General features: G+C 32.9%; 1 protein-coding gene across 6 annotated transcripts; it reads left to right on the forward strand.

Moving 5' to 3' along the window:
- The first annotated feature begins 6,452 nt into the window (after positions 1-6,452).
- Positions 6,453-111,405, forward strand: LOC143240325 (germinal center kinase 1-like). 6 transcript variants are annotated; one of them, XM_076482570.1, is made up of 10 exons: positions 6,453-6,893; positions 87,975-88,199; positions 91,058-91,223; positions 94,215-94,372; positions 96,160-96,345; positions 100,612-100,757; positions 102,857-103,094; positions 103,442-104,023; positions 108,580-108,749; positions 110,702-111,405. In XM_076482570.1, the coding sequence occupies exons 1-10, from the start codon at positions 6,852-6,854 to the stop codon at positions 110,712-110,714; spliced, it is 1,926 nt and encodes a 641-aa protein (XP_076338685.1). In that variant the 5' UTR covers positions 6,453-6,851; the 3' UTR covers positions 110,715-111,405. The 6 variants fall into 6 exon arrangements, with proteins under 6 accessions (XP_076338685.1, XP_076338687.1, XP_076338688.1 ...); XM_076482572.1 differs by lacking the exon at positions 6,453-6,893 and adding an exon at positions 9,412-9,429; XM_076482573.1 differs by lacking the exon at positions 6,453-6,893 and adding an exon at positions 31,413-31,561.
- Positions 111,406-135,767: the final 24,362 nt, after the last annotated feature.

Raw genomic sequence — 135,767 nt, forward strand, 5'->3', positions numbered from 1 at the left:
TACTTACATATACTGATACTGAAACTCAACAAATGGGTCAGTTTTGGACCACTTGAAGTAACTGATAACAAACAGCAAAAGTCATTTGCTATTTACAACCTCCAGGAGAGAATGTGTTATATCCAAGGCTGCTTTCTGAGAAGAAGCCTATAAAATTATGATAGAATTTATTTGGTTGGCCAGTTTTTCACGGTGCGGTGCTTACTTTACTTTTATATATGTGTATTCAAAAGAATCACGTCTGTACACAGCCATCAAAGTGTGAAACACACTGTCTTATACTTAGAAATGTTTTTCACAAGTAATGTAGTCTCCAGAGATTCACTAATCTGATAGATTCGTGCCTCAGATTTGTCCATGACATGTGGTAGCCGAGTTAGATCTGAAGCCTTCTGCTGCTTTATCCAAAGCTTCTGATTTGTTATTTATGGAGTCAATCCGCTAACAATCGTTATCATCTGTATGCTTTATCATTACAGATACTGCAATGGATTTTACAGCAGCTGTGTAGTGTACCACATCTGAATGTACACCAAGTAAGCAGGCTTTTACCATTTGGCAAGTTAGTCCATATACATTATCATGCTGGTTCCTAGACAATGGCATGGAGCCATGTTTCTGTATTATTATAATACAATATGCAGCTCTACCTTAGTACTTTAAACATTCGAAGGCTATTTCTGTAAAGTAGAGTTGACAAATATTACAAATGAAAGAAACTTTTTCTTTATCATTCAGCAGTTCCTTTCATGTGCTGTCAACATAACTTGAGCGCACATAATGATGCTGGTTGGTAACTTTTATGATATGATATATTACTACCGAAACTTTTCTTTCTGCGAGAAACAACACCGTAGCAATACAGTATGGTTATTCTTTATTTACACCTAGATAAACTGAAATCACTATTGAGTCACTATAATGACAGGTTCACTTGGATTTTTTAGATTCATACTACATTCCAATGGAATATATGGCAGCTCCTCATGCCCACTTATCTTCCCAACTGCGTACTATAAGTCATACCGAGTTAGAGATTATTTGAACTGGTCACCCAAACTGGTAGTCAGAATGAACTCAAACTTAACTGGTTTAAACTAGAGGAAACAGCAAAAGCCAGCTCTTTTTATTGGTCTTCTTGCAGCTGCCAGACAGACAGAAATAAACCTGAATATATGTGAACTCACACAAAAGGAATGAATGTAATCGCACTTTGTTAGGAAATCTGTGGCAGTGCCACCAGGAAATATATATTTTTAATGAAGTTAAATGAGACATGCTGATGCATTCTGGTGGACTAAAATGATACAGAGTGAGTACCATAAAATTTAATATATTATTGAATGAAATACAATTTTTATACAAAATACATTTTAGTGCATACACAAATCTTAAAAATCTAGACACAGACATTAAAACCGTATTCAATCTCATTGCAATAACAAGAAAACAACAAAGATAAATCATTTGAAAATGCTTGCATTTTTATTTAGAAGGGACGTCCAAAAAATAACAAACAACATTAGGACAGAACAGACGATCTTAATTACCATTTTTATACCCATTAATGCATGAGAGACAGTTAAAGTTTAAACTGACTGAGCATGAAATGAGTGAGGTTTGCGCTCTGAGCCACGAGGACATGATAAAGGAATAAATTTCCTGAAACTCATGGTCAATCCATGAGACTTGGAATGTCTGTCAAATGGATGAAAAATATTTATACCGCAAATAAGCAAACAGCTGAGTCTTTCCACTAATTTTTGCCAGCTGTACTAATCCTTAATAAAGACACATTATATTTCATGTTGATTTAAAAATGCAAAAGAAAAAGAATGGAAACAACAAACCCCAAATATAATTACATCATTAATGTGAGCTACTGCTTGATCTAACAAAAAAAAATAATTGTAAGTGCAACATTACACAGTTGGTACTGCACTGTGCCCATAGTTGGTATCAAAACCTTATTTTTAACATGCAAACAAACAAAATCATTAAAATCCTTCAAATTTACTGCTCAGCGTAAAAGAAAAATCCTAGATTATACTGGACTATGGAAGCACCTTATGCTAATATAGTATTAAAATGGTAAAGATCAATTTATAGGCATAATTATGCGACTTATATTTGGGGAACATACTACACGCTCTCACAGAACAATGAATAGTTTGTCTTCTTCATTGAAAAAACAACAAACAAACAATTAATATTCTTGGATTTATCGGTTCTATAATTATTAATAATTGTGTCACTATATATCAAGGCCAGACTAGGAGGGGCATATGAATGTATTTTCTTCCCCCCAATTAAAGAAAGAAATCAATTAGAAACTGGATGTTATCGCTTAAAACATGTTTATAGCTATGTTACTATAACAAGAGCGAAATTAACCATTCATATAAGCCTACGTTTTCTACAATCTATACATGAAAAAGGACAGTGCCAGCCACTCGTGCGTGTACGCATGCTTGCTCAACTGGAAATCCCGTGTTCCTATTGGCTAATTGTACAGTGGTGTTTTTTTTTTTAAAGTTACGAGAGCAAAAGTGAACCACGTTTAATGTGAATTGTTCTAGACGAGTGTAAAATCATGACGTTGATAACATTTGCTTTAAAAACAATTACTTTGTTAATATAAAAAAATACATTAAATTAATTCCTTACCTTTCTTGGTTTATAAATAAAATATCACTAACTATCAATAAAAATCCAATAGGTACCGAAAAAATAGATAATTAAGCCTAAAGTTTAAATGTGCTTCGTACTTGAAGCAGGAATTTAACTGTTGTATTACCATCGATATTTAGCCTTAATAGTCATTGCTACAACTTTGTTTTTGACGCTCTATGTTCTAAAGCCAACGGATTGTGCGAAAGAAAACAATTACATATTTCAAGTTTTGAAAATTAACTATTTATAAATATATGTTTTAGCCATCTCAACATAGATGCCTAAAAATTGATAATTAGGCCTAAAGTTTAAATACACTTCGTTCATGGAACACAAGGAGAATCAAGACATTGTAGTGGTCATGCGGCTAAAACAACCTGCAGGATACATTTTATGTTATTAAGAGGAAAGATAGTTTTACCATCGATATTTAGCCTTAATAGTCATTGCTACAACTTCGTTTTTGACGCTCTATGTTCTAAAGCCAACGGATTGTGCGAAAGAAAACAATTACATATTTCAAGTTTTGAAAATTAACTATTTATAAATATATGTTTTAGCCATCTCAACATAGATGCCTAAAAATTGATAATTAGGCCTAAAGTTTAAATACACTTCGTTCATGGAACACAAGGAGAATCAAGACATTGTAGTGGTCATGCGGCTAAAACAACCTACAGGATACATTTTATGTTATTAAGAGGAAAGATAGTTTAGTAATTTTGCATTTTCTTTAGCTCGGAGTGTGGTAAACCAAACTATCAAATATGTTTAGTAGATGTGTTCTACTGCACCCTTACTTCGCATACCAGTTTTTAAGGCATTTACTTAATAAATACACAAGACATGAAATATCTGATTGTTATTGAATTTTTCTTTCTGTTTTCTTCACACCGAAAATACAGAAACTTTATTTTACAGAAAGGCATACTTAACTTTCATGGATTTGTTTTAAAATTTGGTACAATGATATATCTTGACAACCTAAATTTAGGTGACAAATTTCATCTACGTATAAGTCATATGTGCACATTTATTTAACAAAACCGCTTAATTTTGACAAAATGTTTGCGCAGTCAATTGAGCGCTCGGTCTAAAATGTTACTACAGCTTCACATAAATGTGAAGAAGGATTTTTAAACTTTTTTTGTCATTAGGGTCAAAAATGGTTAATTTAGACCAGTAAAACTAGAGGGTGAAATCACGTGCACATACATAAGTATTGGTTAGGCCAAGCAAACTAGAATAATATTTTCTCTCTCCAATTTAAACAAAAAACAAAAAAACATATATGTGTGCGGTTATTATTTATTGTCGTCTGTTAACCACAAATTTGCTCAATCTTTTGAAATTATCTTGATAAAAGTGTTTAGCGTCACGTAATATTAGCTTAAGCAATCAGTGTAAATAATGATGCTTGATACAACTGTACCGAGTGCATGCAGGCGATCAAATGAAACCGTTAATCCAGTTTCCATGGCGTTACTATAAAGGTTATTAACACTGTTTTGAAGAGGAAATCTAATGCACATATTTTAACTAGTCTGGTTGGTTCTGTAAGGTATAAGTCTATTCCGAATAATAGGGTTACAATCTCAAAGCTGATGGTAGTTACTACGGGTGTGTCAAAATAATGGGTTTGTTCTTAATATTATAAACAATATTTAATAAATAGGTTGAATAATATGGGTGTTGAGCTAAAGATTATTCTACAGTAGACGTTTGTGACGTATTGACGAAAAATTCAAATTAAACGAAAAGCACTCACTCCACTTGCTTTCGAAATAATATACAGTATATATATATATATTGTTTTAAATGAGCAGTGAATAGTGAATGAGCATTGAATCGGTCATTCAGTTTAGTTTTGTGAACTATGTAGGTTTAGTGAAGTAGTTGGATCATTGTTAGTTGATGCACTTACTCAGTAACGTAATCAATTACACGTAAAATTATAGATAATTTTTTTTTTTTTCGTTACGTGTAGTACAGTTGACGCGGTATTTCCTTATATGCCCCTCAGCGGTTCAATGGTAAGTTTACAGGTTTACGAACGCTAAAAGCAGGTTTCTATATCCAATGGAAGGCAGAGCACAGATAAACTACTATGTAGCTCTGTGCCTAACAACATAATCACAATTTCTGTAAGCGTACAAGCTACAATAAGGTGCACATGAAGGACGCTTGTAGCTTGGTTAAAGAAGAAATAAACTAATTTAATATCATTACATATACTTGGACGTCGAATTATTTCATCAGATAATTTAAAATAATTCATCCAACAAACAATGTTACAAATACATATATAACAAGTGTTTGAATCGGATATCTTAATGATAAACTGTGTTTCTGAATGAAAGCGCCCTCTTCATATTTCATTCAATGATGTAAATTTGGTACCTTCATTTTAATGCAAAACTAATTACTCTGAGATCATCACAAAATAAAATTGCTTCAAGAAATTATTTGATGTATAAACACATGTAATATCATTTTGATAAATGTAAATCAAAGACAGAAAATATCAGGAAGTCTAGAATGGAACACGTGTTTGAATATTCTTGGTACTGATTGACAGATAACTTATAAACATATTGATACTAACTTTACCTATGATAATGAAAACACTTGAAATACTTTTTCACTTTCACTTACTTAAACACAACATACAAATAATATGATTTTAGCAAAGTCATGATCGATTTCAAGCTAGGTTCAATTTCACCTTTGTAACATAACTTCAAATTTAAGCATATGAATAGTGTGTTTTATTTTAGCGCATAGCTACACGATATACTATTTGCATTCCATCCACCATCAAATGTTATCCAACATCAAGGATGTTAGTTGTAAGTCCGTAAACTCAATGCTGACCCACTGGGGAGCTAAATACATAAAACTAAAGTAATTTTGAAAACTCATATACTCTTAATCCTAAAAAAAATATGAAAATCTGAACTGTAAGTGATTTCTTACATTTGTTAATAACTAGTAGACTTTAATTTTCACAATTATTACCTAGGTTTTGAGATAATTCAAGCTATCATTTAGTAATTACTATTAAATGAACTATATGTATAATATCTATTCTTTTATTTTTACCTGTTTTCAAAATAGGATATGTTTTCTAATCACTTTCATTCTTTATTTAGCAAAGTTAGAATATTCCAGAAAGCTATAAGTCATATGCCCTTGTTTGTATGTTTTAGCGCAAATCTGCACAATGAGCCACTTGTTCTGTCCACCGCAAGGAATCAAAGCTTGAATTTTAGCACTGTAACTTATCATTGACCCACCAGGGAACATATATAACCAAGCAGTAACATCACGTGACTACATTTTGTCCTTTAAAATTAAATTAATACTAATACAATTAAATGTTACTAGATAACGGCATGATTTAAACTAGAACCAAAATTTTTAATTAAATTTATAAATGTGGTCATATTTCTGTTATTTGGAACTGAAATTTAAGTGTTAAATACAAGAGTGTTTGAAATGCTGTAAAAATATGTACAAATAATTTTAATATTGTTTTTATTTTCATTTCTAATTTTTGCAGAAACAGATGTTTGTACAATAAATCGCGACTGATATTAAATAATGCTTTTCATAATAAAATGGTAGAACGTAAGTAAGAATGTTAAAGAATTCAGTGAGTAGAGTATCGAAAAATATTTAGCCATTGCAATCATTCTCAGAAGAAGTATGAATCACCTTGAAGCTATGCTCCTTTTTCTCTACCTCAAGTCATCTACCGGTAGATGGCAGTTCGATCAAGCTTCAATGTCTTCGACGTAGACTGTTGAATACTGAGTATAACGATATGTTTGCATCCTCAGGCGAAAACGGATTTCAATAAGAAATTAGTTAATTCTGTTTTCTTGTTGTTTTGGTTGAATCAGAAAACGAAGACTTTGTTTATTGTTTTCGCCAGCTAGTGTTTAACTGTCAAAAGTGTGCTATATTATATACTGAGAAAAATTTAGAAAATTACTGTCGATAGTATCCGTAATTAGTAGCACTGGTAATAATGGTATTGTGGTAGTGTTGTAGAGTATAGCAATACTAATAGTGATACTATACTTTGTAATTATCCTTAGTTTAGGCTTGACCTTAGAGACAATAATCGTTGAACTATAGAATTCATGTTATAATGAGGAACAGCAAATAAACTAATGGAGAAACTAGGACAAGGAGGCAACATGGCATCCCAGGAGGTAATGTGAAAATATTTATATATATGTATATATATTTATTGTGCTTTTGAAACTGGTTGAATAAGGACAAAATTGCCCTTTATTGTTTAGCTTTTAGATAAGCTATGATATTAATAGTATAAATTGTACATCAACATTTTGGACATGCTGAAGTAAAATATGGAAATTACGTATTAGCACAGAAACATTTAATATTTGATGCCTTTTACGTTTGTATCAATCACCTACATTGACAGTGGTTGTGCAGGTGAAAGCATGTAAACATAACGTCTAGGAACACCTAGGTTGTTTCATCCCTTAAACTAACCTAAAGCTATTCAATAAAAAAAACAAACTAAGCATTCTCTTAAATACACTTAAATTTACTGCCTTCATAACATCCAAAGGCAAATCACTCTATTAGAAAAATAAAACTTAGCTGAAGATGACTCTTACCATGCCAACACTTATATTTGGGTTTTCTAGTCCTACTGTTCTCACCAATAATTATGAAAAAAAAGATGAATCACCACTATTAATTTCATAAATAATCTTAGCCATCTCAGTAAGATCCTCTCTAAATCTTCTTTTTATCAAGAGAAGATTTCAGAGTTCTTAATTTCTCCTGATATGACTACTACTCCATTCTTGTAGCTCTTCTCTGGACCCTTTCCAACAATTCAATGTCTTTTCTAAGGTAAGGAGTCTAAGACTGAACATAGTACTCCAAATGTGGCCTAATTACTAAGCCAGTGACCTATACAATGAAATTATAACCTATTTAGGGTTGTGTTCAATATTTCTGTGCTTTAGATTCTATTTGTCCTTCCATTAACACTGCTAGATCAACCACTACACCAAGATCTATTTAAGGTTATTCTTATCCAAATTATAGTTGCAATTCAAATTCTGATAACCCACATGTATTATCTTGCATTTATTATAATTAAAACCCATCTGCCATTTATTTACCTAACTCAATAAATGATTTAAATCCTTTTGTAAAGCAGCAACATCTTCCTCACAGTCAGTAATGCCCAGTACTTTGGTATTGTTGACATTATACATTTGTATTGTGGGAGAAAGAAAACACTCATTTCTTTATCTTTTAAGTGCAACATAATACAAGACATATTTATTTTAAGTCTACTTTTAATTGAATTCTTTACATTGTAAAATCATTTTCTTTTGAAATATAAGGGTTTTTTTTATTATAAAATTACACTTCAAAATATGAAGCTGGACTTCATCCACTGCACGTTGCTGGTTTCATGGAAGTGTTATTTCAATACAATCAGCCTATCACACATACCTGTTATTATTTACATTTTAAAAGTAATATTCAGAGAAATGATTAAAAATGGGTATTAGAAAGTGAAGTATTTGATAAAGGTTTTAATGTTTGGATTGTGTTATATTTAGAAGAAAGAGAAATGGTGTCATGTGTTGGCCTTCAGTCTAATGTCAATTTACAGCATATAAACAAAGTTAATAGAAACTATATTTATACTAAAATTAGCATTTTAAGTAGCCTTATCATGACTTGCAGTGCATGAAAAAGTAGAATAACCAATGAGGAGAATATCTTTTTTTCTCTCTGTCATAATAACAGGAAATAATTTTTGTATAATTACTAATGTAAAAATACAATGAATAGTGCCATGAATTGAAAAAATCAGTTTTGAAAGAGAGGGAAGTGTTTGTATACAGAAGGAAGGAAGAGTTTGAAATTCTGTTGAGGTTTAGATTTTTATTCACAATATATAGACTTCCTTTTATCAGTAGTTTGTGATTATTACATTCGTGAGTTAAAACTGAAAATTACTTGGTGAGAAACATATAGCTTGGACGTATGGGAGTTTCTAATGGAAGTGGACTTTTTTAAGTTTAAAAACTACATAACTCTTTTGTATATTCTCACAATGAAATATTATCATGTTATTTCATTAGAAAACTTTCATTTCTCATCTGCAGATGTAATGATCACAAAATGTTGATAAAAGAAGTGTTTACAAATAAAAAGATATTTACTATTGCTGTCGTGGCTTTTATTAAAAATTGCTGATTATTACTATTTTTGATTATTCCAGCTATTCAAATGTTTTAAAAGTTGCTATTATAATTGTTGTCAAACAGAAATCTACACAGTGATTTTCTGCCAAGTGTTAGCTTTAAAAGTGTTTTTTTTTTACTTCATATTTTTTGGGATTCAAAGGAAAACTTGTGATTTGAGGTTTGATTCTCATTACCACCAAATTTGCTTGTCCTGTCTTTGTTATGGTGAAATATATTAAAGCTATTTACCACTGTCACTAAATTTGACTAAACAAAAAGACAACTGGCAGGCATTTTTGGTGTAAACATTTTCTTGCTTGTCTATACCATGATTTAAGGAACACTGTACTAATCAGTTAATTGGGCCATTGTTTGATTGATTAACCTCTATCACTGCTTGTTCAGTTCTACTAGCAGGCATAGTAACTATTGACATTTGACTGCTTGTTATATTTTATTCTTGTGTAGTGCATGATCTAATTTGAAAAATCTGTTAAGAATGGTAAGTTTGAGTTTGTTATTCAGAATATTAATAAATTTCCTGATAAATACTTAAATATTCGTTCAGTATACAAAATACTTTGAATACTTAAATATGAATACTGACATTTTAGACAAATATTAGCTTGTAGTAAGTGAAATATATCTGACCATAGCAAAACCAAAGGCCAACATAGTAGTTAGTTTAGCTAATTAGACAAAAAGTAGATTATATTGTTTCATCAGTTGGTACCCTTATTTTCAAGTTATTATTTTATTAAATTTTGCAAAACAGTATAACTATAATAAATTCTTCATGAATCTTTATTATAATTTTAAGCACTGCATGTAATTTTGTGAAGTGGAATCTAAGTGTATATATTGTGGGTCACATCATTAAAAGCCTAAAATTTGTCAACATTGGTTCACTCGTTATTTTGGATGCTCGGCACATAACTTGCTTGCTGTGAGCTACTTAACTCATCTCCTTATATTGAGGTATGGGTTAATGTTTAACATGTTGGACTACAGATCTATTGCTGCAAGATTGCCTTCCTTACTTTGGGTAGTGGACTCATTGTAAGTGTAATGGGCATATTTCACTATTTTCTAAGATGAGAATTAAAAATAATTTCTGTTAAATAAATGCCTTTCCTTTAGTCTATGAATTCAAAATTAAGGATGCCCAGCAAAGGTAGTCTTCATTATCATTTAGGTACTTATCAAGCATTTTCTTAGCTTTGTTTAAATTCCCTATCTGTAAAGTGAAATTTGTGTGTTCATTAATGGTTTTAAATGTACAGTAACTTGCCTTGGTTGTGCAACCACTTAAAAAATATGCTAATGCTGTAGCAGTAAATAAGAATTTTCCATGGAACATCTTATTATGTAACCTTATTTATTTCTTTGTGAGCCTATTCATGTATAAATGTCCTTTGTTAGGTTTAACTGTTATATATTTGCTTTTGTTGTTGTTAATTTGGAAAACTTTTCTTTTTAGTTGGGGCTAAAGCCTGTTCATAATCATGAGGGATAAAAATCAATCTGTAAAAATTATTGTAATTGAAAATTGAAATAAGTTTTTCTTGCAATAAATTTTTATCCAATATTTTCAAGGTTGTATCTATTAGACCGAAAAACTCAGCCTGTTAATAAGAAGTTTTATAATGTTTCTTGAATTCCTTGGAAGGAAGTATTTTTACAAGGTTGTATGTTCTAGCAAAGAGAGGCTATTTACAGTACTGAATAGCTCTGTCAGATGTTTACTGAGTGATTATTAGACTGTACAGTGCTTTTATACATCATTAAAACAGTTTATATTAAAATATTTCTCTTGGTCATAATAAGTGATTGAATTTGCAGGTACCCAACAACCTTTGATAATTTAGATGCAAAACGTGGAAAGCATGCATTCAAGTGGTATTTTTTTATGTTCAGTGAAAGATGAAATATCTGATATATAAATGTAAGTACTTAGGGTATGAACACTGGTATTTAAAAATGATTTAAACTGTATACTAAAAATAATGTTTGTTATTAACAGCTGCAAACTGTAAATTTGTGTATTTTTGTGAAGGATCAAAGGCCATGGCAATGCCATTGTTGACTTGCATTCAAATTTTATTCAACTACTGTTTTATGAATTTATGTCAGTAAGTTTGAAATCAGATTGTAGATTATACTTCAAACTTAAATATTATATATGAGTTTATTTCTTAATTTAAAAGTAAATATTAAAATAACATATCTACATATAGATTTTTTAGTCATATGGTATGTTGAATGCAGCGCTGGTTAAAATTAGATGTTTGTGATTTCAAAATACTAATTATATAATTCTGTAGAAATTAGGAACTCAAACTACTAATATTAACAAGCTAGAATATAAAATAAGAACCTGTTTGTATTTTGCTGAGATATGGCTAATGTACTGAATCAAACATGACAGCCCAGTTCAACTCTTTCCATTTTTTGAAATGGTCCATTGTATACTCTTACTTCAGTATACGACATGTGAATAACCAATTGACAGAGTAGAATATCACCAGAGTGATTTTCTCAGCCATTTTAATCTGTGAAAAGACTACCATGTTCTTTTTATCCAAGATTTTAAGAGGTAAGTTGTGTTTTTAGTCTGCTCGAAGTTTCATACTTTTTTTTTAGACATAAATACAGATTAGTTACTAAGCTTAATAAATTATAGTGGAATTCTATAGTATCAGTGTAGTTATTTATGATTTTTTGGTTATTTAACTGCATATATAATACCTAAAAAAAAAAAATTGATATCCTCCACATGCAAAATATTAAAAGGCTTAGCAACTGAGTACAAAGGTTGTAGTGAGAAGAGGTAATTGTTTGCTTTACTTCTTGATTTATTAAGCCTATATTTTTAAGAAAAATAAGTTTAACTTATTTCTAAATAGTAATAATATATGTACATATATATAATGTATACTAATTGAAATGTGACTGTCCACTAAAATCCAGCCAAGACATGGAAGACTAAAGGACAATTTTATATTACTGAAAACTTAACGAGTGCATATGCAGTGTGTCAGTACAAGTTATGTAATGTTAGCTAGGAATGACTGGAAGGTCAGTATAATAAAATATAATAAATATATATACACATGTAAATATATAGCATTATGAGACTTAAGCTACTTGGGCTAAACATTCATATTTTTGTGTTATAATATGTAGTTCTAGCATAAAGAACCATAATACATATTTATTTCCCAATTTCTTTATAATGGTTATAAGGTTGGTCAAATGACAGATTCCACATGGATAGAGTATAGAAAATAACACAAAATATAAAGTCTTACTGAAAATATGTTTGAAATGTATTTAAGAGGTTTTATAGGTTACACAAATACTATTTGAGATTTTGGGTACAAAAAGGTTTTTAATTAAAGCATGAAATCACTTTGCACTCAGACTAGTAACAAAACAAACTATTTTACTAAGTTTACCAAATTTTGTGAAGACACACATGCTGTATCAGAGTTCTAGTACAAATACATAACATGTGCAATTGTGTTGACAAACTTGTGCATATTATACTGAGCTTGTAACAAAAGGGCTACTGCTTTTGTGTGTGACTTGTATTGTAGTTTATTATGGTAAGCAGCTATAAGTTGGCAGGTGCCATGAGGATGTCATAAGACAGTCTTCTCACTAACAAATGTGCTGCATAAGACTTTATTTAACTTTTCTGGAATCATATTTAATTTATTGTAAGCACCAAGTAACACATATTGCCAAGTTGTGAAAGGTAAATGGATGACATTGTGAAAGGGCATACTATATAGTCTTGCAAATTTAGTAAAATAGTTGCTAAATTTTATGAAAGGTTTTACAGCACAGAGTTTAGAAATATTTTCAACTGTTAAAAGTTATACTTCACAGTTTAATTTTTAGACAACTTTTAGCCATTTGAGTTTGAGATTATACTGGCAATATCTATTGAATAGAATTGTAAAAAGTATTTTAAATTTCACTAGTTTGACAAGATAAAATTTTCTGTCTCATAGACTTCTAGTTGACTTGTCATGTAACCATTTTACAGTCAGTAATAACCTAATGTGGGTCACAGATCAAAGGTCAGGTCATTGCATTTGTTAACTTGCGTTCAAACTTTTATTGAATTACTAATTTATGAATTTATGCTATTAAGTTTTGCATCAAATTGTAGGTTATAACTCAAATTATTATTATTATAATATTATATTTTTATAAGTTAATTTTTTAATTTAAAAGTATCTTTTAAAGTTAAAGTTAGGTGTTTTTGATATCAAAATAATAAGCTTATAGCTTCTTACAAATTAGGAACTCAAATTACCAGTAATGACAAGCTAGAATATAAAATAAGAACCTCTTTGTATTTTGTTGAGATTTGCATTATGTACTGAATCAAACACCATGGCCCCGTTCAGATCTTTACATATTCGGAAACAGTTGTAATATATTTTTACTACAATATATGACATGTGAGTAGTTAATCAACAGCTCAGAATGTTCTCTTATTGGTTTGCTCAGTCATTTTAATCTGTTAAAAGGTTATCTCATTCTTTCAAAATTTCAAGGAGGTAGGTTGTATCTTTAGTCTCTTTAAAATTTCATGTTTTTGTAAACCTAAACATCTCTTAGTTACTAAGCTTGATAGGTTACAGTGGAATTCTGTGGTATCAATATAGTAATTTATGATTTTTTGGTTACTTAACTGTATATGTATACATGTATATCATGGTAAAACCTTAAAAATACTTCGTTTCATATTCTCCATGCAAGAAATTTTAAAATCCAGCAGCATTCAAGTTCAAAGGTCATAGCTAGAAGAGATAACTGTTTGCTCTTCTTTACTTACTGTTCTATATTTTAAGAAAAATAAGTTTAAAAAGTTATTTCTAAATAGTAATAATCTATATACATATATAACATATAATAATTGACAGTATATTACAAAATACTAGTCCACTAAAACACAGCCAAGACAAGGTCACATTGCAAAGATTAAAGGTCAGTCTTATGTTATTGGATTCAGTAACATGAGTGCACGAGTCTTGCCAATTCAAGTTATGTAATGTTACTCATGTATGACTGGATGGTCAATATAATAAATATGTATAAATATATAAAATGTTATTAAACTTAAGACATTTTGACTAGACATTTGTATCTTCGTGTTATAATTTGTAGTCATTCTAGTATGCAAAAAAAGCATAACTTGTATTTATTTCCTTTTTTTTTATGGTGACTGCAAGGTTCATATTTACAGACTTCACATTGTTAGGGTAAAGAAAATAACAAACAAAATGTAAAGTTTTACTGAAAACAAATGTTTGAAATGTATTTAGGAAGTTTTAGAGATTACACAAATGATATTTGAGATTTTGGAGAAGAAAAGTTTTTAATCGTAACGTGAAAATCACTTTGCACTCAGACTAGTGATGAAACAGACTCACTGTGCTCACAAACAAATCTTCAGTAAACATATATAATTAAAAAATCAAATTTTTTGTATATGAAAAACTTAAAATCTTTACTAAAAGCCTACCAAACTTGGTTCAGAAACACTTTCTGCATCAAAAGTTATAGTATAAATACTTAATGTGCAAATGTGTGTATGAACTTGTATGTATTATATCAAGCCAGTGACAAAAGGGTTAATTAAACAAAGGTCTGGTGAATTCTCTGAAATTTATCCTTCAATAATTTCACTGACTATAGAAGTGTGGATATCATACAGCCTGGCACCCAGATTAACACATTTCACCATTATACTTTGCCTGTTGGACAAGTATATGTTTTTATGCATTGTTTGTTATATTGCTGGAAAAACACTATAGGTTTCTAAAAATTTTGAACTGGAAAATTCTGGTATCTACCCAGGAGTAATTGAAATATTACATTTCCAAAATCCCAAATAATTTAACTTGAGAAATTTCATCTTTTTAGTTGACTTTTTTTGATCGGTCATCCATACTCTGTCTGTAGTCCTTAAATTATGACCAATGAATGTGAACATACTACATGGATTAAATGAAAAAATAATTCATGAGGAAATGTAAGTTTATATGAGGGAATGTAATATTCCTGATAGTTGTCCCTCCGGTGAATGTAAGTTTATTTCATTATTTTTGTCCCTCTACACAGCATAAATATACATCTCTGAATCTCAACCCAAAACTATATATACATATATATATCTCAAGTTCACAAATCCTAAGTCACATAAACATATTTAAATTATTTCAACAATAATATTACATTGCTTTTGTCCACAGTAGGAGCCCAGTTTGATTTTCAGTCCTAGGAAAAAAATGTTAACATAAAAGTTTTGAACTGCTACATATATTATATGTACATCCTAAACACTATTTACGTTTGTGGCTGTATTAATGTAAACTATAATTTCATTACTAATTTGTTTGTGGAGTGTTGTACATGGTGACTAAATGATAAAAATAAAAAAATTCACAAACAAGTGTATATGACTAGTTTAAATGCACAACATAGCATGCCATTTGTGGCAAAGTTAAATTGCCAATAATAAAATCCTGAAAGTTACCAAGGTCAGCCAGATTTCTCAAGAATTTTGTCCATCAGACAATAAGTTTTATTTCATGATTGTATGGTGCCTTATAATGTTAGATGATTAAACATTCATGTTTAGTAGTAATAGCAACATTGGAAAAAAGGTTTAACCCCTTTTTGCATAATCTGAAATGTTATAAGATATTTCTTTTCTATGCTACAGTTATAATAAGATTTAGAGTCAGAAAATTTATTTGATAAATTGATATGACAAGTTAACTGTGAGCACAGATTACATAGATTAACCAAAATTACAATTAAGTTGATTGTTACAAAAAAACAATAAACTAAGCAATCTAAATATTACCAACAAGACTTTTCTGTATTATTTTTGATTAATTTAAGCTTGTGCAGTATAATCAGTTACTGGTAAAGGCTCAAGAAAATAACCAACTGATTAGAATTTGTTGTTTTGATTGTTACTACTTTAATATTGATTCTATGTTTATAATTTCTTTATACTGTGAAAAGGTATGCTGTAGAATCTGACACATAACCAACAAATCTGTTAACCAGTACTTTTTTTTTTTATCAGACTGTGATTTATTAATTAAAACCATGTAATTGTCTAGCATATTTTGTGCTTGGGCCGTGTAGATTATCAGTGTAAAGGTAAGACACTTGGTGTGATATTTGCTCATTAGATTATATAAATGGTAACTAATGCTAACTGATTTTGACTCATTCCTCATAACTAATTATCCTCTTTAGATAGAAGGGTATTTTACAGAATTCTATGTTCAGTCTATTAAAAGGAGGATATTGACATTATAATGAATCATTATCTTAAGAATTCTACCTCAATTAGGAGTTGAACCTTGGTTTTTTTTGCTTCTCACTATTATACTGAGACTGATGCTTTATATGTTGAAATGTTAGAGTTCTCAATCTTTTAGCTGCCAAGATATCCATGTATATTTTCATGAAATACTATAATTAGTACTTTAAAATTTATCACTAGAATGTATGGTCTACAAAGAGTGATCAAATTACTTCTGTATCAATATTAAATTCCACTATATTATTGTACAATTAAAGAATTTTGATTTTGCTGTTCCTTGCTCTACTGAGATGTCATAGTTATTTATCAGTGTATATAATACACTGCAGTTATTTCCATTCTCTCACTGTGTTCCTTTGATATATTGTATGTGTAATAGATATATGAGTACTTATTATTTTATTGTAACTATGAGAAAATGGATCATACAACCTTGTACAGTACAAACATAAAATGTGACCCTTCAGCCTTAATTTTTGGGCCAAAGTACTAAGATTGAAATCCCAAGTAGATAACTTATCTTTACTGTTAAAGTGTGCTCGAACATTAGTGAAAATTCTTCTTTGACCAACTGTTGATCTAAGTATGCACACACACACACACGGTTCCATTTGCCATATACTCAGTTAACCTGGTCATATGGGGTACATTGAGTACTGGTTGAGCACATGATACATCATAAAAACATGAGCTGCAAGGTAGCAGAAGGCCTATTGGGCCATCAAGGTCATATTGCTTCCTCTACAACATGTAATGAGCACTAATTTGCATGCTGTTATTTCAAAATGTATAGTGTTTGTTTTTTAAGTATTTACCCAATTATCCAGTAACGATTAATAAACCAAGTAAGTACAAATGTCGCTATGAAGATTAAAATTCAGAAACTTAAAAGCTGAAGTAAATTGATATCATTTTTCTAAAATTTTCACTGTCATTTAAGATACATTTCAAATTACACTTTCCTTAAGAGTCTGTATTACAATGTCTACTTGTTAATGAATATTTAGGTTTGATATATTCACATCATATTAAATTATGAGGCCAAGAATACAAAAATATTTATTGTTTATATAATATTTTTTGTATATTTCATTGATTTATCTTATCAATTTGTTGTTTTATTCTAAAATTATTTCTAACCTCACCTGATTACAAGCTAATTATGAAAGAAAGTGTGAAGAATTGTAATTATACATGTATTTTGAAATACCATGTTTAAAAGTGTTTTTTTTAAATTATTATTTGATTTGGCAAATGTTTAAGAATAATTGCTGGTATTTTACTATGAATTTTAATGATAAATTTTCATAAACAAGTTGATTAGTGTTAAGGCAAAAGTACCCGATACAAGTAGGTTGCTTACCCAAGTGATGTCACTAGAAAAATCGACAGTGCATATGGATTATACTTAGTGACAAAGCTAACTCACAAGTTGGAGAAGTTCAACTTTTCATGACATCACCATTGAATTGTCATGCATTTCTGTAAACTGAATGCTGGTTTAGTAATCTGTGTTTTTTCATTAAAATACAGGAGCACTGAGGATACTGTTAAATATGTAGAACAATATGCAAGATATCCTTTCCTTTCAGATTCCCATGATTATTATAGAATAGAGATATAAAAAACAATGCTTTGAAAGAACTCTCTGATTTTATGAAGATGGAAAATTTAGATATAAACATAATTAAGAATACTTATTACAAGGAAATAAAATACAAAGAAGTAAAAAATGTCAAGTTCAGAGACTAGTTAGACTTGTATACCAAATAACCTTGGTTTAGTATTATGGATAGATTATTTGAAGAAAGTAAAAATTGAGGGAACTTGAACAAATATGACAAGTAAAGTTTCATTTCAGAAAATTATATATATATACATATAGTGTGTGCACAATTTAGTGGCACAGTTACTCAAACTGTGTGTAAAGAGTTCAAACTTAATTGTCATGTAACAAAGTGGCACAGCCCAGTTACATTATTTAAATTCACTTTAATATCTACCTTAAAAATACCTCTATTACTAAGCTACTTGGGAACTACAAGCCCAAGCATTAAGTAGTGGAAGTCGTTAAGAATTATAGCACAAACTATGACTAAGTGTTAATTGTAACTGTGCTGTATGACTGTGTACCATTTAATAATTACTACCAAGCAATAAGATATTAACTGTGTTCAGTACACACTAGAATGTTACCTTATTAATTTTGTTGCTTATAATTAACTGAGATTTAAAAAAACATTTAAATTTCATTTTTGGAGTATAATTCCATATTTCATGAGCTTACATACATATTAATTGTTTTTATTTTGGTTATGAAATTTCTGAGAATAAAATACCATATCTGTTTATGAATCAAGAACAAAAAAATCCTAGTTTTTAAAACTCAACAGTACAATAACTTAAATTAGCCTAGTTCTTAAACTAATAAACTAGTATGTTTGAAAGTTGTGCTAAAGTTTTGCCTTTTTCTATTTTTCAAGTAAAGCTGTTTAAAGGCAGTTAGTGAATTATATTCTCTTGAAATGACTAAAGAAATAAAAAAGTGGGTAGACAACTGACTTGTTAGTAATGGCTAGAGCTACATGATGAATGCTGTCAACTTACAACACAGCTGAAGAGATTTTTGCAAATGCACCAAGCAGTGAACCAAACTCACCTAATATCTACTGCATCAATATATGATGGAGTCAGAAGTAGACAATAGTCCCTCAATTCTGTGGAGAAATGAGTCTCTATCTGAACGTATTTTCAATTAAGGAAAGTGTTGTCATTTAAATCCACTCTTTATTTCTCAGGAGTCATTAATTCCTCCTAAGTTCTTGTAAAATGTTGGTTTCCATTACTACCAACAGCTACTCATGCTATGGAACAATAACCTTGTTAGAAAGATTAGCACAGATATCTATGTCAGCTATGACATTTTATTCATTGGTTTTACCTTAATTGCAGAACAGTATGTGAGTGTATTATTCTCTGGCATTGTAAAAATGATAAAATACTTAAAACAATGAGTTTTATGTTTACCCTGAGTCATATCCAAGAACCCCTGATGTTTTTATGGTGATCAGAAAATTTGGAAAGGTTTCATCACAAGCAAACAGGTGGATGCAAGCTAATTACTTTTAGTAAGGTTATGGGGATTGATTATCATTCATTGACATAGATTGTAAGCTGTTTGACTGCCTAAGATCCTGACCTCTAGCAAACATAGAAAATAGTCCTTTTCAGGACGTACTTTAAAAAAAAAAAGGCAGTTAACCAGCTCAAACATATAATAAAAACTAATTAGTATCTATTTCTTAAAAAATACTACTTATTAATCCACATTAACAGTGTCAAAGTCTCCATTGTCACAACCTTTTAGAAAGTTGCATTCAAAATTTATTAAGCATCTTCATTATCAATACATTTAAAATTGAAACATGTCTTATAGTTCAGTTTTTGTATTAAGCAAGTTTTAATGTCTTAATCTTTAAAATGAAATATTCAAATAAATTCTCAGTCTTTACTTCTCTGTCATGTGATACCTTTGAACTTCAAATTACCCATTTTAAACTTTCTTTTTTCTTTTAAACAATTTTTAAGTGTCCAATTAAGTATAAATACATACTATAAATATTGACAAACCAGAATATAAATTTAAAATCTCCAATTATTTTGCTTTACAGAGATATATTAAAAATCTTTAAACTTCTATGACATGCCATTGCTGTACTGTTTAGTCATTCAAAAAATGTCAGTAATTCTTTCTGACATTTCTATAGGATTATTCATAACCTTTGGAAAGAGCAACTCTTTCTTAACAAAATTCCTAATATGTTGTTTTGTTTTGGTGCTTATGAGCAGATATTTAGTGTCAGTTTCATTGTTTGCAATCAGGGTGCTCACCTTATGGCAATTAAAAAAATTTTAAACCTATCTGTAACCTAAATAGGAACCCAGTTAAAGTATTTTTTGTGACATTCTACTTTAGTGTCTGATATATATACATCTTTTTCTAAAATATATAGTTGAATGGATCATTAGTGCTTTATGAAGAATTAATACAGTAAGAAAAACTGGTACTAAGGAAGTATGCCTTGAGTACAAATTATTAAACTGTGTTTCAATTATAAGTCTGCAGTTTCTGTTTATTATTATAGAATAATCTTGTACATTGATATTCTATGTTAGAGGTAAGGCTCACAAGACTAAAGTTATTTTAAAATTAAAAATGAAAATAAAATAACATTAAGTTAAAAACTTGTATTAACAAAGCATCATTTTTGTTCAAGAATGCAAGTTTCATTTATTGGGCTGCTTTCTGACTTTAATAATGGTTACAGCACATTATTCTTAGAGGTTTGATTCAATAAACTGTAACTAGAACTTTGTATGATAATGTTTCAAAGTAGAAGTAATTAAACTAAAGTAATTTAACCTGGATTGTCCGTACTCTATATCTAATCATAGACCTATCTCTGTATTAAGTAATTCCTATGTTTAAATGATATTGTCTGTACACAATATCTAATCATAGACCTATCTCTGTATTAAGTAATTCCTATGTTTAAATGATATTGTCTGTACACAATATCTAATTATAGACCTATCTCTGTATTATCACCTTTTTTTTATGAATTTTGTAAAGCCAATTATTAGTTGTGTAGAATTTTTTTTAACTCTTAATTAATGCTGTTATAAATTCATGTCAGTTTGGCTTTTTGAAAAATAATTAATATTCTTGCTGTGTCAGAAATTTATTACAAATGACTAGAAACATTTGATTCTGGTAAGATGATTTGCTGTATTATTTAATACCTATCAAAGGGCTTTGTTACTAAATGCTATAACATATTACTTGGTAAATTGTATTATTGTTATATATGAGTTTCAGCTTTATATATTTTTGAAAGTTGCCTGACTAACAAAGAAGAAAATTCATCAATTAAAAATTTTTAATTTTATATTTCAAGGATATACTTAAGGACCATTTTTATTTCATATTTATGTAAATTATCATTAAAATGTTTGCTAAAGATACTAATTTATGATCAATAATAAGGTAATGGATTTATGTCTAATAGTTAACAGGAAAATAATTAATTTGGGTAAGTGCTGTTAGCAAATACATTTTCAGTTAATTTTAATAATTGTGTTATTGAACAAATTAGCTGCATGATGTATCTGGTAATCATTAGTGATGATAAATTACTTTGGAAATAACACACACATTCTTGGTATTAAACTGTCAAAGAAGCCTTGGTGTTATGCAAGAATTCAGGGTTTACATTAACTCTGAATTTCTATAAATGGTTGGTTATGTATTTGGATATTTTCGTACTTAATATTCCATTTTGTACTGGGGTCAGCTAATTTTGCATCCAGTCAGTATTTTTCATAATAAAATATCTAAACATTGGATCAAGGAAGAACCAGTAACATAATACTGTTTGGCTTTAAATATTATGAAAATCAGTGATGTGTGCAAATTAGAAATAGTTAAATTTAAGTATAAATTTAACAATAAAATTTTATCTCTAATTTCTCAGAATTGTTTTATCATAGCAGATTTTGTTCATAATCATGTTGTCTACCAGCTTTGAAGTACTTTTATCTGCTAGATGTCTTTTGATCAAAGTTCAATTAAAGGAAGAGAAATTATGGTTTAAGTTATCTGGTAATTTAAAGGTGCTTATGTTTTTATATACACTGTGAAGATTTTTCAGAATGTTATTTCTTAAATCTTTCAAGAGATTAATCATGATAAGGGGGGTTGACTACTCAATAATAAGGGAGGGGGAGGCAGATTAGATCAAGTTTTTCAACCACTTGTCTGTGGACTGGTATAGATCTATCACAATCATGTTGCCAGTCTGTTGGATTTCACAAAAACAAAGAAACACTGGCTAAATATCCATCTGTAAATAGTGATATTTAATCATTCTACTTGAATTTTAGTGATCTGCAACAGTTTAGGAAGCCATCAAGCTGATCTTTGTTATTGAAACTGTTAAGAAATGCTAGACTTAGTGCCCAACTTTTCTTTACTATCCTTATTTAAAAGAATGTGACCATTACATTCATTTTGTTACTTCCTTAATAATGTAAATACAAATGTTGTTAAACAATGACATAAATACTTCATATTTTTTTTAGATTTTGTCAGCTGTTCATTAGAACATATCTTCTGTTTCTTTAAACATATTTATTTTCTCAAACCTGTGTTCAAATTATATACAGAAGGCTGTTTGAAAACCAATTTGTTCGGAAACTGAATCAATTTTCCCCATAAGAAATACTGTAAATTAAATTAATTCATTACAGACCTCCAAAAATTATGCATTATGAAGCCTTTTAAATAAAAATATTGCTTAATTATATCTTAATAATAATACTTACATGCATAAAGTCAACCACAAAAACGATAAACACAATAAAAAAACAATAAATGAAAATTTAACTGCACTTTACCTGTGCTGAGATGAGCTGATGATGTAAGTAAAAGGTGGTGAGGAACATGGAGAGCAGGAGGGTTATTATTGTTTGGAAGGGGAGTCACCTTCCATTAAAACATCAGGTAACTCTCCTTCTGGGATTCTTTCTCCTTTCTGTCTCTTTGCACCACTACAACCTGCTTGAGACTCACTGGACCTATTTCTGACTAAAAACTTGTCTAATGAGGTTTGTTTCTCCCTGCATTTTAAAATGTTTCTGATGTAAGACATGGCATCGTCATTGAAGAGGTTTATGCTGCAGTTTGCTACAGCTTTGTCAGGGTGAAATTTTCCACAAAACTTTGTAACTCTCCCCATTTTCCACACATTTCCTTGATTAGTGAACTAGGAACATCCTCCCTTCCCTCCTCCTCATCTGAAGACACTTTCTTAGTTGCCTTCTGTTGCTGCTCCTTCTGAAGGTCTTGGAGTTCTTCTGTGGTGAGCTCAGTGTTGTGGTCTTTCACCAACTCCTCCACATCATCACCACTCACATTCAAGCCCATACACTTGCCTAGTGAGACAATATCCTCGACAACAGGCTCAACCTCAAAGCCTTCAAAGTCTCTATTTGCTACTGAGTCTGGCCACAATTTCTTCCAGGTTGAGTTCATGGTCCTCAAAGACACTTCCCTCCAGGCTTTGTCTATGATCCTCAAGCAATGGAGGATATTAAAGTGATTTTTCCAGAACTCTCTGAGGGTTAACTCTGTGCCAGTGGTCACTTCAAAGCACCTTTGAAACAGTGCTTTGGTGTAGAGTTTCTTAAAGTTTGATATGACCTGCTGGTCCATGGACTGAATGAGAGGAGTCATGTTAGGGGGCAAGAGCTTCACCGTAATGAAACTGTACTCCTCCACTAACCCGTCTTCCAAGCCTGGTGGGTGAGCAGGTGCATTGTCCATCACAAGAAGGGCCTTGGATGGCAACTGTTTTTCATGAGATAATTCTTTACACTTGGGGCAAACACTTCATGGATCCACTCTATAAAAAAAATTACCTGGTTACCCATGCTTTACTATGAGCCCTCCACATAACATTTAGTTTACTTTTCAGGACATTATTTTTCTTAAAAACCCTCAGGTTCTCAGAATGGTACACAAGCAAAGGCGCAAGTTTTAAGTCCCCACTTGCATTACGACATAACAGTAGAGTTAGCCTGTCCTTCATTGGCTTGTGTTCTAGCAGTGACTTCTCTTCCTTGGTGATGTGGGTCCTCTTTGGCATTTTCTTCCACTGTCTCATCACAGTTGAACACTTGTTGGGGAATAAAACCCTCAGCTTCTACATAGTCCTTAAATTCCCTAACAAATTTATCAGCAGCATTTTTGTTAGAACTGGCACCCTCCCCATGTCTCACCACACTATGTATGCCACTTCTCTTCCTAAATGTTTCAAACAACTCCCAACTAGCCTTAAAGGCATCACTTGTATCAGCACTCATTCCAGGGGTGTTTTTCGGGAGGTCAGCATGCAACTGCTTTGCTTTCTCACAAATGATGGTCTCAGAAATGCTATCACCAGCTAACTGTTTTTTGTTTACCAAAATCAACAACAGTTTTTCTGCCTCTTCCATTGTTTGTGATCTTCATTTTGTAAGCACTGTCACTTTTTTTGCAACATGAGCTCCTTTGATGGCCTCTTTATATTTCAGTATGTGTAGCAAGGTCAGACACAAGAACACCACTCTCATACTTCACTATGAGATTTTTTTTCACCTCTATTGTAGCTCTAACAACTTTTCTTTTTGGTTTGCTGCTTTCATTTTCCTTCTTTAATCCCATGGTGACTCATTTAATTAGAATATTCAGAAAAAACAAAACAAAGAAAAATGAGAACGTTCACAACAGATTTTAGGGGGGATGTGGACTGAGTGACAGATGAGGGTAAAATGTTTTTGGCAAGCTTGGCGTGGGCCAAAAATGGTCAAAAGGTCATTTGGGTCCTCAATCGGGTTATTTCGGGATTTGGGTCATGACAGCTTGGTTTGGGAACCGAGTTTATGTTCGACAACTAAGACATTTTTTTCTAGAACAATATGTTCGAAAACCGAATTGTTTGAGAACTGAGGTACCACTGTAGTTTGAAACTTATTAATTTGTGAAGCAATAATAAATAAAGTGATTTTGCCAAGATCACTAAATAATGAATTTTAGAAATATATTAAAACTATCTATGAATAATGAAGGTCCAATGATGTGTTACAGTTTTGCATTGGAACAAAACTCTTTATTTTCCTGTTTTGTTATTTAATAAAAAATAAAAAAATATTGTTGGCAGCACTTTCAGTTTTATAATTTGTGTAACTGTATTGTTTTGACCAGAGAGAGTTCCAGGTTTGAAGTGACATGATGAGACGTGGGAAAACAATGTAAATAAAATAAAACATCAATATGTTGTTAGATTAGTTACAGAGTCTGCTAGAGTGTTGTAGATCAACTACTGAGTTACTGAATATGTTAGTTTTATTTTACATCTTTGGAAGTATGTGACTGTTTGGTTTTCATTTCTGAGTTAGTCCTACCACTAGTTTCAAAATTTCTGTTGAAACATTATTTGTAAAGTTTGGCCTAAGTCAGAGTTAGACAATTAGTGGAATTTGCTAAATAATTAATTGCTTGACTCGTTAAATAATTAAACTCAACTAATTGATTATTTTCACATGAAATGGTTAAAATCCAAAATAAATGCACTAGTTATACCTACATGAGGAGACTCAAAAAAAGAAAAACAAAACAAGCTAACAATCATATTTCAGTTTCCACAATAAATGAGCATGTAGTTCATTTTTCTTGTATATAATGTATTTTAATTCATTTATTTTTCAATTTATTTGGAGTTTAGCAACATCAAAATTCAGATTATAATTGTATTATGTTTTCAAAAGTTTTGTTGACAAACTTAATAACAAGAAAAAAAGATTTTTGTAAACTCAAACCTTAGGTCTATAAAAGCCTTTATAATATGGTGACTGTTTTTACAATGATGTAAAATGTTTATGAAACTTAAGACGTTTATGGTGTAAACCAAAATATGCAACGGGAATAAAGATTCATAATTTATTATTCTTGCAGTATTTTTGCATTTGGAAGATGTTTATGTATTCCAGGATTTGTAAATGATAGAGATTGCTGTTGTATAACTTGTATGTCTTTAATTCTGGTTGAAATATGTGCATTTGATTTCATTTATGTATATATATATTTTTACAAAATATATAAAAAAGTAACAAATATTATGCTGTGAGAGTGAATACAGTTTTTTTTCTTGTTTGGATTGAGCACTTGGTCATTTTGAAACATGTTAGTGTAATTCCAATGAGCAGAAGGGAGACTTTATGACCTAAAATCATACAAAACTTTGGATAATATGTGGGCATTTATATTATTTGACCAGTTTTTAAGAAGTCATAAAATCAGTGGTCAGAGGACCAATCTTATTTTTTGACTAATCAGTTGGTCAACTTTTCAGTTCTAATTATTTTTAATTATATCTTTTTTTGCAATACCAAATTTTAGAAATGTTTCTAAAGAAATTTTAAAACCAATGTTATAACTGGAAAGCACTTGGATAATACTCAGGTCTTCAGAGGAATATGAAACAATTTAAAAACTAAGAAAGTCCTCAAAGTGCTTGTGTCAGAAAAGACTTTATTCTCATTGTATGAAATACTTATAAAATTAAACTTTCTTGTTACAAGATTAAGATTAAACATCAATACATCCAATATTTGATGTGTAATTTTTAGTCATTTGTGGAGTAGTTTATTTTTTCATACAGTAATCACACCTTTTCTTGCTTCAACAATAAAAATATCCCTTCCAAATGCTAATGTTTTGTCTCACATGGTTCTGTAATCAAAGAATCCATATAGTTTTGACAGACAAAATCCCATGATGTAATGATCTCAAAAGTGGTCAATTTATAGCAATTATAGGTGTCAACTGTTCTCCTTTATAATGAAATTTTAACTTGTTTACAACAAAAGGAGCAGAGTTTGTAACCTTTTCATCATTTGCCACAAGGATGGTCTGCAAACTGATTGGATTTGCAGTTTTATACCATAGGCTATGACAACCCTTTGTACAGAAGCAACATTTCAAATTAAGATAGCTCTTGTATATTAGTATTTAAATCAAATTTTAAAAATTATAAATGCATAACACGTGAGAGAAATTTAGTCATTTGCTGAAAAATGTTTATTTTTTTATCAAGAATGTAGTTAACAATTTTAGAACCATGGAAAGGATTTCTTATCATATTTGTTATAGACAATGATATTTTTACTATTAGTTTTGCCTAAGGACTGTGAGATACAGAAATCTAGTTTGACTAATTTATCATAAAATTGTACTGTTTTTAACATACACAGAATTGTGTGAGTGGACAGTACATATGTAAAAATATACTAATCACTAGCTTGATGTGCATTGAGCTGCTGTTGAACAAAAACATTTCTGTATACATGAACAAGTTTGTCAAGATACCTAAAGTGAAAAAGCTTCTTATACCAAACCAATGACACTAGAAGTTTATTTTTTTAAACAAGGTCGAGGAAAAGACTGCAATAATTACTACAGTTAGAGAATTAACAGCCTGATGATTGTGGAGTGTTAAATAATTTTGATAATTACACTTCCAAGTACAAATACAAGCTGATTAATCCCAAATTATTGTTATAAATTATCTGATTATGAACAAAAGAGATATAATATAATTAAGGCTGTAACTGAGAGAGAGAGAATCACAAGGTGAAATAATGTTAGTGGATTAATAAATAGCTCATTGAAATCTTTTTGTCAAAAATGTTCTTGCAGTTTTTGTTTGTTCTGAAACTTCTAAAAACAGAACAAACAAACAGTATAAGATTTGGCTGATTATAGTGTATTTAATAATTTCAAAAACTTAAATCTCTTTAGGCTTAAAATGTAATAGTTCAAAACCTGTATAAAAAATATCACTTAAGATAGCCAATTAAGATAATTTGGTGGACTATGTAAGCAAAACACGTGCATTTGTACAGTACACATTTAGATCATTAAAGAAAACTGACAGTCCTTATATGTGTGTATTTATGGCTGTTTACTTATAAGTAGGCATCACTTGCAGCTGTTTGTAGGCATATCTTTGTATACAGTTATTTAACCTAGTTGAGCTAAAGCTTCAATTAGTAGTTTATACAAGAAGTGGGCTGTTAGCCAACCAAAACCTCCATCTATCTGAGCTTTAGACATTTGGAGAATTACTGTAGTACTAAATACTTTCAGAGATTGCTTGTAAATTCAAAATCACTATCAATGAAAATGTGCAATACAGTATTTTATAAAATGTGCAATACAGTATTTTATAAAATCTTCATTGATTGTTGTTATAAGGTTTATACACCAATGCCAGTGTCAGAATTGATGAAACAAAAACAGTTGCTGACAAGCAGGGATGAATTTCAGTTGTGTCAAATACTAGCAGTCATTTAGAAACTGTTTTCAGTATACAAATAAAATTGTTTGTGCTACATTATGAACATTAAATATAGCACAATACTTATTATGCTTTTAAGTCACAAAACATGTTAAAAACCAGTGGATATGTGTTCATGTTTTCTCATAGAAAGAATATTGACTTAAATATTTCCATAAATTCACCTCAATTAATACTAGAGTATTTAGACCAAAGATATGCACTAAGAAGTGTCTATTAATTTCTTTCTAGTGCTCATTTATACATCATTAAGATTTTACACTTTTGGAGTATAAAATATTTAAAACATTAAAGCTGCTAACAGAAATACCTGCTGGAGGATAGGTGTAACTGTTAGTTTTTATGGAAGGCTTCTGCTTTTGCAGCCTTTCATGGATTTGTCTGACAGATTTACAACACTGTACTCAAACTTAACATTCAATAATCTTCACAATTCATGAGAAAAACTATTTTATTGAAGGTTTAGTTTAAAAATGAAATATCACCACAGCATTACATCACAGATTAGCTTTTATCGAAGTGTTACTTTATTGGCACAGTTATCAGTGAAAGTACCTTGCTTTTCTGTTGAAACACACTTGAGATTTTCACTAAAGAAAAACAAATATATTTTTTTTAAGTTTATTGATTGTTTTATATTTGAAACTCACTACTTTTATTTAATTTTCATTGGTTAAATTTGAAACATTTATTGTTCACCTTTAAAAATACTACCTAGTTATAAAAGTATCACTCGGTTATGATTGGTACAGTAGTTTCCGAGATCCGAGTTTGGGACATCTACATCACATTCTATATTATAATAAAATTTAGCATAGTAGTTTCTAATTCACTAATGTTATGAAATAACTTTATCTCATAATTGTTTTGGCTTGTATATCTAAATTCATATGAAGCTTCTGTTCTACAATGTGGATAAATAAAAGTGGTGTGGGCCTAATTACCTCCCATTTTTCAGTCTGATGACACATACTGTATCATCTAACAGTTTAGAACTCCCTAAACCTACACTGCAGTTACATTAATAACCTTGAGTCTTGCTTTTTAATTTTAGTGAAACTATTTTCATTGCAAGGAAAAAAACTTAATATAATAAATTTCTTAAAGTATATGACAAGTGAAATTATTTTATAGCACTTTTCATTGGTATGTTAAAGTTGAAAGAAGAGAAATATAGGTGGCAGGTTTGTGGACTAACAACATCCAAATCAGGAGTTTGATTCCTCGTGGTAGATAGAACACAAATAATCCACTGTGTACTTCTGTGCTCATAAATCAACAAGCCAATTATAATTTTTTTAGAGAAATTCTTTTTGAAATTTTAATAATAGTTGTTGAGAATTATTGTATAGAATAATATATTTATATTTGTAAATAGAGTTTAAATTATATAACATTAGTATAAACCTTGATTCAATTTTAAACAACCAATTTAGAAAGTATATTTATAGTGAAATTATGTATATATAATATTGGAAGGTATTTTATGTAGTGTTTTGTTTCTCCCTAGATGGCGCTTACGTTGATTTTATATTAACAAAATGTCTTTTATTAATATGATGATGGTGATTTGTATACTTTTTTATGCAAATTGCATACTATTAAAACATTGTAATCTAATCCGTGAACCCACAGGAAATTTGCATAAATAGTTTATAAAACTGTGGTAAAAAAACTAATTGAATTCTGTCGGTGTCTGTGGGGTTTAGTGGTAATATATTTCTGGTATTATAGTTATGGATTTATTTTTTTTATTATTTTGAAACATATTACAAGATATAAACAACATTTTCTCGTACTTGGCTGGTTTTAATAAGTTGTTCCGGTAGTTTGGAAAATGCTGTGTAATATCTTATGTACGAGCGCTTGAGTTACGACACGGTATAGTACACGGGTAGGCAATAAAACTGCATGTTGTGAAATTGAATATACATACAACATATTTCATCAGCTTTGAATCAGTTTGAATATATGATGTTAGGGAGTGAACGACAAACAAACCAGAAAGCTGTTCTTACACTTTTATAGTATTGGTATGTGTCGTAACTTGCACGAAGTTTCATGTAGTGCTAATAGTGTTGGTGATTCACGAAATCATACCAGGCTGGGATTTTCGTTATATCAGTAAGCGTTATGCTTTGTAATCGTGACCGACATGAGTGTGACTGTAAAATGAATTGGTTTTAAATTGTACGTTGGTGTTATTATTTCCATATTACCTCTGGGGTCATTTTCTATATCAACAAGAGGCTATAATACGAAACAAAATCGAAGAAGTGTGTCATCGGTCAGTTGTTTTTAGTGTTTTATTAATTCAAGAACAAAAAAGTAAAAAAAAAAAACGTTTTTTTTTCTAGGTGGAGTCTTAACTTGCTCATGAATAAATTAAGTGAAGTTCTTGAATATCCTACTGTCAGCGCCTTTCGTCTTTATTGTTTTTTTTTAATTTCGCGCAAAGCTACACGAGGGCTATTTGCGCTAGCCGACCTTAATTTAACAGTGTAAGACTAGAGGGAAGGCAGCTAGTCATCGTCACCCACCGCCAACTCTTGGACTACTCTTTTACCAACGGATTGACCGTCACATTATATCGCCTCCACGGTTGAAAGGGCGAGCATGTTTGGTGTGATGGGGATTCGAACCAGCGACCCTAGAGTACGAATCAAGTGTCTTAACCACTTGGCCATGTCGGACGGTTTTCGTCTTTAATTGTACAACAGAGTAAAGTAATTCGTCTCGCTGTAAAAGAGAGCACATACTTTCATTGGGCATACTGAAGATGATCCTTGTTACCAATGGTTGAAACATTTGTTATCTGACTTTTATATATGAATAAATGTAGAATTAACACAGACATAACAACTACATGTATTTTCAAATAAATAATCAGATCGAAGTCATAGGATAAAAAGGAAAATTCGTACCCATCCTTTTGTAGCTGTACTTAAATAATCAACTGTTTATTAAACAGTCTCTGTGTGTGTAGCTTTATATGATAGGGATATTGTTGAATAGTTTCTTTATATGTGTATGGCTTTATATCATCAATATATTGTTGGAACTCTAATAAACATTAAACTTTTAATTCTTGTAAAACACGACGGACTTAGACAATTGGTGAGGTTTCTATTTAAGGGGTTCAGTTCCTCCGGATTAAAGTTCTTAAGAACGTGTGTTTTGCGAGGGCTTCTGAGCTGTGCCAGGTAAGGCTGCGACGTAGTGGCTCGGCTGAAGGTGGAGCCTACGCCGTGGCTATCCGCTTGGAACGCTGTGTGACGTCTTTCTACCTGCCTCAGCCACATCTACATTGCAAGGTAAGTGACGTACACGACTTTGGCACACTGCGTGAGTCACACAGTCGTTTGCTTGGCGAATCTTTATAGTGTTTCCGACCTGAAAGAGAAGGGTTTTCAAAGTGTACAGAAAAGTTGGTAAAGATATATGAGATTAATATTTTGATTAAAAGAACACTAGCACGGGACGGTTTGGAATGGCAAGTTGCCCTCTTAGGCTGTTTCGTAAAGCATCCTTCCGAGAACTTTATACATAAGCCAATGGTTTATGGAGATAGAAACTTCTTGTACGCTTAAACTGTAATTATAAGCGTTCAGAATGTTACTCTGTATTTTGTGAATATCTCGTAATGTGTAACAAATCTTCATAGTAGCATGCAGTGATTTACACAATTTTGAGATGCTGAAAACGAGAAGGAAAAAAAGTTCTAATGTAAGATAAATCGAATTCAGGAACAACTTAGTGCAAAGTTTTTGTATGTGTTTTCCTTCAGTAAATCTAGATCTTTGGAACAAGCTGTCTTACAGTAAGATTAGGAAAACCCTTCACCAACATAACGAGCTTAGATTCGAACTGAAAAAGAGCACCTTACAAGGTGTGTACAAACATTTGTTTTCTTAAGTTCGTAGGCTTATTCTAATAGAAACGCCTGTCACGTACTGGATCATAGTTTATGGACGAATACCTTAATATGTATTTGGCGGTCATTGGCCACCAATGACGTGACCTTGACCATTAGAAGGCTGAGGTCTCTGGACTGTACAACTTTGTAAAAGATATTGTTACGTGGGAAGAAACGCCTGTTTCGTGAGTTACAATAGTGCTTGCGGCTATCTCCGAGAAGTTGCAGTTCGTTGTTTCTAGATTTTTAACAAACCCCAAACGGGATATGTGGCTTGCAGTTGAAATTGACTTTGTGCATAACTTTAATTTCTATGATAGAGAAAATCGATCCCACATCCACCTGAATCACTAACTTTGTAGTGTTATTGTGGTGGACGTTAGGTTCGTTGATAAATTATCAAGTTACTTTTGTGTGTGTTTAAGATGTAACATAGTCGAACAAGTTATAGCACCGGTGCTATTGTTTTGGAAACGTTTATGAGTAATGTAATAACTGTATACGATTCTTTTGGTAATACCAGTAATCCAAATGTGATGTTAAACAAGGTAATGGCAGAGGAAATGCCGTAGACTCAGATGTCAGTTTTAATTTGATGTCAAGGATGAAATCCTTGGTATTTGTTGAAGTAGTGTTTAAAGATACTGGAAGTACCATTTGTCCAGGATAAACGTTTATAATTTTAACTAATGAACAAGTGTTTGTTAATAGAAAAGAAAAATAATTGAATGTGCAGTTTGGATCAGACTGTAGTTTAAGCTTTTCACATGAAGTGGAAACTTGCAGCTTCAGATGTGGTGGTGCTAGTGGATTGTTTCCGACTACGACATAACCCCGAACAACAATGTTGCAGCAACAATTTCACTAACGTACAACATTGGTGTTCGACTACGCCTTCCAATGTGAGTGTTAACTTTATTTATTGACTCGTTTGTTACTGGTTAGAAATTTTCAATATTAAATAGAGCTCCTTAAAAAGTTGTCTGCATTATAGAATTACTTACAAAAGAAAGTAGGTAGTTAACAGGAATGTTTGTATAGAGCATGCTATCTTACTGATTATAAATCGTCAGTTATTTATAAGAGAAAGTAGGTAGTTAACAGGAATGTTTGTATAGAGCATGCTATCTTACTGATTAGAAGTCGTCAGTTATTTATAAAAGAAAGTAGGTAGTTAACAGGAATGTTTGTATAGAGCATGCTATCTTACTGATTAGAAGTCGTCAGTTATTTATAAAAGAAAGTAGGTAGTTAACAGGAATGTTTGTATAGAGCATGCTATCTTACTGATTAGAAATCGTCAGTTATATTTATAAAAGAAAGTAGGTAGTTAACAGGAATGTTTGTATAGAGCATGCTATCTTACTGATTAGAAATCGTCTGTTATTTATAAAAGAAAGTAGGTAGTTAACAGGAATGATTGTATAGAGCATGCTATCTTACTGATTAGAAATCGTCAGTTATTTATAAAAGAAAGTAGGTAGTTAACAGGAATGATTGTATAGAGCATGCTATCTTACTGATTAGAAATCGTCAGTTATTTATAAAAGAATGTAGGTAGTTAACAGGAATGTTTGTATAGAGCATGCTATCTTACTGATTAGAAATCGTCAGTTATTTATAAAAGAAAGTAGGTAGTTAACAGGAATGATTTTATAGAGCATGCTATCTTACTGATTAGAAATCGTCAGTTATTTATAAAACAAAGTAGGTAGTTAACATTAATGTTTGTATATAATATGCTATCTTACTGATTAGAAATTGTCAGTTATTTATTAAAGAAAGTAGGTAGTATAGAGCATACTATCACTTGTTTTGTGTTAAAATAAAAAATTAAGTCAAATATTATTGACGCAGCAAATCGAGTATCATTAAAAGTTGAACATTTTTCACCAATACCTCTTTTTTTCTTCTGGTTTCATCAGTTTCATTTTTATGAGTAATAGTTGTTCTTTGGAAAATTTGCACATCATCATTTAGATAGTAAATACCAGTTGGTTGCCACATCGTTGCCTGCAAAGTGGATGTAGAATAGACAATTACTGCAACTCAATGATTGCACAAGATTGATTACATCATTATTTATATACCATTTACCAAGACATCACTTGTACTCCATAGACCATGTAGTTAAAAACAGTTACTTTTATGCTGTCAGGTAGCCAATGTACCTTTTTGTAATTGCTGATGGCTAAGGTGTTGTATCGTTACTTGCTGGTTGGATGCTGAATTTCAAGTGGACTCAGCTGCATTATTTGCAAGTTGAATGACATATTTTAGTGTTACTACACCATTACCTGCATACTGAATGTGACATGGGTATCACACTATTACACAAAGTGAATCTCAAGAAATCACAGCTACATGACTTACATGTTGAACAGCAAGCAGTGAAATGTGAATGTAGCTACAACGAAATAATGAGTTTAGTGACAAAACATTCACTTTAAACTATTCCACATAAAAAAACTTCAACAATAAAACAGGAAACACAATACCATTTTAAAGATGTCGGTATAAAAAAGGGGTAGTTATCAATTTGATTTATGCAAATTAATTACCATCTTCTACACTTAACACTTAGTGTTATCCCAAATTAAAGTTGTAATGTTTTATTTCCTTTAATATTGTGAATGGTTTGTCCACTTCAAGTTGTAAAGAACAACATCTAAACACAAACTGACAAATAATGTTTTAAACTTATTACAGATGATAAAAACAATAAAAGGCAACTTTCACTTAGATTAAAATTTCATTATTATAGAACAAATAAAAACACCTATAACGCTTAACTTTGTTTTTTTACTGATATAAAACTGAGAAAGTTTAATAGAATTCTGTCAGTTATTTTACTCTTGATCTAATATGAACATCAAATATAAAGTCTAATCCTTGTGCTTCCTTGTTTAAATTTGAATTTTTAATCATTGTTAAGGTCAGTAAGGCTATTACGTTTATTTATATAATGTCTTTTTTCCAAATATTTTTAGGGATTAGTTGTACTTTTCTTCATTGTACACCTATGAAGTTTTCTGATTTTGGTGTTACAATCACAGGTGGAAATCTTTTAGCTTCAATAGGCAGAAAATCTTATGTATGACCCTAAAAATAGCATTACATTATATACTTAGCAGCTACAGTGTGTGGATTAGTATATATTTAGAAACTTGAGTAGCTAACAGCTATTTCTGAATACATCAAAAAAATAACTGATGCTATAAAAGCCAATTTTTTATTGTACCAATTAAATAACTTGCAGTGCAAGTTAATACCAGGATTTAGTTGTTTTCCTGAAATATGTGAAAGCAGTCTATAGTATTTTCTTTGTTCTTATTTTGGACTGGATAGTTAATTTTTGTTACAGCTTATAAAATCTCAATGTATTATTTGCTTATAACAATACTCAGTGTAAGTAACTAACCAAGAAAACTGTGAAAAATAAATAGTTTTCTCCGTAATACGTACAAAAAGGGACCTAACCAGCAGTGATTGAATGGGATTAATTGAAATATTATTGGTAGTTTTTGTGTTTACTTTATTCGTATGATATTATGAACATCATAACCAATAAAGTGATGAACATGCAAATAATTTTTTGAATACATAGTTTAGATTTTTTTTAAAACCAATTGTCAGTAAGTTTGTTTGTTTTCCAAAAACCATTATAATAATAATTTAAAATGACACATGTGCACCATGCATGCACAGTTAAAAGTAGTACAAAATTAAAATAATTACATAAGAAATTATTTACTGCGTAATTATTTTAGCTTTGTACTTTTAATTGTTTATGCCATTATAATATGAGAGTAATAATGAGGGGGAATGTATTTCAGTATTTTTATGAAATTGCTTGTGAAGCCACCAATATAATCTTGTGTGTAAAAGGATGTATATTTTCTTAGTATTTCATTTTACAAGTATATTTAGTATTACAAAGAGAAGCAACTGTTTTTTTATATACCGTTAATTATTTACATTTATAGTAAACAAACAGATAAAATGAAACATAATCTTTTGTGCAATATATCTATAATAGAAAAGTAAGTTGTTCATCATACATTTATTGATTGTAATCACATTTGCTTTGAAAGATGAAATCAAAAGCAGTAGAGTGTTAACAAGAGTAGAGGGTCTGTGTTTAAAACCTGTTTGTGACTACACAAGTTCCATTATTTTATAAAGTATTTACTGAATTTTTTATGCTGTTTGAACAGCACAGAAATATATTAAATATTTTGTGAAAATTGTCTTCCACGTCTTACTTCTGTCTACGTTTTTGTTACTTAAGGTACCTGTTTTAGTGATGTGCTCTGCGTTGTTGTTTACCAACGTTTATTAGTAAATACATCCACATCATCGTAAATTATATGCATTATTAAAGTAGCACAAAATAGAAATATTTTTTAGCAGTGTTAGGAAATATAAAGGGAATACTGCACATTCAGAATAACAGGAATATTTGAAATAGTAGTAATTAATGATGTCCAATAATGATAAGTTCAAATAAGTTAAAGATTTTCCTATCATTGAAGTGCATTTTACAGCAACACCATTATGAGTAGTTCATAATGTGAAATAATTTATTTGGAAGTCTCTTGTTAAGAGAATATGTTAAACGTATTCTCCAAGATACTCCTGTTCATTGTGATTTAGTGAACTTAGTTTATGTACATTTAGAATATTTGTAGGGGGTGTAACTTGAGAGTAGGTAGAATGAATGTTAATAGTAAACCATTTTTACATATTTTCATTACCTATACATAAGGCTGGAGCAGGAACCTGTAGGATAAAGTTCTGTTAAAGTTATAATAAAGTATTTTTTCAGTTATATAGTGTTTAGTAAACCTGTATAGATCTCGGTAACGTTATAGTTTCTTGGTGGAAGTTTCCATATTTGTTAGTTTTTATTATTAATAGAATGATATTTTTTACTGTTTGTTACTTGTTATGCATGTATTTATCCACTGACATTAGTTTTTTTTATTTCACTATTTGGCTTACTAAAATACACAAAAATACACATGTTTACCCTTAAGCATGTTCTATTTACTTTGAGTTCCTAATAACTAGGAATTTGCTATCTTACACTTCCCTAATTTTTTGTTGTGTTTCAAAATTTGTAATGTACACTCGGTGATTTACATTTTTTTTATGAAAAAAACTTAAAAAATTACCTTTATACCCCAGACATAAACAAACAAAATTCTATTTTAACCAACATTTTATGAGCTAGCACATAATATACAAGGCAAAATATTGGTTTAAATTTTTTAAAAAATTATATAAAGGTCATTTTTTTCAAAACTTTTATGAAAATACTTGATTGTTTGATCAATAGATAGCTAACTTTTCATACATTTTTGAATTATATATAATACTACAAGTGTTTGACATGATGGTAATTTATATGATTTTTCTTGTTGTTCAGATTTGTGTAATTAATTCTGTTGATAGTAATAACCACTGAGTTTGGAATAATTAGACGAAGTCATCCAAAAGCATGACCCTAAAGATGCATTGTTTTTCACTTTTCATTTAGATTCCTAAGAGCAAGACAAGGTTCAGTCATACTTGGGTTATTTGAAAATGTAAATCTAACATTGTCATAATTTCTTTTAAGGCTCAACTTTGGTGATTAAGTAATTCTGTTTCCATAGCAATACCAGATATCTCCTGTACATGAAGTTCAGGTGTGACCAAAGGCAGACCAATCCAATAAATAGCATGAATTATTTACTTTACTTATTAAGTCTCTCGAAAGAAACCACTGCATGCATATTAGCACCCCACTAGTACAGCAGTAAGTACGGATTTACAATGCTAAAATCAGGGGTTCAATTCCCCTTGGTTGGCTCAGCAGTTAGCCTGATGTGGCTTTGCTAAAAGAAAACATTAACATGCACGTTAATAGCAGCTTATAATTATATGAGTTTAAATAAATTATTGTTTGTTTTAAACTAATCTCCTAAAGAATGGCAGTGTTTGGGTGTGGTCAGAATATTTACTATCATGTATTTTGATGCCAAATATGTTAAAGTCATATGTCATGAATGAATGACTCATTAATGCTCTTTAAAAGGCTTATGCCCTAGAAATAAACAATTAATTTATAATTTTTTTCTTTCACTGTTTTGATGTGATTAACACTCTATTTTCATTATTAAACTTATTCTGTGTGGATCTCTTCTCTTTGGTGGCTCATCTGCAAGACTAATGGAATATAACGCTAAAATTGAGTTCTGATACAATCTATTGGCAGGATAGTCCATTGTGAGAACTTTGTACTTACGAATAAGTTTGGTTTGTTTTGAATTTTCTGCTAGCCATCCCTAATTTAGCAGCTAGTCATCACCCCCCATTCTTTTACCAACAAATATTGGGATTGACTGCACATTATAATGCTCCCATGGCTGGTGCAACAGAGATTCGAACCTGCGACTCTCAGGTAATGAATCAAGTGCCTTAACCACTTGGCCATGCCAGGCCGATTAAGTATAATAGTTAATGGAAGGCTACAGAAAACACTGCTTAAGATGCGTTAACAGTCTGCCTGTTTCAGGTACTTGATAATAGTTACAGTATAGTGTATTTGTATTTGTTTCGGTCGCTTAGTGTTTAGTAAACCTTTGTGACCTTACCGTTTCATGGTGGAAGTTTTTTGAGGCGTGTGTTAGTGTAACGTTTGTTTTACGGTTTGATGATTACCATGCGTACATATACGTAATGATATTTTTAATGTCCGGAGTATTATCAATAAACAATAAATGTTTAAAAAGAACCAAAGTCGCACTATTTGTAATGAACGTTTATTTCAAAAGCCTGTTACTTGTGTGACAATCGACGACAAAGGCTGTTAAAGCGGCAGTCAACCAACCAACAAGTGAATGGAAAACAACAATCTACTTTAAATAGGGTATTTTAGAAACTTGACGCATCCCTGGGAAGAAGTTTGTCAAATGAATGTTTGCGTGTAGAGGAGTGGTAGCACTTAAGAGGGGTAATTAAGATTTTTTTTTAAGTCTTTGCATGGGGGTTCTGGGAAGTGTCACCTAAGCGGGGATTTGGTGACAGGACAAAAATTCGTACATATATCCCCATGATAGCTGAGCAGGTATACGACTTTTTAATATATATATACACACACACATATTGAATGGGAGGATAAACACGGTAAGTTCCCTAAACTGATCGTTATCAATTATAAAAATATTAAAAGTGGGGTTAAAGCAATTGCCCATATTTATTATAGTCACGAAACAGTTGCGTTATACTTAATCTGTTAGAAGTATGTGATTAGCCAAGTTAGAAGTATGTAATTTCCAAGATGTCGGAGACTTAGCTGTCGCGCAGTGTATTTCGGGATAATTTGTACAATAATTATTCATCCCTGTGCGTAAAAGATGCGTAGACGTTGTATTATTTTTGTAAAATATGGCTTATGGAGAGAAGCTATAATATTGTGATTGTCTGCGGTTTTCTAATATAGATGTGTATTTTAATTTCTTGAGAGCCCCCCCCCCTCTCCACAGTGTCTCAGCGGCATGTCTGCGGCCTTATAACGCTGGCATCCGAGTTTCGATACCCTTGTGCAGCTTTGTGCTTTATTTCAAACAAATAATTTATTAATTGGTTTTACGGTTATGATTTCATTGGATTCATTTAGTGCGTGTTTTTTTGTTGTTTAATTTTTCATTATTATGTGCTTCGTCTATTTAGTACTTTTTTATTTGATACGATAATTTATGAAAAATACCTAAATTCAGCTCTCTTACGCTATTATAATACATTTTAATATTTTTGTTGTTTCTAGTTGTTTGTAACGTTATGTAATTTATTTTAATTTATAAGAATAAGACGAGTGATTTCTCACGTGAAGGGTTTTCACTCGTTTCTTGCTTGATTTACATATTGCTCAGACTTGTGGAGTAAAATTTGATCATTTACCGAGAAATAAAGAAGCTTACATATTACTTTTACAGTGGATTTTTAATCCAATTTCACAACTTGATGAATATTCTTACATATTACATGCTACTTTTACAGTGGATTTGTAATCCAATTTCACAACTTGATGAATATTCCCTGTCTGCTTAAACTGAGTGTGACTCAGTGGTTCGCGTGAAGGATTATGAAGTTGGAGTTACTTTTTTAAAAAGTTCCGCATTTTGGGCCAGTGTGTGTGTAATAAGAGTGACAGTTAAATCTTTTTTAGATCCAACAAGATTTGGCGGTGGATGGTGTTGAGTATAGCTACTAGTGCCTTCTATTTAGTCTGGCACTTCAAAATTAAGGACGACTATCCTTCCAAAGGGTTAACCTTACGCGGAATTCAACAAATACGCTTTTTGATTCTATAATATCCTCAACGAGCACAAATCTTCACCGAAGTTAGGCTTACTGTGATCAATGAGAAACATGTATCGCAATACAGTGGAAAAGTGATTCATCATGTACTAAACTGGCTTGCTCTAAGGGGAATTTGTCCATCATGTACTGAGCTTAACCTGATCTACATAGATTAAGTTTTCTCAGTTGTTTGTTTTTTTCAGCCGGATTTGCCAGACAACCCCTTCTTCTGGGCTTTGATCGTCACGACTCGCCATGAAAAAAATTCTGGTATGTTTTCGTGGTTTTTCATAGTTCATACAAACGTGAAATGTACACCTCGAGGACTTAAAAAAAGCAAAGAGTTCGTAACTTCCCCCCTCGAAAGCCTGTTCGTGACCACCTTTGGGGGCATGGCCCACCGTTTGAGAAACACTGATCTAGATGTTAATCATTAAAACGTGTTATAAAGGTTTTGTCATCGACCTAACAGTGTAAACGAATGAAGTAAACAAACATAAAGTAGCCACTTCTTTGGGCAAATTTTTTATTCTTGAGTGAGAATAAGAAAACATTTTATAAAACAACAGCATCTTTAATTAGCACAATATTTATCTAAACATACAGTAGTCTGTAAAAATACCATCAAATCACAACTAAAATACACCAATTAATATTGTATAAGTATAAATTGTGACACTGGTGGGGCCTTGCATGGCCTAGCGCGTTAAGGCGTGTGCTTCGTAATCTGAGGGTCGCGCCAAACATGCTCGCCCTCCCAGCCGTGGGGGCGTTATAATGTGACGGTCAATCCCACTTTTTGTTGGTAAAAGAGTAGCCCAATAGTTGGCGGTGGGTGGTGATGACTAGCTGCCTTCCCTCTAGTCTTACACTGCAAAATTAGGGACGGCTAGCACAGATAGCCCTCGAGTAGCTTTGTGCGAAATTCCAAAACAAACAAACAAACAAACAGTGACACTGGTGAGTTAAACATATTTTATGACACAAGAGACAAGAGCTTTGTTTGATAATCTGTTAAGTAGTTAGGTGGAACTTTTAAAATGTGAACAAATTTTAAGAGTAGAACAGAGCAAAGAAGTACGAGCGAATTTAGATGCACACCAAATTCGGGGTATCTATATTATGACGTCAAGTTTATATGGTGACATTCCCCCTGGATTGGTTCGTTATTAGTTGGTACCAAATTACACCTTCCCAACTGTAACACTTGTACAATTACGGTTTCTGCTTATCAGTTATTTCTGTTTTAGTGCATACTACAACAAAAGTGGTTTAACACTTGTTCTTAACTGGAAGTAATTTATGCCTATTAAAACCATGGTTATGTGTCGCGGAGTGTGCTTCTGTTTTATGCACACTGATACACTTGTACACACTGCTTTTGGGGTTTTTTATAATGCATTTGCCCAAAATTTACGTTTAAGAATGAAATATGTGAGGAAACCACAGATTATCCTATAATAAAAGTTTCCCATTTTAGTTTTATGCTGAAAAACAAGAGACCGAATTGTGAAAAATATTAACCTGTTTAAAGCTTCAGTAGATGAAATGTAATTAGTATTTGTATAACAGAGGGCGTTTCTGGAGTACTTTAGTATTTAACAACAAACTGAGTATTAGGTTATTAGGAAGGAATTCTGTAATAAATCACGGACCCGCAAACAAACTTGAAAAAAACAACAACAGACAAACCTTCATTAAGAACAGATGAGATTTATTTTAACCCATCGGTTGTTTGTGGGTTAAGGTGTGACGATAATGGCGGGCCTTAAAAAAGTGTAAATACTTGACATGTTATTTTGTAAAGTTAAATGTTTTTGTACGTTTTCTTTTTAGTCTAATATATTAAATAGCACGATGCCAGGTCATTCCATCCACTTACAATATAAATTTATTGCAACATTGTTTACTTACACATACATAACCGTGGGTCTTTATATATAGGGCGGCTATAACTCACATTTATTGCTTGAACTATTATTTTGGACATTTTAAGTTTAAATGTCATTTAATTTATTCATCAAAATTACGAATGTTAATTAGTATGGAAACTTGTTTACGTGTTGTAATGTAAATTAATGCCAAATTTGGGGTCTGCTTCCGGGGGAAACACAGTAAAAGCGTTTTCGAGAAATACCCGGTTTCTCTAAGGAGTTTTTCTGAGTTCAGCACCTTAGGAGAAAGTTACCGGGAAATCCCCCTGGTTTCCCAAGAAGTGGGGTGAAAATTTTTACCTTTGTACAGACCTCAGGACAGAGACGATTCGTTTGGTTCCACGAAAAAGTCGGTGCAACCAGCGGTTTAGGTGGAGTTACGTGACACACACGACACTGAATGTTTTTACAAAGATTTTAAAAATGAAAACTCGAGGTTGTGTTTAGTTTAACCTTAAATTGCTTTTTTCTTGTTTCCATCATTTGAAATGATGAATTCCTTTGAACAGAATTCAAATTCACCTAGAAGCTGATAAAAACACTAATATTTAACAAATGAACAAAACTTACAGATAAATTGGTAAAACTATTAGGTCAGGGGTTCCCAACCTTTTGGCACTCGCGACCCCTTACCTAAAAGTTTGAAACCCATGTGACCCCCTACTTAGGGCTTACTATCAGCAGCTTAATTTTTCTTTTATTTTCTGTGAAGGAGAGGGAAAGAAACATCTAAAAAACAATATTTAAAAATTCTGTAATCATTTATTAGCAAATTAAATCACATTGGTCCAACCTGAATTCACAAAAAGAACATATATTTCTTAAAGTAATATTAACATAGGTTTCAACAGCTATTCAACCCAGCTAGTGAGATGCTTGATGTTGCATTTCAGCAACAAGCTTTGAAATTCGTGGCTGAGCGTTTGTCAGAGCCAGTCTCATGTCATCTCCAACATCCAATCTGTTCTTATTCTTTGTTTTTATATTGACAAGAGTGGGAAATCCTGCCTCACACAAGTAGGTAGAAGCAAATGGAACAAGGACACGTAAAGCTATCATGCTGACTTTGGAGTATGACTGATACATAGCGCACCAGAACTGAGTCACGGATTTCACCTTGAAGAGATCACGAGCTGAAGAGTCGTTCCTTAGATCCAGAAATTCATCTTTGATATCATCTGGGATGCTGGATACATCAAGTTCAGTACAAAATGGGTTTTTACCAGGGCCTCCTGTTCCTGTGATAGCTCAGGAAGTAACGCTCGACTTCCTTTCTAGAGACTGAAGATGTTCGGTAATCTCATCCTTGAGGAACTGATCCAGTTGGATTTGAGACTCATCCGTCACTCCACAAAGTTTTTCAAACATAGCGATGTTTCCAAGATTGGTTTTCCGACGCCAGTTCTGCAGTTTGGAAACAAAGGCCCGAAGACTATATTGAAAAAGGAGAACATGTGTTTCCCTTCCTTGAAGCTTCAAATTGAGCTTGTTCAGCTGGTCAAAAAATGTCGGCTAGGTGCGCAACCCTTTTATTCCATGCTTCATCTTCGAAGTGAGCTACAAGATCTTTCCTTTCTTGAGTCTCCAGGAATAGCTTTATTTCATCTTTCATTTCAAAGACACGATTAATAACGTTTCCTTTCGACAACCAACGTACTGCTGTGTAGAAGAGAAGGACTTCGTGGTCAGCATTCATGTATTTGCATAGTTCTTTGAATAAGCGAGTGTTGAGTGCTTGAGTCTTCACATAATTTACAATTTTGATTACAGATTCAAGCACTTCCTGCAGAGAGGCAGGGAGAGTCTTACTGGCGAGAGCATATCGGTGAATCATGCAGTGGATGCCCTTTGCTTGAGGTGCTAGCTTCTTCACTCTCGACTGGAATCCTGATTTCGATCCCAGCATAGCCGGTGCCCTATCCGTACAAACTCCACACACGTTTTCTCATTGAAGATCTTCGTATTGAAAAAAAAAGTTGAAACTTTTACCATGACATCATCAGCTTTTGTTGTGGTTTCAAGTGCACTGCAGAATGAGAATTCGTCTTTGATGTTACCTGAATTAATGTATCTCACGAAGACAAGCAACTGAGAACATGAACTTACATCTGTTGACTAGTCGAGCTGAAAGGAGAACAAAGGGGAACCCTTGATTTCAGTCAAAACCTGTTCCTTCACATCCATAGACATTTTAGAAATGCGCCTCTGTATAGTATTATTTGACAGGGATACTTGCTGCATCTTCTTTGCACTGGCTTCTCCAAGAATAAGATTTACTGCTTTCATCATGCAGGGTTTAAGAAGTGTTTCTCCAATCGTTTGAGGCTTTTTTGTTTAGCAATTTCGAATGCAATCTCATATGAAGCTTCCACTACGGCTGCACTCTGCTGCTGAAACGACCCACTTCTATCGATTCTTTGGCTTTTAAGACACCGTTCATGCCGTTTGAAGAAATCCAAACCCTTCGTTGCGTGTTCTGGATGTTTCGTCTCGAGATGAGGCTTGAGTTTTGATGGTTTCATTGACTCTGCACTCAGGACAGCATGGCACAAAACACACTGTGGTTTCTCGATGCCGTCGTTGGCGAGCACAGTGGTGAAGCCAATGTTGAGGTAGCATTCTGAGTATCTGCGCCGTTTAGCCATGGACACAACTCACCTTTACTGCTTACTTATCTCCTTGTTAAAATAAAATAAAACTGTTGAATAATGAACGCTTTGGCAACTGTAGTTCTTACACTGACTACTTGTGGGGGGTGCAGGTAGAGTAATGATGGGGTAAGTATTGGGAGGGAAGGGAGCGTGGCCAATCGCGCGATTCGTCATCCACCAATCAGCAACGGACATGTGACTCACGTGTCGACAGCGAGCACACACACACTTAATCACAGCTAAACAGACACACAAGCATACGTACATGCGCGTGCACTCACATACTCGCTGCTCACTAGCACACACATACATAAAGTTGCAGACACATACACATAGGCACATTCACTCACAGGCACGCATACATAACCCATAATATCACCTAATGACATTGAACTAATGTAGCACACGTTTTGCTTTGCACCGAAACAAAAAAAAATGTAAGAGCATGAAAATGTAATTGATGAAATAAAATTAATGTTATCCCAAGCTACTTCTAACTAGGCTTTTCGACCCCCCTTGGGGGTCGCGACCCACCGGTTGGGAACCCCTGTATTAGGTTGTCAAGAAATTAATGTGGCATTTTGGAACACTTTCGTTAATCACCCTCAAAACAACGTACATCAATTATAATAGTTAAACAAAACGCTTTAACGTTACATAAGTGTAACCTCTATAATGCTTAAAGTTTGGTCATTCTAATCCCTTATTTTTATGGCACATGATGAGACACACATTCGGGATGTAATACTGTTTGAATAGAAGAAGGGAAGCAATGCCTCTGTAGCTACAAAGAATATCAAAGACGTTTATGCAAATTTTCTGAACATTTATAAGTTTCGACAATGGTTCAGCAAATTTCGTTCAGGTGACTTTAGCAGAGGCCGACATGTTGGAATTGATATTGATGCTTTGAAGAGGATTGTTGAGTATAATCCAAAGCAACGCACTCGTGAAATAGTCCTGATATGGCATGTCTCATGGAGCAATACATAAACATCTGAGGAATATAAGAAAATACCGTAAAAAAGGTGTATGGGTGCCTCACGAACTCTCCAGTAATCATCGTTTCCAACGTGTGAACGTTGCTTCGTCTCTTATGGCGCGTAATGCCCGTGAACCATTTTTAGACAAAATTGTCACCGGTGATGAGAAATGGTTTTTCTATGCAAATATTAAACGTCAAAAACAATGGCTCAGTCCTAGATAAAATAATAAAACAAAAAAAACACTTCCGACCCAAAAAGCTGGACTTCATCCGCTAAAAGTGGTGCTTTGCATTTGGTGGGACATCAAATTACTCAATCTACAGCGAACTGTCAATGCAAAAATCTGTAATCAGCAACAGGAACACTTTATTCAAGTCCTTTATCAGAAACTTCCTTCAGTCATCAATCGGAAAGGTGTTCATGTCCACGATGATGGATGTCCACATGCAGCACGTTTGACGCAACAAAATATTATGGAGTTGAGTTGGGAAGTTCACTACCACCCACCATATGGCACCATCAGATCACCATCTTTTTCGTTCGCTGCAACATCATCTTGATGGGAAAACGTATGCAAATGTGAAAGGTGTTAAAGGGTACATCGACATGTTTTTTGCTTCAAAGCCAAGTGATTAATCAAGGCATTAACAACCTGATTGTAAGATGGAAAACCATTACTGATAAGAATGAAATTTCATTTAATGTTTTATTTTTTTAATATAAAAAGTGGGTCCTGGCATGGCCAAGCGCGTAAGGCGTGCGACTCGTAATCCGAGGGTCGCGGGTTCGCGCCCGCGTCGCGCTAAACATGCTCGCCCTCCCAGCCGTGGGGGTGTATAATGTGACGGTCAATCCCACTATTCGTTGGTAAAAGAGTAGCCCAAGAGTTGGCGGTGGGTGGTGATGACTAACTGCCTTCCCTCTAGTCTTACACTGCTAAATTAGGGACGGCTAGCACAGATAGCCCTCGAGTAGCTTTGTGCGAAATTCCAAAACAAACAAACAAACAAATATAAAAAGCGACACTAATTTCTCGATGACGTACAACATCTATCTCGTCTTTAACGTAGATTATCAAAACAGATATTGTGTTTCGTATCTGTTGTAATTGAATTATTTTGCGTTTAATCAAAACGTTTAATTTGTAATCAGTCTATCGATCCATTGTTCTAACTGCAATATGTTTATACGAAAAGTCAAAGGTTTTTAATCTCTCGAGCGTTGTGTTTTCTTCGAAGTAATGCTATAAATACTTAAAGGGTATATTAATCTTTAAACATTGTGGGAGCTATTGATTTTCATTCTGGTTATCATGTAAAATACATGTAGTACACAACTGTTTCGAAATAGCTTGTGTAATCTTAAAATATATATACATTTATTTAATGGAAGCTTGTGTGTGTCCGATTATAATGGTGAACTGCTACACCAATTATCACTTAAACCGGCATGAAAAGTAAGGGCCCTATGGGGAAAGACATGGGAGGGCCGCAGTTCGAATCTGGACTCATACGCTACCATGCTCGTTTCTCATTTAATACTACACGATAAAACAAATAAAAATTGGCGACAACTGCCTTGCACAGCCTTCTTTATTGAAACCCTTTCAGCCCTCCAGTTGGAGCCAGTTTTCATCTTTGTTAAAGCACGAGCACACTGCCTAAATCATCGAATAAAGAATGGATACTACATACACGATATGTTTTTGTTTTATGTTAGCCGAAGTCGCACAAATTTTGAACTTTTAACAAAATGTCTGTTTTCACGGTGCTTATCCTGAGCGTACGACGACCCTCTCTGTTATATAGTACGACAAGTGTATGAAATCTCCTGTCCGATGGACAAACTGACTGTGGAGTTAGTTATAAAACATCACGACGCAGATGTTGCGTGCGGTTTCAGCTTTAAACAAGTAACCTTCCAAAAGGGGTTATATTGTTTTTTATTCAAACATAACACCTTAACCCTCATTTGGGGAATAATGACTTGTACGTACCCGAACCTCCCTTTTTTGGGGGGTAATGACTTGAAGGAGTTAAAATTTCTGAACTGAAAATTTCGCTAATAAGTATCCAGTAATACAATTTACATGATATAAAGAGCTGAGCACTGTGATTATTAGCTTTATTGTTTTCCAATTGTATGTCTGTTACAACAATATTTATCTTACCTGAAATTGAAAATTGATCCAACCATCTAAGTGCGCATGCGCGCGGGTAATTTATTTCGGTGGTTGTAATTATATTGATAATAAATAATAATACTTAATTATAATATTAAGTAGGTAAAAGTTTAGCCCTAAATAAACTGAAGGAAAAAGTATACAAGTTAGTTTTAATTTATCTATCTATAGGCAGTACTTAGTAAAGGCTTAACTAATGTTAGGCCTAAGACAAGTTTGATCTTAGGGTAAAATTACTTTTATTCTATAAATCATGTATTGAAAGAACTATTGTTGCAGTAAAGATACTAATTTGACAGGAAATGGTTTGCTTTGTCTATACTGGTGTGTTTGTAGTAGTAATGTGTAGATATGACGGGTGTAGTGTGTTTGAAATACTGTTATGGTTTTCAAACGAGACCCCAAAATCTTGCACAACCGAATAGTTCACTATTGTTTGTTTGTTTTTCACGAGAATAACAGGGGGAAATGCAAGTATGTATTCTTCTAATTGAAAAAAAAAATCTATACAAGTGAAAAACAAAACACGTTAAGGGAACAAAAGACTTAGTGGGGGCGTAACCAATCCTAAAATTCGTGTATAAAAATGTTACTGACCACATACGTTTTGTGAAGTGTCAGAACGACATTTCAAGAAATGTTTGCTTTCGTAATATGTTAAAGAACAATTTAAATTATGTATAACGATTACTTATTTTTAACTGGAATGTTTATGAACTTGTAACTTTCTTAAGGTGTAATGGTAAAATTTGTAAAATATATTTTTATTATAAAACCTGCACTCCATTATGTGATTGATAAATTTAAATTGTATTTAAATGAATTATTTTAGATGTTTGTCATTGCCATTAATTTAATTTTGTATTACTGATAGTCCAAATATATAAGGCTATAAAAAACCGAAAGTAAAAATATTTAAAAGGCCATGAATTCTGTATCATTTAGAATAACTGTTTTGGTAAAAGGTTTGTTTTTTTCGTTAACTTTGTGTAATGTAATTAGCTACATAGCCACTAGATGGCGAGAGAGAAAACCTACCTAATTTGAATACTGTAATAAAAGTTTACCATTTAATTTTTTTGTTTTCGTGGGATCTTAAGGAGTAATATATAACTTTAGTAGAATACTTGATTTAGTGTTCCTACAGTTAAATGTTGTTCATTACATCTCTTACAGAAGAATATGGTACTTGTTTATGATCTGAAAATGTAGTGGTAACGACAATAATAAAATTATCGTCTTCAAAAGTAATTAACTAGGTAACTATAACCTAAATCTTTATACACACAGTTTTAATGACTAAAACATGACATTTTGTTTTGATTAAAAAATTCTGATCCTCAGTGAAAAAAATAGTTCGTAGCGAATTTGATAGTATTTATTACTTACTTCATGTTTACACATAAAACTACAAACAGTTTTGTTTAGTGAGTTTCATTAAATTCAAGGTTTTGGGAATTATAATTAATAGTTACTTTGTTGATATTGATGCATATAATCTATAATTGTGAAAACATTCTGAAGTCTGCCGTATTTGAACGCATATTCTGATATCGTTTACTCCTATTAATCGTTATTCGTGTATTTATTAATTCAGTTTTTGTGGTGTGTGAGTAGTATTTTGAGAGGCAAATTGTATAGTTTGCTTTGCTCTTTCTGAAACTCCAACAGATCCGGTGAAAGTGAACTCTCAGTTCTTAATGGACTTCCTTTTTGAAACTCTTGTAATACACTTTAAATATCATGCAGGATTTTAAGGGGATTACAATTCTCTGTCATTTTTCTCTTGAAAACGCGGAAAATACGCACAAATCGGCTAAAAATGAGCAAAATATCTGCCAGAAATGGATCGAAAGTGAGATTGCGTAGCAGTCGAGTCGAGTGGCTTAGCAGAAATGGCAAAGCAGTTGCGTCACTAATTCAAAGTAGCCCAGTTAACAGTAGAGATGTAATCAATATTTCTACTTTCTGAACTTGGTGCATTTAATGCATTGAATAATTATCTTCAATTTTACTTCTATGTAAAACTGGAATCTACATCAGGAAGTAGGAGATATTCTGAACTATTTTAATTATGAAATACATCTCTAATATACGCTTAATCGCTTATTTTAATCACAGTATAAATCGGAAATTAAATGGTGTGATTCAGAAGAGAACGAGAAATTTAAACAATAGTAATATCTTTACTGTCCATGTTGTAGCTGAGCACTGTTATTATTACTGTTATTGTAGAGAACAGCTCGAAATGCTAAGAATTTAATTTTACAGTCTTTGGCGTATAGAATTTTGTGGTGTACATTTTATTTAAATGTTACTATTTACAACAGCTATTGCGGTAACGATATAGGAGTTATTATATAATATACAGTGGTACCTCGGTTCTTGAACGACTCCCTTCTCGAACAATTCGGTTTTCGAACATATTGTTTGAGGAAAAGGTTTCTCGGTTGTCGAACCAAGCTGTCGTGGCCCGAACCCCCGAAATAACCCGACTGATGACCCGAACGAACCTTCGACCATTTTCGGCCTACGCCAAGCTTGCCCAAAACATTTTACCCGCACCTGTCGCTCAGTCCACACCCCCGCTAAAATCTGCTGTGAACGTTCTCGTCTTTCTTTTTGTTTTTTTTCTAAATATTCTGATTAAATAAGCCACTATGGGGTCAAAAAAGGATAATGAAAGCAGCAAACCAAAAAGAAAAGTTGTTAGAGCCACAATAGAGGTGAAAAAAGATCTCATAGCGAAGTATGAGAGTGGTGTTTGCGTGTCTGACCTTGCTACACAGTTTGGTATGGCTAAGTTTACAGTCTGCTCCATACTGAAAAATAAAGAGGTCATTAAAGGAGCTCATGTTGCAAAAAGAGTGACAGTGCTTACGAAACAAAGATCATAAACAATGGAAGAGGTAGAAAAACTGTTATTGATTCGGATAAACGAAAAACAGTTAGCTGGTGATAGCATTTCTGAGACCATCATTTGTGAGAAAGCAAAGCAGTTGCATGCTGATCTCCTGAAAAACACCCCTGGAACGAGTGCTGATACAAGTGATGCCTTTAAGGCTAGTAGGGGGTGGTTTGAAAAGTTTAGGAAGAGAAGTGGCATACATAGTGTGGTGAGACATGGGAAGGGTGCCAGGCAGAAATAAACCTCATTAGACAAGTTATTAGTGAGAAATAGGTCCAGTGAGTCTCAAGCAGGTTGTAGCGGTGCAAAGAGACAGAAGAGAGAAAGAACCCCAGAAGGAGAGTTACCTGACGTTTTTATGGAAGGTGACTTTCCTTCCAAACAATAATAACTCAGCTGGATAAATGAGCAAAAATGAAAAAAATATCTATAAAATATTACTTCAACCAATGAATAAATAATCACAATTATTGACTATACATACATATATGTTACATGTGGTATGAAACGCTTATGGAGAAGAGGGGTGGAATGCCATGTATCTGTCATGTTCTAAGAAAATGATAAAAAGAAAGTTATACGAAACAAATCGAAAGGGGAAAAATTTGTCTGTTGTAATATGGAGTCATAGTGTGTTACATAATGTAAAACTGGGTGGCATGGTGTATTGTCTCGTAAGCACGTCGTGGTATCCCGTGCAAAATAAAGAAATGGGTTACGTGTTGTTTAGAACTACGATATTGGGTTGTTTAATGAAAAACATAGTTCTGTGTTTATCACTTGGAAATGCTGTTTTCACCTATAATGCCACTGGTGTTTCCTAAACTTAATTTACATACTTAATCCGAGTTAACTCTCTAGTTCAGCAGGAGGGGGGGCTCACTTTCACTTTTTAATTTTTTTCACCAATTTTTTAAAATAATTTATTAGAGTCAATATATCTTTTCAGTGCATATTTAATGTTTACTTTGCGAAAAGTAAAATAATAAATCTATTTAACTGTTTTAAAATAGTTTGGATTTGAGATAAGTATTCAGTCATCCAAAAATGATTTTTCCTAGGATGTGTTTTTTGCACACAGTTTAAAAGCTAATAGATAAGAAGAGGGCGAAGCCCGCAAAGTCCCCCCCAACCCCACCCACATCGTTGTGCATATTATTTAGATACTGCTTCAGGGGGTTACGAATATGGAGTCCACAGTTTCTCAAGTTCAGTCATGTGTTAAAAAACTTCACTAACGTCATGTTTGTGTGCTGCTATTCACATGTGTTCTTGTTTTTTGTATTAATATTTTTCAAAGGGTGAACATTCTCGTATATTGTGAACCTTAAACGTAGCAGTTGAAGGAAATGATTCGACAAGGACAAATCCACAAGTGGAAAGATAATTATATGAGGTCCCTCATTGGTTCACAGTGTTGTTCTGATATTTAGTGATTTAAACGATTCCTCCTTGCGTATGATAATAGATATGTATTTTATACACCTTTGAACATGTAGGTAGTTTGTGTCAGCATATGTTATAATGGTTTGTTAGTTCAATAAGAAGCGATTGGCTTGTGATCAAGCTGGTAATATAAATATTTTTGCTGGCCTGATGTCCTTGTCTGATAGTTTACATACAGTAACCGCCTCGAGCGCGATATACATTATCTTTGAGTGCCTGTAAACGTGCATCTACCAGCAGAGGATGTGGTGCCTCCAAATATATTAGTTTTATTCCTTAATTTGGCAATAAATGCTCGCGTGCAGTGAGTAAACTATATTAAAAGACAGTAGGCCTAACTTTTGTGGTAAAAGTCACGTAAACTGAAGATATTTTTATCTCCACATTCTTCTTAATTTGTCAATTTTGAATCCCATCTGACGAATTTCGGAACTGACGAAAGTTCTTCTGAACAGTTTAAATTGAAACTGCCTATTAAAAGGTATAACTCGTAGCATCCGAGATCTATTTAGTTTTAAATAGTGACAACACACCGTATTTAGAAGTGTATACGCCCGGCTTGGCCAGGTGGTTTAAGGCGTGCGACTCGTAATCTGAAGATCGCGGGTTCGCATCCCCGTCGCGCCAAACATGCTCGCCCTTTCAGCCGTGGGAGCATTATAATGTTACGGTTAATTCCACTATTCGTTGGTAAAAGAGTAGCCCAAGAGTTGGCGGTGGGTGGTGGTGACTAGCTGCCTTCCCTCTAGTCTTACACTGCTAAATTAGGGACGGCTAGTGCAGATAGCCCTCGTGTAGCTTTGTGCGAAATTCAAACAAAAAAAACAGAAGTGTATATATATATATATATATATGTTGTATATTTATGCATGCACGTTTTATAAGCGATTTAGTAGTTCTTTATGTTGCAATCTTTTTAAGTTTGTTTTCATGAAATATTTTAAAGCACCTTGGATATCTGCTTAACCTCATTAAAAAAATTGTGTCCGTCTCTTATCACAGTTAATTAGTGATATAACCAAATTTCTCCTTAAGGGTTTATGTAACATCCGTCAAAATTGCTTTGTTCATGTTGTTTTCTTTATAACTTATTAAAGTTTAAGCGTAATTTATAATGAGATTTATTGCTAAAACAGCATTGTAATACGAATCACGTTTCGTTCGTGTACCGTGCTGGTTACAGCTTAGTTTCTTATGGGATATTATAGTTTACCAGTTTTAAAACATACATAGGAACTATTAATTTTTTATCCAGGTTAGCGGGTCGTACACAATTTGGGTGTATCGAAACGGTCTGAGTAATCTTAAACTGTTATTTGACAAAAGTGTCCTTATGTAACTGGCGAATTGATGAACCAATTGCTACCAAATCTGACACGAACAGTAATGGTTTCCTGGAGAGTGACGTGGGTGAGGACTTGTATCTAACTAATACTTTATGACCCCTGGAGAACCCTGTGTCTTGAATGGGTACGTCAACCAGTACCAAAGTCATCTTTAAGGAATGGATATTACGTATTCCCATAAGAACAAAATTATTTCTTTCTTCCTCTTTACTATACAACGCTAAAATCAGGGGTTCGATTCCCCTCGATGGGCTCAGCAGATAGCCCAATGTGGTTTTGCTCTAAGAAAACACAATCTTCCTCTTTACAATAGTTTTTTTTGGTACGTATTCGCATAAGTCACGAAAATTTTAGAATTTGTTTTAGACATGTCACGAAATCTCAGTGTTTTGACACTACTTTTCCGAAGTGTGCGACCGTTTCAGTTATATAGCACAAAATCACGACACGTACATAGAAATGTCACTGCGATTTGATTACGTAGACAAATAACCTTTCAAAAAAGAAGAAAGAAGATATTGACTTTTGTAAGCTTGACAGTTTAAACCACCCACTTTATTGCTGAGGAGTAATGACTTCCACACGAACTCCCTTTTTAGGGCTAACGACTTAAAACAGTTAAGGTTTCTGAACTCTAATGAAGGACTAAGTTAATTTAAGTGTTTATTTACAGCAATTGAAACTCACGTTACATAGTAAAATTTACATATTATAGCCAACTCAAAACTGTAATTGTTAGTTTTGTTTGCCAACATTGTATGCGTATACAGAAGAAACATTACGTATTCCTATCATCTTCCTAACATAGGCCTTTCTTTAGGTATTGAGGAGGCCGTTCTTTACGTATATGGAACATTACAGAACGAAGCTCCGGTTTATGGAACTTAGTTAAGAATAATTTCGAATATTACTTCTTATAGATGAGGGACGGATTCTGTTAAAGTTTGATCTTCGTGTTTATTGTTTTAAAATAAAATAGAAAAACAAACCCGAAAAGATACGTATGTACGTGTATATGTGTGTTTGTGTGTAATATACGATTTAATTTTACATTTTTAAACTGTTCCTAGGATTTCGTCCAACTTACATGATCTTTGTTGAATAAATCTTCATACGAACACAGGGTGCAGACGAATAGATTCGGTTTGTGGGAAAACGCCCAGTTAAAGTGTCACATACGTGCGTGGGAAAACGCCCCGTCAAATGTCAGTTTTGTGTTTTTTTTTTTTTAACATCTCATGTATGGAAACAATGTATTAAAGAGGCAGCTAGTACTTTAATAACGCAGTACAATGTCTTTAATATAGAATTTGGTTATGGTACACAAAAATTACGTTATTGAAAGATATTCGAGCTTTATAGACAGCAAGCATAGTTTATCAAAATACGAATTTAGGTTTGCTTCATGTATGGTTTTGGTATTACAAAAACCAAAGTTGATGGGTTGAATTTGTAGTATGTGAAAATGTTGTTATTACATTATATTTGGAAGATGGCTATAACTGGAAGATATAACTGTTTTTGGGTGACAAATCTTACATGCGCCTTAATAATTAATTTAGGTTGATGGAACGTCTGCTGTGTTAGAAGTTTTTCTCCATGGCGAAACATACATTCAGTTGGAATTATCTAGCCCTCGTGTATTTACAATTATTAATTATTATTTTCACTAAATCATGGTGCCATGAAAACTCGTCAATGTTTCTGTATATTTAGAAACTCACTGAGTCGGTGTTTCACCAAGATTTGTGCGGATACCTTGAATAAAAAATCTGTTTAAATGACCAACTTCAGTGTACTTGTGTATGTCTTGTTCATGCTTTAAGTCATACTGTGTAAATATGTATATATATATATAGATATATTTGATAGTTTCGTCCAAGGTAACATATTGAAAGTAAAGCCCTGTGGTATACCTCTAGATTTAATAGCTGGCGAGTAGGTTTCCAATCTGTGAGATGTCACAAAATATCCAATCCTTCTCCATTTTAAGCAGTGGGTGCGTTATAAGACTGAGCGTGGACTGCAGGTAATAGGGTGTTGTTGACTAGTCACCTTCCGCCTGATTCAAAATTAGGGACTGCGGCAAATAGCCGTAGTAGTTTTGTAACAAACAAGAAACTAAGCCAAAACTTTATACACATTGCATAAAAATTATCAGACAGAATAATAACCCAAGAAGTGACCATAGATGCCCTTGACCAACTGCATTCTCTCTAGACCATCATTTCAAAATCAAGAACGGCTAGTTATTTTCAACCCCAATAAAGAGTTAGTTTTCTGGAATATCCACATGAAACTACTCAAAGGTCTTATCGTTGAATACTTTTGTTATGTAATTTGAATGTAGAAAACCTCATGCGGTAACCCTAATGATTCGTTTCTGTTTTGGGATTTCTCCTAACCTCGATAAAAGATTATTCTAAGGATCTAAATGTGTAGAATAGATTAGTTATTCTTCCACAATAACTAAGATTATGCAGTTTATTTTACTATTACGTATATACTATGTTTATTTTGTGTCCGTTTGTAGAGAAATAAAAATATATATGTGTGGGGAGAAATCACTATTTCAGTTATCGAAACAAAAGAACATTCATAATACTTTGTGTTTCGGAAATATTTTGTTCGTGAAGTTTGTACTGTCTGGCTTACATTTCAGTGTTATTCTGTTCTTCTTATAGCGTTCAAAAATATTGATATAGTTTCATCCTCGAAGGATAATGAAGTAGCAAAATAGAAACCAAATTAATTATGTTTGTATGCGTACGTGGAACTGGGTTCAAATTTTATTTTTCTAACGCGAAAAGAACGAATTATTTATTATATGGTGATTTTTCTTATAAGAGCTGTTAAGAAACTATTACCAAGTAATAGTTAGAACATCATTGTTTTCTGTTTTATTCAAATTTATTTGATGCAACGGAATCGCTTACGGTGAAACTGTTGCATTTGGTGGATATTTGCGAAAATAGCCTACAGTCGGTATTTCTTGTGAACGAGTGAAACGACGGAATTTTTAACACCAAAATCCTGTTGTTGGTGGTGTTTTTTTAAAATTACTGTTTCACATTTTATTGTTGTACTTTTCCTGTACTTTCACGACCAGGTCGCTCGCGTCTCCTGTGTAGGCTCTGCAGGTAGTTCCTGAGTGGCTGGTTGAGGTGGTGGATGACGTCGTTTGCCACCTGCTTGACGACTTGAAATCCACTCTGCTCCTTTAGTGGCTTTTATCGAAGGAAATCTAGCTTGTAGCTGCTCCACTCTCTGAGGAACGTGTTTCGGTGAACTTGTTTTAGGTATGTGCTTGTCCTGAGTTTCGTTTAACGGAATATAATTCTGATGTAATGTAACTGGAGTTGGCTTCCGTGCAATAGAAAGTAACCACCCCACCACTTTCCATGGCGATCTCTAGGTAATACATTTCTTTGCTTACGTTAAAAAGAAGAATGCCCATTAAGTTCGAAGTCCCGTCGCGAAGTCTGCATGTAGCAGGACCTGTGTGGGGTTACCACCCCCAGTTCCTGAAATGGAAGACCTGGGCGCAACCTGCCAGATCTAAACATTCACTGGTAGGTATTCTAAGAAATGATTATTTAGGGTTATTTTCTGGGTTTGACATCCTTTCCAGACAACTCAGAGTTAGATTTTTTACGTATAGATGAAGTTACACTGCTATGTTTTGATACACTGTATTTATTTTATATTATTTACTAACTTGTTTACCAGCTTGTCGGTTCTTTAGACAAAGTGTGTGCTGAATTTAGGAACTAAATTGGATATTTCAAGAATCCCGAAAAGCAACCATAAGTAGTTAATCAAACTAATGCAGGACGTAGTTAAAACCCGTCTGAAAAATAATAAACACCTTGCACGTTTTTATCCAGACCATGTTGTGTTACCTCTAACTCCTTCCAACCCGGCCAGTTATAGAAACTTTCCTTAGGAAATATGTATACCCTCTTAACCCTGTTCGTTGATACCATGGTCCTTTGTTCTTGTTTGTAAATAGAACCTGTTCATGTGTGGAATTACTCATTTTTTAAACAAGGAATCGTTCCTGAGACACTTCTGTTTTATCTTGTTTTTATAGTGTAAGAAAACTAATAGCTATCACACAGTGATAGTAATACCTGGTGTTCCTTGAACTATATATAACCGAAAGCTCACGTTTTGTTTTGGGATTATCTTTTTTCTTTAAAAGTTGCCAGTAAACCCCCCTCACAATTGATGTTTTAAATATAACTTAATATTTTTGTTGCATGAAAGCTCGCATACAAGGTATTCGAGAATGCAGTGAAACTCCAACCTCAATTTATTTGAGCATGCTTCAAGAGTATTTAACATAAGAACAGTAAAGGTTTAGTAGAGGAGTTCGAGTTCCCTACACTCGCTAAAAATATGCTATAGACGTGAACGTGTATGTGCCGTTTGTACCTATGTAATGCTAAATATATAGGCTGAATTGTACCTTAGTAACGTGAGCATTTGAAAGTCTTGAAACACTTGTTGGTAGTTACTGGGGTTAAACGACACATACCTTCTGTCGAAAAGTAATTATTAAGCCTCTGTCGATTCACCCTTTTGTCTTTCTTTTCGTCTTCATCATCAGTTTTTGTTTTGTTTTTTAAATTAAACTACTTATAGCCTTTTACATAATTGTACCAAGTTTGTAACAGCAACATTGATAAAAACTTTATACTGGAGTTCGTAAAAATGTTTGTTGTTTCTTAGTCTTTGGATCATAAGTGTCAATACAACCAGGAAGTGTTTGTTTTTAATATGCTGTAGTTTGTAGAAGGTTTGTTGTTTTATAGTTTTGGGATCACAATTGTAGATGTAACCAGGAAGTGTTTACGAACTCTTTCTGTGTAATAGACAGTGCGAATTCACACATCACTGTTCTGATAAAACTTCGTTAACTGTGTAAAAACTAATTATTAAATACTTGTTCTTGTGTTCATATAACACCGAACTTTTCTGAAAACAAAACAGAAGCATAATTTGATCAAACCATGTATATATGTGCATATTTATAACTGGTAGAATGACAAAACAGTAGCGTTACGTCACTCGCTGATGGTCTACAGAAACGAGTGCATTAATTGGTGTTTCAGAAGAACCATGCACACATACTGAGCAACGCATGAGGCACTGATGGTTAATGTACGTTGGTATGATTGACCCTTAGAAGGGTGAAATGTGTGGGAAACCCGGAACTAGCTGGATTCGTTTATAGAGAACTGTTCAAATCCATGGAGTTATCGCGAAGTCTAATTCTTATGTTTAGTTTTTTATCTCCAGAAGTTATCCCCTAGCTTCTATTTTTGCAGTTACTACTTGTGGTTTTAACATTCCACGCACTACTAAATACTGAATAAATTTCTTTGTAGTAAATCTACCTGTGTCATTTCTCAGAGATGTAATCATAATTTACAGTGCGAATGAGGGTAATGTGGAAGCGCTCTTGTACTTCGGGCTTTATTTTACATTCATTGATACGCTTTAGTCGCTAACTGCAATGAGAAAACACATCGTTGATTCAAGTGGACATCCCTGTAACATTTTGACATGTATTATGCAGTATCGGTGATAAGGTCTGTTTGATAATTTTAACAGTGAGAGCTTATTTCAGTCACTTGTATGTATGTCTATTTCTCTCTCTACCTAGTCGTGTGAAATTGGCAGTTTCTCTGACTTCGTGGAATAATGTTTATCGCCTTCTCACGATTCTGGCGAATAACGGATATGGCAAAAAATATTTTAATAGTTTTTACACATAGATATTATTTATAAAAAAAAAAAAGTATCTCAGTGTAGAAAAAATTGGTAGAATAAAAATTATCAAATTAAATGTATGTAATAAATATTATTTTCAAGAAAAATTTTGATTTTTGTTATTAATTAATTTATATATCGCCGTCTCCGTAAATTTTAAGATATATATATGTATGTATGTGTAATTCTAAAATATGTTTTCTCGAAACGTTTTAGTAAAAACTCAAAGTTACATGTCTTATTCTATGGTTATAAATATTTATTAACATCTGTCATACAAGCCAACCCGACATCTTGATGTGAATCAAGGATTTAACCATTCCGTAATGGTTGGAGTTGTTTTGATTAGACAAAAAGAAAAGGTTTGGCACTATTTGCAAGGTCTAGGTCACTGGACCAGATCCGTGACCTGAACCAAGACCATGATAGCCAACACGAAGAAGGCACCTTGTAAAACAATATAGAAATAAAACATGTTTAAAATGTTCTAAAAGTAAGTTAAACTATAAGTCCAGCTCTGACGAGGGAAGAATTCATTCGAAGGTATCTTAACCGAGTTGACTCACCAGCCTAATCAGAGACTTGCCATTTAATTACTACTGGCCAGGTGGTTAAGTCGCACGATTCGTAATCTGAAGGACACAGGTTCGAATCCCGTCTAACCAAACATGCTCGCCCTTTTAGCCGTGGGGTGTTATAAAGTTACGGTCAATCCCACTATTCGTTAGTAAAAGAGTAGCCCAAGAGTTGGTGGGTGGTGATGAGTAGCTGCCTTCTTACACTGCTGACTTAGGGACGTCTAGCGCAATAACCCTCGTGTAGCTTTGCCGAAATTCAAAACAAACCAATTAATTAGTGCACTGACAGCAAAACATAAAATAATGGGCACAGTAGTATTGTTACTTTTAAAAAAGGGGAGTTGGATCATATATAAAAAATGATTAGTTTCAATACCTTGAGAAACTATAACAACACAAAGCCCAAAGATGCAGTGTTGAAGTACATTCACAATACATCACTACAATCAATACATTCACATCAAGATGATGTTCTAGCGATTGTCAAATTAAAAATGTAATTTCTGCAATGCAAAATAAATACAAGAAGGATATTATAATGCCCACTACGACAACACCACAGTATAATCCATATGGATTTTATTGTGTCATATTTTAATTGGCCCGGCATGACCAGGTGGTTAAGGCACTTGACTCGTAATCTAAGGGTCGCGGGTTCGAATCCCCGTCACACCAAACATGCTCGTCCTTTCAACCATGGGAATGTTATAATGTTACGGTCAATCCCACTATTCGTTGGTAAAAGAGTAGCCCAAGAGCTGACGGTGAGTGGTAATGACTAGCTAGCTGCCTTCCCTTGTCTTACACTGCAAAATTAGGGACGTCTAGCGCAGATTGCCCTCATGTAGCTTTGCGCAAAACTCAAACCAAACTATATTTTAATTAATATATAGGGTTATCTTTTAGAAGTGGTGCCAAACTTCATTTACTGAAATCTATCGAAATAAATCACCGTTTTCCAGAATGATTCCTTGACCAACCATCTTTAGACTCAGTACTGAGAGATGCTGGGCTGACCTGTGTGCCAGGTGTTAATAAATATATTTATTTATACATAAATGTGTTATGTATATAACTCTGGAATTGCCGATCGTGTTACCCCAACCAGTTTTTCGAATAAAAACATCTGTAGGTCCATGTTTTTCGTATCTACATCTTTAGTGCCATATGAATCATACTTAAAAGTATAAACAATGGTACAATGAATCTGACAAACTGCTTCTGGTGTTCCATATTTATTCTACAAAGAACACGAATGGGTTAGTTCGTTCATGTATATCGAGCGTTGAAACTGGAAAAACGTAAGTCTGTATAAAAAACATAAATATATCTATTTATCTGTTCCTTGTACGTTTTCACATTTCTTGATCAATCAGCATCAAATTTGACACAGTGATACAGGATAACGTAAGGAAAGTAATGGAGGAAGGGGTTGAACACCCATTTAATTTCATATCGATAAAATTCTTGAAAACAGTGTCTTCCCTTTCACTATTGTTAGATTTATCTATTTTTATTGCGCATTTAATGTTTATTGTGTTAAGAAAAAATATAAACACAATTTACTATCCTTCGTTTCAAACGAGTTTTTATTTCACCCGTCCATTGGACGGGTACTCCAACTTGTTTATTGAATGTGATGTAGTATACGGACCTTAAGGGTAAGTGAACGTTTTGAAGATGTTTCACCAAGCTTACATGCAGAGGGTACAGTACGTAACAGGTCATCGTGTGACGTCATGTGGTTCAAACCGCCAGCCACGATAATAAACGCTTTGTTATTTACTACGATATAGAAATACATTTTAGGTTGATATATGCGTTATAAGTTGAGCGTGGAAGCCATTTTGTATTACGTTGTGGATTAAGAATGTGGTTATTTTATGTGTAAATTATTATTTTAACAAAGCTACGTAAATAATATACGAGTTTCGACTGTTAAATTTAGTTAAAAGTTAACTTTCATCTTAACCAACGTTTACAAAACTTGTTTTTGAACTGTTTCAATGTATATATTTTACATATTTCAGAAGTAACACTGATACGGGTGCCGTGTGTGTGTGTTTAACTTTCTATAGCTCAGAAGTAATAATTATACTGGTACCACTGCTGTGTAACTTTGTATGTAATAAATTTAGAAGTAATAAGAATGTTGAATATATAGTTCACAAGTTACAGTTGCATGTGCACTGTGACTTGCAGAAGATTGTATATAGTTCACAAGTTACAGTTACACGTGTACTGTAGCGTTTTATGGTTGAGAAGTAAGTTTTACTGGCACAGTATTGTAACAAGGTAAGTCTTGGGTTAGTAATGAATTACCAAGTAGATATAATATAATATTGTATATCCTGTAAAACCTATAGGTGTTTATTTTAACTCTGGTAATATTTCGCAACGAAACGTGTAGTCAACGTTTATTATAATGCTTGGCGTGACACTGAAAGTATAGATTTATTCAGAAGTCACTTTATCACGTTGAATTCTTAACATCTGTCGACTATCACTCGCGTTAAAACGACTTTCCTGTTCGGGGAAGCAATGAAAAAAACGGGTTTATTTTAAAGCACAGAATCTGTGCGACATTTTTTACAGCATTGTGTCAGACGATGCGTGGTTAGGCATGTTTAACCAATACGCCTTGTGGGCAGACCACTTTTCGTTCTCATGCAGTGACCGTGTTTTAGCGGGCTAAGGACTCATCACATGATACCTGTCAGTTTGGTTGAGAATGCAGCTTCCTGAGTTTAACTATACAGTGTCATCTCTGTACCGCGTGTATTTAAGGACACACAGTGAAACATTGTGTTTCGTGTAAAGTGGAATAAGAAAATATATATATATAATGTGTGCTATGTCTGTCTTGATTAGGTGAAGTTTTGGAGGAAGGCTTCTCAGGAAATCCAAAACTGTATTTGTGAAATTACAAATAGCAAGTACAGGAAGTACCGAATAAAAGTAACATTAATGAACTAGCTCTCTTTTCTTCTTTTCTTTTCCAGAAAGTTCAGGAGACATCCATTAAAAATAACAGAAATTAGTCAGACATTTTTTCTCTTCCAGAATGCTTGGAGGCATACATTAAATACAACAGCATTGTCTTAGCCCTTTTACTCTTCCAGAAGGTTCAGGAGGTATCCACTAAAATTGACAATAATCACTTTGCCCTTTTACTGTTCCAGAAGGTTCAGGGGCTGTCCACTAAAAATGACAATAATCACTTTGCCCTTTTACTCTTCCAGAAGGTTCAGGAGGTATCCACTGAAAATGACAATAATCACTTTGCCCTTTTACTCTTCCAGAAGGTTCAGGAGGTATCCACTGAAAATGACAATAATCACTTAGCCCTTTTACTCTTTCAGAAGGTTCAGGGGGTATCCACTAAAAGCAATAACAATTATTTAACTCTTTTCTTGCCTTACAACGGTATAGAAATCGTAATGAACCTTTAGAACTTTTCTTTGTTTGTCCAAGCGCAAAGTGACACAATGGTTTGTCTGCACTCTGTCCACTATGGATATTCGAACCCTGGATATTAACGTAGTAAGTCCGTGAAATTACCGCTGACCTAACGGAGAGCATTCTAGAAAGAAACTCTGCTCTAATATTTAGAACGATAAATATATAGAACATCACCACCAAACAGTCAAGTAATATCAAATCAAAACAAAGGACCGCGTTAAAAACAGCAAATCCAATTCTCTGACTAATGTTAGTTTGTTGTGAATAAAAACAAGTTCAAAACAAAAACGCTGTACCAGTCGAAAGGATACCCTAGGTATAAACTATATAACTATTACATTTTAAAGTTAAAAATACTGGAAAATTATTGTAAAATGATTTGAAAGATGTGTTGACTTCACAATTTCTTCGTAACTAGAATATAACACCACCCCCCTTTAGTGTAAGTTGGCCACTACTGTTGTGCTGTAAAGTTTTGACCCAGAGAAAATACCTGGCTGTTTAGTTTGACCTGATGGGGTTTGACTTAGCTACTCGGAATGTTGTACTGATCTCTTGCCAAACTACACCGTCAGATATTTGTGTTGTAAGTTAAGTATGGAAACCGTTTCGTATTGCGTTGTGAATTATGAATGTGATTATATTACGCTTACGTATTTTTCTTTCACGTTTAACTTTCAATCACATTTAATTGAAATTTCCAGTGAACTTCGCACTAAAAATGACTGTTGTTAAACTTGTAAAAACACCTATATATGTACGAACCGTACTACAGATATTTTTGCGACTTCGTTTCTCGTGCTTTTCCTGGTGTGTGTTATCTGTAAGAAAGCACTTGGCAGTAGACTTAGCGAAGCGAAGAAAACTCGAGAGTTGTATTACGCCAGAAAACATTCGTGTTACTTATTCAAGTAGTTAATAGCTATACGTATAAAAATGAGGCCTTTTTTCTTTTTATTGTTAAGAGACAAAACTTTTCACCCACCTTCGTTTTGAATGAAGGTTTCTTGCGTACCACATCGTTTTAAAATGCCCAGTGAAGCCAGTTGTTTAATTTTATTATTATACGTGCATTGCTACATATTATTGTAGCCAGCAACTGTATGCATAAAGTATAACAAACAAACAAATTATTTGTAATAATTTATTGACGTCAGCTTACCGCTGCTTTGCAATGACCGCCATTAAATATTGCCGAAAACGTATACTGGTAAGCATAGATCATGTTTATGTCCACAAGGACTAGAAAAAACAAGTGACACATTGTTAAAATAATATATCTCTCACTTCATGTTTAATTTTAATTTTTTTAAGTAGCTACATTATTTTAGGTGTTCTCGTGTTATTACCTGTGCTAGGAAATTATATTCGTCCCACAAACGTTTATAATTCGACGGTTTAAAACCACTACCGCAACCAACTCGCCCAAAATGTTTAAAATACAACTATTTTTGAAGTATGCAAGGAAAATTATATTTCTTCAAACGATGCCTCGTTCAATACTGTAAAAGTTATTTCAGATTGAATAAACATGAATTAATAGAGAGGTTTATCTCCTTCATTAACTGGACCTGGCTAATGGTTAACGTGTCCGTACGGTGGACTGAAGGTTTATGGTTTGTGTCTCGTCACGATCATATTAGCCCAAGAGTTCATAACGGACTTTTGCCCATCTGCATTCCTTATTGTTTATCAATTCAAAATTAAGGGATGTTTTTCTCAGATAGCCCTTTTGTTGGGCTTTTTAAGAAAATCCTGAAACATGAAGGTTTCTTCTGCATTAAAATCATTAGTTAACAGGTTTAAACAGGGTTGCTTAACATTTAATCTTTGTCTTGCAATTGTAGTACAAAATCTTAACTTAGAAAGCAACAGATAAGTAACTTTACCTTTTCTGTCACTAATATAAAGATTAAAAAATGAATATTTCAGTTCTGAAACTTGCGTTAATATTGAACACGCTTGTCCAATGGTGAGCCCAGCAGATAGCACAATGTGGCTTTGTGCCAAAACAAATACTGAGACACTGAACAGTCGCATTAGAAGATATCACCTTGTATGTACGTTGTCGAAAATAATTTATTCAGTACAAAAAATACGATGCGCTTTTGAAATATATTCAGTTTTTACACTTGCAATTCATAAATATTTGGAATGTTATAGATGCACAGTAATATTTTAATTTTTGATAACCCTGAGTGGTTACTTGTATTTCAGTTACATTAGGCTTAACGACTAAGAATTAATATAGAATTTAATATTATGAAATTATTGGCATATTTATAATTTTGCTTTAAAAAGTGCTGTTTGAGATACTTATTTACATCTTGCAGAGTGATTGTTTTGCTTCAGAAGTGACGAGACTCAGTTTTTAACTTATTTTATTGATACCAATCAAACTTATATTACCTTTCAATTTTTAACAAATACTTGTTTTCTTGGAGTATTAATTTCTTTATATTTCCAAACTTTAGAACCACATTTCATAAAACAATAACAGAAGTAAAGCAACATATTGTTTTGGGTTTCATGTATTAAATGTGTTTTTCCATTTTTTTTCTGTGTAAAGAATGCTCAATTTACCTGCTTGACTTAAAAAGTTATAACTTTTTTCTAAACTGCAGTGCTAGTACAATAAAATCACACAGATTTCCATTGCATTTGGTAAATTTACTACTTATTTGGTTATTTGTTACAAACATTTTGAAAAAAATAATTTGTATGTGTTAACCTGCATTTGATTGCCATTTTTAGTAATATACTTAAAATAAATTCCAGCCAAAATTCATAACATTCATAAAATTTTAAAGGGGACAAAATAGGAGCTTATTAACCCATCAAGGATGTCCCCTTCCATCTTCCTACTGTAACCACCTCTTACTACTCATATTTTTATCTAATTTTCTCTTGAACTCAGTTAAGTTTTCTGCTTCCACCACCCCTGAAGGCTGCTCATTTTAAAAGCTAACCACTTTTTGAACAGTAATAATGTTTAAACTGCAGAAATCTCCTATGCTGCCAAAAATGTGAATTTATGCCCCCTTTTCTTATTGTTTTCACTACTAAACCATCTTTAATACAGCTAGCCATTCCAAAAATCTTATTTTCATCTACAAACTTCAGAATTTTGTTAGTCATTTCAGAATCAATATCTTTAATATAAATTACAAAGAGCAGAAGACTCGTAGTTCGTTCATCACAGAAAAATCGATTAACCCCATTAGTGTTACAGTATTATATTTTAGTAATAGTTTACAAAAAATATTACTTGAGAAGTATCAGCTAGATTTATTTTTTAAATTGTTGCTCCAAGTTATTTAGGCCTAATATCCGTGATAAAAGTTAAGGGTGCTAGGTGTAATGTATTCCAAAGTTTTGACGGTTTTCTGTTATTTTATTACTGTGAATTGTATGAAAATAAATTAATACCGAATTTTCATTTTCTCACAAGATGTTATTATGTCATTACTGAGTTCAGCATATCAAGGTTTGTTTGGATTACATCATTACACGTATATCAACATGAAGCTCATTTTTATTCTGTACAAAGGTCCAAAATATTTGTTTTGCAAGGCAAACACATGTTCACGGCTATAGTAAGAGTACACACAAAAATGACCTGTAAGTTAAGTAAAAAAAAAAACTGTTTATGAGTTGACGTTTCAGCTTCTTGTTTTTATCGGAGCTTATAGCCAAACGATCAGTTTAAAAAAATTATTCTGTAGTTATAAGTCATTTCTTTGTTTTTGTTACGAGTCAAATATTTATTTCATTTAGCCCTTCATTCTATACAAAACAAATTGAGTTATGTATCAAATTGAGTGAATTGTTATTGCCTGCCATGATCACAGACATTTTTTATAAGTTAATAAGTGATAAAGAAAACTAGTAATGAACAAATTTTTCTTTTTGGTTAGAATCTCATCACAGATATTTAGGTTTTTTTTGGTAAATTGTCAATGAGGAGATAAAAACAATGAGGACCAACAGAACCGAAGTTGACTATCAGCCAGTTATGGTATTAATTCAACCCTGGATATAAAATAAAAGTGCAATGTGTTGGTCTTGAAAAACAAAAAAAGATGGTGATTTTGTGCCGTGAGAGGGATCTGGATCTCTGATTTTGATGCTCTAATTGTTCAATTACAGTGATCTTGGTTGGCAAAAGTTTGTTCATAAAGTTGTTATTTTTGTATGTTATTAGAGAAAAGACAAAAATCGATTGAATTGCAATTCTAGGTTGTAATAAAGTCGTCCATTATAAAACAGTTATTATTTTCCACCATTCGTGCTAATAATTTCAAACCACGAGAACCAGAAAAAACTAATAATAACTGTAGTTCAAAATTCAAGTGACCAACAAGAGTTGGAAATGCTACTTCAAGATAAAATTCAAAACAAACAAAACCATTTGTTCCAATGCAAAAGGCCGACTATATTCCTGTCAACGTTTTTAGCCAAACATGTTATTCGATACATTAAGACAGTTTGTGTGGTTCACATATGTTTAAATTTTCTTTAGAGACTCCACGACAGCTAATGATTCCTATCATTCATTCGTTTTTATTGATATATTTATTTTAATAATGTCATGAATACAATATTCAAGTAGTTGCAGAATAGTCTATTACACTACCTTTGTTAAAAACATTGCCTAGTTATTTTTGTCTAGGTGTTTCATTGGTCACTCAGACATTCTGATACGACACAATAACTTCTGTGTTCGTTTCTGTTAAATCCACTGTACAACTTAGAATATTTTCTTCCTCTTTTAGTTATTGTATAAAGTGTTGAGAGTACAAGTATTTCTAGTATCTTATGTTTTCTAAATAATTGTACAGAGCGTGGCCAAGTAGTCAGCGTGCCCATCCGTAACTCTAAGTGTCTTTCATTCACCTCTCCATTGCTTATTTTCGAACAGTGAATGCATTAGAACAGTGGTTCTCAACCTTTTTTATGCCCCGCACCCCGAAAAATTTTTAATATGTTCTCGCACCCCTTACAGTAATTATTTATTTAAGAATAAAGGTGAAGGTGGCCAAAACAAATTTTTATAATTAGTTTTTAATGAAATAAAATCGAACGTAATATTTGAATATATAGGGCAGTATCCTTAATATAAACAAAAAAAAACTGAAATGTTATCTCGTACCCCCAAGGGAACCACTGTATTAGAAGAATTCCACTGATCAAACTTTAGAATGGACGGCAACTGCCTGTTGTGGAGACACAAGTGTAGAGGACGACGTTTCAAAAGTCTTCCGCCTTTCCTTTTTTATATAAAAAAATACAAGTTTCGAAATGTAAGTTAAGTTTGTGGAGATAAACTGGCTTCTTCGAGGAAAAAGGCAAAATGACTGGTTAATTACCTTGGTGTAATAATACAGTAATATTGCAAAGCCAGTTCAATGCAGAGAGAAATCTTTTTATATTTGTAATTTCTAACTATTTTTATTGCATCATTTTGGAACACCGAAATGACTACAGGCTACCATTTCCACCTTTTAGTATACCCTAACCTCGCATATCGTAGTTAATGAAGTAAATAAATTTTGTGGAATCAAGCTTGATCAATAAAGAGGCAGAACACTGCAGTCGAGGCAGTCAAACATTGGTAAATTTCTTTGTGAACCAATAAAAAAATTAAGATAATTCATTAAATGATATTGTGGTGTATTGACAGGATTAAAATTGGCGAATATAAGTTAGATTAACAATTTATAATACATAGAAAAACCATTGCGTTTTTGTAACGCTGCGTACCAACAATGGATTTTATGTTCTGTCGCTTCGCAACAAAAGTATAACCTAACATTGTTGTTAATTAATGTAATGAAAGTAAAACGTGAAATCCATAGACAACAAAGCTGGAGAAATGTTTGTTGATTTCCCAGTGTGAAGTCTCCGTTGTTTAAATAGGTTTGTTCTTTTTTGAATACGTTGATGATGCAATGGAAATTAGCTTAACTCGGAGATGATTTAATAATAAAATTGAATCGATATTTTTACTTTAATGATAAACTATGCACTTGACTTAGGGTACGTGATCCTAAACTACATGTTTACTTTAGGCTTGTTATATCAACACTCACCACACTTATAAGGTTTCTCGGCCCTCTTTGATCCCAATCACTAAAATCGCAATGGGCAGACAATAATAAAAATATTCGATCTGGATAAGTACGTTTAGGCTTTTATGGTTCCTATTTCCAGAAATTGAGCGTGACGTGACGTGACACAAACTGGCTTTTAATATAGGTTAGATAAACGTGTATGCAAAATCTATGGAACTTTTTAGTTGTATGAAAAACATAAATTCTTAAATTATTACTGTATAAATCATTAAGACTCGATAAACGGGATCCACTTATAGTTGCTCTTAATTTTCTGTCACGCTCTTTCATGAATAGTTTCTTCTTGAATATCAGGCTTGGAGTCCAAATGTTTTTTCTTGTGTGAAATATGTTTCACAATTGGGAAAGTTATTTCAGAGGGCGGGGTGAAGTAACACTTTATCAGTGGTGAGACAAGTATTGTAATGAGGTTGTAGACGCTATTGTACGAAAGCGTGTTACTTGTGAGTATTAATATTGACTTTTAATTAACAACGGTATCTGATTGGAGGTTTTGCCTGATGTGAATAGTGTTTCTCGTGTACCGTTACCTAGATCTTAACAATACGAAACCTGCGTTTGCTGAATGTTCTATTTAATGGCAGTACGTGTACTGTCCGTGTGGGCTGGATGCTAACATGGAAATAGGTCACTTTTTGTGGGCTAACTTGTAAAGCATCTGGTCTTAGTCGCCTTCAAGGTCTGTTGCACGCAGCTAGGCATAAGATTCGGAACAGAATTATAAAACAACTGATTGAACCTGTGTAAAACGACATTTAATGAATGGTCTGTTCTCGTGAGTTTGCATTAGACATGAAAGGGTAAAGAAAGTTGTTAAAGGCAAAAAATTTACCTGTAAAAATCTAATTATTTGTTAAATGTCTGTCGGCAACGTAAAAATGTTTGTGTGGTAGATTAATCATGAATTATCAGATACTTTGCCTTTTGTTGTTTTTGAATTTCGCGAAAAACTACACGAGGGCTATTTGCGTTAGCCGTCCCTAATTTAGCAGTGTAGGACTAGAGGGAAGGCAGCTAGTCATCACCACCCACCGCCAACTCTTGAGCTACTCTTTTACCAACGATTAGTGGTATTGACCGTCACATTATAACGCCCCCACAACTGAAAGGGCGAACACTTACTCTATTCATAAGAGTTTTAAAAACAAAATCTTCTGCTCGTACATAAAGGTACCCACAACAGAACAGAATTTGAAACCTATGCATATGTATATTTTTATGTTTCTCCAAGTTACTACTTTTTTTTTTTTTTTCAGTTTAGTGTTTGTAGAGATGAATTTATTCAAGACTTAATATACAGTTTCTTAACACCAGAGTCTGGAATTCCACCAGGCAGCTTTCAGTAAATTATTGTTACAACTTGCAGATAAATATTTTGGAATTTCGACATTCAATAGCGTTGTAGCTTCAGTTCACTGAGATTGAAACAAATAATTAATGTTCTGTGATTAGGCTTGTTAGAATACCGATATTCTTTTATGAACCCTCGTTTCCCCCCCTTGTATACGTGAGCTAACTTGTATTGTTACGTGGGTATGTTAAGGTTGTTTACAGGTAATGTCACATGAGAAAGGATAAGAAAAATAGTCGCTTCGTGTGCATATTTCATACGATCACTTCAAGCATTAGGCTGGGAGTGGCCTGTTGGTTAGTTTGTCGGGTTTTCGATTGAAGGGTCCAAGGTTCCAGACGTGATGTTGCAACATGTTTTACATTTTCAACTGTGAATTCCTTTATATATATATAACTGCCATTCACTCTTATTACTACCCTTGTAGCGGCGAGTGCTTCAGGCTGGCTTCCTTCCCTCTAGTCGGTATACCTTAGCTTCAGGGGTTTCAGAGCTGTCTTGTTTAGTTGACGTGAATGTAAAGCGTGTTTAGGTTGAAATTCCAATTTCATTAAAAAAAACGTTTTGTAAAATGAGTATTAACACTGGGTTTTTGAAGAGCTGATAGCTGTCCAAAAACTTGTATATGATTTAAACAAAGGTGTAATTTTTATATGCTGACGTAAATGACTTTTAATATTATAATGAATATCATGTTTGTGGGGGTTGATTGTTTGTTATTATGGCCAAAAAAATGACCACTGTTAAACTGAATTCCAAACAGTTGATCATCACGTGTTGTCTATTAAACATTACACGTGACCTTCCTTACCCAGGAACTTCACATTATCGACGAATTCAAGACTATACGAAGTTACAACTAGAGGGCACCACTATAATTGCATTTGTTTTCTCCCAAAAACAAGTTGTAATGTACTTGTATTTTTATTATTATTTTCGAACTACTAATTTCTTATAATTTGAAACAGAACTTTCAGCAACTTGAGCAGTAGTAACGCGTTGTGTATGTTTTAGTAACTTTACAGAATTGTGGGGCTGTAGTTTATGACATTATACGCCTATATGCGTGTTTGTAGATTTGAGATTGGATTAGCGATACGGTTCTGCGATATATTTAATATCGTACGTTCGATACAGATCTGTAAGTTTTGTGTAATGTTTGGACACACAAAGCTTCCATTTATAGGTCAGCTCAGATAACAGACTTCCTGACATGAATTCTGAGGCGTTTGTCATTAGTTACGAATTATATCGGACATTTCATTTTTACTTGGAACGTTTAAACACGCGCATACAAAAGTACTTTAATTTGAAGGCACTGTTTTTAATTGCGGATCCGGGCGTGGCTTAGTTGGTAGTTTTGTTTTTTGGCTATGAATCAGAGGGTTCATACTTCATGGCCAGCTGCCGTAAAAACGTTCTCCGCCCTCTGGGACCATGGGCAAGTTAATGAGAGTGTCAGATAAATTCCACTATGCAGTCAGATAAGAGTAGCTCAAGTGTTCGCGGTGAATGTTGGTATCCATTTGCCTTCCATTTAGCTTTATCACTTCAGTATTAGGAACAGTTACGCACAGATAACCATTGTATAAAATAATTCGATTGCAAATGCTAAATAGGTTTCAAAAATGTCGTAAAGCTAAAACTGTATTGTGATATTTTCTACAGTGCTGAGTAATTAATCGAAATTTTGATTCGATTAGTAAAGAAAACAGCGCTCTTTGCATGTTCATTCAGAGTGAATCTCACAGAGCCAGTGCTCTCTTCACTCTCGACCCGACATGGCCACGTGGTTAGGGCGCTTGTCTCGCAGTCTGAGAATCGTGGGCACGAATTGTCGTCCAACCAAACACACTCGCCCTTTCAGCTGAGCTGCGGGGGCGTTATATAGTTACGGTCAATCCCACTATTCGTTGGGAAAGAGTTTGTAGTGGGTGATAATGATTAGTTGCCTTCCCTCTGCTAAATTAGGGTCGGCTAGATATCCCTTGTGCAGCTTTGCACGAAATTAAAACAAACCACTCGTCACTACCTTAACCTGCAGGAAAAAATAACTGGGATGGGGGGAGGTTCTGGCACCAAAAACTGCGAGAGTAACTCTTCATTCATGACAACATGGTTTTCAAATAACCTAAACATGGTAAAAAGTGAATGAATTATTTGAGTTTATTAAGTTTCTCACCCCAACAGGTCATAGCTAGATATTTTATATTGATATTGACCTAGTATTAGCTCTATTTAAAAATATGTTAAATGAGTAAACTATTGTTGTTTTCTTTTAAAAATGATTTAATAAGAATAATCAGTAATCAAGACTGTATACAAGCATCGAATCGAATTGAAAAATTGCTAATCGATCGACATTAATTAACTACGCCAGTGGCCCGCCATGGCCTGGTGGTTAAGACACTCGACTCGTAATCCGAGGGTCGCGGGTTCGAATCCCCGTCACACTAAACATGCTCGCCCTTTCAGCTGTGAGGGGGCGTTATAACGTTACGATCAATCCCACTATTCGTGGGTAAAAGAGTATAGCCCAAGTGTTGGCGGTGGGTAGTGATGACTAGCTGCCTTCCCTCCAGTCTTAAACTGCTAAATTAGGGACGACTAGCGCAGATAGCCCTCGTGTAGCTTTGGGCGAAATTCAAAACAAACCAAATATTTTTCAAACTTCAAATTGCAGCGCTCCCCTCCCAGTTCAGCAAAGGTTCCGTCGCGTTCTACCTTCTTCATATTAAAACAAATGCAAATAATAATAGAAAATCAACAGTTTCTTCATCTGCTTTTAATATTTTTTTAAATAAAAAATGGCTGAAAGTAGTGAGTAAATGTGAGAGGAAAAAAACCCTGGAGAACAAAGTGATAATTTTGTTATCGTCGTTATATTTAGTTTTTTTCCGCCCAAAGCTTCCTCCTCACCACCAACCACACACGCGCCCCCTTGGGGATCGTCCTACAGTTGGGGAAACGCTGATTCGTGGTAATAAGAACAGAGAACAATGTTTTGTCTGAGGTAATATGAGGTTAACAAAAATAATCGGTGACTATGTTGTTATCCTCTGGATGTCTGTATGGGGGGAGTATCCATACACTTGGACAGCATTACTTGTAGCTTTCACATGTTGTAAATCTTACTTGTTTCCATGGAAATATTTCGTTATCATTGTTTAACAGTAGTATCTATAAGATTTCTGTTGTCATAAGCATTTTGTGTTAGTAAAGTAATTTCAGTGGAACCCCTCTAATCAGGCCGGTTTGTCTCAGTCCCAAAGGTGGCTGCTTTAGAGGGGTTCCACTGTAAATGAGTGTTGTGGGTGGTATTCCTGTGTTATATGTAGGAATGTTATATTTGCAGTTATTTTTTTAGTTCTCTTAACTCGTTGAAGATGGTGCTGATGCTACCGTACTTACATTGAATGTATTATATGCTCACTAGTTTTAACGTTATGTAATTTATTTTAATCACTACTTCAAACATAATATAAATGCACTAATAAAGACGTACATTAGAGTTGACGGTGGGAAATTCTGGTGAATATGAAAACGAGATAAATGCGGTAAAAATCGTCTTCGGTTAACTCGAGTTTTCTCTCAATATTTTGATCTAGACAAATTGGTATAACAACTATACAACTCCTGCAGCTCACTTGTCACTCACTCTCTTTTCCATGGTCAGGTGGTTAGGGCATTCGACTCGCAGTCTGAGAGTCATGAATTCGAGTCACCAAATATGTTCGGCCCTTTCATCCTTGAGGCGTTATAATGTACGATCAATCCCACTATTCGTTTATATAAGAGTAGCCCAAGAGTTGGCGGTGAGTGATGATGACTAGCTGTCTTCCCTCTAGTTTTACACTGCTAAATTAGGGACGGCTAGCGCAGATAGCCCTCGAGTAGCTTCGAACAAAATTTAAATCAAACTTTGCTACCTAAAGCACTTAGTCTGAGTAACTTGTAGAAGTTTATAAGTAAGATCACAAATGTTTAAGAAACGTACAGGGAATATTCTTTCTACCCCAGTAACCTCGGTCATCGGCTTATCTTTTTCTTAGGCATTGGAATGTTCACGGTTAGCGCTTGACTTTCCGAATTAAACAAACAGGTCAGACGTGCAGTCGAGGCCAGAATTTTTTCACTGAATGCCAACATTTCTCTCCTCACAGATACACAGTAAAAATAGGTCTAATCGTGTAGTTCCGCCCCGTGTTCTCTATGATTGTCCAAGCTGGCGTGCCAGTTTTCCATTCGGTTTGTGTGTACTGTTTGTTAGTTGTCTCAGAGATTCTCATCTGATTGTTCGAAACTGTTGGTTCGTGGTACAAGCAAATATCGAAGAATCAGCTGTTGAAATATTAAAACGTATTCCATACAGTTTATTTGACAACAAATGAAATGTGATTCCTTATAAGATAAAAACTCAAATAAGGGACATTCAGAGCCACCATTTTAGGTGGAACAATCTGTCAGGCATGTGGTCCAAATAGGTAATTTTTCTCTGAATGCTAACACGTCTTGCCATTATAAAAATAGGCCTCAATTGTGTGGTTTTGCTTCGTGTTCTTTACGGTTGGCCAAATTAGCATGGCATTTTTTTTTCTCCATATAGTGTAAAAATGAATGAAGACAAAAGGAGAAATGAAATTTTAGCTTGGATATTTAAGTGTTTTATGAGCTTCAAGCATAATATATCTAATATTTAAACAAATGTTATAATAAAATAAAGCAACCTTCATAACATGAAGTACAAAATAAAATGAATATATGGAGGAATCAAACGTGAGGTATTGTTTAAAAGTTTATAGTTCGAAGGATGTCCATACACAGAGTGAAAGTATAACATTATTTTTCTTACAATACCCATCATTCTTTTGAAATTCCCTTAAAATTGTTTTAACACTTGAATATTTTCAGTTTGATAGAAAATAGACATGTTTGCGTATTGAGTAATTACGTTTTGGGGCCTAATTTTTTAACTACTATAAAAAGCTGAGTTTTTGTAATGGTGACTCAGTTTTGAAGATGGCGTTTCACAAAAAATATAAAACCATGAGAGTGTTTCATGAAGAACTTGATTTCTAGTCTAGAAACGCACGACAGAAACTAATCCAGTGTGGCACAATACAGTTCACTTGTAAACAGAAACTAATCCAATGTGGCACAACATAATTCACTAGTAAACAGAGACTAATCCAATATGGTACAACATAATTCATCAGTAAACGGGAACTAATCCAGTGTGGCACAATGTAATTCATCAGTAAACGGAAACTAATCCAGTGTGGCACAAGATATTTCACCACAGAAATATAAGGTGTGGGAAAATACAATTCACTAGTAATCAGACACTAATCCAGTGTGGCACAATACAATTCACTAGTAAACAGAGACTAATCCAATGTGGCACAACATAATTCACTAGTAAACGGAAACTAATCCAGTGTGGCACAATGTAATTCATTAGTAAACGGAAACTAATCCAGTGTGGCACAAGATATTTCACCGGTAAACAGAAACTAATAAGGTGTGGGAAAATACAATTCACTAGTAAACAGAAAATAATCCAATGTATAGCACAACACAGTTCACCAGTAAACAGAACCCTTGTTTGCTAAAGAGTGGGCTCTATATTAAATGAGTACCAGTGTATAGAATATGTTTAAAAGAAAGCTGTATACCGGGTTATATTTGCACTCTGTGTCTGTCACAAATCGAATCCGAACCTCGGCCCTCAGGCATATCGGTGAGTGTAAAAGTGTAGAGGGCCGTGAGATAATACTTTAATTTTTGGTGTTTACACAAAGGTTTATATTAGACTTTTATGTGTGAAGTTTACCTGGTTGTGATATTGTGAATCCTATAGTTCTTAACACTTTGAACCTCATGGGGTAGGTTGTTGGTCCTCGTGCTGACTAAGTAAAGGAAAATGAGTTGTTGGATCAGCCATTAGTTGTAAGTTTACGAGATCGACTGTTGAACTTATCATAATCATAAAAGCCAAGTGTTAGTCGGTCAGTGCTCTATTGCTCCAAATTTCATGAGCTACACGAGTCCAGTTTCATTTTTCTCTCCAATAATACTTCCTCTTTTCATTGCTCGTTCCCACTTGAGTTGAATTTAATCAGTAAAATAAGTGTAAATGTCTCCTAAATTTCGTCACTTTTACTGCTATATGAAAGCCTGCCAAAGTGGGAGTTTTTATACCAAGGATTTATTTAGCGACAAATTAATTTCACCCAGCGCTAAATAAATCCTTGGTATAAAAACTCCCACCTTGGCAGGCTTTCATATAGCAGTAAAAGTGACGAAATTTAGGAGACATTTACGCCTATTGTAATAGTTCTCTTAAAACCACATTTCTTGTAATTATATAATAACTATAATCAATAAAAGCTGCGACATTGACTAATTCTGGGAAGAGACAGTCTTTACATAAAGGATATTTGCTCATGATAGGTTTTGGTCTTGCTGGAAGTCCTTCATTTTTATTTCTTTTGTTTCGGGCAGCAAAGTTGCAAGTGTCAATTATGACAGTTTTTTTTTTCACTAGTGTTGAATAATACGCTAATTTGTGGAGATTTTGTTGCGATGATATAATATTGAAAGGGCGTGTGAAAGTTTTTTCAACAAGATTAAATAGTTAGCGGAAAACGGGAAGATTTCAAAGTGGAAGCACGCCCGTGACGTCATGTGTAAGAATTGTCCATAAACATAGAACCGTAGGTGATTTCCAGCTTTCTTTAATTCCAGATAGGTGACTGATTATGATTTTATCAAAGCATGAGAAGGTCGAGTTAATCCTGCGATTAATCCAAACTTGTTTCGAACAGTATGTGGAAAACTGTGTAAAGTACGTTAAAGTGCCTACAGTTTCAGTTTTCAGAGATACTATAGAATTTTCTCACAAAGCTACACAAAGACTATATGCTCATAACCACCGTAATTGTGAACTGATAAATTGGAGAAGAGGCAGCTAATTAATAACACCCACCGCTAACTATTGGGGTACCCTTGTTTGACAAAATAGTGGGATTTGACCATCGTGCGCGTAACGTATTTATGGTCCCAAAGTGTGAAACGGGTTTTTTTTTGCGGAAACGGAACCCGAGCCCTAAACTCTCAGGCTAACAAGAGTGTATAGTCAGTCCTTGACAAAAATGAAATTGATTGGACTAGAATTAGTAAATGAAGACTGAAATGAAATTGATTGGACTAGAATTAGTAAATGAAGACTGGTTTGATTGTACCACAAGAAGGTAAATAATACAGAAATAAATTGATAATTTATTGATATATATCGATAAGAGCAAAGTGTTTGTTTTTTTTAATTTCGCGCAAAGCTACACGTGGGCTATCTGCGCTATCCATCCCTAATTTAGCAGTGTAAGACTAGATGGAAAGCAGTTAGTCATCACCACCCACTGCCAACTGTTAGGTTACTCTTACCAACGAATAATAGGATTGACCATCACTTTATAACGTCCCACGGCTGAAAGGGCAAGCATGTTTGGTGCGACCGGGATTCGAACCTGCGACCCTCGGATTACGAGTCGCATGTCTTTACACGTTTGGCCATGTCGGGCCCAAGAGCAAAGTGACTTGTGTTCTGTATTATCCCGAAGTCACTTTTGTGTTGCTTTTGACGTTATCCTTACTTCAAGTGACTGTTTATTATTGCTACTCTAAAGTAATTTTTGTTTTGTCTTCAGAAAGGGTAATTTGTGTTTCCTTGCTGGTGTTGTATAAGCCATCAAGTGTGGTTAGGACGCTTGACTCGCAATCTACGGGTCATGGGTTTAAATCCCCGTCCCACAGAGAACACTTGTTCTTTCAGACGTTATAATTTCACAGTCAGTTCTATTATTCGTTAATAAAAGAGTATCTCAAAAGTTGGAGGTGGGTGGTGATGACTAGAGCTAACCTCACCCTAGTTTATCATTGCTAAATTAGGTATTATGAAGTTTGGAATGTGCGTATGTGTATCTTTGCAATGGTGTTAAAATGTTGGTGAGTAGAATAAAATTCACCAAACGACTCCTTCGTCAGATAAGCTATAACATTGTACAATTTCCAAGGCTGTCTTTGAGTTTTAAAAAAGTATGATTTTCTGAATTCAGTGACTGTCGTAGGTATTCTTTTTGAAATATTGGTCAAAATGGTGGAACTGTCTGCTTTATTATCACACTTTCTAATTTTGTAAAAGAGAACTTAACATTTTTACTCGTTTAACATTAATTCTTTAATTGTATGATTAAATATTGGGAATAAAAAAACTTGAAATTTGAATATTCGTTACGGTAAGGTGTATTGGTACATTTTCGCGTGTAATTATTTGTGAAAACTAGAGACTGTACAAAAATGATCCTCAGCGGTCAGCGGTAAATTTATAAATTTTAATGTTTAAATCCGAGGTGTAGTTTCCCCTGGTGTAGTTTCATCTTGTAGCTTTGTCTGAGAAGTAACAATTGTGCAAAAATAGGTTAATAAAAACTGTTTGTTTTGCAATATGCTGCAATTTCAAGTGTATAGCTTGAAATCTAGTATTTTATCGCCATCTATGGGCGATAACTGAGTTTAGGCGGTTTGAAACGATTACCATTGTATTGTTTCTAGCTAGAAAATGAAACTTCTTATGTACATAAATTGTTAAAAAAAAAACAACAACAAAGCTCACACATCCGAAATTTGAAACTTTGAAACAATACTATAAATGTATACTATATTAATATGGCTAATAGTAGTTTTGATGGTAAAATGGGTCTACATTATACAGGACTTGGCATATAACACGGTTGTTTAACACGGGTGCTACAACCGAACCGGACAGTATGTTTAAAAAATGTGTAAAAAAGTACATCTCTATACTGTTGCAGTTAGGTCAAAACGACTACACATATAAGTAATCTTTTCTTTTTTTTCCGTCCATAGCGATGCATTACATCTTATATAACTAAGCATAGATTGAATACCTAATACGACATGTTGCTCGTATGAAGACGCACTGTTTAACCAGATCCAGTTTCGACTAACTACTAGACTGGTTGAGGCCAGATTTGTTTAGTGGTTTATCATCTTGCAAGTCACTCATATTCGAAATATCCAGTTTCTTGAAACCAGGATGGACATTATTTAGTGAAAGAACAAACAGTGTAGTATTTATAGCAGTATATATATATATTTTCTGAATGAGATAAGAATATTTTGAAAAAAAACAACAACAAACAAAAACAACGTGGTGCAGTGCCCTTCAAACCAGATAATGCAACAAACTATATGTTTACGTTTCATAAAAGGAAAAATAGTTGATATCACATACGTGATAATAAATAGAGGTTTATATTATTCACTGGTTCATATTAAACATAATGTACAAACAACAACATGTCATCTGGTTCCTCCTCCAAGGCCATCCCCACTCACCTATCCTTAAGAATTATAGAAAGTTAAACCCATACTTTATTTTTCAGGAAATCATCCATCACCCCAACATTTAAGGCTTCTATAGATGTAGACTTTAGTAGTGGCGTTCTTGTTACTTTGATGAAATGTCCAATAATCGTGTGTTGGTAAAAATTTGTTTTTGAATTTCGCGCAAAGCTACTCGAGGGCTATCTGCGCCAGACGTTTCTAATTTAGCAGTGTAAGACTGGGGGGAGGCAGCTAGTCATTACCACCCACTGCCAACTCTTGAGCTACTCTTTTGCCAGTGAACAGTGGGATTGACCGACACATTATAACGCCCCACGGCAAAAGGGACGAGCATGTTTTGGTGTGACGAGGATTCGAACCCGCAATCCTCAGATTACGATTGAAATATTCTCACCACCTGGCCTGTTGATAAAAATAAAGTTATACACATCTTGATATCGTGTATAGTGTGTGACAGTTTGAATTGAACACAGCTTGAAACAGTAAGTGACTTACGACAAATATTAGTGTTATTGTATCGTCTTGTGGTTTTAGAAATTATTCTGAAGAAGTGAAACCTAGATCGAAAGAGCTTCGAACCCGCAATTCTAATCGCTGAAAAGATACTGTTGTTGTTTGTTTTACTAAGCCACGGTGTGTCAGTTTCAGTTTTTCGGATTAATTTGTAACTTGTGTAAGCTTACATCTTGTAGTTACTCTAGTGCGTTACGTTCCAGATGTAACTTTTTGATATAAAAAGTTTATTTTACAAGTAAACTGAAAATTATTATTATTTTTATTTAAGCCTGTTGTAGTGATAGGTTAAAGTTCAGGTTTTGGAAATCACTTTTCACCAACCTTTTCCTTTCATGTTCAAAAATGGTTTTGTTTTTGGTATGAATATAAAATAAAGGGTGGTTAAACCCAAATGGCTTTGACAGAAGATCTGAAACGACACTGGAGCATGATCGGTTCGAGTGTATGGGAGTTTACAGGGTTGCTGATGAAAGCTGATTTATATCGTCGTAAAAAATAAGAATTTGAGCATAATCTTTAATTAGTGGAATTGAGCGTGTTTACATATTCCCAAGCAGTATTAATCTCTCTACATTCCTTACAGCTGAAACCGTTCGTGAATAGCCATCTTTAACCAACACAAACGTGCGTTTATTACAGCAATTCACATGCCTCCCCCGGAGTAGTAATATGTAATAGCAAATACCTCTTACTCCAAAGGATTAAAACATAAATTACGTTCACGACCACAGTTTTAATGGTGGTTAAGCGAAACATTTAATAAAAATAAAAAAATTATATGAAGAGTGTACTTATCGCGAATGTTTGCCAATAAAGCATTTCAGCGTGCGAGAAATCCACGACGAATGTTTTGTGTGTATAAAATAACTGAAGTATTTTAAACGGTGTAACACGTAAGTTGAGAATTCGTGTGACTATGTTGCTAATATTATTATTGAAAGGACAAGAAATATTTTCGTTTTAAAATAATTTTGCGACGTGATTGAAACTGCCCATTCAAATTTCCAACTACTTTCCCTCGTATGCCTTCATATTAGGCCCGGCATGGCCAGGTGGTCAGGACGTTCGATTCGCGGGTACAAATCCCTATCCTACCAAATACGCTCACCTTTTCAGCCGTAAGAACATTATAAATGCAGTGAATCCCATTCTTCTTTGGTAAAAGAGCAGATCAAGAGTTGGTGAGGGAGGTAGATAACTTGTTGTCTTCTTTCTGCTAAATTAGAGACGTCTGGCGCAGGTAGCCCTCGTGTAGCTTTGCGCGAATTTCCAAACCAAGCCTTCATACTGTATTTTTAGGTAAACAGCTTTCACCTTCAATAAATAACCACAAATAGCCACATATACAACCACTGTACTATTACCATTAACGGAACTTGTATCACATGAAAGCGTTACGTGTTTTTATTCCACCAGTTTCTGGTTTTTGTTTAACCATCTGATTTTGCGTCTGCGATTAAACACTGGACGTTATTAACACCCATTTGTTTTATAAAACTGAATATAGTTATTTTTGAAACAGCTAAATGTCTGGTTGCTCGTCTTTACTAAGTACAGCGAGCTTATTAAAATATTCATATGAAACTACGGAGCACAGCCGCTTTTACATTCGCATCTGATCTGCCCGTGGGACATCTTGTACCTGATTTTATTGTACCGTGAATTGAGTATAGTTAATATTTTTATTCAACGGATTCAACATTGCAAAATGTAAAATGAGACTTTAGGCGGGGCTGACGTAATAAACGGAACCGAACAAAGTAATTAGTCGTAAATAATAATAATAATTTATTTAACATAATAAATCAGAGATTGAAAGTTTCTTGTAACGTATAGTAAAACTTTCAAGCATGTAGATGTTATCAGTGAAGGCGGTCGTCATGGCAACAAATAATGAATGGATACGTATTGGATGCCCTTTGAAGGTGAAACTGCCTGTTCTCATGAAATCAATTGACATGTGATGTGTGTAATTTGGTTCTATTAAAGATAGAGACGAATTACTGACAATTAGTGGAGCAATTATTTTTTTTCTTTCTTTTATATTAATGAAAATAGTAACGTTTGTTTTAATTTTTGAAATCCATTTATTGATTTCATGAACAAAGACAAAATAAACTGTGGTAATAAGTTTGAATACGATTTAACTCCAATTAAATTAGACAACTTCTGTGTACAGATAAAAGGTTTAAAATGCACAGACACACAAACCCAACGTTGACCTACTGAACATTAAAATTTGATTTATTAGAAACGGAGCCTGACCCTAAAAGGATTACATGGCAACACACAACACTGCTGTCATCATGAGTAAGAGTTACAAGGCATTGACTTGTATACATAAATAATTGTAACAGTATTATTAAATTCACCAGTACTTTTATATCTTTAGTCAGATATTAGAGCAGTTTTTATAAATTTTCATACAGATGTTCTGAATGCCATTTTCAGAAGGTCATTAAAAGTAAAAGTTACATATGGTAATGACTGGAAGCTTGCATCATTTTGGCCCTGTGTCTTTGGCCATTCCCTAGGAGGGTGAGCTTATCTCAAAAGATAGTACAACTACCTATACTGATTGGTATGAGTTATGTATATGTTATTTGGAATAGTATGTGATGTATGTAGATTTGGGTTATTGGATACTTTCTGATTTGGTATTGTGATGTATCATAATTCTTTGCCCGTGTCCTGTATAAAAATCTTAGAAAAGTTTCCTCTTCACCTCAACAGCTAGTGTAGTTATGACATGGATCATACAAGTTAGCAAGCACGTAAAGACTTTAAAAAACAAATTTATCTGTGAATAAAAGTTCTATTTATTTTTTCACCTGTATTTTCTTGCTGTCCATGTATGAAATTATTCTCTCTCTTACTTTCCCAAAAACTCCATCCTAGATTATACTTTTAACTACTTGGTGAATATCATTGTACTTGAATACAAAAGATTTATTGAATTTTATCTTTTAATATCATGCAAAAAAACTTTTGATAATTATAAGTTTGTTTGTTTTTATAATTTCTGAAACAGGTAAGGAATTTAACTCCAGAGTATAGCCATTATATTTACCAGTGATAAAATTGTTTTTGTTCTTTTTTCCTTTGATAAAATTTATAATGTATGCAATTTAAATTGTATTATTGAGTGGTCAATAAGTTGTTTCTTAGTGTAAACTTTTAATTTCAAAATATACTTTGATGTGGAATGTATTGATCACCCCAGTATTGCTTATCATTTACCTGCCTGAATAAATCATTGTAATAGTAAACTTTGATCACACAGTACAGGTAGCTAAGACTAAGCCTTATCTAAGCAAGCTACCGTCCACTTGATAGTGTTTGTTCTAACTCACACAGTGAAATATTTGTTTGTTGTAATACGCTTGAGAAAAGAATACACTTTTCTGTAGTTATAGGCAGGTATGCCTCTAGCTCGGTTTTATTGCTGGAACACCAAGGTGAGTATATAAGGAGAGACAGTATTGTTTGAAAAACATTAATGTGGTTTATGTAAGAATGCCTGTTATTTCCATAAAGTAATTAGATTTTCATTCAGAAAGATTATACCTATGAATTATACATTATGAATATTGACTTCTGCCAGGTTTGGAAAGTAAGATAAGCCTGGATTTTATTTTGCTTATGTTGGGAGTGGTGGTGTATAAAAGACATTTTAATAGCAATATTAAATGGCCTTATCACACCAAATTTATTTTTATTTAATTCTATACTAAACAATTTGTTTTACTGCTGGATACTCCTGAAAAAGCTGTAAAGAAACAACACTGATTTTCAGTGAAAGCAAAACTAACAATTTTGATTTTATAAGGTTGTTTATTACTAGTATTAAAAGCCAGGATTTGGTGTGTTTTTTTAATATAAATTTTACATCATTCATTATGGATAGTTTTTCCATAGATAAGGCAGCATAATAGAACTAATTTAACTTTTTTTTTCCAGAAGTTTTTGGAAATGTTTATAATCAACAAATATTGTAGTAATTCAGCACTTAGAAACTGGCTATCTTGTGAAACAAACAGTTTACTGTTCACAGATTACTGTGAAAAACATACAAAAGCTGCTTTCAATTTGTGTTTGTTTAAGGTGTTTTCTTTATCTGCCTATTGTTTAGCAGTACACTTTGCTTTCTCTGTTAAGGTCTTTTACCCCAGAAAATGCCATGTGAATTATTCTGATTAGCTTGAGCTGCCTTTATAAAAATGGGAAGTAAATGTGGTAGTCATATGACCTGAATGAAGTTAATGCCTGCTAGGTATAATCCTATAATGAACTGATCCTGTTTAGTTAAGATGCATAATTGAAAATGTGTGTAGCAAATTGCAGAAGCTAAATTATTCCTAAACCTTGGAAAACTTCTAAAGTATTTATTTTTCTACTCGTGTATCTACAAAACCATTTAAGTCGAGTTACCAAATTTTACCCTATGTTATAGCTGCAACATAATATAACCTACAATAGCAAATGGTTCTCCTTCAATTTTTTTAAAAATAACTTTAACTCAGTTTTTGCTCTGGAAACAATAATTTTTGTTTACTAATGAAGAAAAGTGTGTGATAGAAAACATAACTTTTGTTTTACCTCTTACTCATTTCATTAGTTGTTTTTTTTATTACACATGTACTTTTACAAAACTTTCTTATTAAAAATTTTAAGTTTGGTTTGTGGTTACTCAAAATTGTGAAGTTTCTTTACCAGAATTTGTGAAAAATGTAAGGACCTGCATGGTCAGGTGGTTAAGGCACTCAACTTGTAATCTGAGGGTCGTGGGTTCGAATCCCTATCATACCAAATATTTTGCCCTTTCAGCCATGGGGGTGTTATAATGTTACAGTCAATCCCACTATTTGTTGGTAAAAGAGCAGCCCAAGAGTTGGCAGTGGTTGGTGATGACTAGCTGCTTTCCCTCTAGTCTTACAGTGCTAAATTAGGGACGGCTAGCGCAGATAGCCCTCAAGTAGTTTTGTGCGAAATTCAAACCAAACTCATCAAAAGTGGTTCAGCTAGTTTTTCACATGCAACATCAAAATACCAGATAGACAAACAACTGTTTTACAGAACTGAGGAAAGCAGACAGTTGCTTGTTTTACAAATTTTCTTATAAAATAAATATTTACCAAACCTACAACTTGTTTTGTTTTTCTCAGTTATGAAATTATAGAGTTTCACCAAGTATTGCCAGTTTCAAATATTAATTTTGCTGTATATATGTATCCCCCCCAAAAAAAAAAACTGTCTGTTACATATCTTAAAGGACATTCCAGATGCTTATAATTCACAGTCATGTAAGAGATATTGTACATCAGATCTCATGATTTATAATCACATAAAAGACACTTAACATCAGAACAATGCTTCCTCTAATTTGTAATCCATGTGCAGAATGAAATTTTGATGTGTTTCAGTATCAAGGCAGTGTGAAGATGTGCAACACCAGTTTGTTTGTTTTTTGTGGGTGGAGGGATTATTTCTAGACCATCAACCCTATTGGAAATTTAGGTTTCATTGCAATGCTGCCAGTTCGTAATTTGGGCTTTAGGCCTATTGATTGCTAGAGTTATTAAGGCCATCAAAATATTGAAACAGCTCACCATTACTGAGGATGTGTGTTGTTGTAATAATGAAGTGTGTGGTACTTCATTCTTTGTGTGAAGCTATGCAGTTCAGAGGGAATGCTGCATGAGATCTCATAACTCTGACTAATTTCAAAACTAAATTGGAGTCTCTTGCAAATATTAATTCTAGTAATGTTATTAATATTGTTGTAATTACTATAGAAAGAAAATTCAAGGTCTATTACTGTATATTTTTATAGAGTAGACATAACTTCTGAAAGTCCCAGTTTATTGAACAGTAAATATAGAATCTCTAGAGGGTGTTTCCTAACCTGGGTGGTACTGTTTTGTAGTCGACATTTGTAAAATTCAGGGAAGCAGTGAACTTTAAGTTATATTGGTTAAAATTAAATCATAAGAACTGACTATTATTGCATTACAATTTTAATTTTAGCAAAATATTTTAACTGTCTAAAAGTTTATTTAGAGGGGCAGGAGTGCTCATTCTTTGCTAAAGGGGGGGGTACTGTGACAGAAAGGTTACAAAACACTGCTCTAGAGCAAGATAGTGGATTTGTGTTTTTAAAGGAAAATGTGAATACTAGTAGCATTAGAAATTATTGTTTTTTTGTTGTTTTTTTTATCTTGCCTTATATGAATGCAAATAACTGATATTCATTGGTTTATTTCATCTGTCAATATGTTTTCTGTGTTTGGAGCTATGTCCTTTAGGAATAAATTGTCTGTCTGCTTAAGATGAAATTATGGTATGGTTGAAATTTACCAGAAGTCTAAGAAGAATCGAAAGGTTAATATTTACATTCATGAATATTAATGATTTTCTCAGCAGAACCTCTGCTAATTGTTTACCTATAACTAATAAATTTATTGTTGCTAGTCTTGTCAGCTACCTTCTACTTAAGGTTTTCATTTTGCAAATTAGTATGTAGTTATTTCACACAATTATGTTTGAATTATGGAATTAACAATATTCATTGTGTTAGCTGGAGTTTGTCTAGTGATTGATGCAATTTTGGGCAAAAATTGAGGATAAAATGAATGCAGACTTGTTTCAAGGAAGTACTACATATGATAACTTCAATATATTGTCTTTGCCTAAAATGCCCTTCTCAAGTAAACTATTTGCAAAGTAATATAGAATTTATTACATTTTATTTGTTCTAATTTCAGAAAGTGGATCCAGAATTAATATTCACAAAACAAGAAAAGATAGGGAAGGGTTCTTTTGGTGAAGTCTTTAAAGGAATAGATAACAGAAGCCAGCAGGTTGTAGCTATAAAGATTATAGATTTGGAAGAGGCTGAAGATGAAATTGAAGATATTCAGCAGGAAATTATGGTGTTATCACAGTGTGACAGCTCCTATGTTACTAAGTATTTTGGATCATTTCTCAAGGTGAAAATGGATTACAGTGTTTGTTTCTTAGGAAATAATTGCTTTTCAGGTTTGAATTTTAGTGATTTCTTACATGTGAGTGCACAACATGCTCTCTGTATCATATTTAATTTAAAACTTAACCTGTCTTGGTGAAATATTTTGTGTTGGATATTTTTCATTCTTTTTCTAAGTGTATAGCATAATACATGCAAGACTTGCTTTATATAAGCTTGTTACAAATGTATTTAGAGTTACTACCAACTAAAACTAGTTCAGTTTGTAACTGAGGGAAGGTCATTTGTTTCTGTTGCCTGTGCTTACACATCTGTGAAGGTAGCATCATGCAATAAGACAGACTTTAAGAATTGAAAGATACGTAATCTTAAATTGTATAAAATATAACATGGACATAAGTAATTATAGTTTTGGTTAGTTTTGGGCTTTCCTAACTGAAGAACTGTGGTCTTTTTATATCCTTTTTATCAGGTATGTGGCAATTTTATGTCTTAAATAAAAAGTATATATTATTCAGTTACATTAAAGTAGGATCTATTTATCTGTAGATAAGGTGTTGATGAAGTAATAGTTCCCTATATATTAAGTGCAACATTGAAGGTTTTCTTAATTCATAATCTTACTTTGGAGTATATATTGTTCAATTACTTTAAACCAGGATGTATTTATCTGTAGATAAGCTGTCAATGAAGAAATAGTTCCCTACATATTAAGTGCAACATTAAAGGTATTCTTAATTCATCATCTTATTTTTAAATTATTAGAAGACTTTACAAGTGACCCATACATATACTCTGTATATTTAATAGAAATCTAATTCATGCTCCTTTGGAGAATTTATACTTGACAGTTTGGTATTCGATTAGCTATATATATATCTGGTCCTCTGTAGTGTATATCCACCTTTCTACATGCAGCAGAAATCTTATCTTGGTGCCTGTGAAGATATACCTGACTTGCACACTTGTCCCTCTGTGGGTTAACTATATATGTTATAGAGTATATTTTTGTTTGTTTGTTGCTAAATACAAGGCTACACATTGAGGCATTTGTGCTCTGCCCACTGCACAAAAAAGTCCTATATTTTTTGGCATTAAAAGCCCTCAGACTTACTGCTGAGTCGGTTAAAATGAGGCACTTTATTTCTTCCATAATCTATTCACCTGTCTTTCTGTAGGTTTAATAAAAACTCTTATCTATTTGTTTTTCTAAATGTTTGTTACAGATACACCTCTTTTTGTATTTTGTATCTTATCTCATTATTTCCTTTAAGTAAATGTATACATGACCCATACATAAGCATTTATGTCACATTAATAAATGTAGATTTTTGGTTATTTTTGCCCATTTGTGATGTGTATATATCTGTTGTTGTTTTTTCCCTTAGTACACATATTAATCCCTTTGATAGGTTTTTATGACATTTTCACTTCTGTATCTTAAACATAAATATGTCTAAGTCAGAAAGCTCCACGTGTTATATGAACATTTCTCCAATAGGTTTATTTTGTAAGTTCTGTTTTTCTCATGTATGTAAAGACTACATATGACATTCACATAAATATAATTAAATTCCTCTATTTATAATATAATCGTATTTTAGTTACATTTAATTAAAAGAAAACAACAAACATAATTTTAATGTTAACAATAACTACTTTAAAGAAATTGTAACAAAATACAAGCTCCCTTGGTAGCTGAGGAGTAAATCATATAATGCTAAAAATTGTGTTTAGATGCTTGTGGTTGGTAAAGCACAGATAACCCATTGTGTATCTTTGTGCTTAATAACAAATGACCAAAGTATATGAAATGTTTCATTTTTATTCAGATAATTGTGAGAAGTATATGTTTGTTTTTTAAGGGGAGAGTAGACTTGAGTAAAAATATAAGTATTATATGTCAGTATTTTCAATGTTGCATTAAAACTTTAAAATATGTTCAAGTTTTATCTGAATTTAGAAAACAAGCTTAAAATGAATTAATTAATTAACTATTTAACTTTTTTTATCAACTTTATCTTTAGATATTTATAATTACAGAAAAGTACTGTTGATTATTAATTAATTTTATTTTGTAATGGCTACAGTTATTTTCATATAGAACTAAAGTTTTAAATTTTACCTTTCAGTTATTCAGTTGTTAGGGAACACCTATTAGAGGAGAGAGGCATTCATATTTTTATCTTTGTGAAGAAGTTTTAGTCTTAGTTGGATACATGTATTATTGAATGAAATTACATATTAATGTGTATCTGGTGGGACAGTGGTAAGTTTACAGGTTTACAACAGTAAAATCTGGAGTTTGATTCTCTGTAGCCAACACAGCAGTTAGCCTAATGTGGCTTTGCTATAAATTTAAAAAAACCTTTAATATTTACATGCAGCAGTGTGAAAATAAGTGGTGCAATTATTTAATTTTAACTTACTTTTTTTGGTAGTTAAAGCAGGTAATACAGCAATATAATACAGAATGTATGTATTTTAGTTTGCTATAAAGTTTGATGCAGACTGAAATAAGATAAGCTAATACAACAAATTTACAATGTACGCTTGCTTATCTCGCTTATTTTGTTTATGTTGTTTATATACCATGCTGTTTTTCTAATAAACAACATAAATGTGTTTACCACTAGACCTCTCTTCTTGTATTTTGTTTAAGCTGTTCTCTGGAAATGCTGTTACCCTTGTGAGCATGTTTATCACTAGACTCACTTGTTTATTTCATGTTGTTTAAGCTGTTTTACAGAATATTCTGTTATCCTGAAAAATATGCAAGTCAGAAAATAAAAATATTGTCAGTCAACTTAAAATGTACTTTTCACTGCTACTGTGACATGTCAAAATTATCTTCAACTTTAGGGCACCAAACTATGGATCATCATGGAGTATTTGGGAGGAGGTTCAGCCCTTGATCTCATGAAGGCTGGACAGTTTGAAGAACTCCATATTGCAGTTATCTTAAGAGAAGTGTTAAAAGGTCTGGATTATTTGCACTCAGAACGCAAGTTACATCGAGATATCAAAGGTATTACAAGAAGTCTTGTGTTAAAAATCTCAGTCTGTACATAAAGGTGTTTGTATGATGAAGATTGATTGGGTGTGCTTAATTTAAGACCTCTTATTAAGAAATTCTATATATAGTGAGTAGTTACCTTAGAATTGATTATTGGCATTTTAAGTAATCTTATGATAAAAGAGAAAACATGCTGAAGTTTCACCCTCTTACTCTTGTTTATAACTTGAGCATTCCTACTGGATGTATGTAAATAATTGATTCTTTGCTTGGAAAGATGTTTTTGTTTACACTTGGATCTAAACACATGGACACTAGAGCCAGCTGTTTCAGTGGTATATCATAAGTTGCTGTTGGATGGTAATCTAGTCCATTCATCTAAATATTTATCTCTTGTTGATAAGAGGAGGATGAAAATAATTCTCATACAAATATTGTTTGATTTCAAGCAGTTCTTCTCTGTTATTAATAATGTTGTAAACTTAGTACACAGGTATTTTTGAAGAGTTTTCTTCAAATATAGATGTTACATGATTAAATGAATAAATAGTCCTATGAAGATTGGCTTTATGATACAGTGTAACTTACAAAACACCACTATCAATAGTGATGTTAGTATCTAAGAATATTTTGTATGTATTCTGCTGTAAAGTTATTTTACAGTATTGTTTGTTGAGGTAAGTGAGAAATTGTTCTACATGATTCTGATGTCTTAGTATAAAGGTTTAAATTCTTTTGTGAAGTTCTACAGCCATTATTCTTTTTATAAAAGCAAAACAAAAAGTTAGCTAATTTTGGTGTAGAGTTGGATTGCATCTAGCTATTCATAATTATTCCCATTGAAAGTAAAATGAGATCATTTGATAGCAGTGTTTGACAAAACTCAAATAACTGAATTGTGAATAAAATTTCAGTTCTTTTTTATATTTTTTTCTCCATTTTTTAATGTTTAACAAATTTTTGAAAACCAATTTATGTATTCTGTTGATAGCTCCCCCTCTGTATAGACTTAAGTTTGCACATATTTTCATAGTAACATCAAAGTTAGCACAGAATACCTCTATCAAACTGTATCCATTTGAAGTTGTTAGTAAACTTGGTGCTGTTTACTGATGTGCATCTATATAAATGTAATGGTACTGTCTGTTATATATCAATGTAACTGATCTGCAGGGTGTGAATAGATCTTCACCAAAATTGGTATGGAAATTCATTAGATCCATGTGGGGTTACATACAAATTTTCAGTTTTGAATTTTTTATTTTGCAGCATGTGTGAGCATTTTTCCCTATTGATGGATCTTCGTCAAGTTTAGTATGGAAGTTCATTGGGTCTGTGGGGAGATGCATAAAATTTTCAGCTTTGCATTTTGTGTTTTGCAGTTTTATGGGTGTTTTTTTACAATTATATATATTTTAGGAAGCAACCCTTCATGTCATAAGATAATCTTTTATTAATCATGAATTTAAATAACTTCCATTCAGGTGGTGGTTGCTTCATCTAGTTATTAATAAACTTCTTCAGTAATGGAATAAAAGTTTTTAGGCATTCATTGTAAGTATCAATTTCAGAGACAATGGGTGTAACTAGACTTATCTTCTTTGTGAATCACAGGGACTCTATATAATATAGTGAAAAAATCAACATTATAGAAAATTTTATTCAAACAGAAGCCAGAAGATGAATCTTTTTTTCTCTCTCTTTCTCTTTTTTTTTGTCTTTCTTTTTTTTATCATCATCATGAGAGAAAATATTTGAGGTTTGGCAAAAAACTATACTGGATTAATAGACAAGTATTTGACATGGCTTATTGTATCTTATCAACATATGAAAACACAGAAATGTAAGTTTAGAGGTTTAACCTTTGATATTAATGTGTTGTACTGTTGTGTTTAATAGGCTCATTGTTTTTATCTGATAAGAGTTTGTGTACTTGTAGATATCTACAATATTTTAGGAATGTATCATCCTATCTTGCTTCATTCATTTACGAAGGTTTTTAGTGTGCTGAGGCATTCTGAAGCGAGGGAAATCGGTTTGTGTAATAGTGTAGGTTTAACTAAAGTTTGTGTAGATAAACTGGCAGAGAAATGCTTATCATAACTAGTTTGTGGCATTTCAGAAAATCAAAATACAAGCTTTAATGTGTATATTAAATATTTTTATGAGGAAATTCATTAAATAACAGTTTCGCATTATAATTCAAATGCAATGTGACTATGCAGTGGCATGAAATGCTAAGCTATTAAAGGAATTAGGCTTTTTTTAGGTTCACAGGAATAACCATGCTTGAAGTTATTTTCCTATTTTCAGTCATAGATTCTTAGCATTTGCCTACAATAGTTTTTAACTCAGCTGATAAGTTATAGTACTGAATGACAGACTTTCTGAACTTTGATTGTTTCACACAGAAGATGGATTTGAGTCACTATTATCTTGTATCTGATTTAAAATCCATAACAGACTAACTGAAAGGGATGTGAAGAAAAAGTATGTAAATATCTCTTCAGGAAAATGTCATTTCAGTTATACCTACTCATAAACCTCTTCTTACCCAGCATGGGGATATATGGAATTAATGTTACAATAACAAAGTATGTGTGTTATATTTCTGTTGATTGGTTTTGAATTTTCTAGCTTAGTCTATTACATTATTTGTTCTTTGTGAAATGCATTCTTCTTAACATTATACTTTAACCACATTTTAAATCTTTGTTTCATAATTCTTTGTTAATGCTAATGTTTTGTTTTCAATACATATTAAACTCCTGTTATGCATCTGTTGTTTTTATCACTTAGGAAGTGTTTGGTAACTTTCATTTTGTTAGTATGTATTCTATTATTATTTGTCCACATAAGTAAGATATAATTGAAGAGCAACACATTTGTTCTCCTACAACAAAAAACTTTGAGATTGGTAGATTCTGCCATCTTTTCTGCATAGTTTTTCATTGATATCTGTTTGTAAATGTATTTAAACACATCCATCTTACCTTCTTCTAGCGGCCAATGTCTTGTTATCGGAAATGGGAGATGTAAAGTTAGCAGATTTTGGTGTGGCTGGACAGTTAACTAATACAACCAGTAAACGGAACACTTTTGTCGGAACACCATTTTGGATGGCACCAGAGGTTATTAAACAGGCTGCTTACGACTCAAAGGTTTGTAACTAGTTCCTTGGTTATAAAAACTTTCTTTCTACTCTTCTAAGTTTTTACATTGTCATAACTAAATGGGTACATCCTGCCCCAAGGGTTATATTGCACCACTAAATTAAAAAGTAATTATGGAAAGATATCTTGTAGTAATTCTTCCTGAAAAATAAAAACAAAAATTTCAGAGTTTACATTTATTCAATAAAAAGTTTCATTCATTTAATGTTAAATACAATATTGTTTTTAAAAACAAAATTCTAATTTTGGGTTGATTTCAAAAAACATTGGTGTTTGTAAGTTCTGAATTTATTCTAAGTATAATACAGCAGTTATAGCATTCCATGAGAAATTTTGAAATAGTTTCTAAATTGAATCTCATAACTTTAATACAAGTGTAATTGTATCAGTTTTTGCCAGTCACTACTTCTCAACCTCATTTGTCATGGGATAATGGAATTGTCTATATCTCAGCTTTGGAAGGACACATGCAGGTTATCCAAACACTCAAACTCTTTTTTTTTTCTAAGATTAAGAAAAGCTGGCTTCATATGGTACTTTAGTAGAATTCTGATATTGCAGTGTGGTCAGAAATGTTTTTCAGGGCACAAGATACTTTAGGCTTAGTTTATTTTGCACTTAACCATATCAAGTTTCATTTCACTTAAAAAAAAACCTCTCATTAATAATTTCACAAGATTTATTTGCTTATAATTTAGTTATTTTTATTGTACACTGTTGATCACGAACACAGTAACACTTTTTTTAAAATATCAGAATGTGGATATAGTTTACAAGAATTATAGGACCACATAAAGATCAGCTGTTGGAATCTACAATAAGACAACATTTTTTCTTTTGTAAAAAAAGCAATTCTTAACAATGAAGTCATTTTAAGTTTTCAAAGCTGCAAGTTCACAGAAATATCATTTATAAAATAAGATATATATAGGCACTAAGTAATTTCTAGAAATTTCCTTTCAAGTTTCAAACAGTTTCATCCAGGATTTTGTTGGATTTTATTAAAACAAATCGTACATTGTGTAATTTGAATCAATATGAAAGTTTATCCATGCCCCAAATAGTTTAACCCAGCTAATGTTTGAGAATTGTAGAATTCATATCAAGCCAGGGGTGATAATTTTATGCATTTATGTTGGATGAATGTTTTTTTATTAGCCACCCTTGTGTACTATTAAAGTTTTTATATTCTCTGTTAAGGATTTTTTTCTTTTGTAGAAAATATACAAATAATAAAAGTGAGTTAAAGATTTATTTGAAGACCTGATGATATTTGAACATACTGATTTAAGTTTGTAGGTTGTTTGAATAAGCTTTAATGTAGTTTATACATTTCTAAGATTTTTACAGGTTTGAATATTTATTCCTGTTTTTTAAAATACTTTGGAAGTTGTTATGATTATTTTTGTAAATACTTATTTTTGTATGTGATAAGAAATGTTGTTAACCAAAGTTGTAACAGTAGTAACCTGGTAGTGATGTAGATTTGTTTTCTAAACTTTCAGTCTTGTTCTTTTATTGGGTGTAATTAACCCACCATGAAATACTTTTTGACAATACATCATATACTTCTTTCTTTTATCAGACAATGATATAAGTTGTTAAGGAAGTTCTACAGAATTTTTCAGTTCTTTCAAACCTTAATAGTATTGCAAAAAAACAACAAAGAATTGAAAATACATAGTGTTTTAGTGGTAATTTTGTGTGTTTGTACATCCTCTTGTAATTAAACACATAGAGCAAATACAATACAATATTTTTCTTTCTACTAACAGGCAGATATTTGGAGTTTAGGGATAACAGCCATTGAGTTAGCTAAAGGTGAACCACCTAATTCTGACCTCCACCCCATGAGAGTCCTGTTTCTTATTCCCAAAAACAATCCACCTCAGTTAACTGGGAATTATAGCAAACAGTTTAAGGAATTTGTGGAGGCTTGTTTAAATAAGGACCCTGAAAATGTAAGTCTTAGTATTTTTATGAAAAGATGTAATCTTTAAGTTCATGGATACTGATCGTACCACTGTTTTTTGTTATTTTTGTTTTTTTATCCAAAACAAATTAATCTTATGTCAAAATATTCTTTTAAATTCCTTTTAATTATCTTGTAGAAAGTTTTTCATTGAGGTTTTGCTCTTCATTTTATTTTTCTTCAGTTCTATACATAAAAGAAATCATTACTTTCTGTGTTTGATGCTTTCAATCAACAGCGAGTTAATAATGTTTATCACTTTCTGATCTTAAAATAACTATTAAAAGTTTAGTAAGGTAGCCCTAAAACATCCTTGTTTTGATAGCATTGTAGGTTTTAACTAGGGAATCAACCTTTTTGTTACATTTATTGTGATATAATTAATAACATTATTTGGCATAAATAGTTGTTGAAAAGTAGGTATTATTAGATGTTGTTATAACAATAGAGGGAGCTACTCAGGAAATTGGAGAAATGAAAGTGTAATTAACCTTTAGAAACCTTTTCTTTCAATGAGTTGAAAACATGTTGTCTTTAACTTCCATGCTGCGAAACATTTATTAGTTTGAAAGAAAATCTTCAATACGTGGGACAAAAAAAAAGGATTTGACAGTAAATTCTATTTTGTGTCTTTTTGAAATCTACAAGTAAAACCTGAAATTTGTTTTCATGAATTAAATTATATATTTGATCCAAGGTCTTAAATATACAAATAATTTCATGATACTCAAGCTGTTGTGTTTTTATAGTATTAGGTTGAGGAATAATTCGTGAGCGTTTTTAAATAATTTCATTCAAGCATTACATGCAAAACTATACAATACTTCAATGCATGAACACATTACACCCAAAACATTTATTATGATACTTTATTTCATGTAATACCTAGGTATATAGTATGCATTGTTTTAAACGAAATTGCAAGATATTAAATGCGAAAAGCAGATGGTGTCGAAAATGCTCGATTTTGTCCACTTGACAGTCCATTTAATGAGCTGAAAATAAAAGCAAAAATTAAAGACATATGAAAATCAAACACACCATCTATTAGAGCAAAAAATTATCTACCAAATGACATGAAATATTTTGCGAAAGCGTTTCATTTATGAATATATTTGTTTAACTTGAAAAAACGCTCACGAATTATTCCTCAACCCAATAGATTGGTGTTCATAGTTTAACTGTTATTAGAACTTTTTCATGGAAAAACCACATTTTAACTCTTTTATTATTATAACTATGATAAGAGGCTTATTAATAATTTCTGAAATATTTTAAGTGTTGTGGAAACTTAGTGAAGAGAAGGAGAAGAATATTATGATAAATAAATATGATAAAGGAATTTTAGTGCTTGACAGAAAAGAACAAAACATTTTTTCTGGTTGTTTTAACTGTGAGTTCTTATGATGCAGTATTACGTACAATTAGGAAAATAAGAAAAATGATAACTCTACAATTTTGTAGGTTTATAAATATGTTATAACATTAAAAAACTAACATGTATACAATAAGTTACACAAGTGTACAGTACTTTTTTTTTGGTAGATCCACGTAGCAACAGTCTCTCCAATTCAACATAATCACGTGAAATATTGTATGTTGAATTTTAGCTTCAGGTTGTAAAGGAAAAATTTAAATTGACATTAGATGTACAATTACAAAGGTTTGCTGTTCTGACATCAACTGTACTAAAACTTGTTGATATTTTATAATTGGTTTCCAACAGTTTTGAAAAGCATGAGGCTTACAAAGTTAATCTATATTAAACTTACAAACTCTTTTGAGTCATAAACAAAAATCCAATAATAGCTTATAACAAAAAAACTACAATTAATATCTAGGTTTAAAAACTGAGTTCAATACAGAAATATCTGTCTGAAATGACTACTTAAACCAAACTTCTTCCTCTCTTTCTTTTACCAACTGAAACTCCAGACTTTTTATATTGAACTCCCTAAACATCATTACAAAGAAAATGCGTAATAAAAACAAACTTAGTTACATCCATTATCAGTCGATAACAAGCAGTTTTTTACAAAACTACAGCATCATAATAACACAATAAATAGTGATTTTAATATTTCAAAAAGTATAATGTTAAATATGACCAAATGACAATCATTACTGTAAAAATATAAGTACAGAAAGAAAAAAAAGACATACTTGTTTTTAGGAGTTGTATTTTAGTAAACCTCAATTTCCTGAACAAGTTTTGAAAAATAAATTTTTCAGAAAAAGAAAGCTGTTAACAGTGCTACACATTACATATTAGCTTACAATTAAAGCAAACTGTGTACCTAGAATGAAACTAGAGATCAACCTGGCAAACAGTCTAACTAATTAAGTATATTTTTCTTAAATTCCTAGTTATAAAAACTAGAATGCCTTGTTTTATTAGCTGAGTATCTGACAGTGTTTGTTCAGTGTAGAGATTCAGGTTAGTTGTAAGTACATATATTAAACTAACAATGCAAAACAATCCCAATAAGAATAGTATAAATATAAAAAGATAAATGTAAGTAATAAATTCAGTATATTAAATAGTCTAACCATTACTGTTAACTATATATAAATCATCTAATGTATTTCATTTAAGAAACACTAGTTGTTGGTTTGAATTAATGTCAACATCAAATTAAATTTCTTTGAAAAATTACCAGTTAACATCACTATAACTGCCTGATTTTTCTCCATAATATGCTTTTGAACAAGTGAAACCTTATTACACTTCTCAGTAGTATAAATTTAGTGAATGAGTGGCACTTGTGACACATTTACAACAACATATTACTGTTTAAACTATGTTGAGTTAGAATCAATAATGTAGCTATAAAGGAATGAAAAACTGATAAAAACTTATAAGAAATTATAAGAATATCTGAATCATCCATGAAAATATAAAAATGATAAATGTAATAGAAAGAAAACAATATGGTGAATATACAATCAAGTGCAGGTAACACTGACACTTACAAAACACAGAACTGATTTCAGGGAATAATAAGTAAGATTAAATCTTCTGTAAAAGTCAGAGGAAAGATACAACATTAATATCACAAATAATTATCAAGAATTAATGTAACTAAGCTAATTACTTCATGTTGTAATACATTGAACTATTAAGCAGTTATTATTAACTACATATTTGTATTGAAAATTTTCATCTTTACTGTGTGATTAGTGATGCTGCTATCTAAATAGGTGTATTGTGTACATGTATTGAAAGTGCTTTTTCCTAAAATGATTGGTGGGTAAATATTTTTTGGATTGCTTTCAGAAAACTTTGAAAATTCAGTATAAAAAATGTATCTACATATATATTTTAAAGTTAACCTTGGAAAGTGAAACTTTTCTTTGTTCAGATTTTTAATCAGTCAGACAGTAGTATAATTTTATTGTAAAATTTTATGTGAAATGAATCTTTTTGTCTTTCAGAAAATTCCTCTATGGTACCTTGTTGTACAAAACATAAGTCATTCTATGCAAAAGTTAATACTTTGCTTTTCTGTTTTTGTACTAATTAGTTTGATTATATTAACACTGAGAAATTATAAGTTTCAGCCTTCTTTTTCTGGTTACTTTTGGTGGTGTAGGATGCTTTATTAAAGAATACTCGTACTAACAAAGGTGATGTTCACTCAACTTAGTTCATTGTAGAGAGGAGAAAATAATTATGTAAAACATCTTTCATTCTTCAAAGTTCTGTTTACATTAAAAACACTTCCTTTGTGCAATCTGACTCTGGTCTTTGTCATTAAATTATAAAACATATGAGTAGTTTCACTTTCACCTGTTCTCTATCCTGAATTTGATGGCAAGTCCTAGTTTTAGACATGTTTTAGTATAGTACTACCACAATGAAGGGCTCAGCATGGCCAGGTGGTTAAGGCACTCAACTCTGTTATCTGAGGGTTGCACGTTCGAATCCCCATCACACAAAACACGCTCACCCTTTCAGCCATGGGGGGCATTATAATGTGACAGTCAATCCCACTATTTGTTGGTAAAAGAGTAGCCCAATAGTTGGCAGTAGGTGATGATGACTAGCTGCCTTACCTCTAGTCTTACACTGGTAAATTAGGGACAGCTAGCACAGATAGTCCTTGAGTAGCTTTGTGCGAAATTCAAAACAAACAAAATCACAATGAAGCTCAACTCTAACTTCAAATCTGCTTTTTTACTTCATGTAGTAAATACTGCAGTTGTTTGTTTGTGTTTGTTTATTCATCTGTTGTTGTTTTTTTAATTAATCTAGAGGCCCACAGCAAAAGAACTTCTAAAGTTTCCCTTCATAAGGAAAGCTAAAAAGAATTCATATCTGATGGACCTGATCGAAAGATACAAACGGTGGAAAGCTTCTGGTGGTGGACAGAGTGACAGTGACTCTGAAGCCTCAGACTCGTAGGTTCTTTATTAAAACTTTATTTCATTATGAACTTGTGAAAAAATGTAAGCTAACTGTAGCCAAACTAAAATTACGTAGGTAAGTAGCCTGTACATCAATAAATGCAATTCTGTATAACAAACAGATTATAAATATTATAAATCAAATAATTAGAAAACTTATGAGGATTTGATTGCATTGAATAATCATTTCGGTAAAATCTATGTTGGTCCTTTTGTGACCATAATCTGTGGTTTCAAAGCTAATATTACTCATAAATGTTTGTCCAAATATTAACCCTGTGTGGACAGACGTAGGTCAAAGCATGGACGCAATAACCTTTTACAGAGTTAGCCACTATTACATTTGCCATACATTACTGGTTTAGTAGTAGAAAGGAGAGTAAATACCTGATACAGTATATAGGGACAGTGAAAAAACATTAGATATGCATTTCACAAGTTCCAGAGGTTATACAAGTAGAACATGTAAAATAAACTGTGATGACTTAAAATACCTTTACTCTCTACATTTATATTAGTTTGCACTCCAACCTACCCAAATCAGACAGATGTCACTGCACTGTCATGTACGTTTTACTTATATGGTAACTTTAATAAAGCTATACAATGAGGTAGTTCAGTCTAATTGTGTCAGTGAATACACTGGTTTCTGGCATAACTATTTCTCATCACTCATAACATACAAATTGAAGTACTAGAATGATGTTTGGTAAGGGTTCTGATCTGTACTGTAAGATGGGTCTAGGCCACACTGTTTATCCATTTACATTAAGAAAGAACAAATCTCGTACAAAGATACTGGGGCTTGCTGATTACTGTCACAGGTATCATTTTCCAACTAAATGGTATAATTATTGTAATTTAGTTTGAAAGTTTAAAAAAATCTGATCTTAAAATAATTTGCCTTAATATTATAGATCTATAATAATAAGGTTGAATGGAACTTGTCTCACTCACCTCAGATTGACACCCATGAACTTTAGGTCCTGGGTGTCAATGCATTATATAAATAGCAAATTCTGTAGTACATGAATCTAATTCCTTCTACAATTTTATATAGATATATGATGTTATTTCAAAAACTTTAACGCAGTAATATTGTAAGAAACCATTTTGATTAACCTTGAGGTTATGGAGAGTGGTTGTGGTTTTTTGTGTTACAGGTTAGCCTTATTTAGTAGGTGACATCGAGATTTTGTAAAGTATACCAACTTCATGTAGTTATCATATATAACAAACCAGTCAGGATAAGTTTTTTGTGGTAGATGACATCTAAATTTCGTTATGCTGTATAACAAATAGACTAAAATAATCACATGTAACAAACCAGTTTTATTTGGTAGATGACATTTATATTCTATATTATACAAAACCAGTTTGGACAATTAATTGTAAATAATAAGTACTTTCTGTGGTTTACCTGTATAAATTAAATCATCAATATAAATCTGAGCAAGCCATGGTTTTTACTCACATTGTAATTCTGGAAGGAAAAACCAAAGGCAAAATTATTTTATCAGTGTAAAATAGCATTTGATGAAAATTTGTGAGTGACTTTTGTTTATTTGAATGACTGTAGTAAAGTTAGATTAAAACCATTTGAAATATTGTTTCACTAAGATATCTCACAACTTAAAAAGCAGTCCCAGGAGTTGTTTATACGTTACAATGGCAGGCTAAAAACTAAAATAAGAAAATTGATTGAGTGTTAGCAGTCCTAAGAGAATCACCTAATGTGATGCCAATAAATTGATAGTTTATCAACATAGATCTTCCAGTTGAGATGGAAAACCAAACTGGAAGCAAAAACATTCTTTTTCAGACACATTTGTCAACTGATGTATCACCATATGGTTTTTAGTTTTCCCAGTATGGTTTATAAATTCTGAAAAAGGTACTGAGAAAAAGATTTGGCAATTTTACTGAATAGCTACTTATTTACTTTCATACCTCCACCACTCCAAAAAAATGAAAGAAAGGGTTCAATAATGTAGTTAACTTTTCCTTTTTCAGATTAATTTAACAACCTCATTATTTAATCATTTTATATGTAAGACTTCAAACACAATACTTCAGCAATGTCCATTTCTTAGGGATGAGTCTAAAGCCAATGATACATGGAAGAGTTGGCGGTGGGATCTCGGTACAGTCAAGGGCCCAAATAATCAGCTAGATCTTCAGTCAAGCCCTTATAACATGGAGGAGGAGATAAAAGGTCTGTCATTAGTAAAAAGTCAACAGAATGGAGAATCCTCCCCAGTTTCACCCAACTTCCAGAAAGACATTTCCATTTACTTACGACAATCAGAGGAAAAAATGTCAACATCTCCTGTAAGTTATTTTGAAAATTATTCGAAGGTTCTTAAAACTCTATTAGAAGGGATATTTGTGACAAAGTTTGTCAAAGTTCACACTTAGGTTTACAGGGTAGTTAATGTACACAGTTAAATATAGTCCAGTAATGAATATGTAGTGTAGTTTTATGTTGTAACATACACATTGAAATACTATACTTTCATCTAATTGATGGATGTTGTACAACTGAATATTAATATGTAAAGCATTGTAAAGATTAATGTATTGCATCTGAGTTTTCTTTTTGTATGTGTATCTTGTTTAAAATTTAAAGTGTTAAAGGTGTTTTGTACAGTGAATCAACATTTAATTTTCCTTTTCAGCCCCGAACATCTGGTGGTCCATCTGCACCTGTTGGACATCATAAGGGAAAAGAGCGTGAGGTTAAAAAATCACACGGTCAAAAACAAGACAAAGAAAGAGAGGTTAAAGATGGTTTTGAGCAAAGACATAGAGAACCAAAAGAAAGTACTGACCATAAACATCGAGAGATAAAAGATGGATTTGATCATAATCATAAGCAACGGGAAGTGAAAGATGGGTTTGATCATAAGCTACGGGAAGTTAAAGATGGGTTTGACCATAAGCAACGGGAAGTGAAAGATGGGTTTGACCATAAGCATAGAGAAGTTAAAGATGGATATGATCACAAGCATCGAGAAATGAAAGATGGGTTTGACCTTAAACATCGTGAAATGAAAGATGGCTTTGACCAGAAACATCGAGAACGCATTGGAGACCATTCCTCACGAGATCATGAGGTCAGAGAACTTGGTGATAATAGAGATCGAGAGAGAGATTCACATCTTTCAAAATTGCCAGTGTCACCTATTTCTCCCACAAAAATAAGTGCAACGAAAGGAGCTCCAACTGTGTCAACTGTTTTACATTCCCTTACTCTTGAGGTAATTTCTTTATTGTATTCAATGGAAATTTCTCTTGAATAATGCTTCTACATCAAAGCAGAAAAGAATGTGTGAACTTAAATATGGAAAGGAAATATCAATTATTTGCTTCTGGCATAAAATAATGGGTTCTATATTCTTTCCTTCTTACTGTTAGGTAGTTTTTAATCACATCAGTATGCCAGTTAAAACACCTTTCTTTTTTACAATCGATTTTGGTGCAAACCTAATTTCTCACAAGATTTTAAACTTTTAATGTTTTGTAAAGACCCTTGAAAACAAACTTTAAATCAGTAAAGATAAAATATCCTTTTTATTTCTGTGTAACTAATATTTATCTGAAGGAAGACCCCAAACATTATATATATTTTTTGTTTTATTTAACTAGTTTCTTTGAAAATTAGACCTAATTGCCTTTTTTGTTTGTTTTTTTAGGTATAAATAATCAACTGTTTCAATAAACCCACAAGTGATCAAAAGTAGTATTGCTACACATGTTTATGATTGGTGAAAAAAACTAGTACAGAAACCAACTTAAGACTCATTAGAATATGTTTAAATTATTAAGCTGGTTTTAGTAGTCATACTGATGACATCCAGATTATTCATAATGGCCTTCTTACAGATCTGTCAAGGGCCAGAAACACTTCCACTCCTAAAATATAACTATACACTAACAAAAATTACAGTTTTGATTTCAAATCATCCATAAGTTACCAAAAACTAATAAAACTCTTTAAGTTTGTGGTTAAATTATAATGTTCATTTTTATACACAGAAAAAAATATTTTTGTTGACTTGTATGTTCTTTCATAATTTCATCCTTGTTTTAGCCTGTTATTCAATCCATGAGTTGGACATAAATAACACATTACAAATATTTTAAAGTAAGAAGTTTTTTTTCAAGTAATTCTGCTATTAAAGAACACATTTATAATTTTTTTATAGAAGCTTTATTTCTAATTATAAGTCTTGAACTAAGTTGACTGAACTAAAGACTGTATTGCTAAGACAGCCAGCCCACTTTCTATCTTTACCAGCATAAAGGAATGTGGACTGTGGTTTTAGCTGGTTTTCCCTAGTAGGAATGCATGGTCCATCTCTGTTCCTTTAGTCAATACTAGTGAAAGTGAACATATTACATGAATTAAATAAAAAAACAATTCAAAAGGAAATTACATGAAGAAATTTAGTCTTCCTGATATTTTTCTATCTTTACCAGCATAAAGGAATGTGGACTGAACCACGTGGTAGTTTGGTTTAATAACATTTACCAAACTACATGTTTATATATTCAGTTTACATATTGCACTTAGGAATGTTTTTTTTTCTATTTTCTTTGATAAGAGTTCATGTTGAAGGGTGAAATATTTGTTCTTTAGTGATTTAAAATAAATAAATGGCCACATTTACTGGCAAGTGTTTAAGAAGCTTGAGCCATTTACAAGTCTTTGTGATATCACATATGTTACTGATAGAAAACCTCACTTCCTGTAACTTAAGCAAAAGGAAAAAAAATGATTGGGTACCACATTAAAATCATTAACATCAAAACAAATTTTAAAATAATACCTTATTAATTTACTACATTCCTATAATAATGCAGCTAGGCATACACATTATACACATGTGTATAATGTGTTGTTTTTTTGTGCTTTTTATAATTTCAGTGACTTTTATATAAAGTACAGGGATCAAAATGATACATTCCTGAGGAATTAAACATTGCATCAGGACTTTCATCTGTTTTAGTTGGTTTTCCCTAGTAGGAATGCATGGTCCATCTCTGTTCCTTTAGTCAATACTAGTGAAAGTGAACATATTACATGAATTAAATAAAAAAACAATTCAAAAGGAAATTACATGAAGAAATTTAGTCTTCCTGATATTTTTCCTTCCAGTGAATGTAATTTTCTTCTATTGTTTCTACCCCTTGAGTATTTTATAACAACAATCATAATAATTCAAGCAATAGCTATACACAGATATTTCTGTTAGCAAATCTTGCCATTATAATAGTCCTGTTGTTTTTCAGTAATACACACACACACACACACACACACACATGCACAATTCTGCATATTTAAGTATGTTATTTATAATCATATATTTTGAACCATATTTTATTAATAATGTTTGCCAATCTCGTTTGTATATTTTTTAAAATTCTGGCTACATCAGCCCACAGTGGCACAGCAGTATGTTTGCAGACTTGTACTGCTAGAAACCAGGCTTCAGATTAAATAGTTAGAACACAGGATCACCTACAAAAGTTGTAGTAGTTTCAAAACATGAGGCCTGGCATGGCCAAGTGGTTGAGGCACCAGACTCATAATCTCAAGGTCTTGGGTTCGAATACCAGGCGCACCAAACATACTTGCCTTTTCAGTCGTGGAGGCATTATAATGGTACAATCAATCCCACTATCTGTCAGTAAAAGAGTTGTCCAAGAATTGGTGGTGGGTGGTGATGACTAGCTGCCTTTCCTCTAATCTTAGACTGCAAAATTAAGGATGGCTAGTACAGATAGGCCTCATGTAATTTTGCTTGAAATTCAAAACAAACAAACCAAACCCAAAACTCAAGGAGAATGAAGAAGAACAGTCAACTATTCGAAAGCTCGAGTTTTTGGTCATTTTGAAAATATAGAAACCAGGTTTCAATACCAATGATGGACAGAGCACAGATAACCTACTGTGTAGTTTTGTGCTTTATAACAAATAACAACTGGCTACACCTGATTTTAGCTACACTAAAGTGTTAACAATTTTCACACCTTCAGTCCTGCCAATACAAATAACTAGAAAAAAAAATCTTCTTTGTGTATTAATGTAAATGATAACCTATAAAAGAATTGTACATTTTAAATAGTGTATAATTGTAAAGTACTTTAATATTGTGTCAATTTCCCTTATGTTCTTATACCTTCTCATGAGTCAAAGTGTGTGCACGTGCATGCATGCATGCGCACACATTTTGAAGTATTGGGCTAATTTCTGGTGACAGAGCACTACTTCACCAGTACCATATCCCTGGTTCTATGTAACTTTCATGACATTCTATGCTATATTAGCCTACATTAATAAATCATAGTGCTCTTTTCCATTGTTTTTTGAAATATTGCAATTCTGAAAGTATAAACCTAGAAGTACAGGTAGTTCTTGACTTGCGGGTTTTTGGATTAATGCGATCAATGGAAAAACACCATCCCTCAATTTACACGTTTGTGAATTCAGATTGGCGTGACTTTTGTATTGTAACGATACAAATAGAAGCATTTACTTACCATGTGCTTGAAGGTTTGGTTGATGCAGATGCTTTAGTAAGGTATCATCCTCAATAATGCAACACACAATGGTTGAAGTGATGTTACAGTAACAATAACATTACACTTATCTGTGCAGTAGCCATTAAAGTCAGTTTATCATTAGGGTTGATGTTTTCTATAGATATAATGTTGACTGTGTTAGTGTACATGGCATTCCTGCAGTATATTAAGGCTTGACTAATGATATTCCCACTGGGATTGCATGTATCATGTATACTCTCTAGAAAATAGTGTTTGGTTTATGTGACCAATTCCAGAAACGTAACTGTTGCATAAATCTAGAACTACCTGCATGTTGAGTTCACTTTTCTGAAAAGCAGGTTAATACTTTGACTTTGAATTTCCAAATACTTTGCTTAAAAATATGTAATTATACATAAAATTAATTTAATTTCACAATTAACTTTGGGTTTCAAATAATTTCAAGCTAATCAAAGTGCAAAATAAAGGAAAGGAAAAAAAAAAAGAGAGAGAGAGAGAGAACACAATTTTCCATCTTTCCCTTGTACTCCGATTTTGTAGTAGCTGTCTTTTGATTATACATAGTGGTCAGTCATTAGCTAGGATTTGTTTGTTGTTGCCTCTTGACATTATTAATAAGTAGCAAACTATTGTAATAATACTTGAAGTAACTGTTTTGATGTTACAGTTGCAAAGATATTTTAAGAGGTTTCAATTTACCTCCTCACTACATTATAATATTGTGTTTTGTAAGAGTAGTTACTGTTTTAAGCAAACTGTACATGAGCACTAGTGCCAAGTTAAGCTTGAATGTGATAAATGCAGAATATAGAAATTATCAAGATGAAGTAAATTAATACGTTAAAAGTTAGCTTAAACTACAAAAGCTGGGATAGTAATTGAAACCAGTAGGCCTAAGAGTAAATCACTTTAACTGTTAATTTGTCAGTTTATTATTGTTTTGTCTTTTATTGTCCAATCCTAAATCACAAGATCTGGTGTTAATGGAAAGCCTCTTGCACAGTAACTAGTGTGACAAAGATAGATTTGTAATATTGTTTTTACTACCCTATAATTTGGGAACTAAAATGGACAAATGAAGAGGAATGTGGACATAAAACATCTGTAGTTTTAATGATTACTTTCTTTAATTACCCAGTCATCTGTTTAATTTTCAAGAATATCTGATATAACTAAGTCTGTTGCAAATATGTTTATTGTGTGTTGTGCAGAAAAACAGATTGTTCTAAGGTTATCTTCGTTTCAGCTTCAGAGGAAACACAGGGGAGATGCTGTTGAGAAACTTCATAATGCCTTTGATGTAGCAGAAAGGTCATGTCCTGGATTTAGCGATATCTTTGTCCAGGAGATTTTCCATCGACTGTTGCCAACCGCCAGTTCTTCTAGAGTTCAAGATGCCATCGACAGAATGTCTAGGTAAAAAGAGGTCCTTTCATATAAATTTGTGGTTTGGGAACACCAGATATGCTTTTGGTTAATGAAATATTTTATTTTTATTTAATGAGGGATTGCTGTATATACAGAGCTGATAATCAAATTAAATCATTTATGGACATTGTTCACAAATGGAATTTTACAGGCATAAGCTTGCTTGGAAATTATAATTTATATATTAAATATCAACTGTTTAATGAGTTCATGCTAAGACTGCATCTGTTAATAAACACATCAATCACTGCATTGCTAGTTTTTGCTACCAGATGTTAACATGCAAATGACATTGGGTTGCTGTGTGTTTAAATTGTCCAGCTAAGTTGCATAAAATATATCATTTTGTTAGTAACAGTTGCTTTTTCTAAAGAAATAAGACTTTAATTTGTACCATAACTGTATGTAGATTGTTGGTAAAAAAGAAAGTTATTAACAGAGAATTTTAAGTGTTCTTTCTGAGATATAAAAAACTTGAAGTGAATGAGTCAAACCAAGGTGGCAACAAGTTTTCTTTATTAAGTTAAAAATAAATTGGCATATTATTTTTATGTTCCATTGTCAGGTGTTTTTCTTACGTACCCCATAATATGAAAAACAGCAAATCTCCTCATGAACTTTCTAAATATAAAACATTAGTTCCATTCTCATTAAAATGGGGTTACATTCACCTTTTTTGTGATATGTTGTACCTATTCACATAAACATATTACTTGTATTGGCTTATAAATTAACTTTATTAACACAAAGCAAAATAAATGAGTTATAGAAAATCAGGACTACATACTGATTAATACATAAAACAAATATAGTTTATCCTCAACAGTAGTTTTAATACCATTGTGTTTGGCAAGTTCAAACTACTACTATTCCTATTGTCTTTAATAACTTGCAACAAGAACACTTACTTTTGACACATCACTGTTACTAAAATATCTTGTCTTTTCATATACATGATCAGCAACACCTGGTGTACAAATTAAACTTACAAGGGTAATGAGTAAAAAAAATATTCAAAATAGTCAGGAAAATAAGAAACAAAAACTGCACTAGCATTAACTTACAAACTTTACACACACTACTTCAAATTGTATGGATAATTAACAGATTTAAGTTAATGCCTTTATTACAGACTACAGAAACTAGTCTTGTATCTTGTAGTTTCATTTTCTTCCTAATCCATTCCAACCAGTCAATAACATATCTTTGCACCCAGATCCAAAACTGATTAAATATAGGAACTTCCTAAACGTTTTAAGTTATATAACTTTTGTTTATATGAACTTATATATACAAGAAATGTTTTGTCTCAGTTCTTATAAAATGGCATTGTAAGCTCCTTACCAGCCTATTTTTTTTTCAAGAGGAAGGATTTAGAATGGAGCCCTAAATATTATCCAAGTTCAATACTTTCATTCAGCTGCTAACATAATAATGTTCTTTTTTTAAAGTAATATACAGGTGTGAAAAACACAAAGAGGACCATTCTATTCTTTAATACTGTTGTAGCATTTATCAGTGTGTTGAATGTAAAGTTTTGCAAGTTAGATAAAAAGTCCATTTTTGTTGTTACATATGGTTACTGCCAATCTGTTATAATAGCAGCAACACCTTTATTCTTGGTTGAATGCTCTTTAGAGAAATTTAAAGTGCTATGTTTAAGGTTGAAGAAAAATGCAATTATGTCATGATTGTTTTTTAAAGCCAACTACTTACATTCCCATTTCAGTGTGTTTATATTATAGTCTTGAACTGCCCTTTCTACCAACAAAATGATAAACGTTTATTAGTGAGGTTATTAAGGTAGAATATTTAAAGACAATATAACAACATAGAAGGTAAGTGTCCAAAGTGTAGCTAAACCTATTTTACAGTTTCATTTTTCTTTAATATGTGTTTTAAAACTTATGTTTTCAAGTAATAAAATCTGTATTTTCTAGGGATGGTTCTTAGGCTGGGTTACACTGGCCCATAAGAAACCTTCACTCCTTTACCTGAGGTGCCTGAAGACAACATATTGAACCCTATCATTCCACCCATGCTGCTAGGTGTTACACTCTGTACAGGGTATAAACACAGAATTTAATTTTTTAGAACTCACCTGACAGATTAAAGTTTGTTTAGTAGAAGATTGAGAGCACCTAGGGGTGGAGGTGAGGTTAACTCCCCCACTGGAGATTTTTAAATATGGTGTATTCCATGCTCTTTGCCTCCCTAAACTACACAAGTTAGGGTTCCATGTTATTCTCATAATCATGTAAAAATTATAGTTGTTTCTGAAGGGTAACATTGGGTTTGTTTTCTTCTTTATCTTGTCCTGATAGTGTTAATAATAAATTCCATCTGGAAATAACCTCAAGAAGAGCTATGTAATAATTAAGGTTTAGAATATTGATGTGTACAGTTTATATTTACTGTAATAATGAACATATGAAGAAAAGAAAAACTTTTATTCCAGGTTTCAGGGACTCAAAGGTCTGCCTTTTACATGCAAGTGTAAATTATTTTAGCATCTGCCTCTTCTTTGTGTTGTAAGGGAACTTAAAGAGTAAAATGTGTATGGTCAAGTTGTTTTAGATTTCCAATAATGTTGTTAAGTGTAAATAAGACAAAGTCCTGAAATAAAGAGCCATTTGTTCCTTAATCTGGATTTTCTAGTGTCTTCCATGTTCAAGTTGAAAGAAAGAAAGTTATCTTAATTTAACACAAACAAAGTGTGGCTGTTTTTCACATCAGTGCCAAAGTATGCATGACTGTTTATTAGTCATCCGTAAAAACCAACTGCTATGGTCAAAGTACTTGAAAAAAAAAAATATTTTTCCCCATCGTTTGCTAAAAATCTATATTTGATAAAAGTTCTATATCTTTGTTGGTTTGATTGCAGTCAAATATGATGGACAAGTACTTACTAGAAAACATAAATACTAGTCTTTTATGACTCTACCAGAAATAAACCCTTAACTTCATAATTTGCATCCCAATGGGCATTACCATATGAAAATGACCAAAAATCTAAATTTTACTCAACCTAAGGATCCCTTAACAACTATACACAACTGTACAAAATTGAATACTTGGCTTCTAATATATGCTTTTTTGAAAAGTTATTTCAAACTGAAAATCATCTCCAGTAATGTTGATAATGAGAATACTCACCCCTCTTTTAAATGTTGGAATTTGTTGTCCATGTTTATATACTTAACAGAATTCTCAAAACCAACAAAACAATGAACTTGTATGCAGAATTTCAAACCTAAGGATCCCTTAACAACTATACACAACTGTACAAAATTGAATACGTGGCTTCTAATATATGCTTTTTTGAAAAGTTATTTCAAACTGAAAATCATCTCCAGTAATGTTGATAATGAGAATACTAACCCCTCTTTTAAATGTTGGAATTTGTTGTCCATGTTTATATACTTAACAGAATTCTCAAAACCAACAAAACAATGAACTTGTATGCAGAATTTCAAACAATTACATAGTAAATCTATTAGAAACATGTTCAGACATCCTTATTTTCTTCCAATTTAACATCTGTAATTAGCATAAAACAACATATAGTACTTACTCTGAAAATCATTCTGATGCTACAGTTGTAAATGAGAAATATGATTTAAAAATTTTGCTGTAGAAAAGGTTTGATTTTTGTTAAGTTCACTGAAATTAACATGCATCCATTAGAGTCAATCAAAGTTACACCAACACAATGAAGAAACAAAATCCATTTGGTAAATTAACCTGCATCCATTAGAGTCAATCAAAGTTACACCAACACAATGAAGAAACAAAATCCATTTGGTAAATTAACCTGCATCCATTAGAGTCAATCAAAGTTACACCAACACAATGAAGAAACAAAATCCATTTGGTAGTGATAGTAATAAATGCTAACATCCAACCTTCATAGAAGTACATGAAATTGTATACTTGGTTAATTAAGGTTAATTAAATCTGTAGTACAAGTTTAATACTGCATTCATCATGTACACAAATAACTAAGTATTTCAAGGGGATAAAAAAGTACAAACTTTTCTGTTTTTGTTTTAAGAGGAGATATAATGGTAATTTCCATAATGATGAGAAACCCACTTGAAGTAAAAATGTATTCTCAAGATGGCTGGTATGGGTATCAGCATTTTAATTAAAATAAAGTACAGAACAACATTTTGACCTAAGGTCATCTTCAGGTTAAAGAGTTTGCAACTGACCATTGCCAGGCATGTCTTAGGGACGAGAGTATAAATGGGTACAGGATTGTAGGGGGTGTTGTAGTTAGATGTTAGGTTATTAATTAGCATAAGTATAAGGGTGTTAGTTTATACTAGTTTAATTTTGGTTTTAGTATTAACTAATAACCTAACATCCAACTGCATGTTGTTGTCCATGTTTATATACTTAACATAATTCTCAAAACCAACAAAACAGAATAATGTTTGTAGGCCTACAAACTGATGTTTCATTCCATAATTGGTGAAAAACGGAACTAATGAAGGCTCTAACAGCACCTACTTTGATTTACTCATTTTATTACCTGATCTATTTCTTTGTGAACTTCTCATCAGAAATTTTCTTTTAGACAATTTCATTCAATCTGTAATCAGAAATAATCTCTTGTTTTCTGACCAATCCACATCATCATCCAGATTTGTCCTTTTACAAGGTTGTCTAGCAAAGTTAGAGTAAAATGTTAAATCTTTACAAAAAATTAATAGCATATACATATAATAAGACAACATTCCCATTTGACACTTGTGTGGACGTTTTTGTTTGCTCCAGTAAAACAAAAGCTAATGTTTGGTAAATAGTTAAGAACTTTGTCTTGGATTTCTCGACATCAATTTTCTCAGACTTAGTTGAATACTTTTATAATCTGAATAGGAACAGTTAACTTTGATTATATTTTGGCAAGATTTAGATTACTAAATTATACAGTAGTAAGTTTTAAATCCTGTACCCTTTCATTTTGTGTGTTGTTATTTAAAAACAAACAGGTTTATGCACATCCTAAGCCTTAAGCCTACACCACTTAACCAAGCTGTCACTTATTGTACCCAAGTATGTGACAAATGATTCTGACAAATGCATTATGAATTATTCACTTAATGAAAAAAATATAAAACTACCCATAACAACCCTTGCTGTAATTTCTTTACCTACTTAATTTTTATAGAAATATAAAAGTATGTTCTTAATGGGTTATTTGGGAATGAATGAAAAAAGTGTGAAAGTTAGCAAAATGATTGTCAGTGATGTCATTGATATCAATTGCAGTTGATATGTCAACACGTAAGTGTTTATTACAGCTGGTTTTCAAAATGAATGACATTAGTAACTTTCACACCTTCCACCTTCTATTCATTCTTAACTCTTTAAATCTATAATTTTTTTCATGCTCTGCTGGAATTATTTTCATGATTTTCTGATAATTATCACGATACCTTATACAGCTTCAGTTTTCTTAATTTTTTGGATAATGTGTTTTTGGAGTAGTTTCCAGCCAGAGGTGTCATTGATGGATAAATCAAGATTTTCTGCCAGATATTTGCATGGGTTTAAAGAGTTAGTGGGCATTTAAAGAAAAAAAACAGTTAATTACCTTTCTGTTGGGAAGTTTTAAGTAAGAACCTATTGTACAAGAAGGCTTGCGTAATGGGTGCTTTGAGCTGTAATTCAATGGCCATGATACAAAGAGAGGTTTCTGTGACAATAGTGAAAGCAAGTATATACATAAACATACACTGCTTTCTTCGCTTCTCAAAATCAGTCAAACAAAGACAGGTACTGTGTGTAATGTTTTATATTATCATTTTGTTATAAAAATGTAAAAAGAACAAAAGTCATGAATGCCATTTGCCAGAAACATGTAACTGTCAAAACAGTCCCTGTAGATATCCACTAAATACATTAAATCAAACATCAAAAATTAAAAGTAAGTTCAACATGTGAACTAGTCACATTAGGAAAAGTTTGCATTAATACTCAATGAAAATGTTGGAAATATATAATATAAAAGGATTAATAGACTATCTGTTGCAGAACTGAAAATATGGAGTGAAAACATCTTTGTGAATGTGAAATCAAATTCATTGGAAAACACATTAAATAATAGAAACCATGATGCAAGATACCATCAATGAACTGTTTTCAACCAAAGTAATCCACAATATGTTTAAAATGCATGTCAAAAATAATTTTCTTATGAAATACAATCAACAAATGAACTTTCATTCATCATGGACCTTTATATTCAGGGAGCACTGTTGGTTGTTTCATGAATCTTAACAGATTACTTAATATCAGATGGCATGAAATGAAAATGTGTTCTGTTGGACTGCAAATATTTTAAAGAAAAGTCAGACAAGCTCCAAAATTGCTTTGGATTTCCAAGAGATGCTACAGTCTTGGTAAAGAGTATAATACCAGCATTTGAGTGCACAAAGAGATAAAAATGCTAAACATTCAGAAATGGTTACATACTGGGTTTTTCACACACACACAGTTAAGCAGTATACATAAGCTAAATATTTATAAAATATTTGCATTCTGAGATCTAGATTTGATAACTTTTTGTGAAAAAGGATGTTCAAAAGTAAACCTAATGAACTTTGCTGTCATATGAATCCCTCAATATAAAGAATGTTTAATGTTCTATCATTATTGCTCAAATACATCAAGTTTCATAAACTATAAAATTAAAGCTGGGGAGTTACATCACAATCCTTTAATAAGTAATAGGTGTGGCATTAAAATCACATTAAGATTAATACAAATACTACACCTGAGGGTCGTGGGTTCCAATTCCCGTCACATCAAACATGCTCGCCCTTTCAGCCATGGAGGCATTATAATGTGACGGTCAGTCCCACTATTCATTGGTAAAAGAGTAGCCCCAAAGTTGTCAGTGGGTGGCAATGACTAGCAGCTGCCTTCCCTCTAGACTTACACTGCTAAATAAGGAATTGCTAACACAGATAGCCCTTGTGTAGCTTTGAGTAAAATTCCAAACAAACCAAACAAATACTACACACCTAATTCTGTATCTACCTAGTATAAATCCCATTAAGAAGAGTGTATATTGGTATTCTAATAACATAATTTTTGTTATTTAAACCTTTGACATATTACCAAATTTCATATCTTATAAATGACCAATATTGACAGTAAATAATGTTTTGACTAATATTTTATATTAGATGAATTGGCAATGATGTACCCTGATATTGACCAAAAGCTTCCAGCAGCAGAAGTATTTAACAGATAAAATGCAATTTGAAATGCTCTAATAACTAATTCATAAAAAGAGTAATGGAGCAACACACAATGAAGTGATTAAAACTATTAGCAGCCTTATTTCACATTTGTAACTATTAATTATTCAGTACTTCAACAACAACAAAATTTTCCTAATGCTCTTTCAATAATATCCAAAATATAAAAGTCAAGAGATTTGTTTACATTTGTTGAATAATATTCAAATATAAATTTTACAAAAATTTTCATTTATACCCAAAATTATATTATCATCACTGGCTACACAAATCTTCAATATATAAAAAACAAAATCAAGAAATGTGCTTACATTTATGAAAATATATTCACACTAAAAGAAAATTAAATAATTTTTTTTGGTATTTGAGGTTACAATATCAGTTACTTAACCTTTATTTTTGCTATCTGAATCTTTATCCTCATAAAAAAAAAAAAAAGCCTTCAAAATCTTCAAACCATTGCAATACTTTGGGCACTGTACCTGTTTTCTTAGGACATTGTCCCTGAGAACCAGTTTTGGCAAGCCTATCATTTGTAATATTAAAATATAACCAAAAAATGAATCATTAATGATTAAACAAAATTACAAATAGCTGAAAATACTAACAAACTATATAACCTGAAGTATTAATAAAAATTACCATACACCATTTTCAATAAAAACAGCTTTCCATGAAAATCTTATGCTTATAAACCTTCAAACAAAACCCCAGATTCACCAAATTATTATAATATATTTGAACAAAAATTTATTATTGTAACCCTCCAGCAGCTCAGTAGCAGACTTGAAGGCTCATGACACTAAAATCTGTGATTTATGCCCATTGCAGGAATTGAATCACAATTTTGCTTCACTTTCATCAAATTAATTGAAAACATTAGTACTCTTTATGTGTCAAAAACAATTATTTTGATAAAAAAAATGTACACCCTAAAAATTACAGCTCTTATATTTGACAGTAGTGAAGCTTCTTTGACACAGCATTAGAACTGAAAAAGAGTACTTCCAACCCACCTGCACATGCCATACCATAAATACTAATATTTTTAAGCTTCTTGGTTGGTCACAAACCTTTTAAGTTTTTGTTTAGTTTTAGTTACATTTGTTTCTGTGTGTCATAAGTTTCCCAAAACTTGGTAATTTGAATAACCTGCCAAAACTTAAATGGAAAAGAACAACAACATAACTGATATAAAAATTCATCTTTCATCCAATATAAGCAAATACACCTGTATCTCTTGTACAGTAAGTATTTCATTTGTTTACAGTAATAATGGCATAGTGTGTATGCATGTTATTTGCCATGCACATCTAATGGGTGCAAGGGTGTTCAGAAAAGTAACATATGCTACTCACAGCATCAAACAACACTGATGTCTAACATAGGCTTCAGGCAGTAAAAACTGAAATAGTCTTCAAACTCCAACTATTTACATATTGCTTGTCAATTTTGGATGCAAAACTTCACCTTATATACATGGTTGAATAAATTATATTAACATAATTTTGAACATGTGAATTGGAAAGTCACATGCTAATATAAAGTCATGATGGAACAGCATGTATCAGATCTACATTGTGACATTGTGTGATATTTTAGAGTTAGTGTTATACCATCAAAATATTTATTAATATTGTTCAAACAGTGAATTTAAAAATTTCCAAAATGAGGTATCCCTTGTATTTAATGTCAATGTAAAATAAAGAATACGGATCATGCCAACAAAGTGACTGTTTGAAGAGATTTGAATAACCATTAAATAAAGTTCTTTAGCTGGGGGGGAGGATAATTCTGAAGCAGAACATTTAACCGAACAGCAAGATTATGTAGGTACAGAAACACAGTTGATGTTAGAAAATTAATAATAAATAGAATTTACGGTCAAACTCTTCAAAGACATACCAATTTTTTTTTCATAAAAAATCATTGTTCATTAGAAATGCTGTTAGAATGGTACACTTTTGATATACCATTATCAAATGTAACTTTTCACTCCAAATGATACCAGTGAATAGCATTAATCTTACATCAATTGATATAGAATGTTATACACTCCAAAAGAACTGTTAGACTATACACATATAGAAAATAATTAAGATGATTTAAAAGAGTAAAGTTTTAGAGAAGTTAAGAAAATTAGTTTGTTTTTGAATTCCGTGCAAAGCTACACGAGGACTATCTGTGCTTACATTTAGCAGTGTAAGACTAGAGGGAAGGCAGTTAGTCATCACTGCCAACTCTTGGGCTACTCTCTTACCAACGAATAGTGGGATTGACCATCCCATATAACGCTCCCACAGCTGAAAGAGCGAGCATGTTTGGTGCGACGGGGATTTGAACCCGCGACCCTCAGATTACGAATCGAACGCCTTAATCCACCTGGCCATGCCGGGCGAAAATTAATGATTAAACATTTTCTGTAAGTATCAGTGACTTACTGTTTGTGATGCAAAAAATAATTTCCACATAATCTTGAGGCTTAGTGATTTATGTTACTTTTAGTAATATAGTTTAGCCAATCCAAGTCAATATTATGATGTTTTTTTTTTCATTTCTGTGTCAACAAGCTACATAATGATCTTGTAGTGTAGACAGGTTGGTTTCGCCTTTTATGGCGCAAAGCAACTTGGCTATCTGTACCAAACATCTGGTAAAAAGCTAAAATTAAAGTAAAATTATTAAAATTCGTAAAAAGGAATCAAGATAAAACAAAGTTGAATTTTGAAATCCTATTTTTATATCTAGTCTACAGGGTAAGAGAGAAATTACAGTAATATAAGTTGTAAAGGACTTTCTGTAGTATAATTTTATTTATACTAACTTGCCAAGATGACTAACTGGTAAGTTCAAACATCACCGTTAGTTCCCTTTAGTTGGCCTTTCCAGTCCTAGTTTTGAGTTATTTGACATTACAACCATTTTATAATTTTAGATCGAACTAGTTGTACTTTAATCCTTAATAAGGAATCACATTTAAAAAAAAAAATGTCTAATTTATAAATTAAAAACTTAAATAGCATTAAAAAGATTAGTGGCCAAAAACTAAAAACATTTGTAAGGTGGATAGTGTCACCATCGCCAATAACACTGTCTAAACTTATAGATAAACCTTGGGACAAAACATGTTTAAAATGGTACCATTGTTGAGAGTCGTAATGACGGCAAGACAGTAAAATGTGGCTTATTGTGACCTGAATGTAACACAGACCACACATTGGTGCATCAGTCTCAGATAAAAGAAAACGATGAGCTAAAAACTATGACCAATGAATAACCTAGTTAGGACAACTTCCTCTTTCTGATCCTTACAGATGCAAGACAGCCAAAGTCCAGTAGATGGTTTTATTTAGAAAAGCTTGTTTTCATGTTGCTCACTCCAAGTCGACTGCAAACTGGCACGGAGCTGAGCCTTGAATACAGAACCATTGTCCATGTACGGAACAGGCACAGCAGTGATAGTGCCAGAGCAGACAGATTTTGTGCACAACCATCGAACCACAACAAACCATGGCAGACCCCACAGAATCACCTGATTTCGAACCATCCATATAAATAAGAATGGAAGGACAGTTCGAAAGATGTTCAGCAAATAACAGACGGTACTTCGAATTAGGAGTATCAGCTTTTCTCACATTTGGGGATAGTAATTAGCCATAGTGGGATGGGCTGATCTGTGGATACTGCTATGTCATCCACAGATAGACCCAATTCATCCAACTGCAACTGGATACGAAGGCCAAAAGGAACAATGGCAGACCATCTATTATGAAAAGTGTGATCCTCTGAGAAAGGAAAACACAACCTCATGTGATATACTGTGGTAAAGATTGAAGTTTTGAAGCATATATTAAAGGCAGTTGCAAATGACGAAGGTATAGAGGTGGTTCATGGAACTCCGTGTACAAACTCTGGGCTGCAGAAGCGCAAACGACCCCTGTCCTGACAGAGCCAAGGACCAGAGACCTATAGTCTAGTTTTGATCAAATTAGGGCATGATAGATTTTTTAACATAGAACATCAATCCACTCCTCAAGTGGTGGAAGAGAGGACATGGAGGATGTTCAGTGCTCTTGTACATTTGACTCATAGCTGCTTGATATGTGGTATAAAGGTCAGCTTATGGTCAAAGATAAGCCCCGAAATTCGTCTCAGGGACCACATGCAGCACAACTTCATTGATACGGGGTTCAGGATCACGATGAATACCCCCATTGGCAGCAAAAGTGCACGCAAATAGTTTTAGAGAGAGAGCAGTTAAAACCACTTGCCATGGTCCACTTCAGTAAATGAAGTCTGTAGTTGCTGCTCAATATACCTCATGTTTAACGACTGACATGAGATGTGAAAGTCATCAGTATAGAGCCCATTACAACAGTAAAAGGGAGTTGTTCAGTGATGGCATTAATCTTGATACTAAAAAGTGTCAAACTCAAAATAGCCCTGAGGGACATCAAGTTCCTGTAAAAAAAGAGCAGGAAAGTGGCTAAGAAGGTGAACGATGAAGCAGAAGTGCTAGATACCCAGCAAAAGCTTTCATCTAGAGCAGGGGTGTGCAACATTTTTCGTCGGTGGGCCATATAACCAACTTCATCAATCAAGCGGGGCCACTTAAAAAACAAGCTTATTCGTGTACATGCACAATAAATTAAAAAAAAAATTCTCAAAATGCAAGCAATAATATTTTATATTTTTGCATGAGTGATCATTTTAGTGCGACACTTGAAATTTAGAGTCCTTGCAGAGCTTGTCAATATCAGCTTTGACAGAAGTGGTTGCCACTCTTAACTGACTGGTCAAATGTTCATCAGTCAGCTGACTTCTACATTTGGTTTTGATGAGCTTCATTTTGGAGAAAAATTGCTCACAGCAGTAGGTGCTACCAAAAAGGGAGGCAATTCTTTGTGCATGACGGGACAAATTGGGAAACTTTTCACGTACACAGAGTTTGTAAAAGTCTAGCAAACTGTTATCAGAGAATTTCCTTTTAGTGTCCATGTCAGCCTGCAGTTCAGTGAGTTCCATTTGGCAATCATCAGGACTGTCTTCCACTGACAAATCAAAAGGTTGAGCGAACAATTTCAATCTAATTTCAGTTTGTCTGAAATCTGGAAATCTGTTTGCAAACTCATCACGCAGCTTTTGTACACTGGTTCCATATTTGGTGCAATCCAGATTAGAAAATTCCAGTTTCCTGGTTGCAAGACATGTAAAATGGGTCAATATGGCTCTTCTCAACTGAACCTGGAAAAGTTCCAATTTCTTCTCAAAAGCACAAATATGCTCAAACAACTTATTCACAAGTTGACTTTTCCCTTGTAGTTTTAAGTTTAAATCAGACAGATGCTGTGTAATGTCTGTGAGGAATGCTAAGTCATTCAGCCAGTTCTCATTGCTCAAGAAGTCCACATTCTGACGTTTGCTCTCCATGAAGAACTTAATCTCCTCTCGCAGATTCCAGAATCTCTTCAAAGTAGCAGCTCTACTAAGCCAACGTACAGCAGAGAAGTACAAAACATCTGAATACTCACTGTCCAGCTCATCTAAAAAGTTTTAAATTGTCGATGATTTAATCCTCGTGTTCGAATATAATTTACGCATTGGACGACATTTTTCATGACTTCTGCAAAATCCAGAACTTTGGTGCACAAGCTCTCTTGGTGAATAATGCAATGGCTTACAACTACGTCTTGTGCTCCAATTGCAGTTAGAAATTTCTTGGTGAATCCATTTGTCCTACCTGTCATGGAAGGAGCACCATCTGTTGTAACACCACATAATTTATAAGGATTCAGTTCAAACTTTTCTACAACCTTAAGCACTTGTTCACAAATATCCTGTCCTGTGGTTGTGGAGGAAAGGCTTGCCATATCTAAAACTCTTCGAAAACATCAAAGCCTGCAGTAACAGCTCTGATGAAAATGACAAGTTGGGATGTGTCATTGATATCAGTGCTTTCATCCAAAGCCAGACTGAAAGCTTCACACGAATTCAATCTCTCTTTCAAAGTTTCTTTGATGTCCTCTGAAAGATCTTTTGTCCTGCGTGAGACAGTAAAGCGGGAAAGGCTAGTTTGCTCCACCAAATATTTTTCTCTGGACATGCATATTCTGTGAATATTGTTAAACAATTTTAATAAATTCTCCATCACTGAAAGGCTTTCCCTTTTCTGCCATACATTCACAAAGCTTAAAACTCAGTTTTAAGTTTTAATTTTTCTTGAAAGTGGTAAAAACACCTTGTTGCTTTTCAATGGATGTTTTTAAATGTTCAATTTTGTCCTTTCGTGCCTGACCAACAATTTCATCAAACTGGGAGGAGTGCTTAGTTGCGTAATGTCGCTTAATATTGTACTCTTTCATGACTGCAATTGTAGTTTGACAGACGAGGCAGACAACACCTTGATTATGTGGGACAACAAGATATTTTGTGCACCATTCACTGTTGAATAACCTTCCCTCATCATCAATTTTTCGTTTCTTAACTGCTGACATTTTACTAGCCCTGAAATCAAAACAAAAATTATTCTCACGAAAATAGCAAAGTAGAAAAAAACATAGAATTTATTTACACATGGAACCTCTTATGGACAGAAACACATGTTTCTAAATTGGCATCCCGATCATAGCCTTCCGGTACTTAAATTAATTGAGAATAGCAAAATACAGTGTGACCTCGCCTATTCGCGGTTCGCCATTCGCGGCCCCGCATATTCGCGGGTTATGCGCGAACTGCGTTTTTGTAGGTCACAGAGACTGAAAGGGCTTTTCGAGGAGATTTCTGTTGTATTTACTCAATCAAGCCGTTTTTATCAATTGTCGTCTTCACCAAACAAGATTGGACTGCTATTGGCTGACTGCCTCAGCTTCCCCAACAACGCAAACGGCAAAGCATAGCCCGGTAACGCACGGTACAATTTAGTGAAATACATAACAGTATGCAATATTGCTACATTATTACTGCATCAATGAGTATAAGTATCATTAGTGTTTGGGAAGCATTTCATATAGTATATAATCGCATACATATACGTTTTAAAACTGCGTCCAATATTCGCGGGAGGGTAAAGAACGTAACCCCCGCGAATAACGAGGTCACACTGTACATAGAATCAGATGCATCTGAAAGCAAAAATTTTAATAAATTCAGTAAAGTCACAACAATATGCTAAATAATAATCAATTTACCTTCAATCTCTTGTAGTAACTGTAAAAGGTAATAAAATTTTCACCAATAATGAATGACGGACAGCAGAGGTTAGGGAAAATTGTCGCCAGCGGGCGAAGGCGAGGTTCAGGACATGACGTTGAGTCGTAGACAATAGTGCTAGTGCACGTCATCTATTCATGCCCTAAGGAGGCCGACCAATCGAATTCGGCCTGCTCCTCTCTAGCAAAGATAATTTTAGAAGTTTGTCGAGTCGAAGCCTGGGAATCCCGTAGGATCGATGCTTTTAAAAATATTCCATTTGCGTTGGATTACAGATCAGGCCACATGGTTAGATTACAACAACTAGGGCCACACTAAATGGCTTGGCGGGCCGGGTTGTGGCCCGCGGGCCGCCTGTTGCACACCCCTGATCTAGAGTATCGGCGATAGTCTGGGTATCAGCTACTTCCTGACCATCAGAGAGTAAGATCGAGAGGGGGACAAAATTATATTGTCCACTGATCTTTCAAATCTTGTCCTATACCACTTTGGAACTGGTGGTAGAAGAGATGCTGGTTGTGAACTTAATCCAAGATTCCTTCTGGTTTTGATGTCTTACCCACTAAGTATGTGCATGGGCCTGCTGGAAAGCAATACAGTTTGAGAGTGTGGGATACCTACGAAAAGCATCCCAGGCCCGATTTTGAGCCTTCTGTGCCATGTGGCAGGTAGAATTCCACCACGGACGAGGATATAATGGAAAAACATGTCGAGGTTTTAGGAATACATTGATCATCTGCCTGTATAATACAGCCAGTCATTGCTGCCATGCAGTCATCTATTGATGGCTTACAGACAATGGCATGATCAAGTTTTGCAAGAGCTTGACTCAGCTTCTACCAGGGCACGCAGGTTGGGTGGCATCGACCACGGCCAGTCTCTCTCAAAATTATAGGAAAATGATCACTGACTCATGGGTTATTGTCAACCCTCCATGAAATGTGGGAGAATAGTAAAGGGGAGCAAATTGAGAGATCTATAGCAATAAAAAACTGACTAGTTGCATGAAAGAACCAGTACTAAAAAGAGAAAGGTTGTGATCTGAGAGCATACACTCTATGGAGCGACCACTCCCATCAATATCAGTACCTTTCCAAAGGGATTATGTCTATTAAAGCCCTCGGGATTAAAAAGGTAGATGACAACTGTTCAATGAGAGCATCATATGTCTCTCCATGCAACAGGTAGAGAGAATAAACAGTGATGGTATGACCCAAGGAAACATGAATGGCTACAGCCTCCAAGGGTGTGTCGAGTGGCAAAGACAGGGTGGGCACATGCTGATCAATCAACAGTGCCATCTCTCCATGCACTCATCCATAACACAGCCTGTAATTTCTGTACAAAAAAATCCGCCGAAAGGTGACTGTATCAGCAGATTTCAGAAATGTTTCCTGTGAGGAAAGACGTACAGAATGTTAGGAAGCAATCAATGTTTTGATGCCATCTAGATTAGAACGTAAACCACGACAGTTCTATTATATCAAGGTGGCCATTTTTATTTATGTGTAGGCGAATTGGGTGAAGAACCCTTCTGTTTTCGACCACTTCTTTTCTCCTTACTGTCCTTATTCGAGGGAGGTCTATCGACCTCCATGGATCATGCCCTGGGTCGAATGGGCAGGTCTTTGCTGTTGGAAGGGAATCCAGTGATTGAGGACATGAACGATTGATTGTTTTGCATCTTGGGGTGGGAAAAGATGTATCCAAGGAAATGCCTGTACCCAGAACCAAAGGAAGTGGGTCTTGGGATTTGTTGGAATGTATGTAAGGGACAGAGATGGATGTTGAAGTTGATTCATCAACTTTTTTAACCATGGAGGTCAAAAGACTTTTCATTTGTTTTCAGAATGATTCTTTTGGAGGCACAGAGAAATCTGTCTGCACTCCCACTGCAGTTGTGGAACAAAGTACACCAGCATAGTCCGGGATGAAGTGGTGGACAGCAACTTTCGAGCCTCGGGATAAGTAACGTTATGAATCGTTTACAAATGCTGCATCTCTTTTTCTTCCAAACATTTAGGATAGGTGAGAGCATTGCAATTGATGCAATGAGGGTTTGTTTCACACTCATAAGAATCATGGTCCTTGCCACCACAACGAGCACACATCAAGAAACCACAACATGACGTCTTTGAGTGACTGAACCGCTGACACTAGAAACATTGGAGAGGATTTGAAATGTATGGCCGTACCCTGCAATTAAGATAACCTGCCTTGACGGTGACAGGTGGGCGTGGTGATGTAAATGTCAGAACGAGGATACTGGTCGACATCGTAATTCCATCTTTGAAAGTGTAGATACGTCTCACTGCAGAAACGCCTTGAGTGGAGAAACCCGCAAGAATCTCTGACTCGGGGATGTTATTCAAATCCCTCTCAACAAGAACTCCTCATGATAAATTCAAGGTAGCATGAGGTGTAACCTCAACAGATACATCCCCAATTGCCTTTGAATGCAAGAGGAGTTCACTATGTTGAGATGTGGATATTTCCACCAATATGTCACCAGATTGAAGCTTCTTTACTGACTTTGAAGAGCCAGCAAGTCCCTCTAGTTCCTTCTGAATGAAAAATGGAAACATTTGTCCTAAAGGTTTGTCTGAAAGAGAATGTAGTATAAGAAAATGAGGTACAACACATGTTACAGATGTGGAAGGTTGCTGCTCAGAATCTTCAAAACATGGTTGTTTACCAATGGACTGTTTTTCACTATTTTATTTAAAGTTTTTATTTGGAGGATACATAATAAAAAAGGGAAATTTTGGTGCCCACTGACCCCACCCACCATGGAGCTCTACAAGGGGATGCACTACAATGTCAAACAAGGACACTGCAGCAATGCCAGGGTTTCGTGAGCATTATACCCAAATATCAGCATCAGATACAATGTCTAAAACATCTGTTGAGAACATCCAACACTGGTACTTGGTTGACCCTGGCCTAAGTGGACCAGCCAACTGACCCAAGTGGGGCTACCCCAAAGCTGCCCATCTACAGGAAATAAAGACCAAAGAAACATGTAGGTGGATGTTTAGATCCCAGAGGAGGTAAACTGAAAGAACAGAACCTTCCCCTGGGAGGTCCCCTCACCATGTACAGGAATCCCCACCAAAGGTGTGTAGACAGGACTGTGATTACTTTGAGGTAAATAAATTACTATTTTAAATTCCTATAAGAGAGACCTTCAATATAAACTTCTTACAATACAATTATTTGTACATCTGTATTCAGCTTGTTTTTAGTGTAATTATTTGAATAACTGTTCACAAAGAAGTATCAAATATTCACAAGCAGTGTACCTCATAGCTCTGTGTTGGATTCTCAGCTGTTTATGATATATAATAATGTTATTGACTCTAGAATGACTAACAAAATATTGAAGTTTGCAGATGACATTAAGGTTTTTTTTGGTGGTAGATGCAAAGATGCTGCAGACTGACAGAGAGATTTAGATCATTAGATGCATTAGGCCAGTATGTGGCAGATGAGGTTTAACTACCCAAAATGTAAGGTGGTGCATGTAGGTTTTCACAATTTAATGGCATTACATTAAATATTGTGGTTGAAAAAAAAATTCTCAGCTCTATGATAGAAAAATCACTTAAGTTACCTAAACAGTGTATTGTAGATAGCAAAAAGGCTTATGGGATTTTGGGTAGCATCTATAGAAATATTGAATACACAACAGTAGATATTGTTGTTTCACTGTATACATCACTTGTAATAGCTCATTTATAGTACTATATGCAGTTCTGAGCTTCCTTCCTCAAGAAGAGCATTGAATTGTTGGAGAAGGTTCAGAGAAGAGCTACTAAGATGGTACCTGGGGTGGTGTAGTTGTTCTATGAAAAGAGACTAAAATCTCTAAATTTGTTTTCTCTTCTGGAGAGGAGAAGGGTCAGAGGGGGTTTTATTAAGGTGTTTAAGATTATTAAGGGTTGTGTTTAGCAGTGAAAACAATTAGAAAAGTGGGGCATAAATTCAGATTTTGGCAGCATAGGAGTTGTTTGCAATTTAGACAGTATTAATTTTCAAACATGGTAGTTAGCTTTTGGAATTAGCTGCCTTGAAATGTGAAGAAGGCAGAAAATTTAACTGAGTTCAAGAAAAGATTGGAGGAATACAAGAGTAGTAGTAAAGAGTGGTCATATTTGGGGGCTGGAGGATCCAACCTTGATGGGATAATAAGTTCCTTTTTGTCAAGCTGTGTATAAGTAGATGCAGATCATTGGAGAGGTTGAGGAGATCTAGACCCTCTCCATATTTCTTTAAAGATTTAATAACTATATAATTCAATGTTGTATAAACAAGTAAATATCTAAGAAGGTTTGAATTACCATCTATTTTTTCAGAAACTATTACAAAAAAGACAACTTTATTATATAATATATTAAACTTTTTATTTTATTATGAGTTGCCATAAAAGCTTTTTTTTAGGTTTTCTGAAATCAACATAACTGATTTTTAACTAATTACAGTTTAATTGGATGTCTCTAGATCAACACCTTGCTGTTATTGTATACAAATATTTGACATTTTTAACAGTGATTCTTAATAAGATGACATGCCTTTGGTTTTTATTTTTATTGTGATATAGTTCATTAAATGTGAATAATATAAAATTCAGTTCAAATTTTTTTTAACAATAAACAGATTGTTTAATTTTGTAAATTTGGCTCAACCATTCTGTTTGTTACTCCTATATTTCAATGAGTAAAAATGCATTTACACTGTATATAAATTTTATAATTAAGAAAAATGTGAAAACACTGAATTTAGAAACAGTCATAAAATTAAATTATTTTCAAATAATTCAATCAATTTGATGTATTTCATAAAATAAATCGATTTCAAAATATATTTTTTGAAAATATACTTTTCTCAGAAAATAAGAATTGTATTAACATTTTGAAGTACTGATATTTTACAAATGATAGCGCTAGTTGCACTCGAGTGAACAGCAAAAAATAAAAGCCTAAGACATTAACTTATTTCTAGGGTAATATAATGTTGCCATGGTACATTTTCACCATTGGATAATTTTATGAAGGAGAAAAACTATATCTAGGCCCAGTTATAGATCTTTTGAGGTTCTCATTGTGACTGTCATAAACAATAACTAAGAATTATGGTGGTCTCTACTTTAAAAGTGGGGGGAATCAAATAACATTGCTTTAGAAATGATAATGAAAAACATCCCCAGCCACTCTTACAATTGGATCACTGATCACAAAAACTAGTTTTAGTAGAAGATAAAAATGATATTAATACTGTTAATAACAAGTTTAAAATTATATAACTTTGGAGCCTACTAACATTTGTGCATTTTATTTTAACTTACTTTACATGTACAATGGAACGCCATTAAGCCGCGGACCAATAAACCGCGAAATCGCTTAAGCCGCTGTAGTAAGTCTTGTGAGCGATGTAAACGAGGATTATCGCGGCTCACCGCTAATTTAAGAACGTGTAAAAACGCGGCTTACAAATTTAATCCTGGCTTTATAACTTCAAGGAGATGTTTAAAAAGGATTTGCTTTAATTTGGGAAATAAATAAAATATATTACAATAGAAATCGACCGTAAAAAGTGGATAAAATTTAATGTGGTTTCGTATATATATTCGTAAGAATTTCAAATGTAATAACTCAGTATGAAACTAACTTTTTTGTTTATATTTATGTTTTTAAAAAATGTGAAATAAAATGGTTTGAAATGTATTTTATTTGTTTTTTCTTATTGTTTAACTGCCAGTTAATAAATTCGGTATTAAAAATTTAATAATTTATGCAACTGCGCAATATCGCTACCACGAGATTTAAAATGGCGGCCCGCATGTAACACGGGAAGACGAAATTTTACAATAAAAAGGTTTATTTTTATTGTAATTTTTTATATTATTAATAAATTTTAATCAAAATTGTGTTGTATATTTTATTTATTAAAAAGGGGAAAAGCGAACCATCGCAATGCATTGGTCGTTTGTGTTAAAACCGCATTGTCAATTGTATCTGAATACATTAATATTATAATAATCACGCAATGGCCCGGATGAGGCTCCTCGGCGAAGCTGTTGGCGACTTCGGCTTTTCAGTCACAAAGGTTTAAGCCGCAGTTACGCAGGTTGACCCCCAAATACCGCGGCTTAACGGCGCTCTACTGTATCTTACAAATGAGTTTTCTACTACGAAGAAAAAGATACTTCACATAAATCCACATGTCCACTTCTAAACACGGCAATTACGTCTTACATACATGCCCCTTAATAGAAGCTTAACATGAAACATTTCTTGCAATCAGAGTTAAAATAGCTTGTTTGTTTGTTTATCCATAACTACATATCAATAAATTTAAACCACATAAAACTCAAGTTCTTGAAAATGTATATTAGAAAGGTTATCGTGAAGAAAAATATTAAAAACCTAAGTGATCTATTATATAAAACAGCAACTACAATCTGTCAGGGGTAAGTAAATTCATACCCCTTCATTTTTCACCAAGTAATTTTTTTTTCCTTACAGTTATGGTTAAAAAGTTACAAGTAGCATAGTGTGATAAAATTTTCACTAAACATAAAAAATAGGTGTTGCTACTATCTTCATGCAAAGTTACACAATGGGCTGTCTGCTATCTACTGCAGGAATTAAACTCCAAATTTTAGCATTGTAACTTTGCAAAAACTTACTAATGGCCAGTCAGTGTTAATGTTACCAATTAACTCAAATTATGATTTTAGTTATTAATGTAATACAGATAAAACAAAATAATGAAGTTTATATAAACAAAAAATCGAAAACAATGTGTTTGACTGAGATGTTATGAATATTATAAAATACTGTCCTCATAACAATAAACTTATGAAAAATGTTAACAAAAATTGATTTATTTACTGTTCAACATTTACACACCACTCCTCTTCTCCCCATTTTACTTCAGTGTAAAAAAAAAAAAGTCACATACTGCTAGTCTCTTGTTTGTACACAAGAATATATTAGCAATCTTCATCACTTTGCACATCCAACAGAAGATAAAGGACTGACTTGAATGATTTTATAATATAAATCCCTTGGCATTAAGAAGAAATACTGAAAGATTGAAAACTGATAAAGCTCCATGACTAGGCAAGGTTTTCAAGGACCTTAAATAATTAAGTGAATTTCTTTCTCACCTTCATTTCTTATAGGTCAGTGACAGTGTGCAGGTTTCTGAGAAGTAGAGACTTACTAATGTTACTCTATTATTAGGGGGGGAAAAATAAGAGTTGCTCTAAAAACTTATAAATCAGTTAGTCTCACTTCCTTATGTAGAGGAAAATTTTCTCAAATAATCTGTTAAAAGAAGTTTTGCTGCAAAACCATTTTATTAAAATGTAATATCATAAAAGAAAGTCAACATGGATTTACTTAAAGAAAAATCTTGCCTTACATATCTGTTAACTTTTTGGAAGATGATAGAAAGAATGTAAATATAATGTACTTAGATTTTTGGAAAGCGTTGGATAGGGTATCGTGCTAAACATTAGTAAAGTTTGAAATTTAGGAACAATTTATAGCCATATTATATTGTCCACAAGTAAACAACTAAAATATAATTATCTCTCTATAAAAATCGTTGGTTGTGTCCCATTTAGAATACTGCATACCATTTTGATCTCTTTTCTTTTAAGGAAATATGTTAATTTATTAAAAAGGGTTTGGAATAGGACTAGTAGGATGATTCCAGTAATGGAATAATTATCTTAAAAGAATTAAGATATTTTACCTTATTTTCTCATATAGAAAAAAAAAGTAAAAGATGATCTTATTGAAACTTACAAGATTATATGGGTGACTAACTGGCAAAGACTTAAGATTTCTTTATATTGTATTCTTATGAAAATAACATGAGAAGACACAAGTTTAAGATTTGAGAGAGACAAGGTGAAGTCTAAGTCATTAAGACAGTTTTATTTCTCTGATAGGGTAATTGCTTTATAAAATGAACTGGTGTTAGTACTAGCAAAGGCTTGCACTTTGCAGTTCAAGAGGAAATACAATTATAAAAGATAGATTTAAATGTTTACTTTCTCAGGACAGCCACAAAAAGCCAAATGGTCCCTTTGTGCTATCTACGTTATTAGGCTTAAAAATTAATATGCATAAGCCTAGAATGCATTATCAAGACTTAAGAGATATGGACAGTATGTTGCCATATCTTTTGATAAAAATGACGAATCCTAAAAATTATAGTTATGTAAGTCAAAGTGTTTTAGCAGAATTAATAATATCTTTAAACTACATCAGAAATACAACAATGTAAACATAGCAACAGAATATATACACAATACTATCATCCATCAATACTTTAAACATTCTACACTTGGTTCTAAAGGTGCAAATAGCTTTGTACAAATTTCAAAACAAACATCCAATGGTTCTAAAGCTGGCACAAGTTATATAGTGACAAAAAAAAAGTATTGACAAAGTCTGCAAGGTTGAATAACACTGGGGAACACTTTTTCAGTAACTTTGAGTTGCATTGGATATTTTAACTGATTCTGAAGGAGTTTTAGGCGCTGATTTCAAATCTGAAATTAGTTTTTCTCTACAAGCTCTAGTTTGTATGCAATTTGAGGTTAACGAAATTGTACAAATGTGAACTTGCGTAAACCATGTATAAGCATTTTCACGTCCATATATATAGATAGCTTCTAATATTTTGATCATTCTTCTTTTGTTTCAGATCAAACATGGCTTCCAAAAATAGATATCATTGCAGAAACAAGCCTGATGCCTTCTGCTACATATGTGGATGCTATACACTCAATCGTCAGAGACGTAACATATCCTCGTTCGTCAAGCGTGCCCACAAGGCATATTTTGAAGTTCATCTTGGTGATCAAGACAAGCAATGGGCTCCTCATGTTGTGTGCCACAATTGTGAGGAAATGCTTCGAGACTGGACCAAAGGAAAACGCAATGGTCTGCCTTAAAAAATAAATAAAAATGTCAAATTGCATAAAATCTGTAGCTTGCAGACAAAAACTGACTTCAGATTTGAAATCAACACACTCAAATTGACTATCGAAAGGTCTTTTTTTAAATGCAACAAAATGAGTGTTCCCCAGTGTAATCCAAAGATCATAAAAGATGCTGAAAATTGTAAGTAGCATTAAGTTCATATGAATATACAATTTTTTAATGTTGTTTGTGAATGAACCAAAATAACTTTCATACATGTTTCATAATTCAGACATTCCACTTTTCTATAGGTTATTAGCTGCAGACAAAAAACAACAACAAAACAAGGATGTAAAAATTAAAATCTTTCATTATTGCCCCAAAACAATTATGTAATGTATTAAAAGCAAGTAATTTCTCTTATTAGGCATAGATAAAACTTACAATTAGGTCACCTTCTCTGACCAATACTTTATCTTTTTAATTTCTTTGACAATGCTCTTTATAAGAGGTACAAGACCATTAAAATTCTGCATCTTCTTTTGGGTGTAACATCGCACAAAACTGGTTTCCTGTGCCCTTCATAGCATTCATACACTACGTGTAAAGAACTTAGAATATTGCATTACATGTTTATATAATGTGTAGCAAAACCAGAATTAGGTGTTTACAATTTTTATACCATAATCATAAAAAAAGAAAATTTAATTCTAAAATATAATAGTTACTACAAAAAATTAAACTATTAGTAGGATTATTTGATTAAAAAAAAGCTGTTTATACTAAACATGTTAATGTGGAAGGTTTACCTTATAAGTACTTAGCTTTGTTTGGAATACAACTTTTTTAATTACAAAGGGTGTTACTTAACTTGCTAGTGCAACACCTAAAGTCACGAGAGAAATTTATTTTATCACGAGACAGAAACAGTTATGTAAAGTGAATATAAGTTAAAATTACACCCAACAAAACCTTCAACATCAAAATGACTTAACTGTTCAATACATATTTTTCTTGTAATTATGATAACTTGAAAGAAAATAATTTGTATACGAATGTGTGGAAAAATTATGCATCTATATTTTTAACGGGACGTCACATTATCAGTTTAAAATGTTACTTATGGGGTCGCTTGCTTATTTAGAACAACCTGATTTTCCTCTCCAAACTCGTACCTCATTATCTATGCCTGCAGTCTACACGGTACAATTAAACAACTGTAACCGTAATAGTTCTACTCAATAAGGTATATTACTTACTGATCCCCAGGTGGTTTATTGGTAAGTTTACCCCCCACAATGGATTAGAATGCAGTGGCTATGCGGTATGTTTAAAGATCTATGACGCTAAAACCAGTTTTTAATACCTGTGGTGGGCACAACACATATTGAAATAACCAATATGCAGCTTTGTGCTTAACAAACAAACAAAAGCTTTGAACTAAAATTAATATTAATGTAAAACTACAATAACCATTTATATATTTTAACAAATCTTAAACTCATTGCAGCTGTTTTAATATTCATAGTAGCTGTAGATAAAATATCCACACAAGTATTAAAAGTACAAGTTGTTTTCATGAGTTGAGTATTAACAGAGCAGAGATTTTATTCTATTACTATATTATTTTAGTATCACATAGATTAAAAAAGTTTAACTAATTAATAATTAAACTTATGTTATTATTATTCATTTTAAGTTCAAAATATTTTAATTTACAAGAAAATTTAAATTACACTTTATTATCAAAAATTTACAAACAAAATAATAATATAACTTAAGTACTATATCTTATAAATTATAATAATATCAACTTAATCAAGTTCCACATATATTACTTAAGTTAAACTTAAAACACAGTTCGTAGTTATTTTTTCTACAATAGTCTCATTAAAACTTTAAAGGCATTTCTTTCCAGAACATAAATCTACTCGCTTTATTAGACTCATAATGTGGCCAATGCGCGTGAAATTATAAAGGAAATTAAATGCACATACGCAGATCTAACTAGTAAATACGTTCTAGATTATCAAATTTAGATTTACGTGCTTCATTTGTTTTTGAATTTCGCGCAAAGTTACACAAGGGCTATCTGCGCTAGCCATCGCTACTTTAGTAGTGTAAGACTGGAGGAAAGGCAGCTAGTCATCACCACCCACCGCCAACTCTTGGGCTACCCTTTTACAAATGAATAATGGCATTGACCGAAAATTACAACGCCCCACGGGAGTCGAACCCTAAACCCTCAATATGAATGCATGTATAAATGGTGTATGTTTAGTTCCTGATATAGAAAGTCACTATAGGAAACAACTACACGTTTCTCACTCTACTAGGATGTCACACGAAATCTCTAGCAGGAAAGGTAACTGTATCTTTATATATAGTGAACCAGAATATACAGTGACAGTAAATCATGTGATATCTCAAAGCTATAACTTGCCCTCGAACTGAAACGAAAAGAATCTAAAGTCACGTGGTTGATGTGGATGCTCTGGGCAGGGTGGTCTTTGTTTTATTCACATACAGAAGGCCCTCAATTATACTTTTTATAATTATGCTCTCAATTATACTTAAAATACTACAGAACACTAGAATAAAATAACAGCTGATATACGAAGACCGTTACAGCCATTTCACGAGCTGTAAGTGCCTCAAACCTACATACAGTCTAAACGCCTTAAACTTCGGCTCTAACTTTGACATTTGTAAATGTACAAAAAACACGAATAAAGACTGTGATTCTTTGTAAATTCGCGTTAACTCTCTTTCACGTAAATCAAATTTAGTTCAAGTTAGATATATTCAAGCACTGCTTAAATCACAGGCCTGAACGCAGAATATTTGCAAAGGGAATTCTAATCCGTGAGATCCAAAGCCAACTGGCCCAGCATGGTTACGGTCAATCCCACTATTCATTGGTAAAAGAGTAGCTCAAGAGTTGGCGGTGAATGGTGATAACTAGCTGCCTTCCCTCTAGTTTTACACTGCTGAATTAGGGATGGCTAACGCATATAGCTCTGGTGTTGCTTTGCGCAAAATTTAAATAAATAAAAAATAACAACACATATTGTACGAAAGACAATCAGCATGCAAAGCATGTTAACGCTACAGGTTCTAAGTTGCAGCTCTTTCAAGCCAATATATGCTTCATCAGAAGGACGTAGACAATATTGGAAATGTTATATACCATAAGCAGTTACGCTACAATTACATAAACATAATTTTTTAGATCACAAAAACCCTCTCGAACCCCTCTTCATACATCGTGATACAGCTTCTTACGAATCTTCTGATATTCGGCGGTTCCTAACCTGAGAAAAATGAGAATAATCTGAAAATAATATACCATGAACTTCAGGCTAAACAGAATGTTAAAGCTTACACCTTGGAAAAATCTTCGATAATTATACTACTGTAATCATAGCCGATTATTCTCTTACAGGTCTTGTCACCCAACTGGGTGGCTGGGTAGGCTTAACTCTCTCCCTACCTTTATTCTCCAAGTGCCCTTTCTCTCAGTCATCACAAAATTGTGAACAACTACTAACAAGAGACTCATTCTTCTGACTTTACACTTT

The sequence above is a fragment of the Tachypleus tridentatus genome, chromosome 13 (genome assembly GCF_004210375.1).
Source record: "Tachypleus tridentatus isolate NWPU-2018 chromosome 13, ASM421037v1, whole genome shotgun sequence".
Taxonomy (NCBI): domain Eukaryota; kingdom Metazoa; phylum Arthropoda; class Merostomata; order Xiphosura; family Limulidae; genus Tachypleus; species Tachypleus tridentatus.

Coding starts and splice junctions, on each gene's coding strand:
- LOC143240325 (XM_076482568.1), top strand. CDS start 32,931: ATGAAGTGGAAACTTGCAGCTTCAGATGTGGTGGTGCTAGTGGATTGT. Junction 33,066..87,974: donor GTTCGACTACGCCTTCCAAT/GTGAGTGTTAAC, acceptor TTCTAATTTCAG/AAAGTGGATCCAGAATTAAT. Junction 88,200..91,057: donor ATTTTGGATCATTTCTCAAG/GTGAAAATGGAT, acceptor CTTCAACTTTAG/GGCACCAAACTATGGATCAT.